Source organism: Haliotis rubra, unplaced genomic scaffold (genome assembly GCF_003918875.1).
Source record: "Haliotis rubra isolate DU_JTF1 unplaced genomic scaffold, ASM391887v1 Scf221, whole genome shotgun sequence".
Lineage (NCBI taxonomy): Eukaryota > Metazoa > Mollusca > Gastropoda > Lepetellida > Haliotidae > Haliotis > Haliotis rubra.
The window spans coordinates 389509-495490 of record NW_025766237.1 but is presented as its reverse complement, the minus strand read 5'-3'; the positions used below and the strand labels follow the sequence as shown (position 1 = coordinate 495490).

General features: G+C 39.8%; 3 protein-coding genes and 1 pseudogene across 3 annotated transcripts; 2 read left to right on the top strand and 2 right to left on the bottom strand.

Annotated features, from left to right (window-relative positions):
- Positions 1–31595: 31595 nt before the first annotated feature.
- LOC124277439 lies at positions 31596–36608 on the bottom strand. The gene is made up of 3 exons (XM_046713137.1): positions 36283–36608; positions 35325–35486; positions 31596–34779 (listed from the first exon to the last, which is right to left on the bottom strand). Exons 1-3 carry the CDS (start codon positions 36312–36314, stop codon positions 31596–31598), a joined length of 3378 nt encoding a protein of 1125 aa, XP_046569093.1. The 5' UTR covers positions 36315–36608.
- A 228-nt stretch (positions 36609–36836) lies between these two features.
- LOC124277402 (ATP-dependent DNA helicase DDX11-like) lies at positions 36837–73349 on the top strand. Its single transcript, XM_046713086.1, has 28 exons — positions 36837–37199; positions 37988–38121; positions 39511–39617; positions 41249–41286; positions 41516–41580; positions 42049–42132; positions 42601–42804; positions 43436–43543; positions 44876–44960; positions 45697–45800; positions 46266–46361; positions 46943–47095; positions 49915–50041; positions 50617–50661; positions 52820–52926; positions 53503–53548; positions 53908–54006; positions 54864–54983; positions 55541–55653; positions 56238–56310; positions 56853–56956; positions 58128–58277; positions 58572–58640; positions 61463–61563; positions 65085–65169; positions 70162–70240; positions 71887–72041; positions 73222–73349. Exons 1-28 carry the CDS (start codon positions 37100–37102, stop codon positions 73252–73254), a joined length of 2784 nt encoding a protein of 927 aa, XP_046569042.1. The 5' UTR covers positions 36837–37099; the 3' UTR covers positions 73255–73349.
- Positions 73350–75209: 1860 nt separating this feature from the next.
- LOC124277401 (galactose-3-O-sulfotransferase 2-like) lies at positions 75210–89582 on the bottom strand. The gene is made up of 3 exons (XM_046713085.1): positions 89413–89582; positions 77170–77265; positions 75210–76674 (listed from the first exon to the last, which is right to left on the bottom strand). The coding sequence occupies exons 2-3, from the start codon at positions 77205–77207 to the stop codon at positions 75270–75272; spliced, it is 1443 nt and encodes a 480-aa protein (XP_046569041.1). The 5' UTR covers positions 77208–77265; positions 89413–89582; the 3' UTR covers positions 75210–75269.
- A 15450-nt stretch (positions 89583–105032) lies between these two features.
- The window catches only part of LOC124277438, a 1429-nt pseudogene continuing 479 nt past the window's right edge, over positions 105033–105982 (top strand).

Genomic DNA, 105982 nt, shown 5'->3' with positions numbered 1-105982 from the left:
ACGTTGCGCTCTACATGCGGCGACGGCGGGTAGCCAGCCTATGTTTGAAAGTAGATTTGGGTTTATTTTCCTCAATTTGACGACTTCGGTAATAAACAGAATATTATATTCGTGCCCATATCATACTATGTTTACGCTCTCGCCAATGTTAGGATGCCGATATTTAAATGGAATTCTACTATCTATCACCCATTCTTTTAATACCTAAGCAATATCCTGCGCAGAGTTACGCCCCTTGTGTGCACCAGGGTCCAGGGTTCGTATTCCTGTTTCGCACTTGTTTTGTACAAGCTTTCAACGTCTAAGACATGCAATCCAAGTTCATCTCCTGCTCATTAGTTCATACCCAGTAATGAAAGCACACTTGTCTGGGGCGCTGCTCTTAGATTCGCCAAAACTGAACATCAAGGTTCGAGTCTCACATTCGCCCTGATTGTGTTTTTAGGTTTGTCAGTACCATACACGTGCACGTGGGTTTTAATTGAAATACTACTGAAGCTCACCCAATCACGCAATTGTCTGTAGATATTTCGTATTAGTTGAACCCTCTTGTTTATCCAAAACGGAAAACCACTGTCAGTAAAACACACAATGTTAAATACAGCAGGTTGAAGTCAGTACAGCACAAGAACAATTGCTACTCTCTAACAGTCTGCATGGAACAAGGTCAGGCTGCATGTTGCAGTTTGTAAAACTTATGATCGTCTGTTCGAATCCCGGTTCTAGGTTTGACAGCACCATCTTTTGTGTTTCAATATATAACAGAGTAAACGTCTAAGGACTGCGTCACTATTTCCTCGGGGGCCATCGGGTAGCCTTGTGGTTAAAGCGTTGGCTCGTCACGCTTACACCAGGGTACGATTCCTCACATGGGTACAATGTGTGAAGCCCATTTCTAACGTGGTATTGCTAGAATATTGCTAAAGGCGGCGTAAAACTAAACTCACTCACTCGCCAACTTCCTCCCACAAGAAGCCGACATGCCACTGACTACTGGAATACTGCGGATCTCACACACCGTGAAAAACTGTTTACAGTGCCCGTGGCTTGAGGCCAGACTCACAGTTCTGAGAATCCGACTCAGAAGTTCCATCACCGATGTTCGTTTTGCATGTATACTGAAGAAATAAAATAAGGGAACACACAGTAGTATACCAGAATTAAACTGATGTGTGTGGTTGGATCGTTGCATAACATTTTACGGTTATACCATACCGTTTACAAACCATCAAACATGCTGATGGCGATATGTTATGACCTCGGTTAATGGTGTTGAGTCAAATTGCATTCTCAAATCCCTGGGGAGTACAGATGCCCTGTGTCCACAAAATGAGACAATGGATGTAACGCGGTGGTGTAGTTCTGTGATCACTGCGCTACTGGAACTGTGGTGTTTTGGGAGTAGTATATCGCCATTCTGAATTGGTGCACCGGACGGTAATTTTATTCCAAATTACGTGTATTGGTCAGGGCACACTGACATGAAAGTAGAACTGCAAGGTTCTTTAAACTAATATTAGGTTACGTCATTGCGTGACTTCATAGCTTTGTATGAATTCCGCGACAGACTTCCGCTGCCAAGAAGTTGAGTAAAATGCGAATATATCTATCAAATTTCCAAAGGAATCAGCACTCTTACCAATTGGAAGTTGGACGTCTTGAACTAGGTTAATATTTATATGTTGTTACAAGTAAACATTTTAAAGTTAAAGTGAACATTTAAAAAATGTATTAATTATACATCTATACTGTTATGAGGCTGCGATATTTCCCTACTTGCAATGTACAGGAAACCGTGAATTAGAGCTGTAAATACCTGCCTCCAGTGCAATTAAACGAACATTAACTACTTGGTTTTTATTATGAAAAGCAAAATTAAATCGTCTAAATTAGAAAAACTTAAACCCTCAATACAGAAAAGTGAACACGACCTGATATAGGTATTAAAGATGATACGACGTATATTCGATGCTATTTCGACTAAAATTCTATGCTTTTCGGCCCTTCCTAAATATTCAAAACGTTTCAGTGTGTGTTGGAGAAATACACTTCGTCAGTGTATAAAGTCAGATTACAAGTGGACAGAAGAGCGCAGTGTTTCACATGTATCTAAAGGGTGACCTCATAAGTAAGAGATTGTCAAACGCGAGAAAAGAAACAATTGCGAGCTTAGCACGTGGCTCACAACATTTACTTATGGTTACAGTCGAGCTTTCATTTCAGTCATTGGCATCAAAGCCCCAAAAATGCAATTCAGGTGAGCGTTGACTTGTTTTTGCAAAGGGTACAGCGCGTGGAGCAAACTACGTCACCTGTCGCGAAAACCTAGTTTTATCACTATTTGATAGTGATTCATCAACGGAAGTGACAAAAGGATTCTATGATAAAATAATAATAATAATAATAATAATAATAATAATAATCCTCCACTAAAAGCAGAGTCAATTGTACAGTTACGACTGTTTAATAATTTTGTTTATGAATAACTATTACAATTCTTGAGTTTTTAAGAACCCACATTGTATAAATTCAACCCATCTTAAATGCTTCTGGTAATATAAGCATTCTTTCCAATTTATATGAAAAAATGTGCAGTAGGCAGGGTCGATTGTACAGTTCCGAATACATCACGGACAGGTGTTAATGATTCATTGTGAGATAGTAATTATACCATAAGAAATAGTGATAAAAAGAATATTATTGATTCAAATATAGGAGTATGGAAAATTCAGGTGTTTATGAATCATTATAAAAATAGTAATACCAGAAACATTGATGATATAAAGATTATTATATGATTCAAATAAGATTATGGTTAATTCTGGTGACAGGGATTTGACGATACATTCGCTGGCCACATGTTTATATGATATAGTCTGACCGTATATAAGGATCCTCTTTAAGCAGATGTTATAAATGACAATAGAAAGGATTTGGTTATTTTCATTATATCATGTAGCGGAGGAAGAAACTATTTCGAAAGAAGACTAGAGTAGAAATATAAAATTGAAACGATGAAAAGAAAAGTAAAAAGAATTTGATTCTTGCAGTTTACACTACGTGTACAAAATCAAAGTAGAAATAATAAAGGAAACTGACCTAACCGTAGGAACGTTTTAGAAAGGAAACTATGTAAATATGTGCTTGTTTCAGTTTAGATCCAGCATATGAACAGCTAATGTACCAATAGTACAAATAGAAAAGCCAGAATATGCTTGTATATAATGTCTCTTTTGAAATTTTTTTAATGTGACGTTGTAGTCAAATTAGGCGCGTTTAATGTAACAGTTGTGGTTTGAAATGAATAAATTAGGTTAGGACAAAAACGATTAGGTTTTCTCTCAGTCTGTTTTAAAGAACCAACGTTCATAACAAAGGACCTGTGTATTCGGACAGTTTAAAGTCCTCCTGCCACATGGTTTGAAAATGATGTGATTGAACGTATAAGCAAGGGAATATTGTACACAGCCAAGGAATCGTGTCAGCAACGGACATGGGACAGCATCAAAAAAGGCACATCATATTTTTTATCTTATTGAAAAAATATCAGAAATTATTTTTTAACTATCGGTATCAAAGGAAGTTAAATTTCATTGTCGACGCCGTTGAAAACCATTGTAGTGAGAATTATAACTTCTCTTTTATGTAAGTACTGGTAGAATCAAACATTGCTGATGTAAGCATTACAGATGACTTGACGTTAATTGGATGACATTTCGGCATAAAGTAGATGCTCTTTGATGCTTGTCCTAGATGGTCAATACGTTTGTATCTGTCACAGTGGTAAAGAACACACTTCGGCAATGACTAGGAACGTGGCATTACAAGTGGACAGTAGGGGGTGATCTCATAAATAACAGATTGTGAAATGTGTGGATGGGAACAGATCGCTTGCGAAAACGCTTACAACATTCGACGCCTTAGTTAAGCTTTCTCTGAGGTGTATGGTAGATAAGTGGAGCACATTCCCAGGTCGAAGCAAAAATGATGGATGACGATGATGATGACAATAACAATGAAGATGAAATTTGGACTGCCATTTGTAATCAGATCCCTAGAATCAGACCTCTGGTTGTTATTAGATCTCAAGAATCAGACTGCTGGTTGTTGCTGTCAGATCACTAGAATCAGACCTCTGGTTGTTGCTGTCAGACCAGCAGAATCAGACCTCTGGTTGTTGCTGTCAGACCACTAGAATCAGACTGCTGGTTGTTGCTGTCAGTTCACTAGAATCTGACGGTTGGTGATGAGTCACTACTGGTCTCAACAGACGATGATTTCGTCAGACCAGTAAAAGCAGACATCTGGTTGTTGCTGTAAGATCTCAAGCATCAGACCTCTGGTTGTTGCTGTAAGATCTCAAGAATCAGACCTCTGGTTGTTATTAGATCTCAAGAATCAGATTGCTGGTTGTTGCTGTCAGATCACTAGAATCAGACCTCTGGTTGTTGCTGTCAGACCACTAGAATCAGACCTCTGGTTGTTGCTGTCAGATCACTAGAATCAGACCTGTGGTTGTTGCTGTCAGTTCACTAGAATCAGACCTCTGGTTGTTGCTGCAAGATCTCAAGAATCAGACCTCTGGTTGTTGCTGTAAGATCTCAAGAATCAGACCTCTGGTTGTTATTAGATCTCAAGAATCAGACTGCTGGTTGTTGCTGTCAGATCACTAGAATCAGACCTCTGGTTGTTGCTGTCAGACCAGCAGAATCAGACTGCTGGTTGCTGCTGTCAGATCACTAGAATCAGACTGCTGGTTGTTGCTGTCAGTTCACTAGAATCAGACCTCTGGTTGTTGCTGTAAGATCTCAAGAATCAGACCTCTGGCCGTTGCTGTAAGATCTCAAGAATCAGACCCTGGTTGTTGCTGTAAGATCTCAAGAATCAGGCCTCTGGTTGTTGCTGTCAGATCACAAGAATCTGACGGTTGGTGATGAGTCACTACTGGTCTCAACAGACGATGATTTCGTTAGAACAGTTGCTTTTCTCCAATACCATCTAGTTTGTCTCAGAGCTGTTGTGACACAGTTTGTCTGGTAGGGCCGAATTGTCCGCTGTTATTAATTCATGGTTTTCCCACTAGTTAGAGTGCAGCAGCCCTGGGCGCTGGTCGTTATAGGTGAAAGGCCATAAGCTGACACTTACTGTATCTACTCAATTAAGACCACAACTGATGGCAATTGCCTGTCCCATCTCACGCAGACAAATCATCACTTAAACACTCCGTTAGCCATATTTGCAAATAAAAAAGAAAGACCATGGTGTCATATTCATGATGAAAATATTCTTAATTACGCAGGTTTACTAAGCTTTACATGGGGTTCATTTTGTCGACGCCAGTTTACATTGTGAATGAGGTACGAGCTGTGTGTGACACGTCCGGTCAACATGTCGGTGAGGTAACTTATGATGTGTGACTATCCCATTATGGAGTGAAAACTAAAAAGTCCCAATACCAACACAAAAGATCAAAACAAAGTAAAACATCAGTACAAGCTGTAACTAAAGAATACACAGAAGATACTAAACCCGAATCTAAATGAGCTATGCCAAGGCCAAAATAAAACAAAAGGTAACTTGTGCCCAAAAGGTAACCTGAAACCAAAATGGCATTAGAGCTAGAAGTTAAAACAGAAGACTAAAGCAAAGTAAAGTTAAAACGTAAGACAAAGCAAAGTTAAGTTAAAAGTAAGACAAAAAATGCAAAGTATAGCTGAAAGTAAGACAAAGCAAAGTGAAGTTAGAAGTAAGGCAAAGCAAAGTGAAGTTAGAAGTAAGGCAAAGTAAGACAAAGCAAAGAAGGCAAAGTGAGCAAAGTAAAGGTGCTAAGTTAAAAGTAAGACAAAAGCAAAGTTAAAAGTAAGACAAAGCAAAAATAAACAAAAGGTAAAAAGAAAGACAAAACAAAGGCAGTTAAAGTAAGAAGCAAAAAGTAAGACAAAACAAAGTTAAGTTAAGAGCAAGCCTAAGCAAAGTAAAGTTAAAGTAAGACAAAGCAAAGTAAAGTTAAAAGTAAGATACAAAGCAAAATAATGCTGAAAGTAAGACAAAGCAAAGTGAAGTTAAAGTAAGACAAAGCAAAGTAATGCTGAAAGTAAGACAAAGCAAAGTGAAGTTAAAGTAAGACAAAACAAAGTAAGTTAAAAGTAAGACAAAGCAAAGTAATGCTGAAAGTAAGACAAAGCAAAGTGAAGTTAAAGTAAGACAAAACAAAGTAAGTTAAAAGTAAGATACAAAGCAAAGTAATGCTGAAAGTAAGACAAAGCAAAGTGAAGTTAAAAGTAAGGCAAAGTAAAGTTAGAAGTAAGACAAAGTAAAGTGAACTTAAACGTAAGACAAAGCAAGAATGGCAGAACTCTAGCTAAAACTTGACTCCAGGTTCAACAAGTAACTAAACTCCACTAAAACTAAATTTTCGGTTAAAGCCGAACTCAAACTAAATACTGAAACCTGAAACGTCCGAAGGCTAAACTAGAATTATACACTATTCACACTTTGCTAAGGATCAAATCATGGATTCAACAGAAAACTGTGATAAGGGGGTGGGGGCTGGGTGTGTGTGTGTCGAAGTTGGTTTAAATATCTAAGCTTTTTGTAAAACTATGATGTGGGGTCAAATTTGGCTTAAATATCTAAGCTTTTTGTAAGCATGGATCCTAGGTTTCAGTGTGTCATTACATCTTGTGGATCCAATACCTGATATTGACAGGTGTTGTGTACTTGTCAATGACTCGTTCCATGATTTGCAAAATGGTTCATTGGTGCCATGAAAACCATTTTGATGGTTACTCGTGTATCAAGAGCATAAGGTTAGATTAAAGTGACTGTTTGCCTAAAGAGGTGTTACCATATTATTATTTATCCAGTTTTAAATGGATACAATTTCAAATTATAAATCTACGTTTAAGTAAGTAAAGTTGTGAATTTTTGTGATCCTTAGCAAAGTGTGAGTAGTATATAGTTTGAAATGTTCATAAGTTCGAGATGAAAACATTTTTAGAAAACTTCGGATGCCATTATAAGGCATACACGTTTATCAATACATTCTCGACTCCACATCCACAATTCTTAAACCAATACCACTCTTCTCCGATACAATCAAAGTTAGATTTCCCAATGCCCGGAACTTCAATGAGAAACATGCGCCTCTGCAGGGCTTCGTAAGCCATTGAAGTGACTGTGGCGGACTGGTTGGATGTATTTTTCTTCTTCACCGAAGCTCACATTCTGGCAACGTTGCCTCTGGGAGCGGTGTCCTGGAAAGTCGGCGCCTTGTACCGAATACCGTACACATTGGAATTTTTTCTGATTATTTTCAAACTGTGATTTTTATGCATTAAAGATCGGCCCAATGATGTGAATAGAAATTCCTTTCAGAGCAAATGATTGATTCGCCAAGTCGATACATCGCTTGCAACACGCTAACACATACAGCATGAAAGTGCACACATTATAATCTCCTAATATCTAATTTGGCTAATCTGTAAGAAAGTTGGGATGACATCGCCAAATCTTTAAATAAGGGTTTTTCTTACATCCTTAATTGAATTGGAGTTTCTCTGACATGAAGACGTGATGTTTACATGAATCACTTTTGAAGCATTTTGATGAGGGCGGGGTGCAGGCGTTCAAAACACATGAGGATTACTTAGATGTTGATATCTTGCTGCAGCAAACAACATTAGCTACATGGGAGAACATCCTGAACATAATAGAACCTCGTTAATCCGGACCCCTCACAGTCCGGACAAGTACTGTTATTCCAGCACCATCATTTCTGCATTAATCAAAGTGACATAACTTCATTTATATGCCAATAATTCTTTACTCCGGACATTTCCTTATCCGAACATATTTAATGTAGACTAATCATTTGAAATCGATACCAGCAGCGGGGTTTAACTTCATTTATATGCCAATAATTCTTTAATCAGGACATTTCTTAATGCGAACGTATTTAATGTGGACTATATATTTGAAATCGTTACCAGCAGCGGGGCTGCACTAAAGTGCTTTGAGTGTTTCGTTTTGGGAATATGGGCCAGATTGCTCCATAATGGTATCGGAGTAAAGAATGTTATCATTGAAGATCTATTGTTGAACTGTTTGCATGCTTCCATTCCTCATAATGTTTACATGTCAACTTAAACCGTCATGAACGTTTTGAGGTCACAAAATTCTTACCTCAATCTTGCCTTGCTGTTTTATTGTGATTTATACTACGAAACATTCTTCCCATAAATAACACAACATACTGTCGCACGTTTACACAAAATTGGTGTTCCAGTTTATAAAATAATAAAGAATCTATTTGCATTTAATACAAAATACTTGACATTACAAACGACAGGTTCTATTGTAATCGATGAATATTCATAACCACACAAAAAACTAAATAGTTGACAGCTTATCCGGCCCAGTCCCTATACTATCCTTAAAAAACAGCTTTATTTTTTGTAGAAGCTCTTAAATGTCCAAGGGGGTCTGTAACAGACGAAATACATGCACGCTGTAGGGAATCCGAGAAGAGACAGTGTCGCGTTGTAGCATTATCGGCGTTCGGTAAAAACCAAAAAAATATTATTTCAAGCGCCACAATTATGATCAAATTGTTGCGTTGTCGCTTTGTGCGATGTAGCGTTTTGGTCGATTTTGTCCGTTTGCGCTTGGTTTTGGGGGGCGTGATGGTGACTCTATGCCTTCTATGGTTCCATATGTCGTACTTCCTGTTTATGATAAATAACAGTACCTTAGGTGTCTTCGTGTCTTCCCAGGTTATGCAGCACGCGTTGTTTTATTTATGTTTTATGTGTTTTATATGGTTTATATTATATGGTTCACTTATTGTTCAATGGTAGTTCAAGGATATTTGGGTCATCTTGTCAAACACTACGTTATCTTAACTCGGGGCCTGACAAAATTGACATTTTCAAATATCAACTATGTCAATTTTATTCGATCACAAGATGAGATAAACATGATATTTGACAAGAATAACCCAATTTTCTTTTTATATTGTGTTTTGTTGCTGATGATAGAAATTTACATCAGGAAAACTGAAAATAAATCAGACTTGATTATATAATAAAGTCTGCATATTCTTTGTGATTCTATAGTTAAGAAAAATATTATTTTTGTCGCTTAATACATTTTTAATATAAGTTGTCTGGTTAAGACGGTTAAGTTTTTAACGAAATTTAATATTATGTCAATTATGCTCATTCTCGGAAGGAGCAACATCTTTAGGAAGGAAATTTACATGGGTTATGATTTAATGTATTCAAGATATAGGTCAAGGACCCTTTTGGGTTGCGGGATATTTTTCGGGAAAAATAAAATAGAAATTGGAAACTATCAGGTTTGTGTAAATGGATGACATTTCGACATGTTCTCTTTGGTTTGTTTTTATCATGCACTTATGGCCTGCTTTATTAAATATGTGAGGTGAGTGAGTGAATGAGTGAGTGAGTCTTTTTACACAAGCGAGTTTTGGATGCACTTATTAACCGAAAATGCCCCTCCCGTAATGTTTATCAAATGTTTGGATGAACTTCACCATGTCCTGTACGGTTTTTTCATGACTCCCTGGTGAGATAAAATGCAAGGGACCTTACAATTTTTCATAAAATCTCCATTTTCCTCATGATCATCCCGAATTGCTCTTTATCCAGATTAAGTTTGAGTTGAAACACATTTTCGTCATGATGAGTAAAGGGATTAGATACAACCATAGGTAATTTTGAACCAGATATTTACACAACTGATCAACAACTGATACTACATGTGAACAGAACAATAGGAAAGGTAAATAAATAATGAGGGGGTTACAGTTCACAGCAGTCTCTAAATTTACATATGCAAATCTACACATAAATAATTTTTGGTATATTAACATGTTCTAGTAAATCATGAAATTGAGATTTTCGACCTCACTACTTATATTTTTAAGTAACGTGTCTCTTTCTACAGTAACAGGAAAATTGATATACGTTTCCATTGATTCAACAAATTGATATACGTTTCCACTGATTCAACCAAGTGATATACGTTTCCACTGATTCAACCAAATGATATACGTTCCACTGATTCAACCAAATGATATACGTTCCACTGATTCAACCAAATGATATACGTTTCCACTGATTCAACCAAATGATATACGTTTCCACTGATTCAACCAAATGATATACGTTTCCACTGATTCAACCAATTGATATATGTTTCCACTGATTCAACCAACTGATACACGTTTCCACTGATTCAGCCAATTGATATACGTTTCCACTGATTCAACCAATTGATATACGTTTCCACTGATTCAACCAACTGATACACGTTTCCACTGATTCAACCAAATGATATGCGTTTCTACTGATTCAACCAAGTGATATACGTTTCCACTGATTCAACCAAGTAATATACGTTTCCACTGATTCAACCAATTGATATACGTTTCCACGGTAGCCTTGTGGTTAAAGCGTTCGCTCGTCACGCTGAAGACCCGAGTTCGATTCCCCACATGGGTACACTGTTCAAGCCCATTTCACCGCCGTGATATTGCTGGAATATTGCTAAACTAAACTCACTTACTATTAAATCAGAATTTAACTGACCACCCTATGTCTTCCTGTCCTATGTATGGTATCATATTTTATATGTTTAAAAGAGTGAGTGAGTGAGTTTTTACGACACTTTTAAGAATATTCCAGCAATATCACGACGGTGAACACCAACAATGGGTTCACACATTGTACCCATGTAGTCAAGGATTTGATGGGGTGTTAAAATCAATTGAATTACAAGTTCTTACACTTAACGGTACATAAGACACCGTGATATCAGATAGGGGTAGGAAGTAAAGCATTTAGTCCCATTCGGAGATGTCTTCGGAATTCTTAGGTGTATCTCCTTTTGGAAGAATACTGTAAAATATATGTTGAGTCCCACTAACTCACCCAGCGTCATAATGAATTACAGGTCCCTCACAAGACCAAGTTTAAAGGAAACTGAGAGAAAATCTGACACGCCGAAACTCCATAACCCAAGATATGCTGTTGTGTTGTTGTATGTCAGCTAGGTCAAACCAACCCTAAACAATTCCAGAAAACCTTTACAGTCAGGCGTTCCCACACGTTACAGCCCTGTGTCTATCTGTCGTGTTGTTATACATCCAGATTTGACCTTAACACCGTCTAATTGTCGTTCCTGTCAACACAACTGATCACTTACCTAACGATTTCTATACTTTCTGCTCATACCTGTAAATCTGGAGATCCCGGACACTACCCTTGGATATTCCCACACCTATCCTTCCCTCTCCTATCCGATCTCTCTTACCGCTCTCTCTCTCTCTCTCCTACTTCTGTCGTCTCCTCCCGTCCCGTCATCTCTCTCTCCCACCTCTCTCTCCTTCTCTCTCTCCACCTCCCTCTCTCTCTCCCATCTCTCTCTCCCTCCCTCTCTCTCTCTCTCTCTCTCTCTCTCTCTCTCTCTCTCTCTCTCTCTCTCTCTCTCTCTCTCTCTCTCTCTCTCTCTCTCTCTCTCTCTCTCTCTCTCCCTCCCCTATTCCTTATTCTTTTGTACAGAGAGACTGTTATATAGGCTATAACTTGTGATAACAAATATATTCAGTAATGACTTCCAAACATAACTATTATTAGGACGGACACGTTTACAATGCCTATATATTCACATGAATTCCCGCGGTCGTAAACATATCAGTGTGTGAGTGTGAATATTTCCTTTAGTATCCCTTCACTAAAATCGCAATTTCTTTTAGAACCAGCATTTTGTATGATATATTACTGTTAATATCGATTGTGTCGGAAATATCGTTATAATTTCTTTTCAAATATCATTTAACACTCTTGTATATTATGTGTACTAAGCTTGTAATATATCATTCTTATCCTGCTTCTACATATCGCCACATATACCAACGTATTTCCCGAATACCTTCTTCATAGGAGATACGTATTGTTATACAAAGTTCGTCAATGGAAGGATCGATATTGCGCCAGTGAGTATGCTTGCGTCGCTTTTAGTTCTATAGTTCCAGCTAATGATGGCGGGCGACTAAGAATTGGCTTCAAGAACTACCCATAAGGAGAATCAAATGAGCTAACATTTTTGTCAAGGGACTGTCCAAATAGCACTTTCTGTTGTGACCTTTCCGTAAAAAAAAACCCATGTGTCTTAAAATCATATTGAATATTTGTAAATATAGAACGTAAAAATTATATTGAAAATTTGCAAACATATAACATCAACACCAGCCATCTACCAGTCTAGAATACGATACGCACTGCATCGGGCATGCAAAGCTTGATAAAGGTAAAAAGGATAAAGCATAGAAAGTAAACAAGGAATGTAATACCCCATTCAAACGAAGACGGACACGGAAAAGGTATTTTATACTGGATTAAATATTGATATTCAAAATTCCTCAGAACACCATTGGAAATAATATACAATTTCTAAATATATACATTTCTAATATATTTAATATAATAATTACATCCGATTCCCTTAAAGCTAGAAATGCCTCCTCCTCAGAAACGCTCCCTCAGATCCCGAATCCAGCGTAAGAAATTCTTATCACCTAAAATATTCTTCCTCAGACCTGCCACCAGAGTCTATTGGAAATGAAAAATAGACTTTGAAGCATAACTGCTTTTAAGATTGCGTGTAATATTTTTACAAAACTTTCCTTAAATGTTGTAAAAACAACAAGTTGCACTGTTTCTAAATACTTAATCACCATGAGTACTGAAGTCAAGTGTAAAATTCTGTCAGTGTGTTAGTTAGTTCCGGTAAGTGAACCCTCAGGGCTGAGGTATTAAAGGGGTCACGCGGGCATACATTGGACTTACTTGAGCACGACTCTGATAGAGACTTCGACAGCCCCGCTTTCCCTTGAGTTGCTGTTATAACACGCGTGAGGACGATGTCAAGTTAAATGGTGAGATATAACTTCATCGACTGATGCGTATTAGATTATAAGATTTCTTTTTAAAAGAAGGATTAGTATCAATTTCTGTACAGCTGACACACGCGTTTAAAATATCTCCAAGGGCCTCAATTACGGAGGTTTTTACCTTGGCTCGTTGCTTTGACAAGAAAGTTGCTACGTCATACGCAAGGGAGTGCTTCTGGTACAACTACATTACACATCTCTATCTGTGTATCTATCTGTTTATCTATTCATCCATCCATCAGTCCATCAAAATACCCACCCATCCATCTGTCAATCAATCGAAATACCTACCCATCCATCCATCGATCATCGGAATAACAACCCATCCATCCTTCCATCCACCAATTGAAATATCTGTCCATCCATCCATCGAAATATCTGTCCATCCATCCATCGAAATCCATCATACAAGTTATTTAAATGCTTACCCATTTATCAACCCATTGAAATACCTATCCATCCATCCATCCATCGAAATATCAACCCATCCATCATACACGTTATTGAAATACCTACCCATCCATCAACCAATTGAAATACCTACCCATCCATCCATCATCCCATCGAAATAACTACCCTTCCATACATCCACCCACATGATATATATACTTATTCACCCACTACCCATTTTCTGTTCCTCCATCCTTCATTATAATATTCTTAATGATATTTATCTTTATATATCTTCTTTCTAAAATCAATAAGGCTGTTTTCATTTTATTTACAGTAGAAAGCTCATAACGCGCATATTAATACTACATTGATGACTGTCGTGTGTGTGTGTGTGTGTGTGTGCGCGCGCGCTCATCCATATATTGGTTCATGATAGTTTTCATCACATTACTATTCATGAATTTATATTCATTATTTAAATTCAAAATTAATTGTTCAAAACTGTTTTCTTTTTCTTACTGTCATTATTTGTCAACCAGCTTTGTTTCTGTAGTCATGTATCTTTTTGATATGTTCATTCATTTATGGGGGTGGTGGGGTAGCCTAGTGGTTAATGCGTTCGCTCGTCACGCCGAAGACCCGGGTTCGATTCCCCACATGGGTACAATGTGTGAAGCCCATTTCTGGTCTCCCCCGCCAATATTGCTGGAATATTGCTAAAAGTGGCGTACAACTAAACTCACTCACTCACTCATTCATTTATGGCTTCAAGTCTTACAACCTTGTTGTATAGTTTCCATTATATAGCTCCTTCTCAGTTCCACCAGTCCTCTGTCTACTCTTTGTTTTTCTGTATATCTCTATTTGATAAACAACGTTTGTTCATTCACAGTGACATTCCCATGTAGATGTATTTGAGAAGGGCCGTGAATGTTCTCCGCTCCAGAATGTATTCACGTTAACACAAAACGAAATTGAATACACAAAAAAGCGTCAAAGAAGATGCAGGATTTGAGTTACCTGGTTGTAATTAAGAAAGGTGTATGGTCAAATTATATTTCTATTAACTCAAAGATGTTTATGAACAAACAGCATCAGATGATCAGATGGAGCAGTCAGCCGAAACACGACATCATCCAACATATGACACAAATAACAGGAAATATTATGATATATTGGGTTATAAAAATTGATGACATTCTTGTTTTCTTTTCAGAATCAATAACGCTGTTTTCATTTTTTTACAGCAAAATGCTCATAACGCACATATTAATACGGCTTTGATGACTGTCGTAGTCTTGCATCGTGGGCATACTTCGACTGGATAGATCCGTCGGTGCACGACAGATTCTTAGCTCAAAATCATAGTCTCGGTTTTTAAAACTTATAATCAGTTCACCTCACTTAGAACATATTCAAGATGTCTGAATCCCATTCCAAACCAAAGTTGACAAATGAAGAAGAGGAAACAGGCTGAATATTCTTCACGTGTTGCTGATCATCACTGTCACTTCTCCAGATGAAAATATTCCGTTTCTTAAAGGAAATCGTCAAGTACCATTCCAATCATCTGCTTTGTTAATAAGATACTTCTCCTTGGGCATACGCCGAGTCACTTTGGCATCCAGACACAACCGTATTACTAGAATGTTAAGGTTGTCCAGCTCTACCCAATAGGAATTCCATGGTACTGAGTACGAGTGGTTGAGAAGGTAAGGCTTGGGGATGTCGAGGTAGACTGATCTAGCTGCTGTAGGCGACTTAAGACGCCAGGGTGTTTTATCTCGCCTCGTGTGCTATGAGGGTAGGCTGAATACTCCACAGTGCATTCCTATACCCTCGCACCATCATGCCTCACAGGGCAGATTCGATTTATTCGCAATCAGAGAAGCAAATGTACATTCTGTCCGGTGTATTCATTACATCAAAGAGTTTTTGTCAAAGCTACGAGATTTGAATGCGCAGTTGTAAGTGTCGGTGGAAACAAGGCATTAATCTGCGCGTGGGGCACCCGGGGGGCATCATCCGGGGCTCTGCACGCGGCCAGCGCGAGGGAAGCAGGTGGCGGGACCGACATGCTGCCCGCCGATGTAAGTTTAATCATTTTTGTTGTCGGCCTAATCTAGTTACTATTGATCAACTATCCCCCGTAATGAGTCGGGAGATTTCCCTGGCGAATTTGGCAAACACTAGTGCCGCGGCTCCTGACACAATGTTTTCAAACCATCGTCGATTTTTAATTATCCGAGTTTCCCCGAGCAAACATATATCTTGAGCGCGTGATATACTACACTCAAGTCAGGGCGTGTCTGGGGCTAGTGATTATTGTATGTAGCTGGTGAAGGCGCGGGAACCGCTCCTCCCTAGGATGCTAGACGGGCGGTGTATGTAGTTTATTCCCCCTTGTCATATCGGTCTGTCATGACATATTCTATTAGAAATGTGGAGTAGGGTTACCATTGTACCAATACCACTAAGTTACATCAGCTCCACTCGCGCAAGGGGTAAGGCAAGGTGCTTGGGTGAGGATGGGGTTTAGGTAGGGTGCTCTTGTAATAGTATTTTTTGCTTTTTATTGAAGGATCCCTCCCCATAGCTACTCTAGGGAGTGGGGTTGGGATATGATCTTGGACCCCAAGCAGTCTTGTTAGGTAGGGGTATAACAAGGATATAGACTAACACCCGACCTTTTAAAAGTGTCCAAAATAACATCTGTCAGAACTCTGATGCCATTAGTAAAATGTCATTTGCATTTGAATCTCTCCCACTATTTCATTTCAGTCACGAAGTGGCTTTTTCAAATTAATCTAAAGAAACCCCCCTCCGTTGATTCTCCCTTAAACGGACAACACTGAGACAAGAAGTGGGTGCTTTACCCTCATCTACCCTTGAACCCCTCTCTCAGGAGGAACGCTTCTCCCCGTTGCCCCCACTACTGTAACCCCTCCCCTCCTCCACGCCCACCATTGAGTCAGAGAATTCCAGGTCATTTCAAAATGATCGGAGATTATTACCCCGAATCCTGCAATTTAACGCAGATGAATTATTCAAGCGATTTTCCACTCAGCCAGGCTTGGGTTCCAGCATCAAATGACGGTTGTGTCTCTCAGACGTACGGAGAGCGATAGCACTTCGCTGGTGTGAGAGCGCTGACAAATTTCATATCGTAAACCAATTTGATCGTTTTGCTTTTCATGGGAAGGTGACAATTCCATTTTAGAACGTTAGCACTCCATTTGTCCGGTGAGAGTGACATAAAAACTTAATGCCGGACGGAGAAGAATTCCCTAACGGTTTCAACAAGCACCCACACCTACATCTAACACCGCTGGCGTATGCGCAGTGTAGAATTCCGACCACTCTCAACAAACAATAATATCTTTCACTTAGACCCAACTCTCAAATGCTCACACGAGAAAGTAATTTTACCCTGCGTCTGAAGTAGGTCACTGTTACTCTTTCATATCACAAGCAGAGACAAATGCAATAGATCGTGCCACTGCCGTGTCTGAGAAACATGGTCAGCGAGAAGGTGCCATTTCTCATGGCTATTCTTGGAGCTACCACTGTCCCTGGTGCCATCGTTATATTCCCAGAGCACGTGATTATCATCAGTGCCATTGTTGCTGACATAACCCTCTGTGACGTCATTAACTATCCCATGTGATCTACTGCCAGATCTTATCTTGGCATTACGAAAAATGTCTCGATTTCTTTGGAACAATACAGCCTTTGAACATACACAATTTATAACAGAATATCTTTTTAAAATGAAAGCTGAACAATATATTTTCAATTTAGTCTGTCACTAAGATTATTAAAAACAGAAACTAATTTAAAGGGAATGAGGAAATAAGAATTAATTTGTACCTATACTTTAACTGGTTTATGGTTTTTCCATGAACTATTTTGGCCTTAGGTAGTATTTGTGAGGCAGGAAATGTACTGGGTATCTGTTATATAAAATATTTCATTTGCAACGTAGTCTGACTTTGTGTCATAGTCTCTGCAATATGCTAAAGTGACGTACAAAAGAAAGTACCCACCCGATGTTTATCATATGTGTTAAAACCCAACGTTTTTGTGACCTACGTGTCACAAACATTGTGCTCGTGTTGGCTAAACACCTCAGACATCATACCCAATTCCTGAGTAACATAATGTAAAATAATCCCTCCAAATCTAAATGTGTACTTTCGTTTTGTACGTCACTTTAGCATATTGCAGAGACTATGACACAAATTCAGACTACGTTGCAAATGAAATATTTTATATAACAGGTACCAAGTACATTTCCTGCCTCACAAATACTACCTAAGGCCAAAATAGTTCATGGAAAAAACTTAAACCAGTTAAAGTATAGGTACAAATTAATTCTTATTTCCTCATTCCCATTAAATTAGTTTCTGTTTTTAATTTCCTTGTTTTGTGTCTGCAATATGCTATACATCTCCTTCTGTTACAGTATCTGCAACATACTATATATTCCCTTGTGTTTTGTTTCTGCAACCATTCTACATCTGTCACTATGTTTTCGTGTTACATGCTCTATTTTACCTTGTGTTACTGAAGCTACAGCCTTATAAATCTGACTTGTGTTATAGTGTCTGCAACCACTCTATATCTGTCCCTGTGTTTTCGTGTTACATGCTCTATTTTACCTTGTGTTACTGTAGCTACAGCCTTATAAATTTGACTTGTGTTATAGTGTCTGCAACCTCTCTATATCTGTCCCTGTTACATGCTCTATTTTACCTTGTGTTACTGTAGCTACAGCCTTATAAATTTGACTTGTGTTATAGTGTCTGCAACCTCTCTATATCTGTCCCTGTTACATGCTCTATTTTACCTTGTGTTACAGTATCTTCAGCCCTATAAATCTGACTTGTGTTATAGTGTCTGCAACCACTCTATATCTGTCCCTGTTACATGCTCTATTTTACCTTGTGTTACAGTATCTACCGCCTTATCAATCTGACTTGTGTTATAGTGTCTGCAACCACTCTATATCTGTCCCTGTTACATGCTCTATTTTACCTTGTGTTACTGTATCTACAGCCTTATCAATCTGACTTGTGTTATAGTGTCTGCAACCTCTCTATATCTGTCCCTGTTACATGCTCTATTTTACCTTGTGTTACTGTATCTACAGCCTTATCAATCTGACTTGTGTTATAGTGTCTGCAACCTCTCTATATCTGTCCCTGTTACATGCTCTATTTTACCTTGTGTTACAGTATCTTCAGCCCTATAAATCTGACTTGTGTTATAGTGTCTGCAACCACTCTATATCTGTCCCTGTTACATGCTCTATTTTACCTTGTGTTACAGTATCTACAGCCTTATCAATCTGACTTGTGTTATAGTGTCTGCAACCACTCTATATCTGTCCCTGTCCTGTTACATGCTCTATTTTACCTTGTGTTACTGTATCTACAGCCTTATCAATCTGACTTGTGTTATAGTGTCTGCAACCTCTCTATATCTGTCCCTGTTACATGCTCTATTTTACCTTGTGTTACAGTATCTACAGCCTTATAAATCTGACTTGTGTTATAGTGTCTGCAACCACTCTATATCTGTCCCTGTTACATGCTCTATTTTACCTTGTGTTACAGTATCTACAGCCTTATAAATCTGACTTGTGTTATAGTGTCTGCAACCACTCTATATCTGTCCCTGTGTTTTCGTGTTACATGCTCTATTTTACCTTGTGTTACAGTATCTACAGCCTTATCAATCTGACTTGTGTTATAGTGTCTGCAACCACTCTATATCTGTCCCTATGTTTTCATGTTACATGCTCTATTTTACCTTGTGTTACAGTATCTACAGCCTTATCAATCTGACTTGTGTTATAGTGTCTGCAACCACTCTATATCTGTCCCTGTGTTTTCGTGATACAAGCTCTATTTTAACTTGTGTTACTCTATAAATCTATGTGTTATCTGTCCCTGTGTTTTCGTGTATCTTCAGCCTTATAAATCTGACTTGTGTTATAGTGTCTGCAACCCACTGTCTATATCTGTCCAGCCTTATTCTGACTTGTGTTGCTCTATATCTTTCCCTGTGTGTTACAGTATCTACAGCCTTATCAATCTGACTTGTGTTATAGTGTCTGCAACCTCTATTTTATATCTACATTCCCTATGTTTTCATGTTACATGCTCTATTTTACCTTGTGTTACAGTATCTACAGCCTTATCAATCTGACTTGTGTTATAGTGTCTGCAACCACTCTATATCTGTCCCTGTGTTTTCGTGATACATGCTCTATTTTAACTTGTGTTACAGTATCTTCAGCCTTATAAATCTGACTTGTGTTATAGTGTCTGCAACCACTCTATATCTGTCCCTGTTACATGCTCTATTTTACCTTGTGTTACAGTATCTACAGCCTTATAAATCTGACTTGTGTTATAGTGTCTGCAACCACTCTATATCTGTCCCTGTTACATGCTCTATTTTACCTTGTGTTACTGTATCTACAGCCTTATCAATCTGACTTGTGTTATAGTGTCTGCAACCTCTCTATATCTGTCCCCCTGTTACATGCTCTATTTTACCTTGTGTTACAGTATCTACAGCCTTATCAATCTGACTTGTGTTATAGTGTCTGCAACCACTCTATATCTGTCCCCCTGTTACATGCTCTATTTTACCTTGTGTTACAGTATCTACAGCCTTATCAATCTGACTTGTGTTATAGTGTCTGCAACCACTCTATATCTGTCCCTGTGTTTTCGTGTTACATGCTCTATTTTACCTTGTGTTACAGTATCTACAGCCTTATCAATCTGACTTGTGTTATAGTGTCTGCAAACCACTCTATATCTGTCCCTGTTACATGCTCTATTTTACCTTGTGTTACAGTATCTACAGCCTTATCAATCTGACTTGTGTTATAGTGTCTGCAATCCTCTCTATATCTGTCCCTGTTACATGCTCTATTTTACCTTGTGTTACAGTATCTACAGCCTTATAAATCTGACTTGTGTTATAGTGTCTGCAATCACTCTATATCTGTCCCTGTGTTTTCTGTCATACATGCTCCATTTTACCTTGTGTTACAGTAGCTACAGCCTTATAAATCTGACTTGTGTTATAGTGTCTGCAACCACTCTATATCTGTCCCCTGTGTTTTCGTGTTACAAGCTCTATTTTAACTTGTGTTACAGTATCTTCAGCCCTATAAATCTGACTTGTGTTATAGTGTCTGCAACCACTCTATATCTGTCCCTGTTACATGCTCTATTTTACCTTGTGTTACTGTATCTACAGCCTTATCAATCTGACTTGTGTTATAGTGTCTGCAACCACTCTATATCTGTCCCTGTTCTATTTTATCTGTCAGCCCCTGACTTGTGTTATAGTGTCTGCAACCACTCTATATCTGTCCCTGTTACATGCTCTATTTTACCTTGTGTTACTGTATCTACAGCCTTATCAATCTGACTTGTGTTATAGTGTCTGCAACCTCTCTATATCTGTCCCTGTTACATGCTCTATTTTACCTTGTGTTACAGTATCTACAGCCTTATCAATCTGACTTGTGTTATAGTGTCTGCAATCACTCTATATCTGTCCCTGTGTTTTCTGTCATACAGAAGGTCAAGTACAGAATGTTACAGACGGTGTTGCACTATGACGTTGCACAGATCGTTACATGCTATATCTAACTGACTGACTGACTGAGTTTGGTTTTACGCCGCTTTTAGCGATATTCCAGCAACATCACGGCGGGGGACACCAGAAATGGGCTTCACTCATTGTACCCATGTGGGGATTCGAACCCGGGTCTTCGGCGTGACGAGCCAACGCTTTAACCACTAGACTACCCCACCGCCCCGCTGTATCTGAAATAGTCTCGTACAGACTGTAACATACTGTATCTGACCTTGTATTATACAGGGGCGGATACAGATTTTTCAGAAAGGGGATGCACACTCTTGAGAAAGGGGGGTTGCACACTTCAGTTTCACGCACCCCTGCACCCCACCTCTGGATCCGCCTATGTTATAGCACGAAATATGCAGACAATTTCAGTTGAGTGAGTATGTGATTTGTTAATTCCCACGAGCTCGAGTGTGGCATTGAAAAAGCCAGAAACACAATTTAATGGTGAATGTAAACTTTGAACCTACGAACCCAAGGGACGCAACTCCACATTTCGAATTGCCGCGCCTTAGACGACAGGACCACTCTGTATGTGATTTCCGATGAAATTGGTCTTCAAGCTTACTGTTCATTTATGTTCCCTAGCAACTCAAGTATAATACAAAACGACAACCACGATGAAGTGTACAGTGCAACTGTGATCATTTTGAGCGATAACTTCATTACGCCGTTCAATCGTCTACATGCTTCCTTATCAACGTTCTGCGGGCGATGTTCTGAGGAAACTTATCATTGTGCTGAAAAGATAAGAGGTGTGCTCTTGTGTCGAATTGTCACATGCATCATTTTTAACTCGGGGACTCCCTTTCGGTTTCCGGGTTAGAATATATGCCAACAGTGTTCGAAATAACTGCTTGCCCGTCAACCAGATGTCAGTGATATTTAAATGGGCTAGTAACATTTCCTTACAGCTGGTCCGACTTTCAAGTTTCAACGAATTTCAAGTTTCTACGTTTCTGTGATCACTTGAATGTCTGGTCCAGTCTAAATTATTTACAGATCACCGCCATATAACTGTAGTATTGCTAAGTGCAGCGTTAAACAACAAACAAACAAAACATAAAGAATGACTATCAAAACATGACGACGGTTTGCAGCAATTTTTGTTAGCAATTCCTCCTGGCCAGAGAAGGTTAGAAACTGATTCCTGGACTGTGTGTCCAGTATACTGAATATCTGGAGAAAGACGACGATGTTGATTGGGTGGTCAGACTCAATGATGCGGTTGACATCGTGTCATAGTGCCCAGATGGCAGTAGAGTGAGTGAGTTCAGTTTTACGCCGCTTTTAGCAATATCACGGCCACCTACACCAGAAATGGGCTTCACACATTGTACCCATGTGGGAATCGAACCCGGGTCTTTGGCGTGATAAGCGAACGCTTTAACCACTAGGCTAACCCCCAAGCCAAACAAAAACACACACACACACACACACACACACACACACACACACACACACACACACACACACACACACACACACACGATGGCAGTGGGCGTTACTCTGTTTGGTCCAGAATCGGTCACAGACGAACCTCGCTTTTCCGGACACCTTTTCTCCCACTTTGTTCGGGTAAACGAATTACCGTACATCAGAATCTTGTCAGGTGCCCCAGTAACCCAAATTCGGCATTGCGTCACGTAGCTAGGAAACCCGGACTGCGGCCATAAACAACAATCAACCAAACTATGCAACACGTGATGTTCTTCCTTGATGTTCTTCAGGGGATTTAGGTCACATTGATTGGAACTTTATACTATACCGATATCAGTCTCAGGACTTTGTAACTGGATATACGCCGATATTATGGTCATTATATATTTACAGCGTATGATTGTATAGAAATTAGATTATCCGTAATTATGGTCATGTGAGAAATGTATGGCTTGAAATGGACACCGTGTCTTGTATTGTCAGTGGAATAGCTTTCTATAATCATTAGGCCTGTGTTAAAGGTTCTTTTGACATCTATGTGGAAGTGAAAGCACAGGTGGGACCACAAAACTGCTGCAGCACTACTACTTCTGTCGATGGTGCTGCTGCTGCTGCTACTACTACTACTAGTAGTAGTAGTGGAAGTAGTGATGTTGCTGCTGCTTCTTCTATTACTACTACTACTACTACTACTACTACTACTACTACTAATAATAATAATAATACATAATAATAATCATAATAATGCTATTGCTTCAACTGGTATTACTGCTACTACTACTACTACTACTAGTAGTAGTAGGGGCGGTGGGGTAGCCTAGTGGTTAAAGCGTTGGCTAGTCACACCGAAGACCCGGGTTCGAATCCCCACATGGGTACAGTGTGTGCAGCCCATTTCTGGTGTTCCCCGCCGCGGTGTTGCTGGAGTATTGCTAAAAGCGGCGTAAAACCAAACTCAGTCAGTCAGTAGTAGTAGTAGTACTACTACTGCTACTACAACAACTGCTATTACTGCTATTGTTACTACTCCTAATACCGCTGCTGCTACGACGATTACTACTCATGTTACTGCTGCCCCGACGGCAACTACTACTGATACTACTACAACTACTACTACTACAACGCCCCGGTGGTCTAGTGGACAGAGCTTTTTTCCGAGAGAGCGGTAGGTCAGGGTTCGATCCCCTGATTTGTTCAATGTCTGGTGCTCGTCTTAAAGGGATAAAGCAAGGATCGACCGGCCGACGTCAGTATGTGTGCGAGTGGGAGACCCATGGTATCTCAGTGGGTTTGTACTATAAAAGCTTAAGACTAGCTTAACGCGGATAAGGTGCAATAATCCCACACGTCATTTTTATCTCACTCACATTGCTAATACCCACGAGCTTGAGTGTTGGGCTGACAGACCTGGAAACTGTATATTGTAGCCCAAACAACATGCTTTGATATGTTACACTGCCCGTTATTTACAGCACGCGTATTATTTGACACACTGTGACATATTTACAGTATACTTTGATGTGAAACGCTGTCAAATATTGACAATGCGTATTTTCACATATTTATACATATTTACAGCATCATTTGATGTGATACGCTGTCAATATTGACAATACGTATTTTCACATATTTATACATATTTACAGCATTATTTGATGTGATACGCTGTCAATATTGACAATACGTATTTTCACATATTTATACATATTTACAGCATGCTTTGATGTGATACGCTGTCAAATATTGACAATACGTATTTTCACATATTTATACATATTTACAGCATTATTTGATGTGATACGCTGTCAATATTGACAATACGTATTTTCACATATTTATACATATTTACAGCATGTAATACGCTGTCAAATTTGATGTAATTTACAGCATTATTTGATGTGATACGCTGTCAGATATTCAAATATTGACAATACATATTTTCACATATTTGATATATACATATTTACAGCATCATTTGATGTAATACGCAATACGTTATACATATTTACAGCAATGATTGACAAATATTGACAATATATTATTTTCACATATTTATACATATTTACAGGGGTATCTGATGTAAAACGCTGTCAAATATTGACAATACGTATTTTCGATACATATTTACAGCATGATACGGTCAATATTGACAATACGTATCGTATTTACAGCATTATTTGATTTCTGTCAATATTGACAATGTATTTTCACATACATATTTACAGTATGCTTGATACTGCTGGAATATTGACAATACGTATTTTATTTAACATATTTACAGCATTATCTGATGTGCGATATTGACAATACGTATTTTCACATATTCATACATATTTACAGCATTATTTGACATAATAAGCTGACAAATATTGACAATACGTATTTGACACATATACTGCCAAATATTTACAGCATTTGTTGTGATGACTTATACGCTGTCAGATATTGACAATACGTATTTCACATATTCATACATATTTACAGCATGCTTTGATGTAATACGCTGTCAACATTGACATATTTTCACATATTTTTACATTTACACATATCTGATGTGAAACGCTGTCAGATATTGACAATGTTGTGATAAGATACATTGTGTATTTAGAGTACGATTTGACATGCTATATTGTCACACTTTTACATGATACTTAGCAAATACTGCATTAGTTGACATGACAAAACATGTTTTGACAATATATATTGTCACTTTTAACAGCATGGTCTGGGGAGAGAGTAGTTGATGAATTTAAGGGTGGGCCCCCATTTTGTTCTGGCAAGGGGTGGAGGGGTTTGATGATAATTATAGGGGGCACCCATTTTGTTCTGGGGAAGTAGGGGTCATCAATCTTGTACACCTGTACTAGGGGAGGGTCAGCAGTTCTGCAGTTGTGTACACCTGTACTAGGGGGAGGGGGTCAGCAATTTTGTACATAATATGTTGTGAAATTTCTGCTTTAAAAATATGGGAAGGGGAGGGAGGGCATTGATTTTGTACATGGCATGCAGGGAAGGGTCACTTACTTTGTACATAAATTTTAAGGGGAGTCACTCACATTGTACATGCACCTCCATGAAAATCATCATCACCCCCACACCCCACCCTACCTCAACTCACCCCACCCAAGCCATAAAATATGAACGGTCCCTTGGGTGATCAGTCATGACATGTAAGTATCAGGGGTTCCTGATCGGTTTGGCTAAAAACAGTTTACCGGGTACCTTCCGCCATTTTGGTATGGGTGTAGAATTTTCATTTTCGCTTCATGTGAAGATGCTGATTTGATTTTCTATGTTCATGAAAACTTTATTATTCAGGTTCATGGTTTAACCACTTTAAACCAAACAATTGCACGAGGGATTTCTAGATTTACCCCGATCTATCAAATACGCACTCATTAATATACTGCATTAATGTTATAAGCATCAAACCAGAGTGACCGACATCCGGTATCCAGTTAGTGCAAGTGTACCAACGGTTTTTATATAGGATATAAGGTTACCATTGGCCGGGCAATATGGTGGATATTTACTGCAAGGTATGGAAGCTTATATTGTCACAACTTGTGGTTGCTGAGCATTAACTGTCACTAGTTATTTGCTGATGGGCAGACTCCATTCGTGGTTAGCCGCGGAAGTGTCTTAAAAATATCTGACGAAATACCACACACTGTTATGAAAAAGAATAACTGCTTCAATATTTTAACGTTCATAGTTTTTCTTTCTTTTCTCTCAAAATTTTTAAATTACATACAGTACTGGCGTAAATTAAAGAAAATAGGTTTTACTTTTAAGCGGTGCTTTACATAAATTAGACAAAGGACAGTAAAAGTATTTAAAGATAAACAATTAAGATCCTACAGATATTGTGTAAAATAACAAACATTTTCATCAATAAAATACCACTTAAAGCTGTCGGCAATAATCACACACGCTTCAAGAAAACGCAGATACAATCCACGGGAGATAACTCCAGTATGACCTAGCTGAACAACCTATTCACTGATGCAGGTACTGTATGTGCCAGTTTAGACTCAGTATTATTATTCAGTATATCAGTGTAACGAATAATACTGAGTCCAAGTTTACTTAGACTGTGCATGTGCGGAAAAAATATCCAAGCAAGAACACCTCTATATCTTGACCTAATGGCGCTATTAATCGTGTTTCAGTCAGTTTGACTCTTCATTTGAAGATGACATATGTAATAGTGAGTGAGTGAGTTTAGTTTTACGCCGCACTCAGCAATGTTCCAGCTATATGGCGGCGGTCTGTAAATAATCGGGTCTGGACCACACAATCTAGGGATCAACAGCATGAAATATGTAATAGATAAAATATTCTAAATAAAAGTATATTGTCGTCGATACATGAGCACTGAATGTAAAACAGGTAAAGTTGGCCATCACTTCTACCAAAAGTACACTGGAAATCACAGAGGCTTGTAACGCTACAAACTGCCATCAAGGTATGTACTGTCACTGACGGGGTCTTAGTACTATATAAAAGGAAAGGGGTGTAACGAGGTCAACACACAAAGTTCGTTTCAAGGCGAATTCAACAATGCTCACTGTACTTATCCCATTTAAAGCATGCACAAATATGAAGCCAATAGATTTACATACAAAATAAGACATACAGCACAAAAATCGAAGCAGTACTTTGGGAGCTGGGGTCTTCGGAAGCTTGAAAAATTGTGATTTCTCGATTCCGATCCAAAATCCCTGCTCAGAATTTGTAGCGGTAACTCACCCATTTTACTAAGCTGGAAATAATAATAGTCACAATAGCGGATACACAAATCTGTATTGAACACCATCCTGGAGTTGGGGGGCGGTGGGGGTAGCCTAGTGGTTAAAGCGTTCGCTCGTCACGCCGAAGACCCGGGTTCGATTCCCTACATGGGTACAATATGTGAAGCCCATATCTGGTGTCCCCCGCCGTGATATTGCTGGAATATTGCTAAGAGCGGCGTAAAACCTAACTCAGTCAGTGTATCAAACATTGGAATGGTTACTGAAGCGGACCATAAATCTCCTGTGGATGCTTGCTGTATGGCGTCTGAGGGATCAATACTACAGCTTTATGGCGGAGCGATAGTATGTACATTATCGTGTATGGACTGGAAAAACCAGTGTTCAACAGCATTAGCACCGATCTACGCAACTGGGATACGATGACATGTGTTAACCAAGTCAGCGAGCCCGACCACCCGATCCCGTTAGTCGTCTCTTACGACAAGCATGGGTTGCAGGAGACCAATTCCAGCTTGGATATTCTCGGGTGTCAACTTCTTGTGGTTCTGTTGCGATGTTTCGACAATATCCACCAGTCAACCTGTGATTTTTTTGTTGTTTGTAATTTACTAAAGTATTATCTTTGTAACCCTTTACATTTCTGCTTAACATCGGTACAAAAATCTGTATCGAAATCATAATATACTGAACATCATTGAAAACGCACCACCTGTAAATTTTGAAATATGGTAATAGGATTGTTTTGATAGTGAAAATGAACGTTGGAAATGTTAATAACACAGAAGACAATAAAAAATGCTGTACAGGAAAGAACGGATTGCCCGAACACGTCATGGAACACATCACATGACAACAATAAAAGTCATGCACAACACACACGAAAAGCACAAATTGCATGCGTAAAACATGCTGACTAGGGGTATAAATGACCGTCGGCAAAAAACCGTTCTCATTTTAGCTGTACCTCCGCAAGTAAAGTTAATTTTGCAATGCCAAGATTGTCACCAGAGGAACGAGAACGGGCGTTGGGCATGTTGCAGGTTGGCACATCAAGCAGGATTATTGCCAGACTATTTGGTTGCCATTATTCCACCATCATAAGACTTGCCAACAGGTACCAACAAACAGGAACCACCAGGGACCGCCAACGTCCTGGCCAGGCCCCTCGCCAAGATCGAGACATTGTTCGGCGCCATATTCAGGATCGTACGTTGCCGGCTGCCAGAACCGCCAACGCTGTCCAAGGCCGACGTGGTTTGATCAGTGCTTCAACTGTCCGACGCCGTCTCCGTGCGGCAGGATTACGGTGTCGACGCCCTTTTGTTGGACCCATCCTGAATGATAGACATCGCCGTGAACGCCGACGATGGGCTGAACAGCATCGTTTGTGGTTGTTACGACGTTGGCATGGTGTTGTGTTCTCCGACGAGTCACGTTTTCACTTGCGAAATGCTGACGGGCGTCTACGGGTATGGCGTCGACGGGGAGAACGTTACCATCAGGACTGTGTTGTGCAAACAGATCGGTGGGGTGGAGGCAGCATTATAGTGTGGGGAGGGATCAGTTATCATCACAAAACCGCTCTGGTAGTTTGTCGTGGCAGAGTGAATGCCCTTTACTACCGTGACACCATTCTTCAGAACAACGCCGTTCCCTTCTTTAACCAAGATCATTCCAGCAGGACAATGCTCGAGCGTACACTGCACGTGTTGCAACCCAGTTTCTGGCAAACAACAACATTCCTCTACTTCCATGGCCTGCATTGTCACCAGATTTGTCTCCCATTGAACACTTGTGGGATTACATCGGCCAACGCCTCTCACGTCGCCCACAGATCAACAACCTTGGGGAACTTGAGGATGCCTTGCAACAAGAGTGGAATGCATTGCCTCAAAACATTATTCAGAGACTTATCAGTTCAATGAGGAGACGTTGCACAGCTTGTGTTGCTGCTAACGGTGGTCATACACGTTACTGACTTTCCAATTTGACTCCATCTTTCTTTCATGGTCAGCTGAATTAAAACTTCACTGTTTTGCTGGATTGGTTCTTGTTTCTTTTCTTTACCAATCATTGGACTACAAAAGTATGTAACATTTACACAGATTGCTCATTTATGCTCTTGGAAATCCAAACTAATACAGGTGGTGCGTTTTCAATAACGTTCAGTATATAAGATGTCAAACGTAAAATATATACTTCAATGTATATAATTACCAAATTCCACACAGTATAGACAGTATCTTTGGGAACCAAAAGTTTATCCAATCACTTTCAAAATCACAGGAAATCGATTTTCAGACATTTCATATTTGACAAATTTATGGGTGGGTGAACCCCTAAACACCTAGGGCGAATCGAGCCATCTTTGATTCGTTTCATAGTTTGTCTACAAATGGATTAATGTCTAGTTACAACCCTGGACACTGACATCCCACCCAGGCACAGCCTACTTACTCACAGTCCTTGTTATCTCCCCTTAGTGTCAAGTGCCAGGCAGGGGAACATCAAGTACCATCTTTTAACTTATGCCCCAACCAGGGATTAATCCAACGACCTTCAGTTGTTCCAGTCCTGGTTGTCTCCCCTTAGTGTCCATTGCCAGGCAGGGCAACATGAAGTACCATCTTTTAATGTATGCCCCAACCAGGGATTAATTCAACGAACTTCATTTGTCCCAGTCCTGGTTGTCTCCTATAGTGTAGTGTCGAGTGTCAGGCAGGGCAACATCAAGTACCATCTTTTAATGTATGCCCCAACCAGGGATTAATTCAACAAACTTCAGTTGTCCCAGTCCTGGTTGTCTCCCCATAGTGTCGAGTGTCAGGCAGGGCAACATCAAGTACCATCTTTTAACATATGGTCCAAATCCGGGACTAATCCAACACCCTTCAGCTGTCACAGTCCCTGTTTTTCCCACCTTAGTGTCGAGTGCCGGACAGGGCAACAAGTCCCACCGAGAAACCTGTATTTTCACAACTGTCAAGTAACCACCACGCTAGGGGATTTTAGGGGACGCTTTAATCACCCCGCGACGTGTTCGCACCCAATCGAGTTGGTTCCATGGTGATTGAATTAATTAGGGTCAAGCGCTTCAGTTAGTACCGCGGAGCACACCCGTCTTGCGTGCAAGAGACGATAGACCGCCTCGCGTACACGTTACGTCTCTGACTGGTATGCCGCAACTGGGTATTAATCCATCGATATTCACCTGTCTGAGCAGATGCCCTTTCCACTAAACCATTGAGACGGTCTTGCACAGTCACATAACTTAATATAGACATACAGAGTCCTAGTGCTCAGCTTATTTCTTATTTAGTACAATGGCACCTTGATCTGCAGGAAAAACATAAGCATGACCTATGGTTTGATGTGTTTAATATCACTGACGAAAATATAAACTCATAACAATATCTCATAGGCATATTTACAAATCCATATATTTGTGAGCAATAAAACATTCATATCACAGATTCGATCACTGTTCCCGATTTCATTGAAGTGGATCTATTAAAAGTATGCATTGCATAAACTCAATAATAATCTGTAATAGTCACCATTATTAGATGTTCAAAACACATTCAACTGTGTTTATGAACATACCATAGATGTGCTGGGTTTTGTATCATACTTTTCCATAGTGAAGACGCATACCTGGAAATATTACCTAGTTGTTTTGGATCCTTGGATTCGGCAAACGTATGATAATCCTAAAGATACATCTTGATGAAAATACCATATAGAACATCATTCTGGACAATGCTCATGCTATGCCATGCCATACCATACCATAGTGTAAATAATCAAGTCTGGACCAACTAAACCAGTGACTGATATTATGAGCACATTCAACAAAGTAGCTGATCCTGATCATCCTGTTGTGAGAGGTTGCTGGAGACTAACTCATACAGGAAGCTTGTCATGGGTTGTTTCAAGGACTGAACAGGTCTGGTGTAAGTCCTTGCCCAGAATCCTCAGTGCTACAGAACTTGATGGGGGTGCTGGAGACCCGACCGGGTGTGGGGTCTGCCTGGGAGAACAGTAGTGGAGACCCATCGTAGAGCATCTGACTGCTGCCCTCATCCTTCACATTGTTACTGCAGGACTTACTGACCCCATGGAACAGGTGCATGTCAGTCTCATTATCACAGTTGGATATTTTCTTAGCATTATTTTTACCGTATTTCCCCATAATGGAACCGATATTGGTCACTGGAAACACACTTCTGCCTCTAACATCACAAACTGACACATCCAGATGAGATTTTTCTGATTCCCCATCATCATGGACATCTTTATCAGGATGGAATAACTGAGATTGTCTGACTGGGTTCGTGCTTCGTGGTGGGTGAAAGTCAAAGCATCCTTGTTCGTGGTGGGTGAAAGTCAAAGCATCCTCCTTCATCTGAAGGTTCACATCCACCACCTGCTGCAGGAGATGTGTCAGACTCGGAGAAGCAGCTACCCCAGCTAACATGATCTGTTGGCTGACTGTTAGCAAACAGATCTTGTGACTGCTGAAACCCATAATCATCCATGTTGTCATTATCACTTTCCCTGTGTACAGGCCCTAAATCAGTATTTGCATCATTTTGTGCAGACGCTAATGTTACACCATGTGACAGTGTTTGATGTTTCTGGCAAGACTTCATAGACGAGATGATCTTGAGAGGTGACCTTTTTTCTTTTTCTGAGAAGTTTTTCTCTTCCAAGCCCTTACTTTCATATTTGGTTACCTCTGGTGTTTGGACACTCCTCAAACAGGATCTCACTGGAGTCAACTGGCTGTCCATTGGAAGCCCAAAGTTCAGTTTCATACGAATATCAATCAGCTGAATGGAACTGATGTGGCTTAAACGTTTAGCAAATTTAACCTGTTTCTGGAATCCTGGTGAAGCTAGACATGAGTTGTCCTGAAGAAGAGCACCTTGCTTCATCTCCATCATTGACTCCCACACAGCAGACACATCCTTCACAGCTGAAACCATACCTTCAGACGAAGTGTTCTGACCAAGGCCATCCTGCATCTCCACCACTGAATCACACACTGCAGACTTATCCAGTAAATCAGCTTCTGGATCTTCTTCCATCAAACACTTTTCCTCTTCATTACTCAAACATTCAAACAGATCCGCACCACTGCTGTCAAACAGTTCTGTGGATCCATTCAAAGAGGAATCATTTTCTGGATGATGATCTTTGGACAAATTTGAACATGTCCCTAAACGTGATGTCTTTTCCTTTACCATTGTCACAATGCTTGACTGTTCATTCATACTTTTACTATTTGAATGTTGAGATCTCAAATTGCAAGAAAGAGGCATGCTTATCCCTCCTGTGTGTTTGGAATTGTGTCCTTGATGTTGCAAAGTCCCTGAAGTGGAAGGTCCTAACACATACCTATCTGAACTATGATGGCTGGTTCTGAATGAGGTTATACCCTTGCTACTCACATCACCATTGTTAACTGTTCTCTCATTCACAGGTAATACTATACTCCTGCAGAAAACAGAGTCATTATCAGAAAAGGAGTCTTCTGGGAATGTTTCCAAGGTGACACTTGGCTCTGTGGGATCTGCATATCGACTTGAAACCCCTATGGTCTGTAACTGACAATGACCATCTGCTCTTGTCTGTGATCTACAGTGACTTTCTGCTATTGTATTTGACCTACAATACGCGTCTGCTATAGTATGTGACCTATGAAGATTGTCTGGTATGGTGTTTGTCGTTGTGTGTTGGTCTGAGACAGGGACATATGACCTTCCTGCCTCCAACAGAAACTGTTCCAGGTCCTCTGACTCTGGCATATCTTCCCAGCAGACTCTGTCCATAGTGCCATCTGTTACCATTCTTTCATTAACAGGCACCGATACATCATTACAAGACTGCATATACTCCCCAGCTGCCAAATGAGTTTTCTGAACCATGCCTTTAGATCCAAGAAACCCATCTTTATATACCGACATATCTTTATCAATGGTAGAAATCACATGTTTACTTCTTTCATTAATTCGATCAATTCCACACTGATGAGTAACCTTCACTGTGTCTCTCTGCATCACGCTTCCACAGTTTTGGTCACATCCATCTCTTTCCCTCTCCAGCATGTGCTTGACTTGAGATCTGGGATCCTCAAAACAAGGAATTTCTTCACTATCACAAACAATTTCATCAAACGTCCTGACACCATATACAGCAGGTTCCAGCATCTCATGATGTCTGAAACTCACTTTAGCATTTAAAGTATGGTCTGAATGTCCAAGCAGACTATTGTGATGACCGACAGGATTCTGTAACACACCGTGTCCATGTTCCTCTGTCCCTGCCTTCTGAAGAAACTCGTCCAGGTCTTCAGAGTATGGCATTTCTTCCCACTCATCAGCAGGTGCTTGGCAATCTTCACCCACTGCTGAGCCATCCTGTCTATAGTTAAACACTGTTCCACCAACACTACCCACCCTAGACTGTTTTGTTTCTGTAGTCACAGATTTGACATCAACAGGAACCTGTTTAGGGGAATTGCATGAAGATGGTTCATTGAGAGCAAGCAGGAGACTGCTGTCATTCATTGTCTCATCAGGACCTATGTAATATTTACCCAGTGTACTGTCCAAAGCAGAATCAGAATCAATGTCATCCTTATGCAATATTTTCGCTGAGACTCTATATTGCTCATTCACTGTCTCACCAGGATCTGTGTAATATTCACCCAAAGTATTGTCCATAGCAGAATCAATGTCTTCCTTACACGATATTTTTGCTGAAACTCCAGGTTGCTCATCCACTGTCTCATCAGGATCTTTGTAATATTTACCGAAAGTATTGTCCATAGCAGAATCAGAATTAATGTCATCCTGAGATGTTATCTGTGAGACTCTAGGTTGCAGATCCATTGTATTATCTGCATCATAGTCTTTCCCTGGCTGGACTAATGTGATGCTAGTTGTAGGATCAGTAATGACATCATCTCCACAGGATATCTTAACATGTCCAATCGTATTTCCCTCTTTCAGCATAGCTCTATCCTCTGTCATGTCAACACTGTTCAACAAAGCTGATGACACTGAAACATTGTTAGACAAGGAGTTTTCGCAGCTGAGCAGAACTGAGAGGAGGCTGTTAATGTTACTGTTATCTGAAACGTCCAAGACCGAATTCAACAGACTTTGCCTGGTTTCATGAGATCGCCTTTTTCTGACGACAGACACTGGACTTCCATTAATATATTTTGTCATCTCTGATGGAGGCGGACAGAATGAGTCTTCAGTGCGTCTGTTCAGAAGTTGACTCATCTGTTGAGAAACAGTACCCATCTGGCTCAGACTGGTCGATAGCATCTGGACAGCAATAAGGTCAGAGTTACTTCCCTTTCCACCAGCAACATGGGACAAACTGGAGACTGATATATCCGACTTGGGTTGATTGGCTGATGCAAACCCGAACAGGAAGGGCTGCCCTACAAACACTTGGTAGACGGCTTGTTTCAGAGTTGCATCAGCTACCTCGCATTTGGTGCTCTGGAGGTAAGACAAGAACCTGAAAGTGTTCATAAACATCTTGTTAGTACCACTAACCACTGTCTGTTTCAACTTTTGACAATAACTTTACAAACCTCTTTTAACCAAGGATTTCTCAAGAAACAATAACAGTTCATTATAATATTGAGTGAGTGAGTGAGTATGGTTTTACGCCGCTTTTAGCAATATTCCCGCCATATCACGGCGGGGGACACCAGAAATGGGCTTCACACATTGTACCCATGTGGGGAATCGAACCCGGGTCTTCAGTGTGAGGAGCGGATGCTTTAACCACTAGGCTACCCCACCGCCCCCATTATAATATTGAGAATCAGAAACTTTATCATGATATCACAGATATCATTTGTTTATGGATGAGGGTATCATATACAATACATATAATACAAACAAAAATTTCCACTGCAATATCAAAACACATGCAGTCAACCTAAGAAGATTAAATACTGATAATATGGAACTGACCCCATATATTAAGGAATTAAATAACAAGCAAAAAATCCCAACCACACCTTCTAAAAATGACAAGCATTGTTAATCGCTTACTTGTGAAATGTGTTGGCGCTTGTGCCAAAGAATGGCTGCAGTGTCCGACCAAAGACTGCCACCTGCCTGTACTCGTTTGTGTCAGCTATTGTCATACGGATGCGGTAACGCCATTCCAGGTCATCAAAACAGCAAGATTCACCACATTTCAAACAGCGCCATCTAGTCAGAGAAAATGAGGGACTGAGTACATCAATATGTTTCTAAAAACATAAGTCATATGTTGCAAACATATCAACAAAGCAAATCTGTAATGATGGTTATCTTAGTCATTACTAAATAAAATGGTTCACATTTCACACGTGTGAAAAGATTTCCATTAACATATTTGACAAATTAACATGTTTGAGAACAGATCAATTAATAAATCCTTTTATTATTGAAGGATAAAACCATGCAACAATTTGAGGAATGATGGCTGTTACATAGTGTTTGGTATATCTGATTCATATTTGTGTGTGGTATTTGTGTCTTCACAATCAGCATGCTCAGTGAAATCAAATTGGCAACTAAAATTAACATGATTTAGCATATCTATTCAGAACCACTTCATATTTTTCTTATATTTAGGGCTTAGCAGAGTTATAGTGAAGACAACACAATGAGAATAGGTTCACAAATAAACTGGTCAAATTGTAACACTAACAGTACCTACTTGACCACGTCTCATGGTTATGACAAAAGTATCTTGACTATTAACGTCTTTGATTAAATGGTAACATTGCACTTACAGTCATCATGGGTACTGATACTAATGACGAAATATAACTTATTTCCGGACCATTCCTAATCTTAAGCCTGAGTTGAGCCATAGTTGTTACTGCCTTTTTGTTCAAACCACAAAACGACTTCAAACTACATATCTTTCCGCTTTTGTGGAGGGCATAAACAGGACACACAAATTTCATACTCTTTTATTTTTGCCCTAGTACCAATCGACCGTTTGAGTGTGCATTACCGGTTGCTCTTGTAGTGAATGTCCTGCAGCATCTTACTGTAGCACTGGACACAGCAGGGGTAGAGTACGTGGTCATCACTGATAGATGTGACAGTCGCCTGAACCAGGATGCGACCCTCCCCATCTTGTAGAGCCCCTCAGGTTTCTTCAACTTCCATGTCCGACATTTCATTTCCTCAGCTGCAGTGATCCGCTGACTGAATGATGCAAACTCAAATAACGATTTAGTTCCATGATTTATCCTCTAAACAGATGATTACAGTAAGGCATTTGCAGTCAGTGATCGGAGAAGTTGTCAACACAAATTTGTAAATACCGCGATTCAATCCCGGAAGTACATTGCCTTTCAACCGAAAATTGTCACCGTTTTGCATTTACGACAATAATGTAAACTCAAGCGCATAAGCTCTCCGTTTTGATAAACTGTCTGTACAATCTCAGGCTTCCTTTGGACCCACCGCTATGGCAATAAAGACACACATACTTCATCACATTCTTGTTCGTCTGCCGCAGATTATGTGAAATACGACAATCGAAATCAGTCGTGAAATGGCGCGAAGTATGAACAAGAAGTTTACGAGATGGTTCGGACAGATTTCACGCTGAGAGCAGTTGAAAGCATTTAATGAAAAACTGTCAGAGAAACACATAAAGAACTGAAATTGATAATAAAACATTCGCAACTCAAATTCTCTTGTTGACAGTGCAAGCAAGTATAGAAATCTATGGTCTCTGCCTGTGTCCAACTGGACAAATATCTGACATCTGTGATTATCAGCTGACAGGTCTACTGTGTTGACTCATTTTACCCTGGAACATGGATGAGTTCGACGACGAAGGAGATGAACTGTTGTCAGGCTACGAGTTGGGGCTTGATGGACAGAACTGCGGTAATACGAACGTCACAACAACTGATGGTAAGAAACTGTTCAATAACTGTACGGAAAAGTGTACTGCAGTAGATGGTGCACACGTTATCATAGGTCTTTCAGTGTTCTTCAATAATATCAGTTCACTAGGCAAGGTATGGCACAGGGGTAAGACTTCCGCCCGTATCCCCCCTAAACTGTCTTTGAGTGGCATTTTTAGAAGTTGGATATGTCTTTCGGTATGTTCAGATACAATTAAAGAAACATGTTAAAATTCATCCTTATCAGATGAGGAATATATGTTCAGGTGATATGATTTCTCTAGAATGAAATTTAAGGGAGATACGGGCAGAAGTCTTTCCCCAATTATTTGGTAAAGAATAACAAGAATAATATTTTAAAAGTCACTTAGGCCAGACCAATTTTATTTCTTGTTTTACGGATTTTTGTCCTCAGAAAACCTAAAGGCAGGAGGGAAAAAATGAAAATAAAATCACCAGTCAAAGTAATATTCCTTCTAAATACTCAAAGTATTTTACTTTTGGCAATTTATGAAGTGTATATGGAGCAAAAAACAATCTGAAAAAGCTTTTTTAGTTTACATATTTGGCCAATAAAAACATTAGGATTTTATTCTTTGAGTGGGGAAAATTAATATTTTTTTCTTTCTTATTCTTGAAAAAATATGACAGGCAGATCCGTAAAACAAGAAATAAGATTGGTCTGGCCTTATGAGCAAAATACCATTTTTTTTCAAGTTACCTTCCAAATGCAATTATTTGGGAATTCTAAATACTTCCTGATATGTTGTGTACATGTTTTCTTCTATATTTCAGAGAAGAATTGTTCAGTCCCTGAATCTTTTCCATTTCCCTTTGAGCCGTATGACATACAGAAAGGCTTCATGCAGGAGCTGTATCGGTGTCTTGAACTTGGCAAAGTTGGAATATTTGAAAGTCCTACTGGTACTGTAAGTAAAACTTGTTTGAAATATTTGCTATCATTAGGAATGTGTATGTGTTGTTGTTGTATAAAGAACTATAGACTCATCAGTCTAAAAGAACTAACAATTACCCGATCACAGTACTAATTGAATTTCCGTAAACATGTCATCCTAAATATACTACCCATCAAAAGTTTAGACTCACTAGTGTAAATGTAGCTACTTACTTCAGTCAACTGATCTAAACTAGATTTTGAAAAATATTCTATACAGTTTAAGGGTACTGTTTACACATGCACTGATTTGTTGTAAAACAAATTCGCAACTTTGAAAAGATTATTGACATGAGTTCAATAAATGATGAAACTCGGTGAAAATTGGTGAATTCTTAACAAACTTTACACAAAAACGCAGCTGTTCACATGCATGATATTTGCACATGCTTTTCAGCAATTTGATGCATGATCCTCATGCAATTCATCTGCATAAGGCTTGCAGTTAATTCCCCCCAAGTTAGTGGTGAAATTCATCTTCGGCGTAACCACATGTATATACATAACATATAGTGAGTGCTTTAAGGGAGTCTAAACTTTTGATGGGTAGTATATGTTCACCGGTGGTTACAATGTATGTGTCAAACATAAGTAATAGAGTGTATTATAGTTTTTGCATGCCAAACATGTTAAATTGATTGTCAGATATCTTTATTATGTTGAAGGACTTTTGTCCAAATCACACTGATGGTTCACATTCATCTGTTACTTTCAACAAAGTGGCTGAGCGGGTTAGGCTACTGACTTTGTGTGCGGGCGATTAGGTGCCTGACTCTGTGGGTGTGGGTTTGAATCCCGGATGGGACTCAACCCAACAAAGTACTAGAATCTGTACTTTACTAAGAAAGTGTAATCCCAAATATTACATTTGTTACATTTGACCACTTTCTAAATGGCATTGTGTATTCATACTTTCAACATGTTCAGCAAAATGAAGATGTATATTGTCAGATGTTCCTTGTCTGTTACCGACTGCCTCCATGGTGTAGTGGTTAGAGCGTCCGCCCGGAGAGCGGAAGGTCGCGGGTTCGATCGCCGACCGCATCATACCAACAGACGTCAAAATATGGAACTTGTCGGTCCCTGCCTGGCGTTCGGCATTAATGGGTACAACAAGGATTGGTCGGCTCGGAGTCAGTATAATGTGTCTGAGTGGGGTATTCATGCTTCACTGCGGCATGGTATCTCAGTGGGCTAGCACTATAAAACCAGCTTCAGTCTGGGCTAGTACAAGCAGCCTCACATACACATACACACGCATGCACATCGTCATATGAGTGAAATATTCTCAAGCACAACGTTAAACCCAATTTCACCTCACCTTGTCTGTTACCATGGTTACAACAGTTTACTACTTGTGCAGGGCAAGTCATTGAGTGTTATATGCGGGGCTCTGAAATGGTTGCGAGATTATCAGCAGAAACAGCAGGAGGAGCTTGAAAAACTGATGGCAGAGGACACCACCTCAAGGTACTGTGTATGAACGTGATGAGTGGGAGGGTGTTGTTGATATACACCTCCAGTAACTGTTTGAGTACAGGACTGATTATCTTGCCTCACACATAAATGTCCTTTTCTGATTGGCTGAGCGCTCTTCTATTATTTTCAATGTACCCCGCTTACAAGTGAGTAACATTTTCTATGTACCCTGCTGGGAATGCCGAACTCATTTGGTACTGGTAGTAGACTAGTAGTCATTCTTTATCTCGAATGACATTGAATCGCGTATGATGTACGGAAATTATGATGTTTTGCGAATGCAAATTGATGGAAGGGAGATAACTCTAACTTTGTTCTTCCTGTCGTCCGGTACTCCATACTATGATCCAATACCCGTGCTTCAAACAGTTCAAAATGACCATTGAGGTGTTCAGTAAGATAAATACATTGTTCACCGGTCCCTTGGGGCCCATGGGTTGATTTACCCTCGAGGATTTCGGGCTCAGGGAACATAAACAAACACTGAGGGTACATCAGCCCATGTCCCCTCGAGACCGGTGAACAACTTATAATGTCTGATATTCTGTGTGAAGGGAGGGTGAGGTGTGGTTGGGGATGGCATATACGGCGTCACTGATACTGTGAAGACTATGTACTGCGTGAAAGGATGTTGTTAGTGGCATCAGGACAGTTTCTGTAATTAGGGGCACTACATAGGTTGTTGTTATTTTGTGACGAGGAGGGAAAGGAAATATGTGACTGGGTGTCCCTGGAAGGAAGCATGAGGTTGCTGAGGACAGGGATAATGATTATTTATTACCTACGAGGGCGAAAATATCGGGGTTCATATTTTTCATACACGATGCCCTAGGGCAAAATATCACTTTGTCAAGGTGACGTGACATCATGAACAATGCTATGACGTCACATTTCTTCTGTGACGTTGCGTTCTATATGCAGCGACAGCGGGTAGCCAGCCTATGTTTGAAAGTAGATTTGGGTTTATTTTCCCCAATTTGACGACTTCAGTGATAAAGAGAATATTATATTCGTGCCCATATCATACTATGTTTACGACACTCGTGCCTAAATATCAATATATCCCTCGCTCTCGCTCAGGTAATACCAACATTTAGGAACACGTGTCGTAAACATGTGTATGTGTGTCGTATGACATGGGCACTCATATAATATCCTCTATTTCTGTTACATTTATCTAAATGATACCTTCTTTGAGTGGCATTTTTAGAAGTTGGAGAGTCAGATGAAGTCCAGCTGATTTAAACAGTATTTTATTTCCCAAAAGACGTGTAATATGCATTAAACATTAATAAATTACAAAGGAAAAAGGATCAGCAAACAGGCTGCATCAGCCTATGTAAATGCTTCTCCTGATAAGGACTAACTTTTTGGCCGAACAACTTCTTTATTTAGGTGATGCAACATTTCGATACAGATTCTTGTATCGTTGTCACACTTGCTTGACAATGATACAAGGATCTGTATCGAAACATTGCATCACCTGAAGAAAGAAGTTGTTCAGCCATAAAGTTGGTCCTCATCTAAGTGATACCGATGAATGGATTTACTTACTGACAAATGCAGTTAGTGCCTCGTTTGCTGAATCATTTCACCCCTTGTTTAATGTTCTTCCTTTCCAGCACTACACAAGAGAAATCTGCATCCACAGCAGCACCAGGTAAATCCACCTGACCATCTACTTAACATGGGGATTGTAGCTCACCTGTCATCTTGAAATCACCTTATTTTGACCTTTGACCTTCATTAATCACCTTGAACTGTGTAGTGAGGTGTCTTCAGCATTTCCACTGAATCTAATGGGTTACTTCATTAATTTATTCATCATATTCCCATCACACCCCAGTCACTCGAAACTCTGATGTAAGTGACGTCTGTATGTTATCTAGAACTTGACTGGGTGGCAGAGTTCGCTGCCAAGAAGGATAAGGAAGAATCCCTGAAACAAGTCAAGGTAAAAACTGTAGTGTTTTTGTTTGTTTATTTGTCGCTTGATTCCGCACTCAGCTATTTCCAGCTTTATGGCGTCAGCCATTGCTTAATCAATTCTGGACCATCTAGTGATGGATATTATGAACAATAATCCATTGTTACTGAGCGTAACTACCCAATCCATTAAGTCACCGCTTATAATATCCAGCGTAAGTTGCTTCCAACCCAGAATTCTCAAATGGCTGAGATGTTATGAAGATTATTTACATCTTATATACCACTGAAGAGGTGATCCTTGGAGAGTGAGTGAGGGTTTTTGCCCTCTTTTAACAATATTCCAGCTATAGGGGACACCAGAAATGGGCTGCACACATTGTACCCATGTGGGAAACTGAACTTTGTGCCTTCAGCTTTACGAGCCAAGGCTTTAACCACTAGGCTACTCCGAGGAGAACTGTAAGTGAATATTAGTAGTTACTTCTGACTTCAGATTGAGCAGGAGCAGGCCCAGAAGAGAGAAGCTCGTCTCAAGAAGCTGCGTACAAACCTGCCTCATTTGGCTGGCAAACGCAAGGTACGCTGTCCATCAAGACATTCTCAGCTCTTGCCTGAATAAACTAATTGCTGAAAAAGGACATTTCCACATACACTGGAAGGTTAAATTTCTGGGAGATTGCTATTTTTTTCTCTGTAAATTTTGTAGGAAAGGTTAATTAGCTTCTACCTTTTGATTGTTTTGTTTGTTGTTTTTTGTTCAGTCAGTGAACTTGATCACCTGATTGCTCTAGTCACATCTTTCGACAAGCATGGCTTACTGAAGACCATTTTTTTCCAACCTGGATCTGGTTAATACCTAAAATTTGGTTGTCTTTTGTCGCTGATGGAAAAACGAAGATTTTTCTTGTAAATTTACCCATTTGCACAGATATCCTTCCTCCAAGTAGTAATATCAGCCAGTTATGCTAAAAATTAAGACCAGTTCTGTATGAAACACTTTGGACGTGCTTCTTTCATTCCTACTACTAACTTTTGACCTTGAAAGCGTGACAAGCTGGACGACGAGTTTACCGAGCTGATGCGAGATGCAAGCCAGGAGCTGAAGGAGGCATTCGATGCAGAGATATCACAGGTAGAGAATGACGGTTGTCATGGTGATGAAGAGCTGGTTTTGGCAGATTACCATAGTGATGAGGAAGACAAGGAGAAAGAGGCTGATCAAGATGAGGAAGAGGAGCATGTTACCAAGGTAACAGGTCATGTTATAAGACTTGTCTCAGGAGATGACTGAATGTCAACGAACATAAGCTGTTCAACATATTTGTAAATTTTATGTGCTTAAAATACTTCTATTCTTCAGTGACAAACAAATTCATTTTCAAATATGTAGGATGGGAAAGATACTTTTAGAAAGCATGGTTTATCTAAGGCCAAAACAAAATATATGTCCGTTTCCTATTACATGCTTTTTAAAAATAGGGTAGGTGGGTCGGTTTTATCTTTTTCTTTTACTTTTTTTTTATTTCTTAGTGTCACCAGATGGGCACCTGAGGTCTTCAAGAGTACCATATCATGTAGTGATAATGCCTTATGATGAAACATTGAAAGATTTCTATATCAAATCATTATTTATGTTATATTTGCAGATTTGGTCAGTGAGGACCCATTATGCCAATTCAATGCAATCCATTTTAGCCCTACGTACACTGAAAAACATGAAAATATCATACTCGATTTGGATGAAAATGATGAGTTGAAATTATTTAAGATTTAATGGGGGGAAGAGGATAGAGTCGGTCGGGTTACCGGAAACAATTCATGTGAAATAATTCAGAAATAGTTGCTGCAGATATATTTCAAGAGTTTGGTTTGTGTTTTAGATCTACTTCTGCAGCAGAACTCACTCTCAACTGTCACAGTTTGTCCGGGAAATCATTAAGAGCCCATATGGAGAGAACACACGGGTGACATCTCTGGGATCTAGACAGGTCAGTTTCAGTTTGTGTTTTTTCAACTCATCTTGTACTAATATCTATCTTAGTGGCTCGCTGCTTACCATGGGATGGGGTAGTCCAGTGGCTTACTGCTTACCATGGGATGGGGTAGTCCAGTGACTCGCTGCTTACCATGGGATGGGGTAGTCCAGTGACTTACTGCTTACCATGGGATGGGGTAGTCCAGTAGCTCGCTGCTTACCATAGGATGGGGTAGTCCAGTGACTCGCTGCTTACCATGGGATGGGGTAGTCCAGTGACTCGCTGCTTACCATGGGATGGGGTAGTCCAGTGGCTCGCTGCTTACCATGGGATGGGGTAGTCCAGTGGCTTACTGCTTACCATAGGATGGGGTAGTCCAGTGGCTTACTGCTTACCAGAGGATGGGGTAGTCCAGTGACTCACTGCTTACCATGGGATGGGGTAGTCCAGTGGCTCGCTGCTTACCATGGGATGGGGTAGTCCATTGACTTACTGCTTACCATGGGATGGGGTAGTCCAGTGGCTTACTGCTTACCAGAGGATGGGGTAGTCCAGTGACTTACTGCTTACCATGGGATGTCCAGTGGTAGTCCAGTGGCTTACTGCTTACCATGGGATGGAGTAGTCCAGTGACTTACTGCTTACCATGGGATGGGGTAGTCCATTGACTTACTGCTTACCATGGGATGGGGTAGTCCAGTGACTTACTGCTTACCATGGGATGGGGTAGTCCAGTGGCTTACTGCTTACCATGGGATGGAGTAGTCCAGTGGCTTACTGCTTACCATGGGATGGGGTAGTCCAGTGGCTTACTGCTTACCATGGGATGGGGTAGTCCAGTGGCTTGCTGCTTACCATGGGATTGGGTAGTCCAGTGGCTCGCTGCTTACCATAGGATGGGGTAGTCCAGTGGCTCGCTGCTTACCATAGGATGGGGTAGTCTAGTGGCTCGCTGCTTACCATGGGATGGGGTAGCCATCATGTAGAGGCTTGTGATTTTTTTCTTCATGGTTACATTGTGTGAAGCATTTGGTACATGGGTACCAACATGATGTTCCTGGGCTAAAAGCCTTCTCCCACTCACTCATTGACTCACTCACTCACTCACTCACTCATAAACCAACTTGTCCCCCAAAATTTTGTAGTTAATGTATCTAATAAAAAAAATCAATCAATTTACTGACAGTTATTGGTCCTGCATACTTCCACATAGCATCGCTCATTGGTAGGTCTTGTCCTGACTTAAAACACTGACATGATTTAGCTGAAATATTTAGCCCTTACCAGCTTCAGCATTAACACCTTGAATCACTGAAATATCAAAAGTGTCCAACTGTCTCGCAGAGTCTGTGTGTCAACGAGAGTGTCCGGCGGTTGAAGTCCCTCAGCCTCATGAATGATCGCTGTTTAGAGCTTCAGAAGAACAAAGGTGAGTGTGTGAACTCTGACATTCACAACAACGGCAGGAGCCAGTGTTATTCCTGCATCAATAGCCTGGTCAAGATTTATCACATGTTTTACATACAGCTTTGCTTCATCAATATGCCAAACTGCAAGATACTCAGTAAATGAATCCATGTTTGATGTTATGGAAGTTTCTTTTATCAGGGATGGCAATTTTCTGCTGATCCACAGATTTTCGCCGATTTTATTTCAAATCGATCAATTTTGTGAATCATCTAAATCCATTGAGAAACCCTGAACTCCCCCCATTCAATGACACAATATTATGTTTTCAGCTGAAAACTGATTTTCCTGTTGCCATCCCTGTTTTATTTGTTTTTATATTGATGCTCTTTGTGATAAAGAATAGCATTTTTGAATCAGAATGTTACTAAATTTTAAATCTTTTTCAAAACTCATCCTTAAAGACAAGAAGAGAAATGGGGCTGGCCTACATTTAGTGTTTGCTGAAAAGAGATTTATGATTATCACAGACAAAGCAGCAAGAATTTTGTGATTAGATTTTGGAGAACACCTGCATTTCTACTGTATTGAGGTTGGTTTGGTACGCTAGTGGTTAAAACATCGCTGGTCACACTGAAAACATGTGTTTGATTCCCCACATGGGTACAATGTGTGATGCCCATTTCTGGTGTTCCTCGTTGCTGGAATATTGCTAAAAGCAGCATAAGACTATACTCACTCAATCAATCTACTTTTAGGTAAATCAAAGGAACCTGGTGCCAAGAAGAGCAAGAAGGCAGACAGTGCTGGTTGCCCCTTCTATAAACAGTCCTTGATACAAGACTACACTGACAGGGCACTGGTGAGTCTACGTCTGCTGCGGGGAATCAAATGTCTTGACGTTTCATGTCTGGGATTTCTTGCAACACACATTTAGCTAGAAAAACATTTGAGAGCTGCTGTCATTTCTACCCAGTCCCTGTGATAACATGGCCACGTTTCTCAGGCTTGTGAAACGTAGAGCAACAATTAAGTTCGTAGGACTTAGTGCTCGGTCTTTTGTTGGACTGGAGTTGATGCAGTTTGTTGAGAATGGTGGTTTTTGTTTTGGAGTTCAATTTGCTGCTGGTCTGGTTCGGGCACTCTGTGGGGTTTTGCAAATAGAAGAAAAATTTGAACATACATTTTCAGATTGTTAAAGAACAATACCTACATCCATGTGACATAGAAACATAAAACGCTCAGCTTTTAGAATTGATTCTGTGTTGTTCAACCTAAGTCATCATAGCTTCTGAAAAGTCTCAGTGATTGTAATATTTTTTTCCAGCTAAATATTGGGGACATTGAGCAGCTGGTGAAGCTGGGGCGGGATTTGAAAGCTTGTCCTTACTTTGGGACGAGATTTGCTGTCCCTTCAGCAGAGGTATGTACAGCTTCATCAGGCCTTCACTGTGCCCAATACATAAAGGCCTTAGATGTATACCTGTGGGTCTACAGTGTTAGAATAGGTCCTCAGCAGCATATGCTTGTAAGAGTGAATGAAAATACCAGTCAACACAAAAATGTATCAGTACCATCATCACTAAAACTTCTTGTGGACCTTGATAGTGAGTTGCACACGCCCAACATTTGATTTGCATGAAGTACAGTCTTAACAGTCTGTGATATGATGTTCATTTTTCAATAGAATTTTCTATTGGAGTGGCCAAGTGGTTAAAGCGTTCGCCTTGTCACGCTGGGTAAAATATGTGAAGCCGATTTCTGGTGTCCCCAGCTGTGATGTTGCTGGAATATTGCTGAAAGCGGCATAAAACCGTACTCACTCACTAACTCAATAGAGTTTTCTGCCAGACACAGAGACCATCAACCCTTAAATTTACCAATCCCAATAGCAAATGCATGTATATGGTATATACCAGAGAATGAAAACACTGGGGATTGGATAATACGGTTTAGAAGATACCACAGTTTGAGTTGATGTTTCATCGTCGCTGTGTTGAGCAGATTGTTGCTCTCCCTTACAACACCTTGCTGCATCACTCAACAAGGGAAGCATGTGGCATCAAGCTTGCTGGAAACATCGTCGTCATCGACGAGGCACACAATCTACTGGAGACCATCAACAACATCTACAGCACAGAGGTCACTGGGGCCCAGGTAGGTCAACGCTGAAAATGTCTCCAATATTATTTCTTATTGAAAGCTGTATCTGTTTGAATACAAAGGCTACTGGTGTGATCAATATTGCAATAAATTTGCATTAGTGTTACTTTCTTTTCCGTGATAATGTCAACTGTCTTCTGCTGAGAGGCCTCTATCTGAGATGCAGCCTTACCCGACTGTTGTGATATTCCTGATGCATGAGAACATCCTAGTGTTGTTCCTCTATCAACTCCTCTATCAAGTCTTGCATTGTCAGCAAGTTGTCTGAATTTCCTATTTCAGTGAAAACTGTGGGGGAAAAAATAGATTTACTGACCTCCGTCAGTTGTATAGTGATGTGTAGATGTATGCAGCGACTGTATTGTGACTCATAAGGTTGTGCAAACAAATTTGTAAGTTTTTTAGACAATTGAGCATTTGGAGAAGGGCAGTGTGACTTTATGTTTATCATCTAATGGAGGGTGTTATCAGTGCAATAAAGCTATCTGATAAACTTAGGATCCAAATCTGATAACTATGCAAATTATGTCAATGCACGAACTACTTTCACACAACTCCATGCACGCCATGCGAATCCTAAAATGTTTAACATCCTAAGTTTAATGTTTGTAAAATGTCTAACATGGCTGCCCCCATTCTCAAAATTGGTGATTCTGTAAGAATTGATAACAGAGGTTCTGGAGTCGTTACTGCATTAATTAACTTTGGAAAACATGAAACGGAGTACTTCATTCAAATTGAAGGTACGGATTATGAGGCACAATCGTCTAAGAAAGGTACCAACCAAGGATTTCGATCTATCGATCACAATACAGACGACAAATCGATTCTGTCAGGTATCAGAAAATGATATTGACGAGGTGATTACCCGCAATGAAAATAGAATTACTGCCAGGAAAACCCTGCCTGATTTTGTTGTTCTTTTTAGACAGAAATATCTTATTTTAAGCATAAGTTATGTTTGCACTGTACTAAAGTACTGTCGGAAATAGAAAAAAAACTGTTTTTAGGCTGTTACTCTGTATCCCTAAAGTTTACACAATTGCAAATAGCATATGTCGAAATAACCCACATCGGCCTAACTGCGCGTTCAGTGGGATGCGTAATAGGATATCCAGAAAAGCATGTTTACTTGTAAAATCGGGCAAAAATATGCATAGCTGCTGAAAACAATAGATCAGACTATAGATGTCAATTAGGTCGCTCAGCCAGGTATGACGACGTACTGTCGACTCACTTGGCATGAAATGCACGTGCTGCCCACTGACACAAGGGGTCATCTCAAATATTTTTTATGCTTTTTCATGTGTATTGAATATGTCTCTATTGATTATCAAATCTTAGCTGATGTTTCTATCCCCAAGCCCGACCCCAACTACTGTCAGCAACACCCGTCTTGGTTTTGCTTTTGAGACGACCCCTCCTACCTGTTTCCATTTATAGTGATAGTGAAGCTTAATGGTAGCTACATCCTTAATAGTTTCAATATTAAAGTTGTTATTTATTACGTCTGCTATTGGTTATAATGAAGCTAAGTCTAATTTCACAATGGACATTCAAAAGAGTCATTTGTTATACAATATCTTTGAACACTAATTTGTATAAAGCCATGGTCTGCTCCAAATAAGTCGCTTCGGACTTTGAAAACACCCGCATTGCTCATTTCTGCACTAAAATCCTTCTTTTACATTTCCTATCTCCCTCCCACTGAGACTGTAGTTAGGCTGAACTTAGTTTAACAGATATTTCACAATTTAACATATTATCTTTCTAAAGTGTAGATATAAATGTGAAAAAAAAGGTTTTTTCTATTATCGACAGTACTTTAGCAACTAGACGCAACCATATGTCTCCATCAATCTTCACCTTGGTGTACCGCCAAGTATTCTTACGCAAATGCTCGATTCTCTTCATATGAATTCACTTACTATTTGTTTCTTTTTTTAGAGTAATTTTAAGAATGACATATAATAAAGAGTTTATTAACCGAGTGTGTTTCTGTATCATTAATATCATATATTAGGAAAAAAATATGAAGGCTTGCATAATACATAATGTTTATTCCTAATATATGATCAGGTGTTCAAATATCCCATCGCCCGATGCCCGGGACAAGTCAGTTTTCATTTCGGGCAATCAAATAATGGTATCTTACTTGTCCGTGGGCTACTAGATAACTTCAACTTATGGTTTCAAACCGCAAATAAACTTGGATTTAATTTCATATCTGCTCAAAATGTAGCTATTACATTTCGCAATGATAATAAAGTAGAGTTATCTTTCTTTGCTATTTATCACTTTTCAATAAATAGTCCAGTAAACATTAACATCAAATACCATGTTGATTTCTTCTTTCATAATTACATCATCATAATTATGTCATAAAATCAGGGCAAGTGGAAAATTAGGTCAGGACAAGTTACTTTCTTAAAGTCACTTGCCCTGTGGCAAGTGGCTTTTTAAAAAAAATTCGAACTCCTGATGATATTAATGATACGAAAACACACTCGATTAATATTCTCTGTTTGTTTTCAATTTCTTTGTTTGAAATCGAAAGTGTGAGAGTAGGTGGTTTTAGATCACATGGCTGTAAGAACTTTTTGTTATATGTTTGTCGTCAATGGTGTGTTGATTAAATACTGGTTATCTCACATCGAGAGACATGTTGTTCACACTATCAACCACTGGATTGTCAGGTGCAAGGTGCATTGTCTACAGGCACTGTAATATAACAGAGCTGTCTGCATGATTGAATAACAAACAATTGTGTTTGGTAGTGTGGAGGTTTATAAACTGAAATCTACTACTGACAGGTGCTACGTGCCCACTCTCAGCTCAGTCAGTACGAAGCCAAGTTCCGATCCCGTCTGAAGGCCAAGAATCTGATGTATGTGAAACAACTCCTCTACGTCCTTGCCAGTCTGGTCAAGTTCCTGGGTGGTAGGTTACCAATCACTCCAGCTTTCATTAATGCATTAGACCAGAATTTTTTTATAACATGGTTTACGAATCTGAAAACACCCAAAGATTGTTATGGGAAGACATTTTTTTGAAAGCAATGGTCTTTTTAATACTTCCATCAAGAAGTAGGTGAAATGTTGAAGTAAAATCATTTACTGTTGCCACCACTGAAAACAGATTATTTTAAATGCGAGAATTAATGTTGCAAATTTCGCTTATGAACCACTTAACATTTTAAGGATGTGGAAAAACTATGTGGAATGGGAAATTTTATTTACTTTACATTTTCAATTCATTTTTAAGATTTGGGTTTAAAATCTGTAAGTTAGTAAAAAGAAGAAAATATTATGTGGCCTTAACTCTTAAAATAAGGCATGAGAATACTTGTTAGATCCTCATCCTATCAACCACTGGTTTAGTTACTCAGATTTGATTATCTGCAGGTAATAGTTTTTGTTGTACTCGTACCATATTTCTTGACTCAAAATTCATCCCATCTTATACCCATCCCCATGTTTGTATATCATCTACATGAGCTTCACCTGCTTGTACAGGGAAACTTGACACTGCAGCAGATAAGCAGTTACTTGGGGCAAAAGGTAAGACTCAAATATATTGTTTCCTTACCCTGGCTCATAATAATTGTTTATCTCTTCATTTCCCCCCAAATTTGAAATAGAACTGTTGCGGTTGCTGAGATTGTAGCACAATAGAAAATATTACCAACTTGCACACTGTCCAACAGTGACAGACGAATGGCTTGGTCACATGGTTCTGGTGCATGTGCACTGGGCATTCGGTTTTTCTGTTCATCAGGGTTTTACACAGACTTTTAAAAATGGGAGTCATGGTGACTCACAATATATATTTTGGGGAGTCATTTTCAATGTTTGGGAGTCATCAAAATTTTAATATTTCTTTGTGTTAATCATTCTCAGTATGTAACTGTGTATGTCACACCACCAAATGAAACTACAGCATTGTTCAGTTCAAACAGCCAGAATTACTGACTCGTCTGAGTTCTCTGGAACAACCTGACAGCTCTGTAAAAGTCAAACTATCATCGAACAATATCATTTTTTGCTTATCAAATCGATTTTATTGAACTGAATTGTAAGGACCACCCATAAAACTTACGTCAAGCTTGACTCGTATGATAATATTTTGAGAGTCGTTTACAAAATTGTTGCGTCAAATACACCAGGAATCATGCCTCATGTAAAACCCTGGTTCTTAGGGAACACGGTACAGTTTCCACTGCATTTTGGGAGAATGAAGGCATATGCAATTAGTATGAGGAGAAAATACTGTAAACGTATTATATTTTGCACAGGTTTTATTTTCGCGCTTTTTGCGCAAAACATTTTAGCGCAAAAATTATACAACGCGAATAAACCTGTCATTCATTCAGTCATTATATACTAGTACTTGCATCACGATATCTCACTTTCTAAGCACTTAATACTTCCGTGAGTAAACGGATTACTGTGTACTAGTATAGCGCACAGATAGGGATTTCCAGTGAGTAAGCAATAAACGCTGCCTGACAGGTTAAGCCACTCTGTTTGTTTTCACTGCTATGTAACGATGTAGTGGCGGCCAAAGAGACAGCTGGCAGTTCCGGCAATTACTGATTGCGCGAATAATTGACCGCGCGATGTAGTCTTAACTGTCAATTCCGCGAAAATTGCACCACGCGAAAATAAGTACGTTTACAGTAATATATTTACTCTAAAACATACACCATTGTCCTGTGTGCACACTTACATCATCTCCCTAATAGAGGAAGCTATAGTGTTGATGGCAGTTTGTTGATCTGTCTAGGATTATCAAACAACAAGTGTACTGGCTGAATTCTTTTTCTATCGACATGGAGTTTAAGCCTTCAAACGCTCACAACAATACTGTGGACATTTATAATGCACCAAAATGCAAACCCTACATCTCCCTCGTAGCACTACAGAATAACCCATGTCGGGGATTGAGTACACCCAGTTTTCATTCTAAGATCCCTGGCCCCAATTTCTGGAAACAAACTTAAGTCTAAGTTTTGACTTAAGTGAAAGTTTTTACTCAAATTTGAGAAAACGCAGAAAAATGCATTTCCCAGAATAAAGTGAAATTGATATTAAACTCTAACATAGTAGACAATTTGAGTTTGGTGGATAGATTACTTTAGTTGTTTAGGCTTTTTTATTTTCAAAATGCAGTTGAGTTAAATTTTCAGCTGTTTCAAATTGTAAAACTCAGTTTGAAATTTGAGTAAAAACTTAAGTTTGTTTCGAGAAATCGGGGCCTGGTGTCTGTACAACCCATGCTGCCTGTGCAGTCACATTACCATTTCTTCCTATAGTCTTGTTTGTATTACATGGGGGTAAGTGCAGTAGTTGGAACAGTGAAACAAATGCATGTGCGGTACGTGATGAGCATTAACTTAGACCAACCCTACTTGTTCTCGGTGTTTCATTTAATGTGCATACCCCCTTGTAACACAAACCAATAATAGTGATTTGAAGCTTTGATTGTTTGTTAAACAACGTTTATCCTAAGTTGAATAAAATCCTGATATTTAAATGTGCAATTGGCAAGGTAAAATTATGAGGATTTGCAATCTTAATTTCACTTTATTCGAGTTACTTTTTTGTTTAAAGTGAAATTAACCGGTACATTTTCACTGCAAACGGACTATACTCCCTTGAGTACCTCACAGTACCACCCCTGCTTCCATCTTTGGAAATGATTGCTGTTCACTTCCAGAAACCCGACTGTTGACAATCAATGACTTCCTGTTTCAAGCCAGTCTTGACAACATCAATCTGTTCAAAGTGCTCCGTTACTGTCGACGTAGCATGATCAGCAGGAAGGTGAGTGAGTGTGTGAGTTTAGTTTTTAGTCTGTAAATAATCGAACCTGGTCCAGACAATCCAGTGATCAACAGCATGAACATTGATCTGCGCAATTGCAAACCGATGACATGTGTCAACCAAGTCAGCAAGCCTGACCACCCGATCCCATTTGTCGCCTTTTACGACAAGCATGGGTTACTGAAGACCAATTCTAACCCGGATCTTCACCGGTAACAGCAAGAAGGTGGAGTCCAACTTTATAATCTTCCATACACAACTGTTTATTTCTCAGTTACAACCCATATAATTTGCATTCATGTGGTCTAATATCCTGGCCAACCTGTTTGTTGTCTGTAAACGTCTTCGACAACCACTTTACCAATAAAGCTGAATTAATTAAACATCATGTCTGCTATTTTGAAAATTTTGTTTGGTATCAGAAAAAATATGTGTGTTTTACATAATATACACTGCAACACTGTTATACAGCAGAATGTCCTTTCTCTCAAGTTTTAAATGTTGAAATTTAGGTGGGTGGGTGTGTGTGTGCATGCGTGCGCTATGTTTCTAACATGTGAATTCCTTGTGTTTCAGCTGAATGGGTTTGTGGAGAAGTACCAGATTCAGGAGGTTGCCCCTGGTGAGTGAGAGTCCAATCTATAAACAAATGCTTACATTAAGTTTACGCTTTTACTTTTATCACAATTTGTAAAAACAGCTAGCCTAAATCATCCTGTATGTCTGTCAAGCAACATATTAGGTTCTAATTGATATTAATGTTTACTTTGTAATAACAAAAATGGGTTTACTTGATACACACATACATTCACATAAGTTTTATTCAGGGTAAATGTATGTGAATCGTTCCTAGCTCTGTTGGTCAAAAGTTCCCTGCAAAACTAACACTCAATATCCCTGTTACAGTAAATATCAAAACGTCCATCATTTTACTAGTTATTTGTTCCTACAGTGATGTTTTCATGTTGTTTGTCCCTGCAGCTCCATGTAAGACAGAAAAGAAAACCGAGTCTGGTTTGTCTGTGTTTCTGAAGGAAATCAACCGGAAGGCCGAGCCTGTGGCGGAGACAGTAGTGACAGGTACACAGAAGGGACATGGATCTACATTTTGTTCATGTTACCATTAAAATCTGTTAACTATTGTTTCATATTTGAATCCAAAACACTTTGATGAAGTAAGAAATATGCTGAAGCAAGATGCTCACATGGAATGCCACACAATAGTCTTACGTTTTCAGTATGGACTTCAATTTTTCTTTAAAAGCAGAAATGAGATTTTTTCATGCATGTCTGCTTATATACATTTATCTTATATCTGAATGCTATGTGTTGATTTAGTATACTTAATTTCTTTTGAGTAGAATGAATTTGGGAAATATGATTTGCTCTACCCCATCTGTTTGAACATAGATGTGTCTCTTTATCTGAGTATAGCTATTAGGGCTGTAACGATTCACCCATACCTCGATTCGATTTGATTTTCGATATTGGACCCTCGATTCGATTCTTCATACAAGTAAAAACATCCATTTCATTTAACTCTCAAGGTCGGCTTTTTTTGCATGAAATCCATCGTAAACTTGGCGATGTCTACTAGCTACAATTCTCATTGGATAATTAACCTGGTGTCAACCAATCACATATCGCCTTATTTCAGCGCTCCAAACTGCTCGAGTTGGAGTCCAAATTTCGTTCTGGCTGTGTGGAAATAATTTAAATAGGTATTCAAATATCAAATCGAAATAGTGATAATGGTTATAGAAAATCGAAACTAAGGTGTCGGATTCGATTTTCGTTGAATCTAACCGAATCGTTGCAGCCCTAATAGCTATATCCATTTGTCTGTGTATGGCAACATCTGTTTGTGTGAGTGAAGCTGTTTGTTTGAGTACAGCTACCTGTGTTTGTTTGAGTCTAGCTACGGCATTGCCTTCCAGATGCATCGTCTCGGTGTGGGGACCAGCCAGTGTTGAAGTCTCCCCTGATGCACATCGAGGGTTTCCTGGAGGCTCTCACCAATGCTGATAAAGATGGGAGAATGGTCATCAGTGTGCAAAGTAAACACAGCAAGAAGCCATTACAAAGATCTCAGATTAGTTATATCTGATAAGGAGTAATCAGTGGGTCCTGTTGAGTGAAGCACACCGACATAGCAAAGTCTTCATCTTGCTCAATATTTATTCACATAAGGAAAATATTGACAGGCATGACTTTTTTATAGAAAAGAGAGAAAAAATGTTTTCCTATAATATAACTTAATTAAAATAAACTTGAAAATAAGCTAGACATTTTATTTCCTGACACTGGAGTTATTTTTTGTTTCTTAAACAGAAATTACAGTTGGTTAGGACTGGTTGAATGTCCTTCCAATAATGGACTTCGATAAACAAAATCAGCAATAAGTCTGTAGTACTCTATTCCGTTCAGTGCAATGAAATAAACACAGCACAAGTTAAAAGAAAGTTGATCAATGTTACATACATTTGAAGTGTATATAAAAAGTGCCTGGTGGTTCACTCAGCAAAGAATGGCTAAACTGTATGAGACACTTCAAACAAAACTGCAGAACCTATCTTCCGTCTTTCTAAAGATCTAGTTGTTTGTTCGTTTCCAGCTCGGCTCAGTCAGAGTTACCTCAAGTTCTTGCTGTTAAACCCTGCCGTCCATTTTAAAAGTGTCGTGAAGGAGGCGAGAGCTGTAGTAGTGGCCGGAGGCACCATGCAGCCGGTAAGTGGATCCTGCTTCCATATTGGTTATGTGAGGTAGCCCTGAGGTAAGGGTGTTTGGTCATGTTGAAATTAGTCCGAGTTTGATTCCCGATGTGACTTGCAGTTAACGATTTGTTGCTGTTCAAATCATTGTCTGTTAGGTCAGGCCAAATATAATGTTTGTTTCAGGTAACATTGTCTCAAGATATGGATCTGTAATTAGGTGTTTCTAGCTCACACTGTCTGAAAGGGCATGGGTTCAAATTGTGCAAAGCCCATTTCTGGTGTCCCCCCGTCATGATATTGCTGGAATATTGCTAAAAGTGGCGTAAACCTAACTTACTCACCCACTCAAATTGTGCAAGAAGTTAAAATTCATTCGTAATATGTCCATTCTGGCCAATACTCAAACTGTCCACATTGGCCACAACTTGTACCAAATGTACCAATGTGGGGAATTAAAACCCGGGTCTTCAGCATGACGAGTGAACGCTTTAACCACTATGCTACCCCACTGACAGTCATTCACTCAAAGGGAAAGCTTCAAAGAAAACATTTATCACAATGAAACATAGATCATGCATTATTCAATTTATTCTGCAGATTTCGGAGTTTAAACAGCAGCTATTCACAGCGGCAGGGGTTCAGGCAGACAGGATACTGGAATACTCGTGTGGTGAGTTGTCTGCCGGTCAAGCATGGAAAACATGAAACGTGGGAATCAGTTTTAATGTGAAAATAGATTGTGTGATACAACAAGTGAAAATTTGTGTATAATGTCGCCCAGCAGTGAATGGGTACCAGGTAGGATGAGTTGTTAATGTGAGTGTAATCCTTCTAGCACTAATAGTTTATATACTGACAAGGGGTATGAGGACTTAAGTGCACACTTAGCCAGTGATAGGGGTATTAACACTGCAGTGCTTTGTACATGCTCTTCTGTGTGGAACCTAGAAAAGGTCAGAGTATATAGTTATCCCAAAGAATTCCTGTCCATCTGAAGACATTTTTGTTCAACCAATACCTTAAAAACTATTGGCTGGCTGGTATTCAAGAGATGCAGTGCAAATTTTGATGAAGACATTTTAATTTTTAAGGTCAGGGGTGTTAGTGAGCCTTGCACACAATTTTTGGCATGTTCTCACAAGGACTTACTCCATGTGTACTAGTTGTGAAGGTTATGTAAATGAGTGACACCAGGTGGCGTGACTATTGCAGGTCACGTGATCCCAGGCTGCAATATCTTGCCGATGGTTGTGCCAAGTGGACCTTCAGACCACATCCTGGAGTTCACCTATCAGAACAGAGACAAACCCGCATTGGTAGGTCTTCTTGTGATTCCAGTACTTGGCTGATCTGATCATTATATATAGTCCATGGTGTATATGTGTTCCAGTTAATACATATAGGTGATCTCAGCCTCACCTATCAGAACAGAGACAAACCCGCATTGGTATGTCATCTTGTGATTCCAGTACTTGGCTGGTCTGATCTTTATATACTCCATGGTGTATATGTGTTCCAGTTAATACATATAGGTGATCTCACCCTCACCTATCAGAACAGAGACAAACCCGCATTGGTAGGTCATCTTGTGATTCCAGTACTTGGCTGGTCTGATCTTTATATACTCCATGGTGTATATGTGTTCCAGTTAATACATATAGGTGATCTCAGCCTCACCTATCAGAACAGAGACAAACCAGCATTGGTAGGTCATCTGGGTGTCATTTACAAAGCAACTTTAGTGCTAAGACCGTTGTAAGTCCTTTATAAGACATGGGAGTTATGGTAAACTTGACACTAAGATCACTTTGTGCAGCAGTACCCTGGTGATACCAGTTCTTGTCTGATCTGATCTTTATCTACTCCAAGCTATGACCTGTGTATGTATATTAGTGGATCGACTAGATCAAGTTTCCATACTAATTGTGCATTTGATGATAAGAAACAATAAAATTGGTTAAAGGCAAAATATTATTTATCTAGTACGCATGCGCAAAATGAAATTATTTTGAGTGCCTCCACATCCTAAATTGTTCACTATGCATCAGTCTATGAATGTGCAAAGTTTCATGCTTTTATTGTTAAGTGCACATTGTATCTGCTAAGCCATGTCACTATGTGTATATTATATAGCTGTTATATTCCTTACTGGAACGTAAAACAACATTGTATCTGCTAAGCCATTTCACTATATGTATATTGTATAGCTGTTATATTCCTTACTGGAACGTAAAACAACATTGTATCTGCTAAGCCATTTCACTATATGTATATTGTATAGCTGTTATATTCCTTACTGGAACGTAAAACAACATTGTATCTGCTAAGCCATTTCACTATATGTATATTGTATAGCTGTTATATTCCTTACTGGAACGTAAAACAACATTGTATCTGCTAAGCCATTTCACTATATGTATATTGTATAGCTGTTATATTCCTTACTGGGACATACACAACATTCACTCATGGCTGTCTTTGTTCCAGCTTGATGAGCTGGGCCGTCTTGTGATGAACGTGTGTCAGGTGGTACCAGGGGGTGTGGTCATGTTCTTCCCATCTTACGATTACGAGAAGAAAGTGTACAACCACTGGGACAGTTCAGGCATGCTGAAGAAGATAGCAGCCAGAAAGAGGGTGAGTAGGGATGATATATGAGGGGTGAGGGTTACCATGACTGATGAAGGCTGGTAATCTACTTGTTATGCTTCAAAACTGAAACAATAAGTCAATGACTGATTTCGCTATATCCAGCCCGAACCAGTGAAGATTAAATACTGCTCTTTCAGGTAACCGTTTATTGTCAACTGGCACCAAGTGCCATGAAAACATGAACTGAAAAAGATGATGTGGGTTAACAGTCATTTGTAAGAACAGGCCGACATCTTATTTGGCTGTACTATATGTACAGTAACTATTTCTTTTATTCAGATATTCCGTGAACCCAAACTGGCTTCTATGGTTGACTCAACTCTTGCTGAGTTTGGCAAATGTATAAAGGTGAGTTTCCTTGGTTACAATGTCGTCATTTGTTTCATTCCAAGCACACAATCACATGGATTCAGTTACGTTTTTTGTTACTTGTTTTGTTTTTCAGTGTTGCACACAGTGTCTCTGTTACAGTTCTGTGTTGTACATATGCATTCTCTGTTACAGTTCAGTGTTGTACATATGCATTCTCTGTTACAGTTCAGTGTTGTACATATGCATTCTCTGTTACAGTTCTGTGTTGTACATATGCATTCTCTGTTACAGTTCAGTGTTGTACATATGCATTCTCTGTTACAGTTCTGTGTTGTACATATGCATTCTCTCTGTGACAGTTCTGTGTTGTACATATGCATTCTCTGTTACAGTGTTGTACATATGCATCCTCTGTTACAGTTCAGTGTTGTACATATGCATTCTCTGTGACAGTTCAGTGTTGTACATATGCATTCTCTGTTACAGTTCTGTGTTGTACATATGCATTCTCTGTTACAGTTCAGTGTTGTACAGATGCATTCTCTGTTACAGTTCAGTGTTGTACATATGCATTCTCTGTTACAGTTCTGTGTTGTACATATGCATTCTCTGTTACAGTTCTGTGTTGTACAGATGCATTCTCTGTTACAGTTCAGTGTTGTATATATGCATTCTGTGTTACAGTTCTGTGTTGTACATATGCATTCTCTGTTACAGTTCAGTGTTGTACAGATGCATTCTCTGTTACAGTTCAGTGTTGTACATATGCATTCTCTGTGACAGGTCTGTGTTGTACAGATGCATTCTGTGTTACAGTTCTGTGTTGTACAGATGCAGAGATGCCAACCCTTACGCTTTAGGCGTAATTATTACGATTTTGACCATTAAATTACGCCATTACACTTAATCTGCGAAAATTACGCTTTTCTACTCGTTTTTCGAAAATCAGTTAAGTGGATAAATTTTCACAGGGAAGTGTTTCGTAACGCACAGGTGCAGGGTTGCAGAAATGGCCTCGCACCGATAGGAATCGCTTACTCTTAGCATCGCACTCATTCCAATTAACTTGCAAGGAATTAAAGTATGTTGAGTCACATGACCAACAATTTTCGATGTATGGAGCTTCATAATGATTGGTCACATGTGTTTCTGTCTAGAATCTTCCTTTCGTGAAAACGTGTACCATGTTGAAGCGATCGACAGACAAGTATTACACTTTTTAGGTCCAAATTACACTTTTTGACCTCTAGTATTACACTTAGGCCCCAAATAGGGTTGGCATCTCTGCAGATGCATTCTGTGTTACAGTTCTGTGTTGTACAGATGCATTCTGTGTTACAGTTCTGTGTTGTACAGATGCATTCTGTGTTACAGTTCTGTGTTGTACAGATGCATTCTGTGTTACAGTTCTGTGTTGTACAGATGCATTCTGTGTTACAGTTCTGTGTTGTACAGATGCATTCTGTGTTACAGTTCTGTGTTGTACAGATGCATTCTGTGTTACAGTTCTGTGTTGTACAGATGCATTCTGTGACAGGTCTGTGTTGTACAGATGCTTTCTCTGTGACAGGTCTGTGTTGTACAGATGCATTCTGTGTTACAGTTCTGCATGTTGTTACAGTTCTGTGTTGTACAGATGCATTCTGTGACAGGTCTGTGTTGTACAGCAGCATTCACTGTTGTACAGATGCATTCTGTGTTACAGTTCACTGTTGTACAGATGCATTCTTCTCACTGTTTACAGATGTTCTGTTACAGTTAAGCTGTTGTACAGATGCATTTTGTTACAGTTCAGTGTTGTACAGATGCATTCTCTGTTACAGTTCACTGTTGTACAGATGCATTCTCTGTTACAGTTCTGTGTTGTACAGATGCATTTTGTTACAGTTCAGTGTTGTACATATGCATTCTCTGTTACAGTTCACTGTTGTACATATGCATTCTCTGTTACAGTTCACTGTTGTACAGATGCATTCTGTTACAGTTCTGTAATGCACAGATGCATTCTCTGGTACAGTTCTGTATTACATGGATGCATTCTGTTGCAGTTCTGTATTGCATAAATGGATTCTGTTACAGTTCTGTAATGCACGGATGGATTCTGTTACAGTTCGGTTTTACACAGATGGATTCTTTTACAGTTCTGTATTACACAAATGGATTCTGTTACAGTTCTGTAATACACAGATGGATTCTGTTACAGTTCTGTATTACACAGATGGATTCTGTTACAGTTCTGTATTACACAGATGGATTCTGTTACAGTTCTGTATTACACGGATGGATTCTGTTACAGTTCTGTAATACACGGATGGATTCTGTTACAGTTCTGTATTACACAGATGGATTCTGTTACAGTTCTGTTTTACACAGATGGATTCTGTTACAGTTCTGTAATACACAGATGGATTCTGTTACAGTTCTGTATTACACAGATGGATTCTGTTACAGTTCTGTATTACACAGATGGATTCTGTTACAGTTCTGTATTACACGGATGGATTCTGTTACAGTTCTGTATTACACAGATGGATTCTGTTACAGTTCTGTCTTACACAAATGGATTCTGTTACAATGTAACATATGTTATATTTGGGATTACACTTTCCACAGTGGAAGTTCGCGGTGGCTGAGCGGGTTAGGCGGCAGACTTTGTGTGCTAGCGATTAGGTGCCTGACTCTGAGGGTGTTGGTTCGATTCCCGGATGGGACTCAACTCAAAAGTACTAGAATTTGTACTTTACTAAGAAAGTGTAATCCCACAAATAAATGTGTTACACTGACAACTTTCTAAATGGCATTGTTTAATTACACGATTCTGTTACAGTTCTGTATTACACACGTCTTCTCCGTTACAGTTCAGTGTCACAGCATCAGCCGGTGTCACTGGGGGTATCCTCCTCTGTGTTGTGGGAGGCAAAATGAGTGAAGGGATTAACTTCTCTGATGACCTCGGCAGGTGAGATTCAACAAAACCAAATTTTTTCACATTGACCTCTACAGTAGCTTTAAATACTTTTATAAAGATAACTAAGCCCCCAACAGCCATCACATGTACATGTGCGCAGCCTGGCTTTAAATCTGCAACAAAAGCAAAACATCTAGCTTATACAGTTCCTTTTCCATAAACAGGAAGCTGCACAGGCCAACCCCAGTTCCGCACAAAATGTCACCTGTTCAATAATATCTCTGGTCACATTCACCATAAGTCATCGTGTTGAAAATCAAAGCACTAAATATTGAAGAACATGATCAGTTTTAATTACATGAGGGATGTACATTTCGAAAACACTCAATTCTTACACAAAATCACCCAATCCCAGCTGTCAGATGATTCAGTCTACACTAAAGGAAACTGCTTGTTAGACGACTGATTCTGATTTGGTGTAGTAGAACCTACATGCCACACTGCCATGCTTTTACTAAGTTTGAGACAGGGCTCCAGATAATTTTTCATGATCAGGAGTACGTACTCCATAGTTTTTCAATATAGGAGTACTGGAAAACAATAAGAGTACTGAATGGAATTTAATGGAATATCAGTCATCTTATGTTTCATTTCATATATGCACCACAACATTGCTACTATATGTAAACAGGTCAATAAACAATAAAACAATACTTTTTCAGATAAATATGTCTGTAAATGATTTTTAAGACTGTACACCATTGCTGTGGTGCGTATCTGCTACGTATTCTTAATTATTTCCTACCATGCATATCCTTCCGTGCATATTTTTTATCCATACATACACCGATATGGCCCTTATCTGGAGCCCTGTTGAGAGTAACTGAATGTTGTTTTGGGCTGCTATATACATCGGCCTTACAACAAACGCAGCATAATATCTTCTAAATCCACGTAGACCGCTTGCTTGGTGTAGTGGTTAGAGTGTCTGCCCGGAGAGTGGAAGGTCGCCAGTTCGATCCCCGACTGCGTCATACCAAAAGACGTTAAAATATGGTACTTGTTGGTCCCTGCCTAGCGCTCGGCATTAATGGGTACATCAAGGACTGGTCAGCTCGGAGTCAGTATAATGTGTCTGAGTGGGGTATTCATGCTTCACTGCAGCATGGTATCTCAGTGGGCTAGCACTATAAAACCAGCTTCAGTCTGGGCTAGTACAAGCAGCCGCACATACACATACACACGCATGCACGTCGTCATATGAGCAAAATATTCTCAAGCACGACGTTAAACCCAATTTCAGCTCACCTCCTCACCTCACCTCACCTCACCTCACCTCACCTCACCTCGAAACCCACGTTTGTCAGCTGATATGACAAGCATAGGGAACTGGGCATATTCCGGGCAGAAGTAGTTACAGGAGAGTGACATGCAACCACAATCGCAATTATCTGGACATTCTCATTCTATGATCCATGAGTGAGTGAGTTTAGTTTTTCTCTGCTAATACAATATTCCAGCAATATCACGGCAAGGGACACCAGAAACAGGCTATACATTGTGCCCATGTGGGGAAACGAACCTGGATCTTCAGCGTGACAAGCAAATGCTATAACCACTAGGCTACCCCAACGCCCCACATTCACACAAAAAGCATGATACTTTTACCGTTATGTTTTCTCACATATATACAATTATTTACACATGAAGAACAGGGTCTTCATCTACCCATGCTTGTCATTAGAGGCGACTTACAGGATCAGGTTAATGTATATCATTGTATCCCAGGGGCGGTGGGGTAGTGTAGTGGTTAAAGCATTGGCTCGTCACGCCGAAGACCCGGGTTCGAATCCCCACATGGGTACAATAAGGGAAGCTCATTTCTGGTGTCCCCCGCCGTGATATTGTTGGAATATTGCTAAAAGCGGCATAAAACCAAACTCAGTCAGTCATTGTATCCAAATTCTATAGGTGGATGTTCATGATGTAAGCTGCTGGATTGACTGGTCCAGACCCAATTATTTACGTACTGCTATCATATTGCTGAAAACTAGAAACAAACAAAACAATTAAAGTGTGCAACTAGGCAACTGAATTAATTATTGCATATTTTTAGCTCACCTGACCAACACTTCAGCTATTTTAAAATAAATATATATGCACATATGTTTGATCTGTAGGGATGCACATTCCTTGATTTTCATCGCAAAATCACATGTGTTTGATCTGTAGGGACACGCATTCCTTGATAATCATCTGATAATCACTTGTTTCATGTGTAGGGACACTTTCCTTGATGTGTGTGCATGTCCCACTCTTCAGTGATCCAAGAGCATTGATCCTTTAAGCATGTTGTTTCTAGTTTCTCACAAAAGGCTCTCAGTAGCAACTTGGGGCGTTGGATCATCAGGTTCTTTCAAGTGTTTTTAGATTATTTCATTGTGGATGTTGGTGCATTCTGATGTGTTCCATTGTCACTGCTCAAGTTGTCAAGGCTGTTGTAGTATTGTTGTAATGCTTAAGTGTGGACCAATTAAATCACCATTACAGCTGCCAGATCTTGAGACATGATGTTTATTTTTATCAGCTTTAGCTTTGACTATGATCCTTGAAAAATGTTGCAAATCATCTGGATATTTTTTTCATTTTGTGATGCAAAAGCAATTGCTACAAAGTACATATTTCTCTGTGTGAAGATTCCAATTGTTTATAGGGTGGTGGGGTAGCCCAGTGGTTAAAGCACTTGCTCGTCACTAAAGGACCCGGGTTCGATTCCCCACATGGGCACAATGTGTGGAGCCCATTTCTGGTGTCCCCTGCTATATGACGTCATTGGACTTGACTTTATAAAATTAGCAGACAATTTCAGCCGATCATAAAATGCATAAGTGTCACATGCAGTAGCGATGTTTTCATATGGATTCTTTATGCAATTATCATCTTCACACACTGTCATAAACTTGCTGCCTTTCCTATTAGTAGGGTGGTGGGGTAGCCTACTGGTTAAGCGCTCGTTCTTCACGCTGAAGGCCTTGGTTTGATTTCCCTGCACAGGTACAATGTGTGAAGAACATTTCTGGTGTCTCCACCATGATATTTCTGGAATATTGCTAAAAGAGTCGTAAAGTCATACTCACTCACTCACTCACTCGTACCTATCAGTGATCATGAGGACAGGTACATTCAGCTAGTCCCAGTATATTTCACATATATACCATAACACATCACCTGCAGATTAAATGCTACTGGAATCACTGCTAATTAAACAGGCAATAAACTGGTCTGCACTTGTGGAAAAAAGTTTTGTAAAGAAGTTCTTGATGAATTTTATGTGTGTGTATATAGTTTGGTCTGATTGTTTTCTAGGCAGTGGGGTAGCCCAGTGGTTAAAGCATTGGCTCGTCATGCCGAAGACCCGGGTTCGATTTCCCACATGAGTACAATGTGTGAAGTCCATTTCTGGTGTCCCCTGCCATGATACTGCTGGAATATTGCTAAAGGCAGCATGAAACCCAACTCACTCACTGATTGTTTTCAACTGATGTTGTATACCTTGTTTGCTGTCTGTACAGGTGTATAGTCATGGTGGGAATGCCATACCCGAACATGTACTCGCCTGAACTCCGGGAGAAGATGGACTACCTCAACAAGAATTATGTATGTTTGCTTTTACTTGATTTAGTAACCATGAATATAAACTTGCTTGCGATGACTTTCATACAGTGTTTAGACCTAACTCTGACAAGTTTCATACTCCAGTGAACTCACTCAAAGTGAAAGTAATTATATGTTGTACAGGTGACAACTGAGATACAAATAGAAAGGAGAGGTTACGTGAGTTTCTAAGATGCCTAGCGGTTAGAACAATCGAGAAAAAAATACATTATCAGACAATAAAGGTATAGTTTTTTGATGACGTAACAATTGAATGACGTTATCCCGTCACTGCGCCATTCTAGTGTGCCCCCTCGTAATCGAACCATTTTACATTATGTCACAATGTAAGCGACGTCACGATGCATGTCAGTTGTCATCGCCTCGTACGGCCTCCTACAGTAAACTACACCGTTGCATCCAGTTTCTTGGTTTGCTGTTGCTTCACGCAGCTAAAATCACTGGTGGAAGCATTACGTTTATGTTTTACGACGGTTAAATGTGTCATTTCGACTCACAAGTTTTCAGCGACACGGTAGCGTTAAGTAATGTTTACATTCCCACAATGCAATTGTGGAATGTCGCTTGACTACTCAACTTCCTCTGGATGTACTGATCTAAACTTACGCTGGTAGTAGAAATGCAACGTTCATATTGGCCCATATGGTTTACGTTAATGACAGATGTAATTAAAATAATTCAGAGAAGATATGTAATCCGAACGTAAACCATCATCAAACTGTTATCATTTGTTTTTTTCTGGTAACATTCGTCTTAACGTAGGGGGCAGACACATCAATAGAACAGCGCGCCAGTTAGCCCTGTGCGAGGATTCTTAATTTAGGTCAGCGACACCATCGTTTGTTTTCTGCCTTAAATTAATCGTAATTATCTTTAGAAAGTATTAAATTTGGCATCTTAGAAAAGAAATACACTTCGCCCTGCCACCATGTATAGTGTAATAAAACACACTTTAAGCCCTGAACTATTATAGCGTTAAAGCACTCGGACGCAAGCGTCCTCATGCTTTAACTATAATAGTTCAGGGCGAAAGTGTGTTTTATTACACTATACATGGTGGTAGAGCGAAGTGTATTTCTTAAGTATGTGTGCACAACTTGCTCTAAAGGAACATCTAGATACGGGTTCGAATAACAGCATAATAGATGGGAAATGGGTCTTACAAAGTCAGTCACAGAGAGAGTCGTAATACATTGCAATACGTCATAATACATACAAGATGTCAAAATGATAGACATGTCGGGAGAGATTTCTGAAGTATCTCATGAAATGTAGTGATTGTTCATCATTTACTCATCAGTATTATTCATCATTGATCATTCTGCCAAACACTGAAAGATGATTACTGAGATGTGTGAAATAGATACTACGCTAAACCTATAGATTCATGTAGATTTGTGCTTCATCAGTCAAAGCAAGGCCATTCTTGAACAGATATACCTTCTAAACAACTGACTTATCCAAGTTTATGCTAAAATGTTAAGTTGAAGGTTCAAAATGATCTGAAACAACACTTCTGTATATTATTCATGCCTATGAATTCCCAGGGGTCTGCTGGGAATATGCAAGTAGTCTATAGGTGTTTATGTCATTACACGAATAGCCTAGTGAAAAAACATGTGAACGTCAAAATGTAGCATTCTACACTTATTATTTTCAGATTTGTGGTCACTGGTCTGTGACTACGCTTAGATCTAATGGAAAAGCTGTATGTGGTGAAAACTTCACATTAAAAAAATATGATTTAATAACTTTAAATCCTATGCTTTATCATCAAGTGTATTTGTCAAAATATTTATACAAACCCCAAAGCTGTTATAAGTAGCTTTTATACCTGGAATATAATGTTTCCTGTGCACTAGAATAGTAGAAGGAAAGTTTTTGTGGTATATTTGAGGATTTTATTTACCATGATCTGTTTAAGCTTAATTTAAAAGCTGTTGATGTTGCTGCTTGTTGTAAGTCATGAAAGAAAAGAGTAGTTTTACTGGATGTATTTGTAGAATCGTGTCAGTGGCCTCCCAACAAAGCTGAGCCTGTGAATGCTGAAAGCTGGCCCAGTCCATATGTAACAACAGAATAGAAATATGATACGCTGGATGATCATGGGTGATCACAAAGCAAGCAAAGTAGTTGTTCACTGAAGCAAACTGTACCCAGATTCTTTTAACCCCTCTGGGATCTGGGCCAGAATGATCCCATGTCCCATTTTGCTGTATTAAAGAGGCAATTAAGATGAAGATAGTGTTGACAGTTCAGTTGAGTATGGATCCTCCTTGTCAATCAGGGCAGTCTCTCATCTTATCCGATTCTTATGAGCTTTCCTGTTTCTGAAACAATCAGCTGAAAGTTCAACAAGTGTGCTTCTTCAACAATGAGGCACTACCCCAAGCCTAGAGGAGTTTCTCAGTGCCCCGTAGTGGTGTAATGATAGTATCAATGTTTGCATCATCAACTTCCCGATACGAGTGCATCGATACAAAACACATTTAGACAATATATCAGAATATTTATATCGCGAGGGTCCATGATACATTGATGTATCACCACAAGAGACGATATATCCCGATACAACTTAAATACTACTTAAAGGTGTAGGGAGTTTTGCATTAGTAATAGGAAGGGAGTCTCTTTGAAATTCTTCTGAATTTTAAAAACAAACTGAACCTTACAGGAATATATATGTGTCTGCTATATTTGTTACATGAACAAATGAGTTGGTGTATAAGTCACAGAACATTTTTCAAACTCTGTGAACTGAAGAATACTTGTCTACAAGTAATTGAAATATGTTTTAGTTGTTTGACAAATAGCACCATTTATTAACAACTATGAATGATGTATTAGCTTTGGTAAGAAAGAGAACAAAGAGAAGATAAAATTTAGAAGGATACTTAAAGGTCACATGCAACGTAAAACACAACTTTGCAGATTCTGATACCTTTCGGTATGGACTTACCGAAACAAATCATCAAAAATGCAAATTCAACTTATAAAGTTGAAAAATAACGCGATGAAAAAAACCGCGCGAAATCAGAGTTCAAACGATTCACTAATTTTCCCCCGACTTTTCGGGGGAAAACTGGTTTCAACAGCTGGGCTGCGCTCATAGCACGTGCGCAGTGAAATAGGTTCGCGCAACTTGGAAGCAGGCTGTCCGGTGAATACTCGGTGAAGGCTTTAGTGTGAGCTATTTTCCTAATGTTTTGTTGATATCTCACAGGCGCGAGCTTTTTATATGTTATGACAGTAAATGAACTGTTTATGTAATTTCATTTGTCTATTTCACCACACGTTCTTCTTACCGAGTCACTTTCTCAGTTCGATACTTAAAAGCAATGCCATTATTTAGCGTTGACAGAATTTCTAACTGTGATATAGATATGTCGTTGTCACAGACAAAACTCAATGTCTTGTTTTATTGACACCTGTGTGTCTGCCTGCCTGTCTGCTAATGACAATATTCAATACACAACTGCGATCACTGACCACATGCAATTTGAACTTAACACCAATCAGGCTATACACCATAAACAAAACGCATTGATTTATGGCCCGAGTTCAGTCTCTGTCACATTATGTAATTACACAGACAGGCAGGTGTGATACTTGAACACATGACATGTTATGATGTCTGTTGATTGCAAAATGTTATACACAAAAAATGAGCATGTATTTACAAAACCCAACATCTCTATATATACACACACAATGAGCCGTGAGGGCATCTGCAAATGAACCAGCCGTTACACTTGAGTGCACACCCACCAGTCTGACTGGGTTCGGTATGCCGGCTGCTTCGTTTCTTGGGAAGTAAACCCAAGTACACAATATTGCACTTTTGATTTGCGATTGTACGCTTATAATTTTGTTTATATGTTTTTTCATAACCAGCAATGTATATTATATGTCATGAATAAGTGATAATTGTGTTTTAATTATGTTTGATTTTTTGGTTGCATGTGACCTTTAAGAGTCTTTTTCAGTGATTCCTTGAATGGTTTATGAAAGCATTGGTGCAGAAACACAACTTCCCAAGGGAAACTTCAGTTGCAAACTTATATATATTTTAGATCAAGGCATACTGAATATGTTTGACTGTACTTTCTTAAGCATTAAATACTGAAACTTTATTAGATGAACAGCTTTTTAAGTGTGTGTGAATGTAACACAAGTTCTGTATAACAAATATAAGATTCAGTCATTTTATCTATCATATATGTTGTGTTATTATAAATTGAAAAGTATCGGGATACGTATCGTATTGCCACCATTGTATTGTGATGATAATCGTCTCGCAGGTTCCTTGCCAATACTTCCATGATATATCGTCTCGCCTCCTTAAACTGGATGTATTGGGATATATCATCTCGCCACTTAGGCCACGATACACAGCCCTAATGACTAGTGAGGGCTCACTTTTACTCCTATTGAACCTCTTTGTTTTTAATGTACATAGTATATGTCTTTACTCTCAAAATCATTAAGTATTTTGTCAGCAGACAGGTTGCAGCTAGTAGATTCAGTATGTTTGTATTTTAACTCTTATACAATCTGAGACCCATGAAGATCTGGGTTAGAATTGATATTCAGCAACCCATGCTTGTCGTAAGAGGCGACTAACGGGATCGGGTGGTCAGGCTTGCTTACTTGGTTGACACATGTCATTGTTTCCCTATTACTTAGATTGGTGCTCATGCTGTTGATCACTGGATTGTCTGGTCCAGACTCAATTATTTACAGACTGCCGCTATACAGATAGAATGTTGTTAAAGAACACACTAAAACAGACTGAGGACATTCATAGCAGGTCATATATACTACTACAGGTCCTGACAACATGTTTGTCAACTTTGATAACTGTACATGTAGGCATAATATGGTCTGACTATACCAACTATTTTGATGACCGTTTCAACGACCATTTCCTTAGCATTCACCAACCATTCTCTGATAATTCACATCTCTTCACAGCCTAAAACTGAGGACGGTCGACTTCCTGGACAGATTCACTATGAGAACATCTGTATGAAGGCCGTCAACCAGTCTATCGGTGAGACAGTCTCCCTGTGCTATTGTTCTTATCACTTACAGGTTTCTTAATGACACTGTAATTACCTGCACCGATCCGCAACTTCACCATGTGGAATATATTTAAATTTTTTGTACGCCATATAGCTGAAATATCATGATTAGCTTCATATCACACATTCGCTTCTGTCCCACATTTGACCAACTTAAGCCGGTCCCACATTTGACCAACTTTTCGTGTATTCAATTAATTATGTGCTACATGTGTTTCTATAGTTCCTTGTTGATTGGGCCTTGAAAAATCCCTAAAAAGGCCTTAAATTTGAGGGCTGATTATTTGTACAAACCCTGTCCAATTTAATGTGAATCTGCTCAAACCCAATTTCTGAGTCTGATGATGGGACTCGAATTGCCAACCTTCTGACAGTGTATGAAATAAGCCAAAAATCCAGCCAGACATCAGGGCTGGTAATTTCAATATGTTACCAGCCCAAAATGGATTTAACCAGACCAAATATGGTGAATTTACTCAGATGTATAGAGCATCTAAGAAAAATTACCAGACCATCGGGCTGGCTGGCTATAATTTTAGGCTGTCTGTCAGAAATCTAAACTGTCTCGGGGCGATGGGACGGTTCTTATTTCATACACTGCTTCTGATGAGAGGTCAGACCCCCTGTCCACCTGTCCCCCTGTCCACATGACCAAACAGGTTAATCCCAGAGGCCCAGATAAGCTGCGTGTCCGGGTAAAATACGCATAGAAAATGTCAAATTACGCATTGAAAAATAATTGTTGCGTACCAATTACGCATTTAAAATGTTAGATACGCAAAAAGTTTAAAACAAATGCATACGGAATATATTTATAAAATTCGCTTGCATAATGAAAAAGACATTGATTGCTATCAAGTTGTACTGTTGGTATAGGACTAGTGTTGTACTGTCAGTATAGGATGAGTGATTTTTAATAAAATCATTTCCAATATATTTAAGTTGGTTTTGATTAGGTATGACATAAGGCAGAACATACCTGCTTAGTAAACTTACTCAATGACATAATACTTAGGTGAGTAAAATGACTGAAATACGCACATACTTGAAAGCAGTGGGTAACGGAAAATGAAATACCCACTCAACATTCATAATACCCACTCCAAAAAAATACAGTGGGTACAGTACCCACATGAGCTAAATGTTATCTGGAGCTCTGAATCCCTTCAGTAAGGATGTCGTCAGAAGGATGACTCCATGTCCTGCTTCATACACTTTTGTTATTCTTCTTCAACTCAGACCCGTGAAGATCCGGGGTAGAATAGGTCTTCAGCAACCCATGTGCTTGCCATAAAAGGCGACTATGCTTGTCGTAAGAGGCGACTAACGGGATCGGGTGGTCAGTTTCGCTGACTTGGTTGACACATGTCATCGGTTCCCAATTGCATAAATCGATGCTAATGCTGTTGATCACTGGATTGTCTGGTCCAGACTCGATTATTTACAGACCGCCGCCATATAGCTGGGATATTGCTGAGTGCGGCGTAAAACTTAACTCACTCAATCACTCACTTCTTCAACTCATTAAGATGATATGACATGATCCAACCACTCAACAGTACTTTTTTTTATCATTTTCTTGTTTATAAATCATCTCCTGCATCACTTCTTTCAGGTCGAGCTATCCGTCACCGTGGCGATTATGCCTCCATCCTTCTGTGTGACCGTCGCTATGGCAGCCCAAATGTAGCAGGCAAACTGCCGTCTTGGATTAGTCAGCATCTAAACAAAATGGCCAGATTTGGTCCAGTCATGGCCGCCATGTCCAAGGTGAGAGTGACATCATGTTAAACACTGACACCATTTCTGTCAAGATTATTAGTCACACAGGGACGTACATCAGGCTTCGAGGAGACTTGAAGAAGCCTGAAATTGGAACATTTTACCCTAAAAAGGCCCTAGATTTGTGTAACTCTTAAAAAGACCCAGTTATTTGCCCTCTAAAGGGAAATTTAGCAAACCTTTTTAGGTTTAAAGAAAACTACACAAAACAATGACAATTATTAATGTGTGTTCATTAATCTCCATCAAAACTTTCCGACGCTGTGGTGTACCTAAATGTTACCTCCCTTTTATGGCCAGCCCACATTCCACCAACCATGTGTTTCTTCAACTAGTTATATATTCTATATGCGTTTTTATAGGCATTGAAAATGTTAATTGGGCCTTGAAAGACCCCAAAAAGGCCTTAAATTTGATCACTGATAACCTGTGTAACATGAATATGTGCATGGGTTCTTATACTTTTGAAAACTCATGCCAGCTAGCCCTCTGAGATACCGCTGTTAACATGGATACCCTACTTAGACACATTGTCCTGGACCCATGAAGATCCGGGTTAGAATTGGTCTACAGCAACCCATGCTTGTCGTAAGAGGCAACTAATGGGATCAGGTGGTCAGGCTCGCTGACAGGGTTGACTTGTCATCGTATCCCTATTGCGTAGATCGATGCTCATGCTGTTGATCACTGGATTGTCTGGTCCAGACTCGATTAGTAACAGACCGCTGCTGTATAGCTGGAATATTACTGAGTGTGGTGTTTAACAACAACCAAACATTCTCCTGACTCTGAGCTGACCAGTGCTGGTTTTATCCCTTAATGTCAAGCACCAGGCAGGGTAACAATAAGCAGCATCTTTGGGTGTGATGCAGCCATGGTATAGCGAACCACAGGCTTTCTGATAGGGCAGACACTATTCACTGAACCACAAAGAAAGAATTCTTCTCTCGTTTGATGGACAAACAGTGGTTATCAATGTCATTCTGTTCCAAGTGTTGTATAACCAAACTCACCATGTGCATAGTGTGGAGTGTTGCTCATGCTGTCGACCACTGGTTTACCCACACAATTACAAGCATCAGCTAAGTCAATTGTTGTGTAAAACGATACTTACACAACTGATTGTTTCATGTGTTCATTCAAACATCCATTTTATTCTATTTTTCAGTTTTTCACTGAAAAGAAAAAACTCAACCTTTGACAGAAGAGGTGCTGGTGAACGTTTGAAGAATATACCCAGTGCAAGATGATTTGTTGAAAGTTAATACTTGAGGGATAAATAGACGTCTTATTGTATGTTGTGTCTTCTTGTAGTCATGTGATATTAGGTTTGCATTATGGGTGGAACAATTCACCAATGACCTGGTACCTTGCGCTGCATGGTCTAGATGGTAAATTGAATGAGTGAGTTTAGTTTTACCCACTATGAGCAATATCAGGGTGGGAGACACCAGAAATGGGCTTCACACATTGTACCCCTGTGGGAAATCAAACCAGGGTCTTAGGCTTGACTGGGCAATGTCTGCTGAAATATTGCTAGAAGCGGCACATTCAAACAGATTCACTCACTCACTCTGTGATTTTATGTCTGCCCTGTGGGTTTCATCAAAGTGATAAGGCTGCTGTCGAGTAGTCTAGTGGTTAAAGCGTTCGCTCGTCAAGACCCACTTTTGATTAACCACATGGGTACAATGTGTGAAGCCCATTTCTGGAAGACTGCTGAAAGCAGTGCCAAACTAAACTCTCACTCACTCACTCACTCAGAGTGTTAACATGACAGAAATACTCCACTCAGTGATGGGGTTGTCACCCGACATCAACCCAAAACGCCATGATATACAGATAACTTAACTGACTCTAACATGATATATTATGTGTACGCATATATGTATAAACCTGTAAAGAAGTCATTACATAGACTACCTTTCTTTAAGTGAACACAAGCAGAATGCATTTCCTGTAGCAATTCTTCAGAGAGTTTAAAAGGGGCGGTGGGGTAGCCTAGTGGTTAAAGCGTTGGCTCGTCACACCGAAAACCTGGTTCGAATCCCCACATGCGTACAATGTGTGAAGCCCATTTCTGGTGTCTCCTCCACACACACACCCTGTGATGTTGCTGGAATATTGCTAAAAGTGGTGTAAAACCAAACTCAGTCAGTCAGTCAGAGAGTTTACATTTGAAGCAGGGGTAGTTTAACTAACATGACTCCACAGTGTGAATACCACTTCATGTTTCCAGTTGTAGCTAGTCGAGGTAGCCCAGTGGTTCAAGTGTTTACTCATGCCAAAGACCCAGGTTCGATTCACCACATGAGTACAATGTGTGAAGACAATTTCTACTGCCCCTTGCCGCAATATAAGCAGCGTAAATCCTCGCTTGTCTCAAAGTGGTAATTAATAATGCTTTAAAATTGCTTCTTGCACGAATTGTTACTCTTTACATTGACAATAATCCAAGTCATACTTTAGGCTACGAATGGGTACCACAGTGGTTAAAGCGTTCGCTCATCAAACGGAAGGCCAAACACGGATGTTTTTGGTGGAAGACATCAATCATGTGATGCTGAAAAGAGGTGGTAATTAATAATGCTTTAAAATGGCTTCTAGCACTAACTGTTAATCTTTCCTTTGACAATAACCCAAATCATACTTTAAGGTTTTAGATAGGTAGCCCAGTGGTTAAAGCGCTCGCTCATCAAGCGGAGGGGCCAAACACGGATGTTTTGGGTGGAAGACATCAATCACGTGATAATGACAAGTAAGCTTGCTCTTGCCATAATGTAAATGGATTCTGTAACCATGGTTCCGTAGAGATATGGTAACAAGCGGCTCCTTTTTAAATCAATAATATAGTTTAATTATGGAATAAAGTGACCACTTATAATCAGATTGTGGAGACCCATTCGTCTCCTCACTTATCTGATCACTGATTAATGATCTACACTAATAGGGCAGGTCTTTGGTACTTTTAAGAACCAAGAAAATGATAATTTTGTGGTTTAAGTGCGTGAACCACTGGTTGACAATCCAAATGTATCTGACAGAAAGGCTTGTTTATCAAACTATCAACAACTGGCTTGCCGTGCTGCGAATTAATTATTTACAGGAAGCCGTGAACTATACCATGTCCAGTTCTCAATGTGAGGATATGTATAGACAAAGATATACATTTTAATGAAGAGTACAACGTGTGTAAAAATATAAAACAAACATGTATCATATGGCATTTGTTTTACTCAGATAAAACATTTCGTCACTGGTTTCAAAGTTTCGTATGCGCATTTTGTTTCTTTGCCAAAAGTTCTCAACATATTTCAGCCATTGTTTTTCCGTCCCATCCCTCCTCAGCCTCTGTCTGGCCCTATCCATCACCTTCTCAACCAGCATCAGCTCTGACATCTGCATCTGCCGACACTCCGACCTTGTCAGCCTAAACTCATCGTTCCACTTCGATGAGGGAATGTTCAAAACCTTTCGCTGTATTCTATCTCCCCTACAAAAGTCAAAAACTTGCTTTTGCACAAGTTTAAAGTTGGCAACTTCATCAAATATGTCGTGTCCCTCAGCTAGAATTCCACGCCAGAATTTGCGGTAGAAATGTTGGTATATCCTGTGATCTCGTTTTTGTGATTCGTACAGTTTATGCCTGTCTTCCTCTGTTAGAGGAAGAGAATTATGTTCATAGGTGTTACGTTTGATATAGAGGATGTCGCGAAGACCCCAGCACAGACGTCGCCTTAGCAACACGAGGGACTCGTCGAAATATTCCATGATCATGACAAAGTCAAACTCCTTATCTATGTTCTTAAGGTAGCTCTGAAAGTATTCTTCGTTGTCGCGGTACGTGGCAAACCCAAAGTCATACGCAATGCTGTTTATTAAAGATTCCTTGTTTATCCCACGAACTGTTTGATTGATGAAGAAGTGGGGCATTACGTCCTTAAGTGTAAACCCACGAACCCCCTTCTTTTCTTCCATGATGAAACCCACCTGGCCAAAATAATTCATCGCAGACATAAACCGCTCTTCCAGACTCCTCACTATGGCAACGTAGAACGTGTTAGCGGGCATGAACTGGTCCATAACTGGCCTGTTGTACACCATATGGTTGCACAGAATATTGAACGTCTGTCCTTCCGGTACGGGGATCACCATATCCGCCGAGAATAAAGGCCCGTAACCAAGAATGTTGAAACCGCTTTCTCCGACCAGTTTGTCGGGCAGGACCAAGTTGAGATCGTTCCTAACGGCGTACCTCTGGAGGATGTTTGACACCGTAGTGCTTCCGGATTTGTGCACCTTCAAGAAAGCGATGTTATGTCTTGGGGAACATGTAGTGTTAGAATACCGAGAATGGGTTTCTCTAGGTGGTGCATATGACCGTTCTTTACCGTCTTCAGTTTGTTCCCCGTTGAACTGATGGCCAGAGATGTGATTGTCTTGTAGCATGTGCTTCTCGTGTGTTGTCGCGTCAAGCGGTGACATTGGCCCCGTCCCCGGTATATTAGAACCTTTGTGGACGAAACGTCTTTTCGCATAAAGCCAGTTTCTGTTGTTACTGTGACGAGGCGCCTCCATCATAATCAGTACGTACAGCACCGTAGCAGCGGTAACAATAAGGCTGTAACGGAGATTTCAAACATTTCAAAAACATAGTTGAAAATTATAAACTATGGATCGGCTACAAGTTCATTCATTCTTTCACACAAACATGCATACATACTTATACACATATATATAATTGCGAGTCAGAGAACGTCGTTGAAAGCCATATTCTGCAATAAAAATAGTCCAAGATTATGTGCACTTATTGCCGACCTAAACAGATTGTATGTCGTTCATCTGCCTTTAAAAGCAGGCAGGTAAGGGGAAGCAGAGGGACAGCTGGAGAGTCGGTAGACAGCGGGAAGAGCGCGGACAGACCAGTAGAAAGGCAAGCCAGGGACAAGGAGGGATGAACACTGACCAACCAATCCAGCCCTTCTACTGCCCTTCTACTCTGTGTAAGCTGTTCGCGCTGCCTCACATAGGTGTACTGCGAGAATAAAAACATCCCTTCTTTGTACGCTATAATTAATCGTGTTGTTTGAAGAGTGCCAGGGGGTGTTATACTTACTAGAACAAACGTCTTGTTCTGTATACAGGGAATGCCATAGGGATGTCGGGTAGCCTTCTCCTTCGGGCAACAACTGCACGGAGTGATCAAAGATCGCTGAAAGCAAACAAACGATGATCGTTTAGATCATGACAATACTGCATTCTAGTTCTTGCAGAATTTGTTACAGGATTTACATTTACTTCGCTTTAAACTGCGGCACTGTACACTTCAGGATATATGTAGCTCAACAATAGAAACTAGCTAGGTTTTCAGCAAAGTGTTTAAGTAGTACTACACTAAGCTCTTGCTAACAGTGACCAAAAAGGGCGTAGTAGAGACAGAGAGGCTAGGGCTGTTTCAGGAGTTAACCAGATATGATCGGCGCTCGTCTAGGTGTGTTGGCCTAGTCGGATGTTATATATCGCCAGTGCTGGCCTTCTCAGGCTGCTCTGGTGGGGTAGCCTAATGGTTAAAGCGTTCGCTCGTCACGCCAAAGCATGGGTTCGATTCCCCACATGGGTACAATGTGTGAAGCCCATTTCTGGTGAACTTCCCCCGGCGTGATATTGCTCAAATATTGCTAAAAGCGGCGTAAAACCCAACTCACTCACTCACTCAGGCTGCTCTTCTGGACTGCTCCGCTGGTCTTGTCCCGGTCAGTGTTCAATGCCCTCATGTGCCTCTCTGCTGCCCTCGATGATGATTTGGAGATTTAACGTGCGCTTTCCGACATAAAGTGTATTTTGCACACGAGGCTCGCCAGGCCATTTAGTGTTTGATAAAAAGAGTTGGTGATTTGACCGAAAGATCTGGGGGCGCAAGGGTTGCATGATTGACTGACTTCGTTGACGGCGCTGTTTTCAAAGGGGGTTCTTTATAAATAGGTTGTGACTCTGCCACCTGCTTATAACAAGACCCTTCATTAGTCGGCGACAACTGCGAGTCAGTAACTGTCCGAGTTATGTTGGGGGTCACAACAAACAGCCGGTTTAAACAATGACAGCGCTGAAAGTCAGAGCTTTTAGCAATATTCCAGCAATATCACGGCGGGGGACACCAGAATTGGGCGTCACACATTGTACCCATGTGGAGAATCGAACCCGGGTCTTCGACGCGACGAGTGAACGCTTTAAAATAACTACTGTACTGCCCCACCAAAATATATACACTCGCCAACACTGCAGCCTTCTGCATTACCCAGAGTGTCAGAAGGGTTGTGCTCACGGTGGAGAACCCGGGCAGTCTCCTAGTCGGCGTCAAGATATCAGGAGGTACCAAACCACAGGCACCGAGAACGCTGGGGAATCGGACAACTTGATACCTGGGATGCGAGTATGACATTTCATTCGCTTATTTGTCATGATTTCATGATTCTTGTCAATCACATTGCAGTCAGAAGGGACAGAAAATTAAATGATATCAATAATTTCATTGGTTTTATCCAAAAAGACAAGATCAGGTTTGTTGGCTAGGCTGTATATAAGCCTGTTCCAAAGAATTTGGTAATTATCATTTTCCATGACGCCCTCTATATATGCTGGCTGGTACCATGGATGGACCTCGGAGTCAAAGCCACAAGAATGGCGAGGACGGGCGTCAAAAGATGGAGCCAGGCCGCCATGTCGCTTAAGATACTGTATCTGTGCCATCCATTTATTATCAAATATCAATACAATTGTTATTACTTGTTCGCTTCCCGTTAACGTTAAAATATGGTGCTTGTTGGTCCCTGCCTGGCGCTCGGCATTAGTGGGTACAAGGACTGGTCGGCTCGGAGTCAGTATAATGTGTCTGAGTGGGGTATTCATGCTTCACTGCGGCATGGTATATCAGTGGGCTAGCACTATAAATCCAGCTTATGGTCTAGAAGCCAGACCCCCAAATGGTGAAAATGTGGTGCAGTTCTGGCGACCGAATGGAATGTGATTTTTCACAATCAGGAATGATTTGGCTTTGATTTAAAGCCGGTTGTCATCAGCTACCGTGCGTGACTACCGTGTAGGGGCCCTTTTAAGGTGCAACATGTCTCGTCAGTTATGGCAATATTTTAACCGATAACTGGATGGTTTAATTTAATAACTCTGGTTTGGTTTGACCGATTTTCATCAAAATAGTAGTTTTGGAATGCTCAGACCATGATGTAAAATTGTGGACAATAATATTAAATGTATGTTCATCGCAAAAATATTTTGGTAAGGTCAAAGGTCAGTTTTAATAGAAGGGCATTTGATGAGAAAATGTGAGTTGAACTTTACAAATTAAAGGTAATTTTTCCAAAATTATGTGACTTGTGTTTCTGATTCAGCTATATCATTGGAAGATCATATATACCTTTGGTTGGCACTGTATTCATGAAAAACCATTACAAGGAAATAAAGGTTGGTACTTTGTATTGAGATCAGCAAAACATAAGACAATTTCAGCTCCATGCTTTACAAAGTATCAACAATACTAAATATGTCGAAGATACTGTTGAACTATCATACAAATTTGCGTTTATTGACATTCTAGCAGAAACAACAATTCAGCTGATGTCAGAAGGAGATATGTTTTGATAAGTGTCAGTATTGCGCTGACATGCCGTGAAACCCTTAAAGCTGATGGATAATAATATGACATACTAATGGAAGGTTTACAATTGACATTATGGTGTTCCATTGTTTCTGTTTACAATGTGAAATATTACGACTTTGGTTTTCTTTCTTTATGTTACACCGGCAATCATTGATACATTGTAAAAGATATGACACACTCATCAGAAAGGCGTTATGGTATCTTACCACCAAATATACACACAGTCATGTCATCATAACACAAGCAACATTACCTTTATATCAATTCGTATTTATTGTTCTTAATAGTCATAGTGTATTCCCAGTTGACATGTTAGTCAATGTCAACATTGTCAAGATCACGGGAACATGTTTCATGTCCACATCCACATGCCGAAGCACACAACAGGTTCAACCTCTTGCAGCTACACCTTCCTGTACATTGGCGTTTACATGCCCAGATATGTTGAAGAAGGTCCACGGAAACGATTTGGTCTTAACTTATTTGCAACCTTATCACAGAGGAACAGAGGAATATTTGATGAAGATCTATTACGAAAGAACCGTACTGCTTTTAATACAAAACATTAAGTGCCTAGTTTTGTGGACAACTCAAAAAGAAATTCCTAGACAATATTCATATAAACATCTTGCTTCTACTGTCACGTTCATAAAAATATGCATACCTCGGTTTTAGTAATATGTAATGATATACACAAAACAGTTACACAGCATGGTCATGACACTATGAGCATCGATCTTCACAAGTGGGATACGATGGCAAGCATAAAACAAGTAAGTGAGAACGATCACCCGATCACATTAGTTCGCTCTTACAACATGGGTTGCTGAAGATCAATTTGGACCCAATTAACATATTTGTGAACCTTCCAGAATGGTTAATGAATAAATGCATAGTCAGTCTCATGATATCTATTGTAGATCATTCCAAATGCTATTACTGACAACAGAATGTATGTCGCCAATATCTTTTCTGGTCTCTGCATAAGTCGTACCTCAGAGAGCCAATTGTCAAGCTGCATTTAATTAATATCAGCTATTCCGTACACGCACAGAAGTTGGTATATACGTTGACAGACGCTTTAGAATTATATTTTGCGCGGAAAACCTTGAATCGTCTATACATATTGACAGTATTAAGTGACCTCGTCTAGATGGATACTAAAAGGCCAACTGTCGTTCCTTTCCCGATTTCCATATGTCGCATGACTACGTTGTCCTTCAAGCAGGGAGTGAATGAACTGACATTAGTTATCGCATCATGGAATTGGCTCACGTGAATCACTATCTTCATCAGCTGATGCACGTCGACAGTACAACGTCAGCTCTAACATATTGACAGACCTCACCTAGATGAACATTACCAAGTCAGCTGTAGTCAACTGCATTGTTCCAACAGATATAACGAAGCCACCAGCTGTGATCAGCAGAGTGTGTTTCAAATGAAGGACATCTCCTGCTTGCCCAGATCTATATATTTAGTTTCCGAAATACGAATACTAATATTACTAGGATTAAGGTTTTTAAATGCGTTTCCCTCCTTGTAAGAACCACATTCGCTCTGTATCGCTGGGACCTTACACATGCCAGTAGTCTGTCTCATACTCCAAACTTTCGGCCCAACCCCTTCTGTAATGCAATAGTCCAAATTGAAGCCAGTCTAGTTCTGAATCTCCGAACTCACTGGGGCTAATTCAGTATATACGGAGTTATATATTGCTATCAAAATTTCCTATTTTCAGAGGCTTCGACTTGGTATAACGTGCCAGGATCCTGTAATTATGGACCCAAACATGCTCCGGATATGCTTATTGTTTCTTCAAGACCATATCTATGTTTCTGAATTTCTCCCACATTAAACAACTGTTGTTAGATCCAATATTAAACTTGCACGCTGTGTAGCCTTTTTATGGCATTGGGTTTTGTGCATGCGTTTGTTTATTATTATCTTTGTTGCATTTGTATGGGCTGGGGCTATTCAAGATGAAATCCACCTAAGCAGGATCAATTGATTATTTTCTCACTAACACAGTGAGTAGCGAATGAAGAGACTTACTTTTTGTTTGTACCATAAGCTCCCGTTTTTTCCTGGTTACGTCAGTGTGTGTGTGTGTGTGTGTGTGTGCGTGCGTGCGTGCGTGTGTGTGTGTGTGTGTGTGTGTGCTTATTGGTGAAATACCACACAACTACATCCTAATCACTATATTTATTCATGGGTAAATTTTCATAATGTTTGCACTGTAAACTGATCAACATGTAGATGCTTGATGGGCATTTAGAAGTTGGAAGGTAACATAACAACGTATGGAATGGATTTACAACTTCTTTATTATTTCCAACACAACGTTCCTAGGCTGCTTCTTAGTAGCCGAGAAACGTTGTGTATTTATGATAATGAATATTTGCTTGATATTTTATGGAATATGGAAAGGTTCATCCAAGTACATTGTATGTACGATTGCTTGTGCGATCTTCAATTATCCATGGGGTAGTGGAAATAGAGGAAAGATGGGTGGTATATGTTCATGGCGTTAATGCGTTGATACGTCCAGACCTCCAGATAACCTGCAGCGTTGCTTGAAATACTAAATCAATACATTTGAAAATAAGCTTACCTAAAAGACTGACTGACTGAGTTTGGTTTTACGCCGCTTTTAGCAATATTCCAGCAACATCACGGCGGGGGACACCAGAAATGGGCTTCACACATTGTACCCATGTGGGGATTCGAACCCGGGTCTTCGGCGTGACGAGCCAACGCTTTAACCACTAGGCTACCCCACCGCCCCTTACCTAAAAGAACTTCGAAAAGTAAAACAACACTGTGTGAAAGTACCTGTGAGCAATACAGTTTTAAGCAGGTTCCGATCACAAGTATTTTTACAGATGTTTTGTTTTTGATTGAATGCATGAATCATGAATCAAGAACAGCGCTGTATAATGCATGGATGCGAAACATGTTGCAAACTGTAATGTTGTTGTCAGTGACCACCCAATAAACCAGGAGAGAGTAACAACATATTGCATAGCCTAGCCAACTATCAAACCTCAATGTGAATAACACAATGTGAACCCAGATTTTCTGTGACCATTTTGTTTTAGTACTGGTAACATGAGCATATACAATGTGTTCAAATACATACCCTTGATATCCGGAATGATGCACAAGGTTTTAAGCCATGCAAACATTTGAAAACTTGCAAATTTACAAATGTTTTCCCACCTAAGGAAATATTCATATTTCGAACCAAAGTAAACTTAGAAAAGAGTCGGAAATTACATCACCTATATTACAATCAAAAGGAATGTATTGGGAATACTGTGTATTTCAGAGGTATATGGCGGGTGTGTATATTTGGTGGTAAGATACCATAACGCCTTTCTGATCAGTGTGTCATATCTTTTGCCGGTGTAAAATAAATAAATAAAACCAAAGTCGTAATATTTCACATTGTAAACAGAAACAATGGAACACCATAATGTCACTTGTAAACCTTTCATTAAGATGTCATACATGTATTAGTATCCATCAACTTTAAGGGTTTCACAGCATGTCATTGCAGCTGGAGCGTGAAGTGACACATATATAAACAATACTGACACTTATCAAAACATATCTCCTTCTGACATCAGTTGAATTGTTGTGTTTCATGCATGCAGTGCCAACCAAAGATATGTATGATCTTCAAATGATATAGCTGAATTATAAAAACATAATTTTGGTAAAAATACCTTAAATTTGTAAAATTGATAAAGTTGCAAATAAGTTAAGACTAAATGGTTTCCGTGGACCTTCTTCAACTTCATAACTGTGCATGTAAAAGTCAATGTACAGGAAGGTGTCAAAGAGGTTGAACCTGTTGTGTACTTCAGCATGTGTATGTGGACTTGAAACATGTTCCCGTGATCTTGACATTGTTGTCATAGGCTAACATGTCAATGTAAAGCATGGAGATAGTCCAACAGTATCATCGACATACATGGTATCGTTGACTATGTAAAGCATGGAGCTGTTACTGTTGAACAGACATTATATAATATTTTGCTGATCTCAATACAAAGTACCAACTTTTGTTTCCTTGTAATGGTTTTTTCATGCATACAGTGCAAACCAATGGTATATATGATCTTCAAATGATATAGCTGAATTAGAGAAACGTAATTTTGGAAACAATTACCTTTGATTTGTAAAGTTCAACTCACATTTTCTCATCACATGCCCTTTCTATTAAAACTGACCTTTGACCTTACCAAAATATTTTTGCGATGAACATACATGTAATATTATTGTCCACAATGTTCAATCATGATCAGTGCATTCCAAAACTACTATTTTGATGAAAATCGGTCAAACCAAAACAGAGTTATTAAATTAAACCATCCAGTTATCGGTTAAAATATTGCCATAACTGACATGACATATTGCACCTCAAAAGGACCCCTGCACGGTAGTCACGCACGGTAGTTGATGACAACCGGCTTTAAATCAAAGCTAAATCATTCCTGATTGTGAAAAAACACATCCCGTTTGGTCGCCAGAACTGCACCACATTTTCACCATTTTGGGGGTCTGGCTTCTAGACCATTAAGTCTGGCCTAGTACAAGCAGCCGCACATACACATACACACGCATGCACGTCGCCATATGAGCGAAATATTCTCAAGCACGACGTAAAACCCAATTTCACCTCACCTCGCTTCCCGTTGAGGTCAAAAGGGGTAATAAGTGTTATGCGTTTACCTTGGGCATTGTCGCGTCATGGAGCATCTCATTATAAACTACTTGAGATAGATTGATCTGTATCATAAATTGTAACTAAGTAATTGGAATGACGCATTACTTGTTTTTGAATTTGGTGCTATGACACTTTCTGTTTGTAAATAATAATGTAATGAATAAGTATGTTTTTTCAAAAGAAAAAACAATAATTTAAACTCTGTACTTGTATGATGTGTACGAATGCAGACTTGGTCTCGTCGCTGTATGGCTGAGATAACACCAGTATCATGATTGAAAGAAAAAATACCCCGCTTGCAATATAAATGGGCGGTGTGTTTATCAGGAATGGGTCAAGATTACTGTAAAACATGGATATAGCGAACACGGATATAGCGTACAAACGGATATAGCGAACAAATTTAAAAGTCCCGTCAATAGTCCTTTATAATATCATTAAAATTATACGCGAATAACGAACTCGTGAGTAGCGAATTAACGGCTATAGCGAACTGATTTACTACCCCCAAGACCAAATTAACGACGTGATTAGCGAACTCACTCAGTGTCAGCTCAGTGTCAGCTCGCCCACTTAGCGGTATACATCAAGCGGCAAACATGTCCGGGAGTGAAACACTTAAGTTGTTAGTCACAGGGAAGTCAGCAAAGCTTAGATGCTTCAAAAATGTACGCAGTTTGCCAGTAACGTACAGATCAAATGCCAAGGCCTGGATGACTGGTGAATTATTCACAGAGTGGATAAAAAACCTGGAAAAGAGTATGACGAGACAAAAACGTAAGATCCTGATGTTTGTAGACAATTGTCCTGCCCATCCTGTTGTGAAACACCTGACACACGTCAAACTGGTCTTCCTTCCACCGAACACTAAGTGTTATGTCAATGTACATGTACAAGAATAAAGATTTGTAGCCTCAGCATATACATGTCTCTACATCTCTACAATCCAAGATGGCGGTCAAATGTGAATAACGAACAACGGATATAGCGAACTAAATTTCTTGGTCCCTTGGAGTTCGTTATATCCGTGTTCTACTGATTTACTTACATCATCGAAAGGCCTATACTACAATATGTTTAAGGATAGTCTTTATATTGAAACTTATTTGTTGCAACTTCCTCTAGATTTACGTATTTATACCACAAAACTTAGAACCTGTAACCATAGACTCCCCGTCGAAAGTAGATGGCATAAAATTGATAAAGAAAATAGATTGTGTACATCATGTTAGAGTAAAATTGGGGATGAATTTCACTTTATGTTAGAATGCAATGTGCTAAACGAATTACGAAACAAATATCTCTCTGCATATTATTGTAAACATCCCACTGTTGATAAATATATTGCACTTATGTCTATCACATACAAACCAATACTTGTTAAACTTGCTCTTTTTGCGAAACGGTGCCTGCGTACTCTCCGTTAATATAATATATATGTGTTTCATTGTTTTTTTATATGTATATTGGTTTACTCTATGTCATGACTCATGAGAATAAACTTTGACTTGACTCTTGGCTATTGACAATATTTATATCTTTAAGCACTGGTTGATTGTATCTTAACCAAAGAAGCTATACTGTGTTTTTATTGATTTTACCAATGCATTTGATACTGATTAGCACTGCGGATCATTGCAGAACGTTAGGGGTAAATATGTTCATGTTATTAACAACATGCGCAAACATTAAGTCATTTAAACATTGGGGTTCAACAAGGTAAACATTTATCCCCACTGTTTTTTGCTCTTTATTTGATTAATCTCGCAATTGTTTTGTAAAATAACAATATTATTGGTACCGATCATGCTGATAACTCTGTCTTAAGTTAACTAAATTACTGGTCGTCCTTTATGGTGATGAAACTGTACTTAATTTCGAATCAGTACAAACTCTGTAATGAAGTTTGAAAGTATTTGAACAACATCATAAACAGAAGAAGGTTAAGATTAATACTGATAATACTAAGGTACTTTTCGCTAACCGTGCCTTTAAAGAAGGTTGTACATTTATGGTTCAAAGTACTCCCTAAAACAATTAGCTTCTCTTAGTGTTCAAAATTTCTAGTACTGATCGTTTTGTAAAGCCATTAAAGTCTTCCAGACCAATTCCAACGTCTTGAGTCGTATTTGGTGTCTTTTGTCAACTTGAACTTTATGCGTAAAATCTAGTGCAACCTAATTTATTACATGGCGCTGAAGTGTGGGGAAATGAAACTGCTATTGTGTTAGAACGTATTCATTTGAATTTCTGTTAATTTATCTAAAAAGTCAGACGTTATGATGTATGATATCCCCCTTAGTATTTTATAAAACTTTTATCTTTTATCTGAATGTAAACTGTCAAATATTATCGGTTGCTTAACGTTTTTAAATTACAGTGTACTCATCCAGGCAATAATCTTTCTCTTATTACAAAAATACTTAATATTTTAGAAACTACTTGCTTGAATCACGTTTGTTAATCTTATACGTTCCCGGGGATCAAGTTCTCAAAGACTGACGTTAGTATGGTTTTGATAATCGATTTCTACAAAGATGGAGAGTTACTAAGTGTCATTTGTACAAGGTTTGGTTAGGTTGTTGTTTAACGCCGCACTCAGCAATATTCCAGCTATATGGCTGCGGTCTGTAAATAATCGAGTCTGGATCAGACAATCCAATGATCAACAGCATGAGCATCAATCTACGTTCGGGATACGATGACATGTGTCAACCCAGTCAGCTAGCCTGACCACCCGATCCTGTTAGTCGCCTCTTACAAGAAGCATGTGTTACCAAAGAACAATTCTAACCCGGATCTTCACGGGTACATTTCTACAAGATATTTTTAGATGCCATATGCGTGGAAGCATATCTGATTAGTTTACGAATCTGGCTAACTCGAATTAGAAACTGTAACCATAGACTCTCCGTCGAAATGGTACACCTTCAATAAGGAAAAAGTGAGTGAGTGAGGTTAGGTTTGCTTTAAGCAATGTCACGGCATGGGTCACCAGAAATGTGCTTCACACATTGTACCCTAGACTAACGCTTAGCCTCTGAATACATATAATTTTGATAGTAAGAAATAAACACATTTAAACTGAAAAGGAGCTCATGTGGGCTAGTGTGTGTGTGTGTGTGTGTGTGTGTGTGTGTGTGTGTGTGTGTGTGTGTGTGTGTGTGTGTGTGTGTGTGTGTGGTGTGTGTGTGTGTGTGTGTGTGTGTGAGGTAGCCTAATGGTTAAAGCGTTGGCTCGTCACGCCGAAGACCCGGGTACAATGTGTGAAGCCCATTTCTGGTGTCCCCCGCCGTGATGTTGCTGGAATATTGCTAAAAGCGGCGTAAAACCAAACTCAGTCAGTCAGTCAGTAAGGAAGGAAGGTTATGTTCATTTTATAACCTTTATGTTGGAGACAAGTAGCGCTTTCTCACAGGAAGTGGATACCGTTAGACGTTAGCATCTGAATATTTCTGTAAATACCCTAATATTGCAAAAATTGTATTATTTACGTCCTGTACTTACAAACCTGTGCTTTTAAAATTATCATAGGTTACATCATGTGTACAAACCGCTATTGTTCATGTCCTACTCCGCCTGCCTTTTTCCCTGTGACGCATGTAATTCAAGAGGATAACGTTCTTCTCAGGTTATCTGATGATTCTGGTTTACCCGGTTTTACGATGCTTTATATCGGGGCAGGGTGGGCACCGTTGGGTTAAATTTTGTTTTCTTACGGCAGTATTTACTCATGCTGTTTACTTCACACGGCCATTGTCAATACTGGCTTGTGTTTAAGCTGTCTTTGATAAGTTAGTGGCGTCACTATATGTTTCGAATCTCAATGATTGACCGGTGAAAGCCCATACAAGCCTCGGGAATGCCCATTCACCCATTCAGCTCGTGACCTCCCGTACTCCCCGCTTATGACAAATGTATGAAAGAAAACGATACCCGACACCGCCTGCGGTTTATATAGGTAGCATGTTTACCAATGGGGGGCAAGGTTACCGTATTTCCCATAAAATGTGCTGAATATAAAACTCAATTTTTAAGAAATTAACTTGGCCTCTCATCATTCCGTTTTTTGTTTAAAAGTAGGTGACTGATCCCGTTTACAAAGCAAATAATCCCATCCATGATGGCCTAAGGTCTGACCATAATAAAGCCTGAAAACAATGCTCGCCAATTATAGTAAATATGGTACGTGCTGTCAAAGTATATCTGTTAACAGATTTGATCATAACCTGTGTAATATTTTGTATATCACATTGCCAAGTGTGCTTTAAACAGACCGTGTACACATATTGACAACGTTGGTGTCCTAATGTTTTGTAATTGTTTATGCGATAATCGAGAAAACTAGGGATGTTTTAAGCGCCCGAAGACTAATAACACGAGGATATACGACAAGGAGAATAAGTGGTGCACTTGTGCCCAATCCCATTTGTCTTTTGGGCAATAAAATATGTTTAAAACGACAGTAATTTAGACCAGACAAACCAGGGATATCACGGGGATACTACCGAGAGAACCGAACACAAATTCCTCACTAACCCGTGATTGTTTCTTATCTAATAAACCCATCTGATATGACTACATCACTGAAATAAAGGATTCAAAATAAAACACTGGACCCACCTCCATAAATAACATTAACGAATATACAAGCTCCGGTCTTGTTACGAAGGTTAGTGATCCACCGAACTCCCACAAAGTCAAGTCACTTGAAGCTACAGATATGGGGCATGGAGAACGAGGAGAGTTATATGGATATACAACTTCTTTAATATTAATATGAGCGACGTTTCGGTGCAGCTACTAACACCGTTATCAACCAAGCGTTAATAGCTGTACCGAACGTTACATATTAATATTAAAGAAGCTGTTTATGCAGAGAACTCTCTCCTCGTTGCTCATCACACCAACTTCTAAATTCCACTCAAAGAAGTTATGGGGTGTGGACTTACCTTTACTGTAACATTTTGTCAGGACTTTGTGACATGGGAAGCACGCAATGTCGCCCTCACTTGTTCTCTCCCCACATAACAACCCTGTCAAGGACGCGGCTGAAATGATCCTATCATCAGGATACAGGTACCCACAAAATTGTTGACCCACGTTCATTGAACCGAATCCAGTTGCAACAACGAAGGCAATTCACGGAACAAAAAGCTTGCTTTTACGGTTTTGAAATAGACATAATAAAGAGGGAATCCTTCCAGTGACCGGATTTGCGTACGATTCACTTACAGATCGCTACACCTATTGTTAAATATCTGAAAAGATGAAAGATTTCCACGTCACTCGATGGCAGATACATCAGATTTCATTAGACACATGAAATATTATGTTTATATTATCCTTCCAATTTGTCGGATTTACTTACAGATCGCTACACCTATTGTGAAATATCTGTCATCTCGTGACGTGAAAAGATGTCAGATTTCCTTGTCACTTGATGGCAGATACATCACATTTCATTAGACACATGAAATATTCTATTTATATTATCCTTCCATTTTTCGGTTAAATTAAATTGAAACATTAATAATCCGTGAAAAGTCGATTAACAAAATCCAAACTGTAGTGAGTTTAGTTTTACGCCGCACCCTGCAGTATTCCAGCTATATGGCGGCGGTCTGTAAATAATCGAGTCTGGACCAGACAATCCAGTTATCAACAGCATGAGCTTCGATCTATTCAATTGGGATACGATGTCATGTGTCAACCAAGTCAACGAGCCTGACCACCCGAACCTGTTAGTCGCCTCTTATGACAAGCATAGGTTACTGAAGATCAATTCTAACCCGGATCTTCACGGGTCTCCCAACTGAAACCTAAAGATGGTTCACTTCTTAGTTCAGTCTCAGAGATAAGATTTAGTTCGGTATTCGGAAATAAAAAAAGAATCGAGAGAACACATGTCTGTATCAGTTGCTATCGTTTTATTTATCGTTATTGTAGAAATAAGATCAGCACTTATAATAATATCCTTCAATGTATCATTTGATCTAGCGATGCAGGAAAATATAGGGACAGTGGGAATCTCGTTAATCCATTCATAATTAGATGACGAGGCATTTGGCTACCTTAAGAGAGTCATAGTTACTCCAGTCGAAATACAGACATAGCAAATTTCCACTATTACACCACATACAAGTAAATACAAAAAGATACTGGTTGATACGGAAACACCAGATACGAGAATCGGAAAATGAGATTTTTTAAGTGAAAAAAACTTAAACCCTGGTCCGTGGAAGCAGATGTGAATGTTCCTGAGAACCGAAAAAAATGTCTGAAAATGTACCCGAGATAGCCATCTGTCAACCCGTTAAAATTATCTACCGTTTGTTTAACACCGCTCTCAGCAATTTGTCCAGCTGTATGAAGGCCGTCTACGAATAATCGAGTCTGGACCAGACAATCCAGTGATTGACATTATGAGCATCGATTTACGCAGGTAGCATACGATGTCATGCACCAACTAAGTCAGCGAGCCTGACCACCCTATACCGTTAGCCGTCTCTTACAAGATTGGGTTGCTGAAGATCAATTCTATCCCGAATTTTCATGAGGTGAAATTATGTAATATTTCACCAAAAAAAACAATTCCAAACCCCATTTTTCACAGTTTTTTAATATTTGTTTAAAATTGCATGCAAATGGGACAATCTGCAGTACGTACCTAAAGAAAGACAATTTTCTCCTTCAATATGAGCAAATGTAGAGTATTTTGTGTGTAGTGAGTGCTACAAGCAAGGTGTGCCCTAAGGTCTGCATGATGAGAGAGTGAGGGATTGAGTATGGTTTTACGCTGCTTTTAGCAATATTACAAAAATATCACGCCGGGAGACGTCAGAATGGCCCAGCCACAGCCCAGATCTTAACCCTGTTGAGAATGTGTGGGGACAAGTGAAGGACAGAATAAACCAAAAAATAGACCTAGTAATATTGCGGATATGGAGAAAGAAGTGGTCGAATATTGGGATACGCTGTCACACGATTTCATACAAACTTTGATCGGTAGTGTACCTTGGCGCATTCAGTCGTGTATTGCAGGACAAGGAGGTCTCACAAAGTACTGAAAAGACACTTTCTAGTAGACTGTTAGAGAATCATATCTCAACATATCCATTTAAGTAAAACTTCTATGATTTATATACATGCATTAGATATTTGCCGAAACAACTTTCTCAAGCATTTCTGGGAATACTATATGTGTTATACATACTTTGATTTGCATGTTAGTGAGTGTATGAGTTTGGTTTTACGCCGCTTTTAGCAATATTCCAGCAACATCACGGCGGGGTCACCAGAAATGGGCTTCACACATTGTACCCATTTGGGGAATCGAACCCGGGTCTTTAGCGTGACGAGCGGACGCTTTAACCACTAGGCTACCCCACCGCCTTCTGCGTGATGAGACAAAATCAAGTATTTTCATATCCGATATTTTGTTCCACATCGTGGACAACTTTTGACGTACGGACCTCGGATTATGCCTTCATTTACCAGCATGCATAAATATCTGAAATAGTATTCTTTCGTGTCGTGACTGCTGAAGTTTCTTTAACTCGGTGCTCATAACAATAGCCTCTTAGGTCAACGACAATTTGTAGTGTCAGAGTTTGTGTCATTGTCCATTGAAAATTGTTGGAGCGAATCCATTGCCATTAGACGTATTCAGGGGCGGACACAGTTCATTTTCACCCGTTTTCATGAGTGTCAATGGTCATGTAATAAACTTTCAGGACAAGGGGGGGTGTGTGTGTGTGTGTGTGTGTGTGTGTGTGTGTGTGTTTGGGGGTGTCGCGCACCTGAGACGTCCTGACATTATACCTTGCCGTATCCAAGCACAGGCCCTCGTGTCTTTGCGAAGATTACCGATTAAATGTTTTATATTTTTTTTAGATGCCCCCCGACCTTGTATTGGACTGTGAAGCATTTCGTGACGGTAGCAAGGACACGAGGGCCTGTGTATACTAGGCCTCTAGGAGAACGAGTGAGTGGTCGGACGACCGTGACGCCTAACTATCCACATCACATTCATGCACTGGTAGGCTCATTCATACCGTGATTAACGCAACTCTAGGTTCTGTACTCACGGAGGTATACATCGTCTCAATCCCTCTCTTCATTACAAGGTGACTCGGACTGGGCCAGACAGACACTCCAAATGTGGAACTGCAACCATCCAGATTCGAACGTTCTGCTGACTAACCCGTACCGCGTTGCTGGAGGTGAAGTGATCAAGCTCTGCCCTTGTCACATGTCACGGTACAACATTAGGTGCGGTGGGGTAGTCTAGTGGTTAAAGCGTTCGCTCGTCACGATGAAGGTCCGGGTTCGATTCTCCCCATGTGTACAACGTGTGTACATTTCTGGTGTCCCCCGCCGTGATTTGTTTTAATATTGCTTAACTACCCCATCTTCCCAGCACAGGTAAGATAATAGGGCCTACAATACAAGATGTTACGAATGTTCTTTGATTTATTTTTTCAAAGTGAGTAATATGTGTGTAGCAGCTTTATGTGTACCTCTTGAGAAAGATGACAACACAGCTCCGGGTGTGATTCAGTTTATTGAAGACTTGGCATTGGCGGATCCAGAGAAGAGAGAGAGAGAGAGAGAGAGAGAGAGAAGGGGGGGGGGGGCGAGGCGAGTCTCTTCTTCCCCCCCTCTTTGAAAATGACTTAACGCCACATTGAAGATTTTAATTTGAGTTGGCGGAGCCAATGGGGGTTCAGGGGGTTCGAACCCCTGAAAACACACACACACACACACCCCTTTCAAGAATCCTGGATCCGCCCATGCTTGGTAATCAATAAGTGTGCTTATAGTTGTATTTTTACACCCTGAAATACACATTCAATATGATAACAAACAAACCCAGATCATGACAATTCATTTAACATGCAAATCTTGGGCGATGGGGTAGCTTAGTGGTTAAAGCGTCCGCTCGTCACGCTAAAGACCCGGGTTCGATTCCCCAAATGGGAATCTTTGATTACACTTCAAACACTCTGTTGTATCCAAGCCTCTACAATTACATATGACAGCAGCAGTGATTGTGGATCTCCGGTTGCATTAGGAAAACCGTTCCTTGGAAAGTAATATTTAAAGTAGTTTTATTACAATGCTGATCATAAATCAAAACATAAACAGCCAAAATATACTAGGCACATAAAGAAACTGTGCATACACAAATTTAAAATTTAAATTTATCAAACCTGTGTAGACACATAAGAATTTCAGAGATTAGTGACATGGATCCAACATGCATGCACGTGCCACGTTCCGTGACGTCAGTGGGTTCGTCCTTGAGACGTGCAATACGTTGTTGCACGTGCATTCCGGGAAAGAGAAACAGAGCAAATGAATGCCACACAATACTGTTACTTTGGAAAGCTCAACCCCTGCCTTTGCGATCGTTCAAAAAATTAAACGGCTATTGAAACGCATAGCATGCCAAGGCTCACGTCTGCACAACGTCATGAGGCCATTGGGATGGTCCGTGGGGGAATGTCTCAACGACAAGTGGCTGCACATTTCCACTGCCACCGGAACACCATTTTTGCACTGGTGAGACGCTACCAGAACACAAATGACGTCATCAATCGGCCACGTTCTGGACGTCCACGTGTAACAACGCCAAGACAGGACAGATGGATAAGGGTGACCCATCTTCGCCACAGGTTTCAGACTGCAGTGATGACTGCCCGAACCTTCCCAGGACTTCGCCGGATCCACCCCAACACAGTTCGACATCGTTTACGTCATCACGGGATCAGACCACGACGTCCCGCCATACGGCCTATCCTGACACAACGTCATCGACAAGCTCGCCTAATGTGGTGCCGAAATCATGTCCGCAGACCCTTGTTTTGGTGGAGAAATGTTGTTTTTACAGATGAGTCCAGGTTTAACATTTCCCATAGTGATGGACGTCAACGTGCCTATAGACGCGTGGGAGAACGTTATGCACAGGCCTGTGTCTTGGAGAGGAATCGCTTTGGTGGTGGTGGTTCCGTGATGATTTGGGGTGGAATAACAGCACGCCAAAGAACTCCTTTGGTGATTGTTCAGGGCAACTTAACTGGTGTGGGCTACAGGGATCAGATTCTTCGACCTGTGGCAAGCCATCACACATACACCATTCCGAGAGAGCTGACTGTATTGTATCTTGTCCATGACCTGCAACGTCATGGCCCTGGGTTAACATTCCAACAGGACAATGCCCGCCCTCATACGGCAAGGGTTGCTATGGATTTCTTGCAACACCACAACGTTGACTTTCTGCCTTGGTCTGCAAATTCACCGGATCTCTCCCCGATAGAGCATGTTTGGGACGAGATGGATCGACGTCTACGCCGTCTTCCTCATCTGCCAGATAACGTCCTTGACCTTGCAACAGAACTTGAGAGAATCTGGCTTGACATCCCACAAGCCTTCCTTGCACGTTTGATAGGCTCTATGCGTCGTCGATGCACTGCTGTTCTCAATGCCGATGGTGGACATACCCGTTATTGAGCTTGTGACATGGTCGTTTGACCCCTGTCCCGCTTGTGGACTCGTGACGTCATTGTGATTGACTTTTCAATTGAAATTCTCCCGACTTGTTAAGGTCTCATGATCCCTCCATTAAAGTTTATATGTACCTTTGACATTGTTATCGTACTTATCAACTGGGATAATATTTTGACAATGCACAGTTTCTTTATGTGGCTAGCATATATGAATACACAATGCCATTTTGAGAGAGGTCAAATGTAACATATGCTATATTTGGGATTAGGCTTTCTCAGTAAAGTACAGATTCTAGTACTTTTGATAGACTGATTCCCATCCGGGATTCGAACCCTCACTCTCAGAGTCTATCGCCTAGTCGCCAGCGCACAAAGTCATCGATCTAACCACGTAGAAGCTGCGATGGCTGAGTGGGTTAGATCGCTGTGTGCTGGCAGTTAGGTGCCTGACTCTGAGTGTGAGGGTTCGAATCCCGGATGGGACCCAACCGAACAAGTGACAGTGGTTTTACTGCAGGTTGTAGCTTTCATCTCTCACCTTATCATCTTTTTGTCTTCCCTAAACTCAATTCATACCTGCGCAGGTGCGTTTTACCTGTAATGACGAAGTGATTGCCTCCATCTTGGATTTTGGTGGGTGGGCCATTAAGACGGTTTAGCACCTGAATTGTCCTTAACGATTCTGGAGCTTTACCTCTTTGATGAACATCGCGAGCACCGGGTGTCCTTGACAAACCCAGAGACACAATCAGAATGAACCTGGTGTTCGAGTCCAAGATAACAGGTTTCTGGTAGGCCTAAGGGGCGCAACTCTTTACGGCGAAGTCCGTCCCTGCACCACTGAGCCACCTGTGCAATCACTTAAACCTGGAACTTCAAAATTGAAGTGAAGTGATGTCCGGTGGGGTTCACATCGTTTCCATGCCAACGTGTTCCCTTCAAGTAGCCTCGGGGTTACGTCCCAGGGAGAGTGTTATCCTTGGCTTGTGTAGATCAGAGCCATTTTGTGGTCGTGTACGTCTGTCACGTTCTGTGTGTGAAGTCCTGTTCACGTGAGGTGCTCGTGGCCTCAGATAGTCCGTGTTGTCGTACTTTATGACAATCTGTCCCACCGGATACACGGGGGTGGCCCACCAGTAACACAGAGCGGTCGAAAAAACTATTGAGGAGAGAACCACTCTGAAATTAAGCAGACGGTAATATTCCAGTATGAACAAATGATATGTCGTTTGTTTTGTTGTTTAACGCCGCACTCAGCAATATTCCAGCTATGTGGAGGCGGTCTGTAAATATCCAGTCTGGACAAGACAATCAAGTGATCAACAGCATGGGCATCGGTCTACGCAATTGGGAACCGATGACATGTGTCAGCCAAGTCACAGGGGCGTGTCACGCTTAGAAACAGCGTTAGAAAGACATATAGGTATATAGACCCTATCCTAGTACTATATATAGTACGACCCTATCCTTGTACTATATAGTACTAGGGTAGGGTCTATATAGCTATATGTCTTTCAAACGCTGTTTCTAAGCGTGACACGCCCCTGTGAACCAAGTCAGCGAGCCTGACCACCCAATCCCGTTTGTCGCCTCTTATGACAAGCATGGGTTACTGAAGATCAATTCTGAAACATAGCTGGAATATTGCTGAGTGCGACGTGGAACAAACAAAGAAAGTGAAAATCCGAAACATTGTTTTCTTAAATATTGTGACAAGATACTGGGTTTTCAAGAAACAATACATATCAGATAGTAAGAATCAGAAAAAGGGATTGCCAGGCCATTGCCAAGTAACAATTTTATAAGGACTGCTATTTGAATTGAGGCGATCATAATCCATCTTCGGCAAAACAGAATTCTTGTTACAACTGATCTTAGCTAGCTGTTTGCTTTGATGCTGTGTATTCTCCTATGTAGCGAAGTCGTCATCCGCCATTACTTACGGGAGGAACCGCCGGACTACTGCCAGTGCTGAGGTCATTTGCCGTCTTTTCATATCCGTACAGAATCCCGCCCTGAAACATGTATAGATTCATGGAAGCGAGTGAGTGGGGTAATGTACGCCCCTTTGGAGCTCCATTTAAGTTATAAGTGTCGGTTTAATGTTGGAGGGAACTAGGGGTGAGTGAGTATGGTATGGGTGAAACGGTATACCGCGGTATTTGCCTTCGGTTCAGTGTACCGTAATGCAATCCAAAAATTCGGTATTTTAGGTTTCCATACCGTCATTTTATTAACCTTTTTAAACCTTTTCTAAAACGTCTAGGAATAGAATCATTTCATCAAAATCTGTGCATTTCTTTGCTGGACGGCCGCTGTATTTTCTACTTTCTGCTGAGAGTTTCTTGGACTTCAGTCCTGTCCCACAACGAAGCACGCGTGATACATGTGGTTTCACCTTAGGCAAGTGAGTTTGTTTAACATGGTTACTGTTCACCCAGCAGCAGAAAATGGGTACCCAGTGGTTAGGTCATGTGACTAGCGCCTCAAGGCAGCTTGGATTATCCGGGGTAATAATAATCAGATTGTTTGGACGGTTCGAGCATGCTCTATGCGTGGGGAAATGAGCATGATAAATGGACTATTGTTTTGTTTTACAGATTGACAATAAAGAAAAAACAAGTTCTACGGATAGTCAACTTCTTCATTGCAATGAGTGCAAGTTGACCATCCATTGAACTTGGATTTCCTTCATCTTTACAACTTCTAAAATGCCTCTCAAAGAAGATTAAAATAGTATGCAGCGGTGAGAGTTCGGGTGATCCTGGCACATTCAGGATGGTAAGGCTCATCATCAGCCCAGGGCCCTTGTACACGCTGCCCAGAGAGCGAATGGGACTTTTCCCAGGAAACACTGCCTAGTTGAACCCACCAAGAACTTTCCAGAGAATATGAAGGCTCCCCAACACTGCAGCCTTCTGCATTCTGCAGTGTCAGAAGGAATGTGCTCCCGGTGGAGAACCCGGGCACTCTCCTGATGTGCGCCAAGAGATCAGGAGGTATCAAACCAAGGGCACCGAGAACAATGGGGAATCTGACGACAGCGTACTTGGGATGCGAGCGAGTCATTTCAATGGCGAGGTCCGCATATTTAGCATGATTTTCCTGAATCTGACCAGTCGCAGAAAATTCAATAACAGAAATATATTCATTGACCCTGTCAAAGTGGACTAGATCGGGTTTCTTCTGAGGCTGTATATAGGCCTATACAAAAGAAGTCTAAAAGTGTCATTTTCCATGACGCCCTGGACATGCTTAGGGTCGTACCATGGATGGACCATGGAGTCAAAGCCACAGGCATGGCGAAGACGGTAGTAAAAGCAACGAGCCATGCCACCATGTCTTAAGATACGCTGTTTGTGCCATTGAAAGGCATCCACTCACAAGGTGATGGACAGTCTTTGTAAATTCATTGCAAAGTTGACATTTCATATTGATATTTTGTCTAAGAATCACAATTTGGCAATTGCGAGTGGGAGGTGACTGGTCCTTGGCAGCAAAGTCCTCAGTTTCACATTTAAGACCAGCCGATTTCATGCAGGCGAAGGAGTCGGTTGGATTACTGTTCTTTCCCACACACACTGCAGTGGTTTCTAAGTTTCTCCACAAATGACCGACTCCGGGCAGACTTGGCGAATTACTTCACCTGGTTTACGCCCATCACTGTACCGTCCAGTAGCACATTGCCATCAACAAAGTCAACTTCAAATTTCGGATTGGCACGCCTAAAATAGCTGTGGAATTCCTTGCTTTCATCATGAGCATTCACATGCATCACCAGAGGATCATCCGATAAGTAAATATGTGTACACAATAAAACTCTATCATGAAGAACCTCCACATTAATCAAACCCCGACCTCCAGAATTGATTGGCATATGTATACGATTAAGAGAGGAATGTCTGTTATCAGACAACATGATCCTTCTGGTCAGGCGGTCAAGACTCTGGATATCTTGTTTTGTCCAATCAACTACTCTAAATGAATGCTAAAAGGCTGGCACAGCAAAGGTATTGGTGGCTTTGAACTTATTTCGAGCATTTAGCTCTGAGCTCCAGTTTTATACTGAAGTTTGTCTTGAATCTTGGCATTCTGGAGCTTGTCTCGAACTTACATTCCAAGATAGGTGTAGGCCTGATCTTCCACAAGATGCTCAATAACTCCTCCTCCTTGTAACTTGACCGATCCATCATTAATTACCTACCAACGTTTAAAATGAAGAGTGTTACATTTGTTGAGTCCAAATGTCATGCCAAATCATTATTATTATTCCCCACACGAATGCAATGCGTCAGACACGAAACTATAAATACTATCCCCAAAAAGAGACGCATATGCCAGAAATCTGTTGCGAAAATGTTGTATTTTCAAACATGTATAACTCCTCCACAAATAGACTTTAGTACATGAAATTTTACATCAGTTTAGAAGAAGGAAATGTCTTTACAACCAAGTGGATAATTTTAGGTAACGGATACGTTGAGCGCGATGGTGACGACGTAGCACGATCCCGACGTCGGGACTCCTGGCTCTAGTCCAATCTCTCTCAATCTGTTCCGTGCAGTTTGCCCGGATATCAGGCACCCTGGCTGCTGTGCTCTCACCCGTGGCAGTACGATCACGCAAATGTAGTACCCGGATGTACCAATCTTGGGCTGCAGTGGTGACTCGAGGTCTGCCTGTACGGGGACGGTCATTTGTTATACCTGTTTGGTTGTAACGAGCTGCAAGCCGTGATATCGTGCTCTGACTAACATTCAGGCGCCTGGCAACAGAAGATTGATAATCTCCTGCGTGCATTCTTTCAATGGCGATGTTCCATGTCGCATTGTCAAGACGTGGCGTGTAGTGATTTGACCTTGAAACTCCTTCAAAACGAATGCCGATTTCCGAAAGTAATCTGGATTTTTATAGCCAGACAGTGCATGCTCTTTGCTGCACAATTTCAACTGGAAGGTGATTTCGGTTGCGTTGTGGCGATGCTTTTTTAATCCTTGTAAGAAATCTCATCAAAATCAAAAGTTTCAGGTCAGGTCGAATTTTTACTTGTGCAATTGTGTAAAATGATGTTATCAAAAACTTTTGTTACATATTTTGACGATTGTTTGAACACAAAAGGTAATTAGTAATAATAATCTTTATTTGCACTGAAAAGGCCACAGGCCTATAGTACATAAAGTTATGTTACATTTGAGAGGAATTTAGATCGGGTAATCATAGCCTGGTAGATGAACATAGAGATATTTTGTAGAAAAACTGGATGTTTACTACTTAACAGTGAGGAGAATTTTATCACATTTGGATGGACATAGTAATATCTTTTAATATATTTGGTTCGCAACCGGTCATAAAATGGACATATTAGGAAGAAATGTAATTCATCTTCTATTTCGTTTAAATTACAAAGTGTACATAATCTATTTTCTCTTTTTACATTCATATATCTGCCTCTTTCAATCAACAAATCATGAGAAGAACATCTGAATCGTGCCAGTGCTATTCTAAACTTTTTAACATTAACACAGGATAGATATGACTCAAGGACTATGGCATTTGTTATCAACAGTTTTAGCCAGTACTTAATAACTTTAATTGGATACCTACCGCATTCACCATAAATCAGTGCGTTGATAGTGTTAATTTTAACTCCGAGGATTTTTTTGCATGCGTATAAATGGATTTTTTCAATTTCATCAAATTTTGTTATCCCCCAAATTTCGGCCCTATATGATAAAATTGGACTGACTTTGGCATCAAATATTTTAAAGAATGGAGAGTAGTTAATATTACCAAGTACACTCAACTGTTTCATAATTCCAATTAATGCTTTTTGTCCCTGTAACGCTGCATATTTTACATGCCTCGTCCATGACAGGCCACTCGTGAAATATAGTCCCAAATATTTATAAAAGCCAATACACTCCAGCTTCATACCTTTATATAACCAGTTTTCCTTTTTAGACAATTTGCCTCCATTTTTTAATACAACTGTTTTCGTTTTTTCTCTATTTACAGTTAATTTCCATTTATCGCAGTAACGTTCAAGTTCATTAATTTGATTCCGTAAGCCATTAATCGTGCTTAAGAACAAAACAATGTCATCTGCAAATAGCAATAGGAAAGGTAATTAATAGATTATTAAAAATACAAAACGCCTATGCGTTTTGCGTTTCTTTTTTGGATAGTATATTTGTTTTTCAAAGGGCGAATGTCACGAAGAGCTGTGAAAGGTAAAGTTTGGAATTATCTGTGGAACTGTCCATCATACATCAACACTCGGATCCAATCGGCTTATGCCGTTACCCACACAGAACCCGCGGCAGCAAGGGAGTGTTGATTGCGTGGTTTCTCTGTAACCCATGGACAGACACATCATATCTCATAGAGCAACCTTTTATAACTGAATGCTTAAGTTATTCGCTTCGATTTGTCGGTCAAATCAATAATTCATTTTGTGGTGTCATAAAAAATCAATGAATTTAGATATCAACAGGGCGGTGGGGTAGCCTAGTGGTTAAAGCGTTCGCTCGTCACGCCGAAGACCCGGGTACGATTCCCCACGTGGGTACAATGTGTTAAGCCCATTTCTGGTGTCACCCGCCGTGATATTGCTGGAATATTGCTAAAAGCGGCGTAAAACTAAATTCTCTCACTCAGATATCAACAAATGTAATGTTTTTCCATATCTTTCGTCTTTTAAATCTGTTCACAAAACTGTAGCGCACATACTGCAATAATGAAAGGCCAGCCATAGCTTCTGACATATTGTGTGAAGCACATATCTTACGTGTGCTATCAAATGTGATTGCCCTTGGAGTCAGGTGGTGCTTAAATAATGCTCATGTGTATACAATGTATATACTTCTTCATTCTGAATGAACATCTATACTAATTTCGATAAAAGTACCAGCCATTGTATCACTGGGTATGAAGTGTTTCAGACATTATTGAAAACAAAGAAAACAATTGTACTTTAACTCCAAAGTTCAGGAAAATATCATTTAATTGATGGAATTCACCGGTAATAATCAACATGATATCAACTACAAGAGAGACTGACATTTTAAATGTTTATAAAGGTGTGTATATATGTTTATATTAAATATTATATTTATACTGACAAGAAATCTATTTGAACAAATAACACGTGTATTATTGATATGTATGCCCTTTAAAGTGTATCTATATTTGTAAACAAATGTATGTATATATGTTGTATATGGGCCTGTGGCCTACATACGGAATAAAAATACTTGACTTGACTTGAGAGACTGACAGTGTTTGTCTTTGTGTGCGTGTCTTCTCTCTGTATGTCTGCCTGTCTGTCTGTCTATTTGTCTATCTGCCTGTCTGTCTGCGTTGATGGGATGTATTGTTTTAAATGACATAACGACTATCGTAAATGTTAGGTGAGTCAAAAACTACTAATCCTAAGTACCTTAACTGTATTATATCTGTTTGTTGGTTGTTGTTTAACGCCGCACTCAGCAATATTCCAGCATATGGCGGCCAACTGTAAATGATCGAGTCCACACAATCCAGTGAGCAACATCGTGAGCATCGATCTACGCAATGTGGATATAATGACATGTGTCAACCAAGTCGGCGAGCCTGACCACCCGATCCCGTTAGTCGCCTCTTACGACAAGCATGGGTTGCTGAAGACCAATTCTAACCCGGGTCAATACGGAAGAGACCATAAAAGCGTCTCAGTGGCACTTTCGAAAAGATATATATTTTACTTATATTTGGGTTATCTTAAGAAACATTTCACAAAAAGGCTTCCATAAGGGACAGTACACTTATCGCTTACGAAATGCATCTTTAGAGCCGTTCTAAGCAAGCGACGCTGTACATGTTCCATATGTAATGGCAAATGTATGGTAATATTGCCATTGGTATAATTCCTACAAAACGTTTATGAAGGTGAGTGAGTGAGTTTGGTTTTACGCCGCTTTTAGTAAAAAAATTATTAATATCATGGCGGGAGAGACGCCAGAAATGGGCTTCACACATTGTACCCATGTTGGGAACCGAACCCGGGGCTTCGGCGTCACTCACTCAACACTTTTCTGTATATTGCATCGAAATGTTTAAAATGCCGGAAAGTGATAAATGTAACTTACCTATTCTCGATCCGACTCCACAGTGTCAACATTCTGGTACAAACTGTTACAATATCAAAGGTGTACTGATACACAATGGTGTATTGATTCATTGTGGTAACAGCCAGTGTGCACTCCATGCGCCGATCGAATACTGGACAAAGAGGTATTCACTCTCATATATTCAAATGTGCATTCATACAGCGAGGCTACAAGCTGAAGGGAAATGCTGTAACTGTGACGTCTTACAGACCAACGTTATGGTGAATGGATCACACTTACGATTGTCGTATCTTTACGGAAACGAATATCAATATTTTTACAGCAAGCGACGATTACAGTGGTCATTTTCTTAACACACTTTACACACCATGCCTCACATGCTCCATGTGGCTTATCTATTAAAACTCTTTAAATTAACATACTATTTGTGTTCCGTTTGCTTCTTAGTTAAAATAATATCGATGTAAAGTCGATATAATGAACAAAGATTCACATCATCAGGCTATGGTTGCATGCAACATGGTTCACTCTCCTTTTGCAACAAGCATGGGTTGCTGGGGACCTATTCTAACCTAGGTGCCATTGTACAAAACAACCGTAGCGCTAAGGTGATCTTAAGTCCAGGGTAGGCTAAAGAGCAGTCAATAGTTCCTACTGGTATTTCCCGTATGGTAGCCTTGTGGTTAAGGCGTTCGCTAGTCACGCCAAAGACGCCGGTTCGAATCCCCACATGGGTATAAGGTGTGAAGCCCATTTCTGGTGTCCGCTGCCTTGACATTGCTGGAATATTGCAAAAAGCTTCGTAAAAACCATACTCACTCACTATTTCCCGTATATGCTGTAATTATTCCATTTGTATTGCGTTTTAAATCTAGGTCTAATTACGAGAATAAGTCGACCCTGGAGCACCATATTTGAACTTTTGGATTTTCACATAAATTTATTATTTTCGAGAAACACTGAATTCATACACCTCCTTTAAATATACTCAACAAAAAAGTTAAGGACCAACCCAATATTCAATATTTAAGTATTATATGGATCATAATATGAGGTGAGGTGAGATTGGGTTTTACGTCGTGCTTGAAAATATTTCGCTCATATGACGACGTGCATGCGTGTGTATGTGTATGTGCGGCTGCTTGTACTAGCCCAGACTGAAGCTGGTTTTATAGTGCTAGCCCACTGAGATACCATGCCGCAGTGAAGCATGAATCATTGAATACCCCACTCAGGCACATTATACTGACTCCGAGTCGACCAGTCCTTGTTGTACCCATTAATGCCGAGCGCCAGGCAGGGACCAACAAGTACCATATTTTAACGTCTTTTGGTATGACGCGGTCGGGGATCGAACCCGCGACCTTCCGCTTTCCGGGCTGTCGCTCTAACCACTAAACCACGGAGGCGGTCGGATCATAATATGAAATATTAAATACTTTAATATTGAAATTGGGGTGGTCCTTAACCTTTTTTGATGAGCATATTTATAAGAATACTACTACATACCCAGTTGCAGAACTTCTACACCAACTCCAGTATTACATAAAAATACAATGTCAACAATGAAAAATAATCATATTTATACACAAACATATACAGTGGCATCACATGTATGTGAATGTCCTTATTAATTTGATAAAAGTACTGAATTTTGATATGGAGCAAGGATCAACCATTTGATATTACAAATGGTAAGGAGGGAGGGAGTAGTAGGTAGTAGCTTGGCTGGAATGGTAACTGAGTAAAGAACATTGTCCCAGATATTGCTTTATAAACAAAATTATGCAATCCAGATTGTTAAAAAAAAATGTCCACATTGTTATAAGCAAAATATTCTGTTAATAGATTACATGCCTGTCTAATATCCAAACAAATTCCAAGACTCCACTTAATTTTCCCCTCAAATATATCCAAAAAATCATAATTTCCTAATAGTTTTCTAAATACAGAATGCATTTTCTTCAGATGGTTTGTGACCCCAAGTTCCACATCACCAACTGTGTGGCCAACTGGCCTGGATCATGCCATGATGCACACATATTCAGGGAGATTAAGCTCTGTCATAATTTTGAAAATGGTAAGTATTCAAGTTTTCAAGATTTCTTGTGTCATTCTAGATGCCTAGAGAACAAAAGTACCGTCCTCTGATTATAACAATACAGACAATAACATTCAAAATATACTGATTTCACTTCAGATAACCTGATGATCCAAATTACAATATGTCAGTAAATATATTTATATCAGAAAATTCGCTGATAATCCATAGTGAAAAACATTAAATGTCACATGTAGATCAATGTAGTGTGATTAAAAGACTGAACATTGAAGAATGATGATTATTTTATGGATATACAACTTCTTTATTCTGTGAAAGGTGACTTGCTTGACAACTACATTAGAATTTATGTTGCCTTTAACAGAATAAAGGAGTTGTATATCCATAAAATTATCATCATTCTTCATCACCTCAACTTCTAAAATGCCCATCAAAGAAGTTATACTGAACATTGTAGAGAACTATTTTGGATTTACAGATACATATCATTCATACAGACATGTATTTAATTCATGAGTACAACCCCTTGATGTATTCAACTGCAAACATAATGTAAAAGTGTCTTCACTCCAATCATTTGTGTGATATATCCCACTTCATAAACTAGTAAATAAAAAATGAAGGCTATAGCAAAGATTACAATATGTTGTGTGACACAAGTTAAATTCTTTATCAATAACTGTACAAAATCAACATTGGCAAAACATTTCACTGTCAGACTCATAGCTGAAATACTAATTTTGTTTAATAAGTCTTAGCATCTGTATTTAGTGTTGAATCAGGTCACAAATATGCAAAATGTTAAAGACTAATGAAGATGAATATATATTTCAGGTCTTCA

Bases quoted from the DNA above. Each gene is read 5' to 3' on its own strand.
- LOC124277439 (XM_046713137.1), bottom strand. From the start codon at position 36,314: ATGCTGCAGGACATTCACTACAAGAGCAACCG. The intron at 35,487-36,282 runs GTAATGCACACT...TTCTCTGACTAG, and splicing joins ATTCACTACAAGAGCAACCG to ATGGCGCTGTTTGAAATGTG. The intron at 34,780-35,324 runs GTAAGCGATTAA...GAACACTTTCAG, and splicing joins AGCGCCAACACATTTCACAA to GTTCTTGTCTTACCTCCAGA.
- LOC124277402 (XM_046713086.1), top strand. From the start codon at position 37,100: ATGGATGAGTTCGACGACGAAGGAGATGAACTGTTGTCAGGCTACGAG. The intron at 38,122-39,510 runs GTAAGTAAAACT...CTACTTGTGCAG, and splicing joins TTGAAAGTCCTACTGGTACT to GGCAAGTCATTGAGTGTTAT. The intron at 54,984-55,540 runs GTAAACACAGCA...GTTCGTTTCCAG, and splicing joins AATGGTCATCAGTGTGCAAA to CTCGGCTCAGTCAGAGTTAC.
- LOC124277401 (XM_046713085.1), bottom strand. From the start codon at position 77,207: ATGGCATTCCCTGTATACAGAACAAGACGTTTGTTCTA. The intron at 76,675-77,169 runs GTAAGTATAACA...TCTCCGTTACAG, and splicing joins AGAACAAGACGTTTGTTCTA to CCTTATTGTTACCGCTGCTA.